General features: G+C 34.2%; 5 protein-coding genes, 1 long non-coding RNA gene and 1 pseudogene across 21 annotated transcripts; 3 read left to right on the top strand and 4 right to left on the bottom strand.

Annotated features, from left to right (window-relative positions):
* Positions 1–2,105: 2,105 nt before the first annotated feature.
* On the bottom strand, positions 2,106–10,856 carry LOC147381292 (RAF-like serine/threonine-protein kinase 20). Of its 8 annotated transcripts, none has more exons than XM_086430623.1 (11): positions 10,579–10,855; positions 8,183–10,455; positions 7,985–8,083; positions 7,731–7,883; positions 6,006–6,169; positions 5,740–5,887; positions 4,908–5,030; positions 4,685–4,772; positions 3,543–3,979; positions 3,345–3,446; positions 2,106–2,582 (listed from the first exon to the last, which is right to left on the bottom strand). In XM_086430623.1, the coding sequence occupies exons 1-9, from the start codon at positions 10,601–10,603 to the stop codon at positions 3,813–3,815; spliced, it is 3,240 nt and encodes a 1,079-aa protein (XP_086286749.1). In that variant the 5' UTR covers positions 10,604–10,855; the 3' UTR covers positions 2,106–2,582; positions 3,345–3,446; positions 3,543–3,812. The 8 variants fall into 8 exon arrangements, with proteins under 8 accessions (XP_086286749.1, XP_086286750.1, XP_086286751.1 ...); XM_086430624.1 differs by having other exon boundaries at positions 2,106–2,548; XM_086430625.1 differs by having other exon boundaries at positions 3,354–3,446.
* Positions 10,857–17,653: 6,797 nt separating this feature from the next.
* Positions 17,654–30,406, top strand: LOC147381291 (26S proteasome regulatory subunit 4 homolog B). Its single transcript, XM_086430613.1, has 6 exons — positions 17,654–18,180; positions 22,645–22,890; positions 28,136–28,305; positions 28,391–28,607; positions 28,719–28,859; positions 30,160–30,406. The coding sequence occupies exons 1-6, from the start codon at positions 17,701–17,703 to the stop codon at positions 30,241–30,243; spliced, it is 1,338 nt and encodes a 445-aa protein (XP_086286739.1). The 5' UTR covers positions 17,654–17,700; the 3' UTR covers positions 30,244–30,406.
* Positions 30,407–44,175: 13,769 nt separating this feature from the next.
* On the bottom strand, positions 44,176–46,061 carry LOC147381290 (F-box protein AFR-like). Its single transcript, XM_086430630.1, has one exon. The coding sequence runs from the start codon at positions 45,476–45,478 to the stop codon at positions 44,375–44,377; it is 1,104 nt and encodes a 367-aa protein (XP_086286756.1). The 5' UTR covers positions 45,479–46,061; the 3' UTR covers positions 44,176–44,374.
* Positions 46,062–50,863: 4,802 nt separating this feature from the next.
* LOC147381289 (F-box protein AFR pseudogene) lies at positions 50,864–52,559 on the bottom strand (annotated as a pseudogene).
* An 11,671-nt stretch (positions 52,560–64,230) lies between these two features.
* Positions 64,231–78,779, bottom strand: LOC147381288 (FGGY family of carbohydrate kinase). 3 transcript variants are annotated; one of them, XM_086430610.1, is made up of 15 exons: positions 78,404–78,777; positions 76,297–76,376; positions 74,837–74,954; positions 73,474–73,652; positions 72,523–72,605; positions 72,184–72,368; positions 69,700–69,761; positions 69,382–69,490; positions 69,183–69,302; positions 68,807–68,926; positions 68,577–68,697; positions 68,337–68,493; positions 65,516–65,588; positions 65,146–65,273; positions 64,231–64,526 (listed from the first exon to the last, which is right to left on the bottom strand). In XM_086430610.1, exons 1-15 carry the CDS (start codon positions 78,585–78,587, stop codon positions 64,404–64,406), a joined length of 1,842 nt encoding a protein of 613 aa, XP_086286736.1. In that variant the 5' UTR covers positions 78,588–78,777; the 3' UTR covers positions 64,231–64,403. The 3 variants fall into 3 exon arrangements, with proteins under 3 accessions (XP_086286736.1, XP_086286738.1, XP_086286737.1); XM_086430612.1 differs by lacking the exons at positions 76,297–76,376; positions 78,404–78,777 and having other exon boundaries at positions 74,874–74,954; XM_086430611.1 differs by lacking the exons at positions 64,231–64,526; positions 65,146–65,273; positions 65,516–65,588 and adding an exon at positions 65,674–66,780 and having other exon boundaries at positions 78,404–78,779.
* Positions 78,780–91,562: 12,783 nt separating this feature from the next.
* LOC147381287 (calmodulin-binding protein 60 B-like) lies at positions 91,563–99,689 on the top strand. 7 transcript variants are annotated; one of them, XM_086430618.1, is made up of 9 exons: positions 91,563–91,790; positions 91,971–92,137; positions 93,366–93,441; positions 94,885–94,943; positions 96,216–96,715; positions 96,806–96,966; positions 97,052–97,255; positions 97,842–98,079; positions 98,748–99,689. In XM_086430618.1, the coding sequence occupies exons 2-9, from the start codon at positions 92,019–92,021 to the stop codon at positions 99,335–99,337; spliced, it is 1,947 nt and encodes a 648-aa protein (XP_086286744.1). In that variant the 5' UTR covers positions 91,563–91,790; positions 91,971–92,018; the 3' UTR covers positions 99,338–99,689. The 7 variants fall into 7 exon arrangements, with proteins under 7 accessions (XP_086286744.1, XP_086286746.1, XP_086286745.1 ...); XM_086430620.1 differs by having other exon boundaries at positions 91,566–91,790; positions 96,222–96,715; XM_086430619.1 differs by having other exon boundaries at positions 91,571–91,790; positions 96,219–96,715.
* A 1,745-nt stretch (positions 99,690–101,434) lies between these two features.
* On the top strand, positions 101,435–103,075 carry LOC147381286 (uncharacterized). The gene is made up of 2 exons (XR_015174670.1): positions 101,435–102,586; positions 102,781–103,075. It is a non-coding gene; the product is annotated as an uncharacterized LOC147381286 (long non-coding RNA).
* Positions 103,076–104,469: the final 1,394 nt, after the last annotated feature.

The following is a 104,469-nucleotide window of genomic DNA, read 5'->3' as shown; positions in this document are numbered from 1 at the left end:
CAAACATGTATAATTATTGAATAATGGCATCCTAAGGGATTTTAAGAAAAATAATTCATTGGACAAAACATGGTAATAAACTATAAGAACAAAATATAGGGTGATTTAGACATACCACACCATGTTTTGATGAATATTTGAGATACCCTATGTTTTCAAACTGATGATATGTTTAGGTAGAAAAAACAAGAGATTTGTATTTATCAAAAAAAAAATCAAGGGATTTCTACGAATTTAAGACGAAAGGCTGGAAACTACAGATTGAAGATGAAGTGGAATAAATTAAATATACTTTACCATAGAGGTTGAAGATCATGAAATTGACAGATATTTTGGTTGAAAATCAAGGTTTTCGGGGCTAAACATTGAAGATGAGGGTATTGAAGTCTTTTATCATTAGCCTATAAGAGAAGACTAAGATCAAGGGAAGCATGTTTACTTTACCAAAACATGGAGGGGTGCATCTTAATCACCCTAAAAATATTTTAAAAGATATTATTATTAATGATGATAATAATAACAATAATAATAATAATAAAAATATGCAGGCAAACTATGAATTTATGATGACACATGTAATAGGTTAGTAAGAGAGAGGTTTACAAACTTGTAAACAAAATTGGAGGAAAAAACTTAAGATGCATTAATTGAAAATAAAATCAGAAAGAGTAATGCTGGAGTGACCTCAAGATTGTACCTCACATCGCACATCCTTGACTGGGAAGTGTGCAAGAATCATAAATGCTTTTTCACTCGTATCTCAGCACGACTCAATCAGAAAATCTTGATAAAGGATGAAAATATGAATAATGTTGAAGTGACTTCAAACATGTACCTCATATCTCACTTTCCTGACGTGAAAGTGTGTAGGAACCATAGATGCATCACGTAAGTGAGATATGAGATACAGTCTTGATGTCAGCCCAATATGAATCTGAAAAGATTAAGAAGAATAATGTTGAAACCCTCATATCCAACATCCTGATGTGAAAGTGAGTAGAAATCATAGATACTTTTCATCGATCGTAACAAAAAGCATCTATGATTCTTACACACTTCCACTTCAGGATGTGCACTATGAGGTATATAATCCTGAAGTCACTTCAGCACGACTCAAGAAATTTAAAATAGCTAAGAAGGAAATTATCATCAACTCTAAAGGACGCATCTGGCGTTGGACATTTTTCAGAAAGACTCATTTTAAGTAGGGAACTAAAGAATTTTACTTAATCAAACCATCTTTTGATTCTGAAGAATAAAAATATTAAAAAATGAGTAAAAGGGGTATTATGTACCTATTTATAAGAACAAGTAAGATGAAATTATAACATCATAACAGAGAATAATGGAGAAAGTTTCAAGATTAAGGATAATGGTATATTAAAAAAAAAAAATTGGACAATATTAATATTTTCAAAATATTTCTTGAACCTAGATACAAACTTCAAAAACCGTAGGCACCGTTACATATTTTATTACTTATTTAGAGAATATTAAAAGATAAAAAATGATATTTTATATTACTATAGATTGATCATCTTGAATGCATTAATGAGTTCATCCAATTATTTTTTTATAATCTAAAAATATATATGAATATACGTCAACAAAATATAATAAAAAATATACATTCTTAGACTTAATTAATTAAGTTTAAAAAAAAAAAGTTTTAAAACATTAATAACATGTATGGTATAGCAGAAGCTATTGTGAAAATATTTAGAGAGGTTCTAACAACAATGGGTGGATTAACTATCTATATATCAAAAAGTGGAACCTTTGTGTGTATTACTTTTAGATCTGAAATTAGATAGAAAACATGATTTTCAGTCTCATTCACGAATGATACTGAGATGACTCAGCGAGCCACCTGACCAAGAAGAGGAAGAAAAGTGAAGATATCAACTATGACATCTCATTCATGAACCGAGTGATCTCGGTTTCGTACAATTACTGAAACCATGATAACAAGTAGGGTAAATTTAAAACCAGAACAAAATGGGCATATCTTAAAATTGATGTTTGAGGACAATAAAACCATGACAATCCATGCATTACAACTTCACTAACTAAGGACAGTAAAAAAAATGAAGCGCCAGTGAAGATACACAAAGATGACCCCTTTAAGGTTCAATTATTATCTATAAAGATGAAGCTACTAGTAAAAGGTAGCTCTTTTGGAGTATTATGTGACCAAATTTTCAGGACAATAATATGACCAACTATGATTTATGGATCTAAATGTCAAACAATCAAGAACTAACAAATTAATATCATAGAAACAATTTCATCTTTTTAGTCATCGTGTTGCAAGAGATGTTGAAGGTGAGCACAAACTACACCCCCATGTGCTTGCCTTACCCAAAGCCGAAGCCGTTGCCTTGCCACTCTATGTATGGGACCGACAGTTCAAGAACAACCTAAACTATCACGCTTGATCGAAACCCATTCATTTTTTAACCCTCCTAATCCATGCCCTTGCTTCAGGTGGTGGTGGTTTCTTGGTGTAGTGCACCACCACTGCCCCCAACCGAATCTAGCCTGGCTACTGTAGACACCAAATATCTTATAACATTGTTGTTCTGAGAAGAGAAAAATCCACAAATGTTAAAAGAAACAAATACAGAACTAAAATTCTATTTGTAAGGCCCCCAGCAATCTGAATCATTACATTAAAAAAATATATAGAGCTGCTATTGGCACCCCAACTTTTAATTATTACACCCCAATTAAAGATTAGAACACACTCTTCAAACATTACAAAGGTTTGACTCAAATTATAATCTCAACATTACAAATCATTATAACACTCATTCAAACAATTTCAGTAGTTGTTTACAATTTTTTTTTAAGTAGTTGTTTATAATTATGATTAGGCTCATATAATATCTTAAACCCAAAAAATAGAAATCTAGCAAAAAACAAAATCAAGAGAGTTTCTATTGGCACCCCAACTTTTACTTATTCTCAACCATTTACTTATTTTCTTTATTTTCAACTAGGGTCTAATAAGTAAAAGTTTGGGTGCCAATAGCAGCTCTCAAAATATTTCATCCACAATAGACATGACACTAAAAGAGGGGTTCTACTTTCAAAATAATATCGTTCTTTTTTCTTTTTCTTTTTTAGATTTCTTGTCTCAGTCTATACATGTGCCTGAAGATGGATTTATATAAAACAACGAATCATGATGCATACAGTCGCAAAACAAAATGACCAAAAAATATTAGAGAAAAAAATGGTTTCCACGGAACGATCCAAAAGCATAAGCATATAACAAATGCATCATTGCCAGACAATATGGAGCTTAGTTACATTGCAAGTAACAGAAATGTATTTACAACCTTCCATACCCGTTCTGCTCCACCTTGAAGGCTGGAACATAGAAGTCACCACATTTCAAGGTTGTCTATATTGTTCCTAAGAATATCCGAAAGAGTAAGATCCTGCAAAATTAAGTTGAAATAGCACTTAATATCGACAGAAAACAATTCCCATTAAGAAACAAATCAAAAACAAAGAAGAGTTTATAGGTAACTCACATTTTGATCAAGCATTCATAGCTCTCCTTCGTATATAGTGTAGATATATTTCCAATCTAGGAAGCATAAATAGTGCCACTTTACCAAGAACAAATACCCAAGTATAGCAGTACTACAAAGTTCATTTAAGGCTAAAAAAGGAAAATGTTGCATGAATAGCCCATACGTCTTCTGAAAGAGCGGGGGAGCTTAATAACGCAATTCCATGTTCAGCACCAATCAAGTGAAATACACAGCAAGATAATGAAATTGAAACATTCAGAAAATGCATCACTTCAAATTGATTGCTGCGGACATTTTCCTCAGCTTCTGAGATATTTCAGAGAAAGATGGCCTCTCCCCTGGATCAGAAGCCCAACAACTTTCCATTAAAGCTTTCCATTCGGGATCACACCAAGATGGAACTTGTGGACGTAATGTTTTGCCTACTATTCCGCCTAGGAGGAAACAGAAGAAATGAAGATCAAAAGTTGATTAGTTTAGATTCTAAATGTATTAAATCCATAGTTAGTGCAGCATAAACAATTACATTCCGTTTAGGGCATTGTACCACGTGACCTTTCAATGCTTGAAAACCCTCTCAATTTTTTGAAACCGGATTTTTGTTTTTTTTTTGTTTTTTTGTTTTTTTTTTTTGTCAAATGAACTATGATCCCACCTAAATAGTGTTACATAATCATAACAGTAAAGAACCTGGTGAACTGGAGTACAAATATGGATGGTAGAATGGATCTGAGCAGCAAATTAAGAGCAAAGTGGACTAGTTCATGCCATCAATGAATCAGAAATCGTACAATGGAATGTGTGGGTATTAGAAAGCAAAGATAGAGAGTTGTTATTAAGAATATAATCAGGAAATGGAAAGTAGAAATCAATGATAGGTTGACCAAAACCTAAATTTAATACAATGAACCTGGCTCAATAGCACAGACCACGAAATCAACAAAATCTTGGACCAGCATTTCATAAACTAATGATAGACTGCCACGTGAATTTATAAATGAGATGTTAGAAAAACCTCAAAAAATTTAGACCTAAAAAAACTGTATCCAAAGGTGGTTAGCTACCCCAATGAGCTACGAAGATTAATTTCTATCCTCAATAAACAAGGAGTTCCTTAAATATCAACAACTGGTGCTTACTAATTAAAGAAGCACAATTCATCCCCGCATAAGGTTCCTCTCCGGTAAGCAATTCCCACATGACAATACCAAAGGAGTAGACATCAATCTACAACAGGAAATAAATAATAAATAAATAAATGGGACAATAGAAAAATAATAATAATAAAAACTACAAACAGACAACAATCGAGAGACCACATTTGGTTTGAAAAGCTCAGGAGCCAAGAGTAAGTAATCTTACTTTTTCTGTTACCATGTTACTTCTCTCACTAAGAAGTTCAGGTGCCATCCATGGTAAAGTTCCACGGACACCTCCTGATACTAAGGTGTGTTGCTTTACCTTTGATAAGCCTAAATCACCAATCTGAAAGAAGACGAATATTGAATAAGTTGTTTACAAAACTATAAGCTCCTTGCAACAATATAAGCTGACCAACAATGACAATAAACAAAAGACCTATTTTGGGGATCAAACAGAAAATCAACATTGCAATACCAGAACAGTAAAAAAAAACTATATTTCTTACCGGACACATAACAAATACACATATTTGTGTTGGCATAATACTAAGACTATTACTATTACTAGTATGCGTTGGCATAATACTAATACTAATATGTGTTGGCATAATACTATTAGTACTACTACTACTACCACTACTACTATTACTATTACTTTGACTATTAATACTATTACCTCTACTACGATTACTATTGCTAATACTAATACTGTACTAGTACTACTTCTACTATTACTATTACTACTACTACTACTACGATTACTATTACTATTACTATTACTACTACTACTATTACTACGAGTCGTGCTGGAGTAACCTCAAGATTGAACTGCATATTGCTCATCTTGGCGTGAAAGTGGATAGGAACCATAGATGCTTTTTCACTCGTATCTCGAGGAAATCATTTGATGGTTCCCATACACTTTCACATCAGAGTGTGCGATGTGAGGTTCAATCTGGAGGTCACTTCAGCATTATTCTACTACTACTATTATTAGTATGATATGTGCAAAAAGAAAAAAAGAAACAAAAACATGGTTCACTTCAGCATACCTTGCACACAGGTCGATGAGGATCTCTCATGTTTACTAATAGATTCTCACACTTCAAATCAAAATGAACAATGTTCTTTCCATGCAGATACTCCATCCCAAATGCGGTGTCCATAGCTATAATGAGCCTCTTACGACGATCAATCGTTCTACCAATGGTAATGGGAGGTTGAAATACAGGAATTGTAAGCTCATGTTATAAAACTTAACAAATGATGACAACTTCAAAGAGAGAAAAATCAATTCATGATAATTTACAAGATATACCTGTCTTTCTTTTGCAAAAATTGTTTCAAAGATCCATTTACCATGAATTCTGTCACGGTTGCTAAAGATCCATCAGGACCGTCACGAACTATACCATAGAAAGAAACCACATTGGGATGATGCAACGAACTCAATATCAAAGCCTCTTTCCAGAAATCAGCAATCTATTACAGCAATAAAAACAGAAAATCAGCTTATCAAACCACAAGTAGCATGCGATGAAAACACAGGTGGACAAGCATGCACATTGGACATCCAAAGAACATAATTTATGCAAGTAGAGGGCAATGTGACTATGTAAGTGAATGATTTACCAACGATTTATTGTAATCCATGCCTCAGATGACTTATCAACCATTTCTGTACTAAGAACTTGGTCTCAGATTTATGTTGTTGGTGAAAAACGATGCAAAATACTGATTTGATTCCACACTGCTAAACCGAAAAAAGTGCTATGGTATGAACAGATACAGAAATTGCACACTTGTTCCTGAAGAATACCTTTCACAAGAGAGCTCCTTCACCCCGTAACATGAAATATACACACCCTTCCAAAGAGAAGTAGAACCAAGAATGATACCAAGAAATATATGTAACCAGACCTGAATTTGAATTTAAAAACAAAGACAAAGACCTGCGAATGGTATGCAAGGGAAGTAAATCCCGTCACCAATTGGATATAAGATAAAGGAGTCTCAATGTGCAATGAAGGCCGTTGATAACACCTGTGAGAAGGTGTGAACGGTACAGGTCAAAGGCAAAGAAGGAGGAGATGACCAAAAAGAATGTTTACCGAAAATAGTCAAAATGATTTGAAAGCCTGCACTTTAACGGAGGACGTGTTCTTGGACAAATGGAATGGAAGAACAAGAATATAAGGGCCAACTCCAACTGGTTGGGACAAGGTTAGGTGTTGTTGATGAAAGAATTATTTAGATGCAATCCCGACAATCATTATAAGGATCAGATCATACTTTCCCAACATATGTGTCCATAAAATACTTCAATTTTCTTCTACACATGAAACTTAAGCTAACACAACCTGTTCAATAATTGACCAAATCCAAGAGTATCGTGTTCATCTTAAAGCGACTCAAAATCAAGATTTAAAGCTCGAATGAAATACAACATGAAAAGACAAACATGGACCATTGGCATTCCCCTACTCAAAAGAATTACAGTTAGCAGATTGAGATTAGACATAGGACCAAAGTAGAACAGATTAGCATTGATCACCCAGAGCCTGTTAAAAACCATGAGAATAGGTGGTTTGCAGATGGAATGTGAGGAGTGGACAAAAAACCAAAGGAGTACCTATTTGATAAGTTTCAATGAGGACATATCTGTAGAAGATCCATGATAACATTGATAATTAAATGGATACATCTCCAATACCTGGGTTTAGTCTGATACAATTTGAGTTTGCATATTTTTCATCCTTTTGTAAGTGTATTATCTTTAAAAACAATTGTCCTAATGAAAGGATCGACAGGCGTTCAGTACTGAGCTAGACTGCTAGCACTGTTAGTTACCATAAGCAAATTTTTAAGGGTATCTTTTCAATACACACAAGTGAAACAAAAAGTATATTACATAGGACATTTCATCTCAAAAAAAGCATTACGTGATACACTAAGGATCCACAAGACGTTCATGATACGGTTGAAACTTGAAACAAAAGCAATTGATAAAGGAACCAATAGTAGGAAGGATATGGAAACCTACCAAACGTTCCCTTTCACTAGGTTTCCCTGCAAAGCAACTTGCTTTTATTCTTTTTATCGCTACATCAGAACCCTTCCATTTCCCATGATAAACAGCCCCATATGTACCAGTACCCAATTCTCGAATCTCCTCCAAATCATCATTTTTTACAGTCTACACAAAAAATAAACATACATATTGAATTGATGGGTGTACATGAATAGTGGCGCATACCAGAAAATAATAATCATGATGAGATGATAATAGGTATATACCTGTAATCCTTTAGCCAAAGCTTCAGCCTCAGCCTTTGTTGGCTCAATCTTGTTTGGATGGTCAGTGTCAGAGTCAACCTCCACATCAGTATGGGCATTCTAAGAAGCAAAGATGAAGTCACAGTAAACGACTAAAGTATGATAAGGGGTGCATCTCAAACTGAGAAAAGAAGAAATCAGGTAAGCCAAAACTCTCACCCCAGATTCTAGATCCTTGATAGCTGTGTCTTTTGATGTTGTATCAACATCACCACCAACATTGCCTTGCACTTCAGCTTTCATCTCCTCAGCATCTTCTAATGCTGCCTTCTTTACAGAAGCAATCAACTCAGGTAAGAAACTCAAACGCCTTATGGAGAGTCCCTCATGTTCAAATGAGGCATGGATATCCGCTCCACCAAGTTTCACAGTGTCACCACCCTCTTCATTAGGCTTTAACCCATTTGAATCAAAATCAGTCTCCTTGATTCTCTTATCCACCCCCTCAGTCGGCATATCAGGCTGTTCTACCTTTGCTACGTACATTGCTTCATACCCATCTCCAAGCATACTTTTTTCCTCCATTATCAATGCTCCAGTTGCATAGTTACCATCTGTGGGCCCTCGGTTGTAACCAGAAGTAGTGGAGGCAACAACTACGTGGCCCACAGGTTCCATAGGAGTGGCAAAGTCTAGCATGTCAGGCGGGGATTGAACAGAAATTGGAACACATGGGTGAGGGTTTTCTTGACCGAGAATGCTTGAGTTCAACTTTGGAGCACAGCCATGGAAACATTCTGGAGTAGCAGACCCATTATAGCCAAATACTTTCTGTGAGGGCCCTGCCCAAGGGTTTGGATTATCCAGCCCAATATGAAGACTAGGACTACCCTCCTGCATACCCCGTACGAATCCCGAGTTAACAGAACCATTAGCTTGAGGAAGCAAATTTAATGCTTCATAAGATGGAGTGGCATGCAGAGGATTCTGTACCTTTATCCACAAAGCAGGTGCGGGTGTGGGTGCGGGTGTGGGTCCATGTGATACATGATAAGGATTATCTGTTCCATAAGTTCCAGGAAAATTTCCATAACGGACTCCACGGTCTTCAAGTGCAGGGACGTGCATGTGAGGTGCAGCCCCCACAGCTTGGTCATGGAACCCTTCAACCACAAAGTGTTCATTCATCCTTACAGCTCCAGACATATGTGTTCTTGGTTCCTCAACACGATGGTTCGATTGGTGATATAGAGCCCACTTTCTCTCTTGATTGTGAGCTTCAGAATAGAAAGATTGGGAGTCATTTTGCTCTTTGGAGTAAACTCCCTGCTCCAAATTTGCATCCGGATTCAAAACATAGGCCATCCCTTTATTAGGAGTGCACTCGGCACACGGATTAACAAACTGATGTAATTCATTATTGCCCACATTTGGTGGCTCCAAATGTGGTTGACCTCCCTGTTTCCATCGTGAATCAGGATAGCAAGAAGCCTCCGACGAAGTTTGGTTTCTTTGATAACTCATCCGACAATTCCCACATATACCATTCCCTTCAAAAACACTCTGACCATGTCCAAGATTACCCGGAAAACCAGCCTTGTCACTTGGTAGAGCTCCTGGTGGAAGCCAAACCACATTATCGACAAATTGTGGCTGATGATCATATTGGGGCGGATAATTCTCGGGTATTCTATCTGATAATTCTCCAAATGCCACACGGTATTGGGCAGAGGGTGACGACGGAAACTCTCGCGGATCATGGTGCACATGATGCCTTGGCGAATAATAAGCGGGACTCCACGGAGCCTCCATTTCGTTATACCTTTGTGTATGGGTTTGTTGCTGTTGCTGTGGCAATGGCGGCATCGCCGCCTCACAATTCCTCTGATTATGGAGTCCAAGTTCAATGTTCACTGATGGTTCTACGATCGAACCCGAACCCATCACCGGGGAATCAGGAGATTGTTGTTTTCTAAATTCAGAACCATCGTTCAAGCAGTTTAAAGCATCAACATACCTCCTTTCAGTATCCTTCTCATCCGAATCGAACAGTGACGATGAAGATTCTTGATCTGGGTATCCGAATAGAAACATACGGAGTCGAGTGAAACCGTCACCAGACCCAACCTTATCGTACTCCTCCATCATATTGGTAACATCATCGTCGTTCACAACAGATACTAATGCATCGAGATCCTCATCAGGTTGTTGGTACTTCAATATCGCTGCCCCTTCAAATAGCTCTCGCATCCTCACCATCAACTCTTCGTAATTGATATCTCGAGGAAGACTCACAATTCGAGTCTCTCCTCCAACATATCGAAGCTTACCGTCTTGTGGTCGAGGCATGATGCTTCCCCCAAAGCTGCACAGAAACTTGACACGTGGAGTTTCTTCAGAAGGTAAAGTTGGGGAGTCCATTTCGTGGTTCTGCTGATCAATGAAGATTAGGGTTTCTGATTGCGAGGAAGATTGTTGCAACCGTTCGATTCCTTGATTACACATGAGTTGTATTCAGAATTGATGGTCTACGAAGTACAGCAATCCTAAAACCAAAACCAAAACCAAAATCAAAAACATTTCTTCAAGATTAAAAGGAGAGAAGGTAAACTTACCTTCTTCGTCCCCAACATCAGCCATTACCGAAACCCTAATATATATCGGATCCGAAAAAAATCAATCTTAGACACAGATACGTAGACGCCCGAATCGGTAAACCGAAACAGAGTTATTTAAAAACTTGAAAAATCAGATTTCGGATTTTGATGATTGACGAAGATCAGAGAGATAGAGAAATAAGAGAAATTAAATCGGTAGGGATGACGAGTGGGGGAAGGATGAGAGAGCCATCGTCCCGTCTCGCGGGATTGCAAAATGCGCTGTTAAGCTGCCAGGTCGGGTTCCACGTGGCAGAACGTGGTTGAAGCATGAAAGTATCAATTATCTCGATTCGCTTTTTACACTACAAATGACGTCATTCTTGAACCGGATGGGGTCCACATTGGTTCGATTTCGTATTAGGTTCAGAGACTCCGTCGGTTCGATTTGGGTGGGGCCTCTTGTTTGACGCTTTAGGTCCCATGTACTAATAATAATCATTGTTAATTAAAGGCTTTAATATTACCCCACCATTATATTATGCGATGGATATGCTTCATATATTTTAAAATCATATCATAAGTGAAAATATTAATCTAAAGGTTATATCAAGACTATTGCAACTAATCATATTACCTTGAACGACCCTTCCCTTCCTCATGCAATTTATCCATTTTAATATTTTAAAAAAATAAGATTATTTTGAACAATTTTTCTAAACTCGGAGGAGTTGGCTCAATGACAATTTCTAACAGATATGCAATTGACACGAGGACACACCCTTACTTACCTGGTGCGTGTGATGTGCGGGCGTAACACATGCTCTGGACTAATGTAAGCCCAGTCCCTTGACCACTGGATATCCAGTTATAAATAGATAAAATATTTTTTTCTTGATTTAAGTGTCTCGAGACGAGAATTATATATCTTTGTACTTTTCTAGATATAGATTTAGATGAAGCAAGTAGTGGGCAAAATTGAGATTCCCACTTCACTACAAGTGGCTAGGTTTTGATGACTTTTGGAATTCTTCCTTAATGGGGTTTGGCATCTTTAAAGCATATGTGGAATTTTGAGCATATCTAATATTCCTTTCAACATAATGGTTCCTTTTCTATTCCATGTTATATGGTTATGTTGGTTAGGTTACGATAATTTTCAAAGTGAAAAGCATCCATATGGTTATTTAAGGGACTAGCTAGTTGCACGCTATCTGTTATCAATTGCACTCCATCACTTACTTAAAATTTATCTTTTGCACTTCATTTTGATGTTCGCACTCTAGAATTAATTTTAAAAAAATGATGCAATCCTTTTTCTCTTTGTTCTTCCTCAACTACGTCCACATAAATTATTGTTGGTTCAATAATTTTTACAATAAATATTTTTATTATTTTCGGAACTATGTTTACAAAGTTACATTCCCTTGAAATACAATTGCTAACAGAGATTAAAAAATCAGTAATTTAATTAAGTTGGAGTCAAAGAGAACCTGAGCAAAATCAATCACAAAACACAAACTATGTAGACTATGAGCATAGAATACAAAGCTACAAGTTAAAATAAAGGATAAATTCTAAGATGTTATAAATTGGAGTGCAAGCACTAGGTTAAAATAGAGATAATAAAATAAATAAACAATTTCTTTAAGGTTGGTGTGCAATCAACTATTAGTGGTGTGCAACTAGTTGATCCCTTATTTAATTATATTGGGATTTGTGTTTATAATCTAGTTACATCTTTTTTTTTTGTTTTTTTTTGGTTTTTCACCATTAGGTTATTAAAACATTTATCAAAAAGGATAGACACCCATTATGGTGTTCATATTTTTTTTTTACCAATAATAGGTAGGTGACATTAATAATTGGAAAAAATACTTAAAAGACCTTGACGGGAGGGATTTCTTTCTAACTAGTCCCCAAGTTTTAGGGTTTCTCTTAACAGTCATTTTAGTAAAACCTTCTTTTTTAATTAGTCCTTTAACCCCCATTCACCACATTTCTCATGATTGAATGTCCTAACTGTTCAATATCATAATTTTCATCTAAAAAATTAGACTTTCAACATTCCATTTGAGTTACAGATATTCCATTCTGCCAGAAAGAATTTAATGAGGAAAAAGTCACGTTCAAGATTTTTCAAGATGTATGAAAAAAGCTAGAGGCGCGTGTGGATATAAGAGCCAGAAGTACTTAGAACATAAGTACTTTTATAAGTACTTTTTAAAGTACTGTCTGGAGTAGGTGGATAACTGTTGTGTGTTTGGATGCAGATTCTGAAAAGTACTGTCAGAAGTACTTTTGATAGAGTTTGGTGTTTGGAAACTATTTTGGATTATGTTAAAATGATCAAAATGCCTTTATAAGTATCAGTTACTGTTTTTAACATTATAACTCAACAAATTATTCTTCAAAATAAATAAAAGTTATTGTTTTTATTCATAAAAACTAATATAAACACCCAACAATTATAAACAAATAGAAGATATTGTGAGCAAATATATATAAGCACTAAAAATATGAAGAAGCTTTCACCACATCAATAGATAGTAAATTTGTGTGTAATTATTCACATCAATCTTGTAATAAGAAAATTTCAACCATGGTTGGAATGCTCATGGATAAATCATTGAGTGAGCAATTGGAAGAGGTAGAAATCCAAATTCAAATGCTACACTAAAAGGCTACCATCATATCAATGGATAATAATAAAATATTATTTAATTACATTTTTGAGGGTATGCTTGCAATTTTCAAAATTTATGAGGGGCATACTTGTCTCAAATGCTACACCAAAAAGCTACCACTACATCAATGGATAATAATATAGTATTACTGCAATTGCATTTTTGAGGGTATGCTTGTAATTTTCAAAATTTATGAAGGGTATAATTGTCCCAAATTTTACACCAAAAGACTACCACCATATAAATGGATAGTAATATAATATTATTCTAATTTCCTTTTTTAGGGTAGATTTGTAATTTTCAAAATTTATGAGAGGCATACTTGTTCCGATCTCTTCATTTTGACAATGTTTTGTGACTCCGCACAAGAGTAATTTAGAGAAGCAGCACCATCGGTACTCCATGAAAAAGCACTAAAATGACTTGACAATAAAGTAGTTTTTTTTGGGAGTTATTTATCCAAACACCTTTAAGGTGCTTCTGACTCCCCGCAAAAGTCAGAAGTACTTCGAAAAGTCAATCCACACAGGGCCTAGGATTTTTCCAATTTTTGCTCTTCGTTTTAGGGTGAAAATCAATTTAGGATGGTTATTTCTGTTTGAAATCATTCAATTTTCCACGTATTTTAGCCGGGAAAAAAAAAAACAAAGACGGGTTGGGTTTTCTAATGGCGAACTTGATGATAAAAAGTGGTGAGTACAACGATAAAAATATTGAGTTCAATAAAAAAAATGTTGACCCTAACAATAAATAAAAAGTGGTGAGCTCGCCAATAATGAGGGACCATTAAGAAATTAAAAGTTTAATAAATGGAATATCAAGTTACCACTCATAACTTAGGGACTACTTGGAAGGAAATCTCTCCACTAAGGTTCTTTAAGTAATTTTGCTCTAATAACTTAATTCAATAGCATTTTATTTTTAAAATCCACCCAACATAACTATTTTTTTCCTTCCAAAAATGATACTCATTTAATTAAATTTACCTGTATACCCTTATTTTCACCTTTGAAAATACTCTAACTAATAAATATGGTTGTATGTGTGTGTGTGTGTGTTTTTTTTTTCATTGTTTTAAAGTATGATATGTGTTTTTTTTTAAAGTATAACACTTAAAAACATGGGAGCGGTTCAGCAGCCCTAAAGTTTGCCAAACATTGTGCCAAATATTTTTCAAAACATAGGTTAGAAGCTTTGGAATGAGTTGATTTTTTGTGAGGATGATCTCTATAATGAGGAGATCATCATCACCAAAAATCAGCATATTCCAAAACTTCTAACCCCATCAAAAGTGATTTACAAAAATTGAATGGTCCACGATTCTTCAATTTGTCAATTAGGGTTAGAAATTTTAAAATGAGCTGATTTTTTGTGAGGATGATCTCTACGGTGTAGAGATCATCCTCACAAAAAATCAGCTCATTCCAAAGCTTCTAACCCATGTTTTGAAAAATGTTTGACAAACTTTAGAGCTATTGAACCACTCCACATATATATATATATATAGGGTCCCGTTCAGCACCCTAAGCTTTACCACACAGTTTAACAAACGTGTTTTTGTCTTACATGGGTTAGAAGTTTTGGAATGGGCTGATTTTTTGTGAGGATGATCTCTATGGTGAGGAGATCATCCTCACCAAAAATCAGCTCATTCCAAAACTTCTAACCCTATCAAAAATGGTTTCCAAAAAATGGACGGTCCACGATTTTTTAACGTGTAAACATGGGGCTAAACATTTCAAAATTGGCTGATTTTTGGGGAGGATGATCTTCTAATCATAGAGATCATCCTCACCAAAAATCAGCCCATTCCAAAACTTCTAACCCATGTAAGACAAAAAACATTTGTTAAAGTGTGTGATAAAACTTAGGGTGCTTAACATTTCCCATATATATATATATATATATATATGGGTCCCGTTCGCCACCCTTAGTTTTACCACACACTTTAACAAACGCGTTTTGTCTTACATGGGTTAGAAGTTTCGGAATGAGCTGATTTTTGGTGAGGATGATCTCTATGGTGAGGAGATCATCCTCACCAAAAATCAGCTCATTCCAAAACTTCTAACCCCATCAAAATTGATTTACAAAAAATGGACGGTCCACGATTTTTCAACGTGTAAACATGGGGCTAAACATTTCGGAATGGGCTGATTTTTGGGGAGGATGATCTTCTAATCATAGAGATCATCCTCACCAAAAATCAGCTCATTCCAAAACTTCTAACCCATGTAGGACAAAAAACGTTTGTTAAAGTGTGTGGTAAAACTTAGGGTGCTGAACATTTCCCTATATATATATATATATATATATATATATATATATATATGGGTCCCGTTCGCCACCCTTAGTTTTACCACACACTATAACAAACGCGTTTTGTCTTACATGGGTTAGAAGTTTCGGAATGAGTTGATTTTTGGTGAGGATGATCTCTATGGTGAGGAGATCATCCTCACCAAAAATCAGCTCATTCCGAAACTTCTAACCCCATCAAAATTGATTTACAAAAAATGGACGGTCCACGATTTTTCAACGTGTAAACATGGGGCTAAACATTTCGGAATGGGCTGATTTTTGGGGAGGATGATCTTCTAATCATATAGATCATCCTCACCAAAAATCAGCTCATTCCAAAACTTCTAACCCATGTAGGACAAAAAACATTTGTTAAAGTGTGTGGTAAAACTTAGGGTGCTGAACATTTCCCATATATATATATATATATATATGGGTCCCTTTTAGCAACAAACATTTTGGCAAAACATTTTTCAAAACATGGGTTAGAGGTTTTGGAATGGGCTGATTTTTGATGAGCATGATCTCTATGGTGAGGAGATCATCCTCATCAAAAATCAGCCCATTCCAAAACTTCTAACCCCATGTTTACAAGTTGGGAAATCGTGGACCGTTCATTTTTTGTAAGCCATTTTTTATGGGTAAGAGGTTTTGGAATGGGCTGATTTTTGGTGAGGATGATCTCTATGGTGAGGAGATCATCCTCACCAAAAATCAGCCCATTCCAAAACCTCTAACCCATATTTTGAAAAATGTTTTGCCAAAATGTTTGTCAAAATGTTTGTTGCTGAACATTTCCATATATATATATATATATATATGGGTCAGGTTCAAACAACAACCATTTCAACACACATATAGACAACGTGTTTTGTCTTATATGGGCAAAAATATTTGGAATGGGCTGATTTTTTTTTTGAGGATGATCTCTGTGGTGAGGAGATCATCCTTGCCAAAAATCAACTCATTATGAAACTTCTAGACCGTCCAATTTTTGTTGAAAAATTATAGACCGTCCAATTTTTGTAAATCAATTTTGATGGGGTTACAAGTTTTGGAATGGGATGATTTTTTGCCAGGATGATCCCCTCATCATAGAGATCATCCTCACAAAAAATCAGCCCATTCCAAACATTTTTGCCCATATAAGACAAACACGTTGTCGCAATGTGTGTCGTAATGTGTATCGCAGGAACCCGACCCTATATATATATTAAAGTGACTTCGCAGGATACTACGTTCAACACTATGCTGGTGTGGATATGTGCACAAAATCATAGATGCTTGTCCCTTAGATATGAGTGTAAAACATCATGGCTCCATGCATACCACGATGTCAACTCAATGTCAAACGCAATGCCATGTGAAGTCACCCAAGCATCACTCGATCTTTTGTTTGAGGTTCCAAAAAACCCACAAAAGTAAAATCACAAATGTGACTGTACAACCAGCAGCCACTTTGATTAAAAAACCAAAAAAAAAAAAAAAACCAAAAATGCATATGGCACTCTTATAAATATTTTAAAACATAGTTGGGCCAATAATTTTGACCTCATACATATAGTCAAAAAATTATTCGAATTAAAAAAAAAAAAATCCTCCAAATTAGGGGTTATTGGATAAAATCAACAAATTGACGTATTAATCTAGGACTCCTCACTTATTTGTGAAACATTGTAACATTTTAACCTTCATCTTTACATTTATTTATTTATTTTTATATTCAATCAAGAATAGAGAGGTTGAAAAAGATGGATTTTGGTAAGAAATCCAAAAACATATTTTGTATAATATCTGAAATTTTATCGATCTATTAACGTAACTTTTCCGAATTAACCGATTTGACTCCCCCACCAGACACTTACCGAATCCGAACTTTGTTACTATCCTCATACATGATTGTTTTGATACTTTCCCAAGATAAAAACTTGTTAGGTTATTTTGTAAAATGGGCTTGGATTTTTCCCAATAGATGTAGTCAAGTTAGACAATGTTTGGGTTTAAGCCATGTGATAACACTATCAAGGCCTGGCCCATTATCAGCCCTACGTTTGATAAAGAAGGCTATTTAAAGCGACCTGGTTCATTCCTTCAACTCCATTCGCACATTTTTTTTCTTTTTCTTCTCTTCACTTCTAGCCGAGCTCTCGCCATGGGTCAAGGAACTCCAGGAGGTTTGAACAAGCAAGGCTCACCAGGAGATCGCAAGAACGATGGAGACAAAAAAGAAAAGAAGTTCGAACCAGCAGCGCCGCCAGCTCGGGTTGGCCGCAAGCAGCGCAAGCAGAAGGGACCCGAAGCCGCGGCTCGTCTCCCCGTTGTGACTCCTCTCACCAAATGTAAGCTCAGACTGTTAAAGCTCGAGCGGATCAAGGATTATCTCCTAATGGAGGAGGAGTTCGTAAGCAATCAGGAGAGGTTAAAGCCTCAGGAGGACAAGAACGAAGAGGATCGATCTAAGGTTGATGACCTCCGCGGTTCTCCTATGAGTGTTGGAAATCTCGAGGAACTTATTGATGAGAATCACGCAATTGTGTCGTCTTCCGTGGGTCCGGAGTACTATGTTGGTATTCTATCGTTTGTTGATAAAGATCAGCTCGAGCCCGGTTGCGCTATTCTCATGCACAATAAGGTTTGATTTTTGTTCTTGCAGTTTTTTTTTTCTTCTTTTGATTTTGTGGATGATTTTGGAATTAGGGTTTATGAATGAATTTCTCTCTTTATTTTAATTAATTCTGGATTGTAATTAGATTTGATTTCTTTATACGATGGGAAGACTTATATCCATGAATTAGGGTTTACAATTTACATCAAGGTGCATAGTTGGCAATTGGAAACTTAGGATTCGAACTGTGTTATAGACTTAAGAGCAGTTATTGCGACTTTAGGTCAAACTTGTTGGTTTGCACATCCTCAGAGATACATTAGAGATTGAGTGAGATGCGTTTGGAGGAAATACAATCCCATGGATTTTGTCGAGGTTTTGGAAAAAAGTTGTTTTTTTTTTTGGGTATTTTTCTTTGGCTGACCTTAGATTTTTGGGATATGATTTTGATGATAATGATGGGGATGAAAATGTGTGGGTGATTGAGCGCCCAACAAGAGATTTAGTTGTCATCGTTTGTGGAGTTTTTAATCATCTATTTCTTTATAATAGAAAACATTGGTTGGATATTCAAAAGTCAAAACTTGATAGATTTAGGAGTTTCTTGTGGTATCTTTGAAATGTGATAAAGAATAAGAACCTGAATTAAAAAGGTTAAATGGAGAGTTTTTGCAAGTTAGAAAAAAGTACTAAAATGTCTTCCCTCCATCAACAAGGAAGAGAATGGTCTCCATGGAGTTCTTAAAGATTGCTACGAAGGAGATTGCTTGGCTACAGAAGTTTGAGGTAAACTGATTTGAGGAAGATACCAACAGAAAAATCTTTAAGTGTTTTTCCGGTTCAAGAAGAAGAAAATAATTCATTCTTACACCCCAAAGTTGAGGGTGAAGTCATTGGACAAGAAGATAAGGTCTAAGCTAATGTATTTTTTTTTTTCCTTTCTTTTAAACCTTTATCAAAGTCCAGATCTTTTCTACCAAAGTCAGAGGGATTTTCCTTTGGTCCATTTTTCTTAAGATTCATGTTATTGGTTTGAAAGACCCTTTGATGAGTAATAAGCTGTTATTTGTCTTTTGGGCCTAACTTTGAGACATCATGAGAGAAGATTTAATGAAGATAATAGTGGCTATACAATAAAACTCGAAGTACCAACTTAGCTAAGAGGTAAGATGTGTGGAATGTTGTTCCCATGTCCTAGGTTTAAACCCTTTAAACCTAACTTCATTTGATATACAATAAAGAAGCATTCCTTGTGAAAAGTGTGCTACTTTTATAGCCCTAATTATGCCTAAAGGAGGCATGGAAATATTGGAGACTTTTGTCAAGATGAATTTACAAGTAATTGCTAAGTCTTACCCACCATATTAAGGGCATGATGGGATATCATATCTCCTCACCAAGGCAATTTTGTCGGAAGTTGAAAATTTCAATATGGATCCTTAGTAATCATGGAATGTATAGATTTAAAAACAAATAGGTTTCATTCAAAGGGATTATTTCCAAGATTGACATAGATTAGCGTTCCAGTGTATTAAGGTCCAAATTCAATCTTAACCTTATTTTTCTCTTGATCTCTAGAAAAATATGAGGGTATACATGTGTCGTAGGAGAAGGGTGTACGTTGAAACAAGGAAAACCACCCTTATATGAAGAGCTTTTTAAATATTCAAACATAATACTCTTTCTAATTTTTCTTATTACAGCCATGAGGCTTGAGATGCTTGGAAGAGAGTTTCTTTGGAATGTTAGGATGATGAACATAAATACCATTTGGTCGACCGAAAGCTAGCAAGTAATCCTAAGGAAGTGAAAGGACATAATTTGAGATCGATAAATCCCTATTGAGTGAGTGGCTTGGAGGTATGAGGATGAAACAAAAAGCTTATGGGAGAGAGAGAATCAATGTGATGCGGGACACAAATCAAGCAAGCAGTCATAGGTTCCAATGAAAATTTTGGAATTATTTAGGTTGTAGCTTGTTTGGGTCTAGAGTTGATTTTTTTTATTCCTTTTAATTTATTGGGATCAGTTTTAAATGAGATTTATTTTATTTTTAGATGTCGTATTATTATTTTAGAGGTCATATATTAGTTCACGTACTATTCACGTTATTTTTATTTGTCTTTTTTTGAGGGGTCAAATTTGTTGTATTGGATAAATTTTGTGCCATTTGATTGGTTATTTAGTTACCTATCCAACGAGTCCAAGATTTTGCAATTCTGATGAGTTTTGAGAAAGTTATGGCCAAAATGCCGATTGGGTGTTAGTCTTACATGGGATTGACTTTTTGGGTCAAAAGAGTTAATTTTTATGTAATTTTTTGAGTCTATATATATATATATATATCAGTTTTATGGAATAAATTGGTTTTTATCAGTTTTATGGAATAAAAAGAAATTTTACAGTTTTTCTCGTGATTGGAGGCCATCCATCTTGGTGTAATTCCAGTGTACTATCTTCTTCTATCTTTTCTATCATCTTTTCGTTTTTTTTATATTGTTTTCTTGATTTTCTTGAAATCTTGAAGTCTTGAAACCCCTTTCTCACAATCCTTAATCCTTACCCTACACATCTTAACCTCAACCCTTTCCTTTACCCTATAAACCTAGATCCTTAATCATAATTGCAAAATGCTATGATTAAATCCCACAACCAAACCCTTGGGGGAACGTTTGAGGTAACCCTCTTTTAGCCCAAATTCCAAATTAGATTCCTTAACTCCATTCTTTCATCTTCTTCCCATAACGTCCTGCATCACAATGTAAATGCAGTATTGAAAATCTTGGTTGATGTACGAGTGCAGTTGTTTTTATCTATGAGAAGTTTCTAATAACATTCATTATAAGGTGGTAATCAGACAGTAGTTTGAGGTTTTTGGGGAAGACTTCTGGAGTTCATTAATCAATGCAAATGATGGAAGCTGGGGGTGATATGAGACATATTGCAGTGGGTTTGTAAAAGAGTATTCCCAGTGTATTGGTTCACTTCTTCTTTAGTAGTAATTGATGCTTTATCTTTTTTGATATGATGGTATAGAGCATTCCTGCCTTGTCCAAACTAGCTCTCTTCACTTGGATGACCATTCTCAATAAAATCCTCACAATAGACCATTTGATGAAACAATTAGATATCATGGCAAACTTCACTTCCCTTACAATGCTTGTGGTGACTAGTGAGCACCTCAATCAACTTCTTTTTTATTTTGAGTGACAGATAATGTTTGTCAAGCATTTTCTGGTTATTGAAATATTCATTGGGTTAGTCATGTCCAACCTAAGCATTCAATGTTCGAGGGTGGATTTTGTGGATTATGGTTTCATTCTCATTATGTTGATGCATTTGGCAAGAATGGAGAAAAAACAAATTTTTGGAAACAACTTCATATTTGCGAGGTTGGTAATTTGAAGATCAAAGAATTATCATTGTACCAGTTTCACATTATTAATGTACTCTGCCTACATATTGATAACCATGATTGTAGATTACCAATGTCCTCTATCCATATCAAGAAACATTAAGGTAATTCACCTATTTTCCCAAAATATTTGGTGTGATGAAGGATAGTGACCTCAGTTGAATTGCAACAGGCGCACAACTGCAAATTTCTACAGAATCCAATTACTTTGCCATAAATTGCTATGATAATCTAGTTCAGGGGTGTTTCTTCTAGATTCTGGATCCTACATTCCTGGGAATTGGGTACAAACCCAAGTCTTCATATGCATTTACACCATGTCTCCCACCAACTGATAATCTGCTAATTCTAAAGAAAAAGAAATGGGACTGTCAGTGGGGATTGATGGAGTTGGGTTTCAAACCAGTCTCCTTGGAGTATAGGGTCTACATTCTTTATTTTATATAGCTCATTGCTTCTTTTTCCAGATCAACAAAAGTAAATTTCACTGAGAACAACTGAACAAGAAAGGGGTACAAGATAGGAATGTAACAGAGGGTCTCGATAAAGAGGAAAACAATTAAACTAGAACACAAAACTAAGATGAGATGAATACAATCCTGCTCTACTTGAAAACCAAGTCGCATAAGTGAATGCTCTCATTTCTTGGTCTATGGATGTCCAGTGCCGTAACGTTGCCTTGATCATCAGGATAGTACCTTCTAAATTAGATTCTTTCTTTTGGACGATATGGGCGTTTCACACTTTCCATAGGCACCAACAAATTGCATCTGGAATCAAGTTACACAAGGGATAAAAGGCATTAGGAAGCCACCTAAGTAGAGTTCCAAGGATGCTATTGCACATAACACAATTAGCTCTAAAACACCAGATGCAACTACTTGCTTCCACTGTTACAGTTATAAACTGTGAAATTTTCACGTGTGCAATTATTCTTTATTTGTTAAGCCATCAAGTAGTTAGTTGTCTCTATGTTAGATTCTCTTTGGAATGAAGTAAATCATTATGCTACAAAATATTTCTGGTTTCTGGGGAGGAATTCAGAAAGTGCTTCTTTGGTTTATTATCTCTTTCAGGTTCTTTCTGTCGTTGGACTCCTTCAAGACGAAGTTGATCCAATGGTATCTGTGATGAAGGTTGAGAAGGCTCCTTTGGAGTCATATGCTGACATAGGTGGATTAGATGCCCAGATACAGGAAATCAAAGAGGCAGTGGAGCTTCCTCTTACTCATCCTGAATTGTATGAAGATATTGGTATTAAGCCTCCTAAGGGAGTCATACTCTATGGAGAGCCTGGAACGGGCAAGACATTACTTGCTAAGGTACTTACGTCTTTATTTTATTTTATTTTTAATTTTTGGTGATATTGTCGGGGTATATACACGTAGTTTTCTGCTGGTAAGAACGAAAAACTTGTTACAGTATAACTAGGTGCAATCTTTTCATATATTTGCATGCTAGGTTAAAAATGTATGATAATTTTCATTCAAAGTACTAATTGATAAAAATTAACTCCAAAAAAAAATCTTACCATCGATCCTACTTTTTTCTTTTATTTCTTAGAACTGCAAATAATTACTAATTTAGTTTCCTATTAGTATATTTAATTTTCCTGTTTTCTACATCTACATGATCATGTAGCAACCGATTTACTCTATTAACATTTTTAGTAGTTTCTTAGTAGTCAGATTTCATTTTTTGTCATGTGCTTTAGCACCAGATGCAAGAACCGAATGTAGTACACCATGCCTCATTGCGATAACATTTTCTCTATTTTTGTGGGTGGTAGGTTGGCATAAATGAATGTAACTTGTCGCATTGTATATAATGGAAGGGCCCGTGTGGATACAGGAGCCAGAAGTACTTAAAATATAAGTACTTCCAGAAGTACTTTCTAAAGTACTGTCTCAAGTAGTTGAATACGTGTTGTACGTTTGGATGCAAGATCTGAGAAGTACTGTCAGAAGTACTTCTCATAAAGTTTTGTGTTAGGAAACTATTCTGTATTCTGTTAAAATGACCAGAATACCCTTATATGTAATAATTACTGTTTTTAACATTATAACTCAACAACATATGCTAAAAAAAAAAGTAACAGTTACTGTTTTTATTAAATAAAAAACATGATAACATCATTTTATATTCAAAATATACTTATTCTTAACTTTTTTAAATTATACAGAACCTTCCCTAAATATTGGAATGTGAAAAATAAAACCTGTATAAAAACATAACAACTATCATATAATAAAACATGTATCATCATACATAAAATCATATGTAATAATCACACCAACATGTGTAAAATGAAAAGAAAACATTCATAAACAAAATTTATATGTGATCGTCATACCAATAAACAAAGATGTTCATATAGTAAAAACATACTAAATTTACCCAAAAATATAATTTATTCAGTTAATAGTAACTTTTAAATAATAAAATTATATAATTATATCACGTCGATCATAAGCTTCTTTTATAGCTTCAGCTATGATTTCTCTCCTACGTTCCATTTCTCTATGTCTTTCTCGTTGTGAACGTCTCGAGGGTCCAGGCTCATCTACACTCCTAGGGACGGCTTCATCTATATAATCTAATTCTTCGTATATAGCAAATTCAACATCTGCCAAAGCTTCATTTCGAATGAAATTGTACAGTCCCATGCAAGCAATGACGATATCCCTTTGAGTATCAATGGAGTATGTGTGCATGTCCCTAAGAATTGCCCATCTTGCCTTTAATACCCCAAAACATCTCTCTATAACATTACGCAATGAAGAATGAAGATGGTTAAATAACTCCTTCTTTTCCTTCTGCCATGCACCCCATCGAAAATCTTGTAAATGGTAACAGACACCCCTATATGGTGTCATATACCCATCCATCAATGGATAACCAGAGTCAACCAAGTAATATTTGCCTACAAATGAATAATAATTTCATTATTTTATATATATAACGTATAATTAAATGTATTAAGTAAAATTTTGAATACCAACCTGACGGAGGGTGAGGAAATCCTGAATTAGGATTATTTATTGTTTTTAAGAATACGTTCGCGTCATTTGCTTGTCCTTCCCAACCAGCAACTACATATGTGAAGAACATATCGAAAGAGCATACAGCCATTACATTTTGCGTTATACCTTTTCGACCTAAATATCGAAGTTGATCTGCTATTGGAACTCGTGCCCCAATATGAGTACCGTCAATCGCTCCCACACAATCCTTCATATAAAAAGAAATTTTATTTTAAAGATTAAACATTATAATTTTTTTGAATTTAACTTTAAAATTACCTTAAAGAAATGTCAGAATCTTCGATTAGTGTGAATTTGATGAGGGATCTCATCCAAAGAACGAGGCACAATGAGAGTTTTGCACAATTCAAGGACAGCTTTCAAGATTCTATGAAAGTGTCTACTCACGGTTTCTTCAGAACGTTGAAATCGATCACCAACACTTCGCATGCCCTCGTTTTGTCCCAATATCTTCAAGAACATTCCTAAGGATACTTCTAAAGAAACGTTCCTTGTTCTTTCAAGACCCACCTCTTCGTGTAAAGTATTGCATAATTTCTCAAATACATGTTTCTCAAATACACGTGTACTTGCATCAAAATAACATGAATCACTAAAATACAAAACTCCAAACCAAAGTCCTCATTCAAACCCTATTTCCCAGATGATAAGATCTTACAAAATTATCAAACACAGAAATTCCCCAAATTATCTACACTATATAAGAAGTCTTCTTCTCCAAAGTAATAAAGGGATAAACGAATTGTTTTTTTACCTCTTCTTGGAGTCGTATTTGGCGGATTTGTGTGAGTTCACATTTAATACATCTCATCTTAAGAGAAACAGTAAAAATTATGAAGATTTCTTAATGAAACCAAGATCAAGAGAAAGAACTCAAATTTGACACCTCCGACTAAAAAGAAGTCCATTGATGATGCTTGCTTAGAAACAACTTGATTGAAATCTAAAGATTCCTTGTGTCATCAACTTAAGACTAAATTTACCATCTCATCTACACAGAAATTCCCCAAATTATCAAACACAGAAATTCCTATGTTCGAAAATATGAACTATATTTTTATTCGATCGATTTTGTATAATCAGTCGATTTTGTAAGAAAATTATCAAACACAGAAATTCCTATGTTCGAAAATATGAACTATATTTTTATTCGATCGATTTTGTATAATCAGTCGATTTTGTAAGAAAATTATCAAACACAGACATTCCCCAAATTATCAAACACAGAAATTCCCCAAATTATCAAACACAGAAATTCCTATGTTCGAAAATACGAACTATATTTTTTATTCGATCGATTTTGCATAATCAGTCGATTTTGTAAGAAAATTATCAAACACAGAAATTCCCCTTTGCCGTAAAAGATATGAGAAGAGAAATAGACCATCGAATGAGTGTGAGCCGATCGACTTACCTATGAGGAGAGGACGAACTCGCCGCTGCAATCGTCGGAGACGTCGTTGCCGTACTCGCCGGAGGGGAGATATGTTTTCGTCGTAGGTAGGAGAAGGTTTCGGCCAAACTTCTGTCAAGGAGTTAGGTTGAACGACGAAGGTTTACAAAATGAAAAAAACAGGGACTGATTGCCGAACTGACTTGGAGAGGCCGGAGAGACCGTCGTCGTAGTCGCCTGAGGGAGGAGAGGCTTTCGTCGTAAAGAGGAGAGGGTTTTGGCAGAACTTCCTTTTAGGGTTTCGCATGAACGACGAGGGTTTATAGTATAAGAGCGATTTTTTTTGACGGACTGAATCAGGATATATGGAGTAATTTCTAATTTTCACGAGGGTAGTTTTGGAACCGCACCCTATTAATTGACGAACAAATTGGCTCTCCGCAAAAACAGATTTGAGAAGCACTGTTCTCGGTACTTCTCATAGAACTAATTTTACTTTTTTGAAAAATTATTTTGAAAAGTACTTATTCGTCCAAATGATCCATATAGTGCTTCTGGCTCCCTGTTGAAGCCAGAAGCACTTTAAGAAGTCAATCCAAACAGGCCCGAAGTTTCTGGGTTGGTGCTTCGTGGTTAGGTTATATCACTGTTGCATGCCTAAGAATCTCTTTGTGCTTGTGTCGAGAGAGATGGCTCCATTCTACGTTTTGCTGTAATTAGTATTCATCTTCTTAATTTTTTTTTTTTCACTTTTTCGTTGGAAGTTGAAACCTGTTAGGAGTAATAAGTTATTATTAGTAGGGCTAGTATACTCTTTTCTTTATTTTGTTATTTGGTTATGATATATAATACATTGTGCGGCTAGGGTTGGAGTTAATTCGACTCCTCCCACGTTTGTCTCCAATATCCTCTTCTATGCTCCTTCTCAAACTCTTAATCTACATGGTATCAGAGCACATCACAAGAGTTTGAATCTTTCTTTTCTTCTTTTTACTGTTTCTCGGATGATTATATTTGTAACGTTTCTCCAATATCTTCTTCTATTCTCCTTCTCAATCACGTAATCTACAAAACCAATGTTTTTAGAGGCATGTGAGGCTTATGCCTTGAGGCACGCCTCAAGATGAGGCTCGTTAAAAACTCCCTGAGGCGGAAGGTTGAAACTCAAAAGCAGCTAAGGTTTACGCCTCAGACCAAGAGGCACCTAAAAGGCATATGCCTCGGTGTGAGGTGTATGCCTCACGTTAATTTTTCTATTTTGTTTAGCATATATACCAATGTTTTTTTTCTTCTTATGCCTTGTCGTTAAAAACTCTCTGAGGTGGAAGGTTGAAACTCAAAAGCAGCTAAGGTTTTCAGACCAAGAGGCACCTAAAAGGCATATCTTATTTAATTCTTTGTTTCTTTTTTCTAATTTCTCTTTACTTTATTTTATTTCTTTGTTGTTGCTAGTAGCATACAACATAATTGGAACACTTAAAAGTGTATTTGAATATAAAATAGTAATGTATGCAAAGAAAATCACTGAGTTGAGTTGATTTATAAATATCTTTATAGTATTAAGTCTTTTACAAAGTAAGTTATTGAAAGAATAATGCTGAAGTGTCCTCAAGCTGGAACCTCATATGGCACTTCATGACGTGAAAGTGGATAGGAACCATAGATGCTTTTTCACTCGTATCTTGATGCAAAGCATCTATGGTTCCTATCCACTTTCACGTCATGAAGTGCGACACGAGGTCACTCCAGCACGAGTCTTATCGAAAATCAATATTTAATTGTATATTTGTTATAAATATAAAATAGTTATTTTCGGTAGAAACTTTGAATTATTCAAATACAAAATATTTCTTTTTTGCTAAAATATAGAATAACAATGTTTATATTATTATTTGTTGTAATGGATAAAATTTGGAAATATGCAATGGTTGTCCTAATTTTTTAGTCTTTAATAGTAGTTATTTTAAATGTTATGCTGTATATTTAAAATTATCATTCGTATGAGGCTTAAGCCTCGAAGCACTGGCCAACGAGTGCCTTGCCTCGTGCCTCAGTGTCTAAAAACAATGGTTGGAACAACTTTTCTGTGCAACACATCCTGAGCGTGTAAATTTGTTTTGTTTCGTTTAGGCTGTGGCAAACTCAACATCTGCAACCTTTTTGCGTGTTGTTGGAAGTGAACTTATTCAAAAATACTTGGGAGACGGTCCAAAACTAGTGAGAGAACTCTTTAGGGTTGCTGATGACCTTTCACCTTCGATTGTCTTCATTGATGAGATTGATGCTGTTGGCACAAAAAGGTATGGTCCTCAATGTTTGATTTGTATTTGTTTTTCTTAATGAATGTTGCTGGACTATTTCAGATTTAGTATGTATATTACACAGGTACGATGCCAATTCAGGTGGTGAACGTGAAATTCAGAGGACCATGTTGGAACTGTTGAACCAATTAGATGGTTTTGATTCAAGAGGAGATGTCAAAGTAATTCTTGCAACAAACAGAATTGAAAGCCTTGATCCTGCATTGCTTCGACCTGGACGAATAGATAGGAAGATTGAATTCCCTCTTCCTGATATCAAAACAAGGAGGCGCATTTTCCAGGTACACCTATGTGCCATTATTCTGTTCAAGATGTCCAATTAGTGTGTGTTTTTGGCCCATGAATGCAACTCCAATATGTTTACTAAGTGTTCATTGTACTTGGTAATGCAGATACACACATCAAGGATGACTTTGGCAGATGATGTCAACTTAGAAGAGTTCGTAATGACTAAGGATGAGTTTTCTGGAGCTGACATCAAAGCAATCTGTACTGAGGCTGGCTTGCTTGCTTTGAGGGAGCGCCGTATGAAGGTGTGTTTTCTCATTCTTGGACTAGCACTTCTGTTGTTCATATTCTCAAAAGACTAATTCAGTACTTTATATTTGTTTATTGCTTTTAGTAGTATCGATGGATAATACGTTAGGTGCACTTGAGATTTTTCACCATTGGAACTTGGAATCTTTTTATGGATTGTGTCGTGACACTGTCCAATCAAACTATTGAGTTATATTACATATTGATATAACTTAGAGTCAATGTCATTAGCATTACTTAATCTACTTGACACATTCAATTTAATCTGATCTTTTTTGCCTCTGAGCTTTCTTTCTCTACTAACTATAAGAAATTGCCTCCAACAATACAACCATTAAGTCCAGTAATAATTGTAAAAAGGAAAGCTCAAAGCGGAACTTTCTCTGGAGACCTTGAATAGCTTTTATTTATTTTTTTTTTTTGCTTTGAGGATACGGCTCTGAGGTTTTGGATAAATTTTATTTAAAACTCATATCTGAGGTCAAGGTGATCCGCAAAGGGACAAAAAGAAGTATAAAATTTTCTCATTGCCCACCCTGTTTACAATAGTATCCCATTTGAAGACAGTTCAATAAGTTCTTGACCACTTCCACATAAGTGTTTAGAATTTTGAATATTGATGACAATAGTTTGTAGGTCTTTATTGGCTGTTAAGCTGCATATGAATAAGATATGAGAAGGGTTTTCCCTTATTCTTGCATCCAAAGATGCTCTTAATGGACCATTTTAATCTATTTTAGGATTGAGATTTTTTCTGACTTGGAAAGATTCGCTCCCGTATTTTTGTAGATTCATCATCTTAACTTTGAACCACAGTTTTCATAGAACCCACATAAGTCGGGTCGCTTGAGAACGCTCGACAAATGTCAAAATGGGAATTCCAAGTCCAAAGAAAGGAAGGAAATCATCACCACCAGCGGCAGTTGTCTTTGGGTTTGGCAACGAATGGAAGAAAGTAAAACTGAAGGAGGGAAAAAAAAAAAAACTACCCCAGTTTTTTTCTTCAAATGACCATCATTTCTTCTTTTTTTCAGTGCAAGTGTTGATGACCAAGCGTGCATGCCTTTATCTTTGAATTCTTTGCCCTCTACTGTTTTTTGTTTTTTGTGGTTGAGTGTCATCGTTGGGATTTTTAAAGCTCAGGGTGTACAGTTAGTTCCCATCACGCAGCCTGCATGCTGCTCAAAACCTCTTCTGCAAGAAGATATTCTTGCTTGGCTAACAAAATTCTTTGAGTTTTCCTTAAAAATATTTGAATATTTGAAGATTATTTACCTTTAAAATGATGTGGTACAGGTGACACATGTGGACTTCAAGAAGGCAAAGGAAAAGGTAATGTTCAAGAAGAAAGAAGGGGTGCCTGAAGGACTCTATATGTAAAAAAGGAAAAAAAAAAAAAAAGACAAAGCAGTCCTGTCAACTTCCAAGGTCATTTGTTTACGTTACTAGTTTTTCTTGCTCAAGTGCTTGTATACTTTGTATCAGTCCAGGATGGATTCTCCATCCCTTTTGGTTTTGATATTTATCTTTAGTGATACGACAACATTCAAGAGTCCATAGCCAACAGATATAACTTCGCAAAGTTGGTTCGCCTCAATGCTATATATTTTATGATCCAAAGAATGTACGTTAGATAAGATTAGATGACCCTAACTCCATGGATTGATATGCAACCTATAATATATCTCTTGTGCAACATCGGTACAATGGTCCCATATGCATGGATCTAATATTGGTCGTGGCAGCCTTCAATCTCTTTGATTATGAACAAAAGCTGTTCTTGGAATATAAGCCAGACCAAAAGTGTATGGGTGCATGTGTCCCAACAGTTCCAATGGTATACTGTCTTGAGATTTTGTTAGGTGACGAGATATATTGGTCTTCGCCAGCTCACAAACTAGAGCACGTGGTCTATGATAACTGCCTACCACCTCTGAAACAGGAGTTGGTGGGTGTTGGTCCCATTGCTGCTTGTTCCGTTTCTTTGGATGTGCATTGATTGGGCAATTAGTTAGGACATGATTGGTCATAATTTTTGGACTTTTATGCAAACCATAGCTGGACGGATTGGATTAATTGATGGAAGTCTGGAGATGAGACTTTCGGGGCGTTTGGTAGCTGAACCGACAAGTTGCAAAACTCTAGCTGGCCCCATGAGATTTGAAATCTTCAGCCCATTCCAAACATTTTTGCCCATATAAGACAAAACATGTTGTAGCTTACGAGTAGTTTTATGTGTATACGGATCCTAATCCATATATATATATATATATATATATATATAACACAATTGTAGGATTACCTTTGTTACGGGTACGGGGATAAATGATTCATCTTATTTTTCCTCTTTTAGTTTTTCTGTTTTAACCTTTTTAACCTATTTTATTATTCTTCTTCTCTAGTCCTTAAATCTCTAAGATTTTTAATAATAACTTTTTAGCTTTATTGTTTTTTCACTTTAACCCCAAAGAGGATGAGGCATGAGCAGGGGTAGATTTAGAGTGGGGGCACTTGCTCCCACAAGAGTTTTCAAATTCTATGGATTAATATGCTATTGCGACAGATTTTAGTGGCAGATAAAGAAATCTGTCATTATTGCCCCCACAATTTTTTTTTTCCACTCTTAACTGTCCCCACAATTTTTTTCTACTCTTGGTTGTCCCAACATGAGCAAAATTGGCTCCGCCCCTGGGAATGAGTGAACTTTAGTTAATATAATAAAACATAATGATAGGGCCTACTTTACTATAGTTTGTGGGATATAAATTTTCCATCTAACTAGATAAAACTTTTAATTCAATTACAATTTTTGTAGATTCTATTTTATTCACTCTTCCAATTTTACTATATCTCTTCTTTTACTTCTTCTTAACTCATTACCCTCTTTAGCCTTAATTTTTTTTTTTTTAATAATACCCTTTCAATTATATATTTTTCCCTATTCTTACGTCCTCAACCCCAAAGAGGATTACGCTAGAAACTAAATAAGAAAAGTCTGGGAAAAGAGGACGAAATGGTTGGGTTTTCAAAAGCCTTTTTCAAGCCCAATCTGTAATATATTATATAAAAGCCTAGCTTTGTTTAGGTTAGGTTAGGTTGGGTTTAGCATATCTGACTCAGAGCCACGTAGCCAATTAAATCCTCAAATACTTTTTAAAATATTCAATGTTTTGTTTAGGTTTCGATTAAAATCATAATTTTCTACAGAAATATTTTTAAAAGGTACAAAATTTTGAACCATGCTTATTAGTACTTCAATACAAAAGAATTTGATAAACTTTTTAGAGCTTGGCCCACCCACCAATCAATCCATTGGAATTGGATTGTCCTCGTGAGTTCTGTGGTGCTGGATCTTGGGAAGATATTACTCCACCTAACAATCCACTCCAAACAATCTAAAGACCAATATATATATAAGGAATAAGGCGCGACGGCGCCGACTAGGTGAGAAATTAGAATTATAATGATTGAAACCCTTGAAGGGCCACCATTAAACATAAAGAAATCAGAAAGTTATCATGTGATTAGAATTTGAAAGATTAGATTAGATAATATTATATTGAGAGAATATTGTGTGGTTGCACAGTTTAGCAACAATCTTTATTATTATAATGAGAGAAGAATGTGTATTATTGATGCCCAATTCATGTTAAATAATATTTTAAAATTATATAAGTATCTTAAATAAATTCACTAAATCATAAGAAATAATTTTTTTAAAGAGTATTTTATCTTTTAAAATTCTCTTAAGAAAAAAGCTCTTCATGCTTTTGAAGAATCTTTAGTTGAGCAGTATGTTCCTAATTATTGCGAGAGATGGGTGAGTATATATTATTGATGTAATAAATCCATTAGTATCAAAATTTAAATTACAAACTTTATTAATCACATTTATTAATATTATAATAATATAAAATTAAATTAAATTTTATTTTTAAATTCTCTGGACAAGTAACAAAATGTGTAACTTTCACTAAGATATTAAGATGGGGCGTTTGATAGCCCAATCATTTATAATATGATTTTATTTATCATATATATTTAAATGAAATCCGATTGATTGGGCTTGGATTTTGAGGCTGGAATAAAATTGAGCCTTTACAGCCTGGCCCATATACAGACCTAAAGATATTTGGGGATGTCGTATGAAGAAAACTGTGTATATAAAGAGAAAGACATGTCCCCACATAGCAGTGAAAGAGACAGCAATTGCAGCTGAATTCATTTAAATACACTTAATACACCCACCCCAGTTGTGAACACATCCAATTTCACCTAATAAAAAGCAAGCACATGGGTTGCCTCGGCCCCCACAAGGACATGACTCTGCAACCTCAGCTCCATCTCCATTAGTTCACATTATTATTATTATTTATATGGTTGTAATAATAATAATGATAATGATGATGACGACGTTACAAGGAAAGAACTCCACAACTCCTCCATCTCCACTAGTTCACATAATATAGATGTGGTCATGGAGAAAGTGGAATGGAGGAAGAAGGTTTTTCCAAATCCTTTGGATAAGATTTTGGTGATGATGATAATGTCGTTGTTGTAGGATGTTTACGGAATACTATCGTTATGGCCCATGGTTAATAAATGTGTCGCCCGAAATTCTTTTGAGTCCATTGACACAACCCTTGATTTGATTGATAATTTCTAGTGTTGGATATGATCATTTTTTGTCAAAATTTTACTTTTCTTTACTATTATAATGAGAGAAGGCGGAGTAGATGTGGTTCCACGCCACAATTTAGAAGATAAAATTGCCCCCACATTTTCATTTAATTTGATTATTACTAAGGTCATTTTCATCTAAATGGATAAAATTATAAACTGTCGACTCTTAGATTAAGTATTTTCAAAATTCTCTCAACTAATATTTTAAATTATGTAAAAACCCTAATAAAATAAAATTATTTTCAAAATTCTCTCAACTAGTAATTAGTTTTTTTTTTTAAAGTTCATAGAATTTTGTCCTCTTCGTCTTTGTGGCATTGGATCAGGAAGATTTCAAATCTTAATATGTTAGTAAGGCTATTCTTACCCAATACATAATTCTGAAATCCAATAGAAAATTTTAATAGATGGTGACAGATTTGCTAAGTTAGTTAAAGTTTGTGATTGTTGATACCACAAGTTGGGTTCGTAATCCATCCCAATCAATCGCCTATGCCATAAATTCTCAAGTCATTTAGGCCTAGAGGGTCTATATCACCCTCTTATTACGGCAATTTAAACTCCAACTCACGCAGAAAATCAAACATTGAGATTCAATATTTAGTGTCACAAAGATCTCCCAATGTCTATCCAACTTGACTCACATATCTTCTAAACAGACCCTAAAGTCCTTGGAATAAGTTGAACATGGTCACAAGTCTTAAAGCAACAATGACTTGTGTTTGTGAGGAACACCACATGTTTTATCAAATATAAAAGTTTATTTTGAGGTCATTTTTAATTGTTTTCCGTTGGTGGTTTGAGAGTCGAGACCCATAGAACCTTTCTAACCTCAAACATAATCTTTTATGTACACAAAACATATGGCTGAAATAAAAAGAGGAAAAATAGAGATTCCTTAGAGTTTTTTTATATTTTATGATGGGGTGTCCGAACTTAGGTCTGACTAGGGGGACAAGAAGAATCACAACCGGAGCCAAGGCATATATGGTCCCTCATGTGTAATGCCCGCACGTCACACGTACTGGGTAAATGAGGGTGCGCCCTTGTGATTGGCATTGAGGAAATACTGTTCATACTGAGTATTGAACTCACAACCTACAGACTCTCACCACTTATCTGATCCGAAATTGCCATTGAGCCACCTCCTTGGATTTAGAAAATATTACTTAGTACCTAAGTCTCAATTCCAAAAATCTAGAGACACAATTTAGTGAGAATCCCTAGGAGTATTCTCCAATCTAAATCATCCTTGGTTTGAAGCTAGTGTTGGGATTTGGGAAATCTATCTTCGACCCTAGCAATTCTTGTAAATTTCGCAAAAGAGAGGCACAAGATGCTTGGTCAGGATTGTAATTTTGGATTGATGAAATCACATCATAGAAAACACTTCATATAATTGGACTAGACGATTTTTTTATTTTATTTTATTTTTAAAATAAATTTAAAAATCTGAACTCAAGAGTCAAGGTCTCCTTTTGCTTAAGATATGAAATTTGTTATCTAGAAGGCAAAAGTGTCACTTCAAACATTATATAAAACAAGAAGGAGAAATAGACTCCAAAATCACAAGAAACAAGTTTCACCCATTAAAAGACAAATCATAAGAAGTAAATTTGCTTTGTTTCTAATTTTAAAATAGATTAAGATGAGATACTAAAATAATTGACTGTTAAGCCATGCTCTCATGTATGATTTGAAGAAAATGAATTGATTATCTATTCCAATTAAGAAGATTTTTAGAAAGATTTTAAAACCACATATATGTTTAAAATGATCAAATTGATGAGTTGCTTTAAGGTGAAACACATTTAATTAGTGATAATGGCTAAGAGTTTGTTTGGATATATTTAAAAAAATAATTTTTTACTATTTAAAGGTTGAAAGGTTTGTTTAGGTGTATTTTAAAAATTAAATTTTTTTTTTTTAAACTTTAAATAAAATAAAAGAAAATTACTTTCTACTTTCTAATAATTACTTTCTACTTTGTATCCTAACAAGACTTAAGTGATTCAGTTCTTTCACCTAGCAAAAAAGAAAAAAAAACAGTCATTTCTGTCATGATGAACTATTTACATCAATCAAACATAGTTTCTTTGTGAACCAACGAGAAAGGAGGGCTCAATAGAAAGATGATTATACCATTAAAAGAAAATATCAAAGACAAGGAGGTCGACCTATTTCACAATCCATTATAAATCCGACAATATAATCTAATTGGATTCTTATGTTGATTCGAATGAATCAATCTTTTAACATATTCTGCTTTGTGTCTAATATCTTTTATAGGCACGATAGATTCTATAATCTAATTAAGGGTAAGAATTGAATTTTAGAATCCAAACAAAAAGCTGTCAAAGTCATATTCAAAATCAAAACCGAAATTTCATTTTATATATAAAATAAAATCCTTAATATTTTTTAAACATTGTTTACCTATGACATGAGAAACAAATATGCATAATTATTAAATCAAATAAGTAAATTTAATCGAAGGTAGCCATTTTGCTAAGTTGGTTAAAGTTTGTGAGCATCCATACCACAAGTTGAATGAATAACCCACATTCACCTACTAATTACTAATCATTAACTCACTTGCCTAGAAATTCATATTAAAAAAAAAAATCTTTTTTTTTTAAAGTGTTTTGAAAATGAACAGGGTAGCAAACTCCCAAATTTAATATTAAATTTAACGGTAAAAAATAATCTTTTAAAGTTCATAGAATTTTTTCCTCCACAGTTTGTAGGATCAGATCATGTTTTGGATACCACAAGGTGAGCACAACGACTTTTAGTACGATTTGAAATCTTATTAAGTTAGTAAGACTAACCTTACTGAGTTGGTTGAAGTCTGTGATTGTTGATACCACAAGTTGGATTTATAACCCATACCCATCAATCGCCCATGCCATAAATTCGCAAGTCGTCTAGACCGAGAGTGATTCGATCATGACGATTTCAACTCTAGCAGAAAATCAAATATTGAAATTCAACATTAGTGCCTCTACGAACTCTCAATGTCTATGGAACTTGACTCTCACACATCTTCTAAAAAGACCCTACAAACCCTAAAGTCCTAACTCCTAAGTTGAAAAAATGGATACAAGTCTTAAAAGCAACAGTGACTAGTGTTTGTGAACACCACCACACGTTTGATCGAATATTATAGACGTTCGATTATGTCCACAAAACTGGAACAATAGAGATTCCTAGAAAACCACCTTTTGATGGAGGAAGTCGAACTTTCTTTGAGGCTAGTGTTGGGATTTGGGAAACCTATTTGTTAAGGACACGAGTGGTTTAAGAAAGAGAAATAGATTCCAAACTCACACAAAAAACAAGTTTTACCCATTAAAAGACAAATCACAAAAATAAAATTTATTTTGTTTCGATATCTAAGGTAGATTAAGATGAGATACGAAAATAATTGACTGATAAGTCACCCTCTCATGTATGAGTCCAAGAAAAGGAATTGATCACCTATTCCAATGAAGGAGATTGTTTAAAAGATTTTAAAATCACATAATAAGTTTGATATATGGGCGTTATAGCAACTTGAAAGTTAAATACATTTAATTAGTGATCACGACTAAGAGCGTGTTTGGATACGCTTAAAAAATAAATTTTTTATTTTTGAAAGTTAAAAAGTTTTATGAATTAATTTAAAAAAAAATTACTTTTAAAAAGTAAAAAAAATTAATTTTTATAAAATAAAAAGAAATTACTTTCTACTTTATAAAATTTACTCTCCTAAAACTACTTTCTTACTCAAATACTGCTTACTTTCTACTTTGTATCCAAATAAGATTTAAGTGATTCATTTATTTCACTTAGCAAAAAAAAAAATTCCTTTCTTTCATGATGAACTATTTGCATCAGACTAACATAGTTTCTTTGTGAACCATGGAAATATGTGAGTTCAACAAATAAATGATTATTCCATGAAAAAAAACAATGACAAGGATGTCAAGTTGCTTCAAAATCCGTTATAAATTCCGACAATGTAATCTAGTTGATCCTTATGTTGATTCGAATGAATCAACCTTTCCACATAGTCTAATTATGGTCGGATATCTTTCATACTCACAATACCAGATTCTAGAATCCAATTATCGGTAACAATTGAATTTTAGAATACGAACAAAAAGCTGCCAAAGTCATAAATACACAGCAAAATCAAAACCAAAACCAAAATTTTATTTTATATATAAAATAAAATCCTTAATTTTTTTGAATCCTTATTTACTTGTGCTATAAAAAATAAATATACATAAAATATCAAATCAAATAATTAAATTTAGGGTCTTAGTTACGTTAAAGTGCAATAAATACACTTTGAAAATTGAATTTCTATGAAAAATATCCTCAAATACTTATTTTCAAGGTGTATTTAATGCAATTTAACAAGTGCCTTTAGGACACATGTGAACAATAGAAGGTGTCCCACTTGCTAAGTTGGTTAAAGTCTGTGGTTGTCCATGCCACAAGTCGGATTCATAATAACCCACCATCACCTATTAATTACTGACCTTTAACTCACTTGCCTAGAGAAATATCAATGAAAAAATAAAAAATTTAAAGGTGTCAAAATTACAGTTCTATCCTTATATATCCATCGTAGTCCATCCCACTCGGTCACCCATGTCAAGCGTGCCCATCTCACTCTTACGCCAACTCCAACTCCAAATTCAACTTTCGCTGAAAATCAAACATTGAAATTCAAATGTAGTGTTACGATTACAATAAAGTGAAAATGGCTAGAAGTCCTAAAGCAACAACGACTGATATGATTTCATGTTCATTTTTGGGTTTTTTTTCTTTCTTTTTTGTTTTCGGTATGCAATTTGAGATGATAAAATGACTTTTTTAACCTCAACCGTGTTGAAGGTGAAACACTGATTCCTAGGTGCAATTTACCTGGAACCCTTAACCCCTTTTTTTTTTTTTTTTGGGGAAACCAAACTATATTCATCATCCACAGTTTGTCAAGGACAAGTGAACTTATAGGGTTCACTCGATAAACGGCAACATTGGAAAGATGTCTTGGATTTTAGAGTCGTGCTGGAGTGACACAATGGGATACATCTGATGTGGTGGCGTGCATATAACTATCGATGCTTTTCTGCGAGATAGGAGTAAAAAAGCATCCACAGTTATATGCACTCCACCACTTCAAATGTGTCCTGTGTGTCTTGCACTTTTACTATAAAAACTACCTTGGAGTTTTTATATAACTCCAAGGGAATCTTACTTTATGATGTTCTTCTCCCACCAAACCTTGCTTTCTCAAGTTCGTTGCGGAGCAAATCCTAAAGCGGATCCACGTCATAAATATATAATTTTTGCAGTTAATTTGTAACTTAGCATTCCTTGGAGTGGATTTTAATCACATTAATTTCTGACGTTCAAAAACATGATCTGATGTACAAGATTATAATTCTAAGAACTTTTAAAAAAAAAAGAATTTAAAAAAAAAAATTAATTTTTACCGTTGAATTTTAATTTTAAACTTGGAAGTTTGATATCCATCCATTTTCAACATCTACTATCAATATCAAAAAGATTCTTTTTTCTATGGAAGTTGAGTTTTTTACATGCAATAGAAGTCTGTATTATTTGATTTCTAATTTGATTGTCCATGTGATCTGAATGACCTTTTGTAAGATTTGAAATCTGACTAAATTAGTCATGGTAGCATGATTCATAAAGTAAGGTTTGTGCAGGTAACAAACTTGATAAAGTAGGGGAGTTTTTGTAATAATATTGTAACAGATAGGTCTGTCCCATAAATCTCTCATATTCCTCCTGGAATATGACGAAATTTGAGTTCGAACACTGTTCATTTTAATTCCCAAAACATAATTTTTCAGTGAATGCATCGATTTTACAATCAATAAATTCATTGATAAAATACCAATGATTTTATCATGTCAACTATCTTGCTAGTAATTTATTAACGAATTTGTTGATTATATAAGTGATAAATTCACTGAAAAAACATATTTTTGGAATTAAAATGAACATTGTACAGGACCAGAATTTTGTCATAAGTTGTGCACATTTTGAGAAATATCTCAATAAAGAAAATAAATGAATGATTGAGAATAAGTAAAAGTTGGGTGACGTCTGATTTTTTTTATTTTTCTATTGTTTAGGTTTAGGATTTTATATGAGCCTAATCATAATTACTGAAATTATTTGGAAGAGTGTTATAAAGTTTTGTAATGTTAAGATTATAATTTGAGCAGAATCTTTATTGCTATTGGCACCCCAACTTTTACTTATTACACCCCAATTACGTAAATTATTTATCACACTCCAATCAAAGGTTAAAACACCCTATTCAAACATAACAAAGGTTTAACTCAAATTATTATCTCAACATTATAACACTTGTTCAATTTACAATTATGACTACGCTTATATAAAATTTGAAATTCAAAAAATATATAATCTAGCAAACAAATGAGAGCTTTTATTGGCACTCCAATTTTTATTTATTCTTAGTCATTCACTTATTTTCTTTATTTTTAATTGGAGTGTAATAAGTAAAAGTTGGGGTACCAATAGTAGCTGTCTTTCTAATAAGGTCTTTGCGCTCACTTAAAGGCACATTTTGGGTGAAATGTAATAATGTATGGTTGCAAGTGGGTGCGAAAAAAATGACCACTTTAATAATAGTCCCCCATAACAGCTCCACACATTATTATATAGAATAATGATTTTCTGGCGACCCTCTCTGACACGTGCCCCTTGATGTGGCATGTGTTAGAATCATAGATTCTTTTCTCGGGATACACATCTGCACATATTTATGGGGATGTATAATCTTATATCCCAAAAAGGGAAATCTATGGTCTTAGGCCATGTCACGTTAGGGGGCTGTGTGAAAGGGGCATTAGAAAATCATGACTATTATATACTTGACAAAAAAAACAAGTGGCAAAAGCAGGGGTAGAGCCAGGATTTTGCCTATGTAGGAGCGATCAAGAGTATAAATTTTTTTTGTAAGAATAATTAAGAGTGAAAAAAAAAAATTGTGAGGGCAACTAAGATTGGAAAAAATAAAATTGTGAGGATAATATTAATCTCCGCCATTAAAATCCGTCCCAATAGCTCTTGTGGGGGTAATAGTGGCCCATTTTATTCATAGACGGTGAAAGTTCTTGTGGGGGCACTTGCCCCCACAGACCCCACTCTAAATCCGCCCCTGGGCACAAAGTGTTTGGTTGGGATTGTAATTTTGGATTGTTGAAATAAAATTACAGAAAATACTTTTTACAATTTGAGTCTGACTTTGAAAGAGGCAGCCCGCTTGAAGGAACCCTCTCCGCAATGTGAGACGCCAAGGATTTTCGTACTTAATTCACATCCTTACATTCTATCAATATTTGGGATACCTCCTTCAAAATACCACGTGTCATAATGTAAAGGGGGCTCCTTCAAAATTTTGAAGCAAAGTATTTTCCTTAGAATTCAGATCTCTTTTGACTTCTTAATAATTTTGAAATCTAAACTCAAAATCTCGTTTTGCTTCTGATATGAAATATGATACTCGGAATGTAAAAGTCACTTTATATGCTAAATCGAACAAAAGTCAAAAAGATAAAAGATAAAAAAACAAGGCTTCAAAATCACGAGAAACAAGTTTTACCCATTAAATGACAAATCACAAGAAATAATCTGCCTTTTTTTTTAAAAAGGATAAGGAGGTCAACCTATATCAAAAATCCTTATAACTTTCAACAATGTAATGTAATTGGATCCTTATGTTGGTTCGAATGAATCAACTTGTCCACATATTCTACTCGGGGATGTGTAAAAATAGATTCAAAAATCTAGTTATAACTTATGAGTAAGAATTGAATTTCAGAATCCGAAAAAATGAAGCTGAAATTATATTTATTTACCAAAACAAAAGAATCGCTCTATTGGATAGGTGACTAGGATCATTAGCTTTGGCACCATTTTAACAGTGGTCCACATAACAAAAGCTACCCAAATTCTTGTAAATTTCACAAAAGAGAGGCACTAGGTTTTTCGTTATGGATTGTTGAAATCAAATTATAGAAAATACCATTTAGAACTTACAATTTCATTTGACTACACAACTTTTATTTTTATTTTAAATCTAAGCTCAAAATTTCCTTTTGTTTATTGGTTATGATCATATATGATATATCAGGAATGCAAATGTATCACGATTTCGGATACTAAACAAAAAAAATAAAAAATAAAATATCCAGACTCCAAAATCACAAGAACCAAGTTTTACTCATTAAAAGATAAAATAACAAGAAACACTCTAACTGTGTTTTTATTTTTAAAGTAGATTTAGATGATATACCAAAATAATTGATTGTTGAGCTATATGAGAGTAAGAGAACTCTCAATTCTCGTGTACGATTCTAAGAAAAGGAATTGATCACCTATTCCAACCATGGAGATTGTTAAAAAGAGGAAGAAGAAGAAGAAGAAAATTATTAACAACCATTTACTCTAAAAGATCGATCTGATGGGGACGGTGCAACTATAAATATAAGAGGGTCAAATTGGGGCATGATATGTGAGCACGTAATATTTAGGAGTGGAGGTAGATAACACAAATTCCCTCGTCATATTAACAACCATTTTCCCCAAAAGATCGATCTGATGGAGAAAGAGCAACTATGAGTATAAGAGGTCACATGTCAAACTACAACACGATAAGTGAGGACATTACTCGGAAGCGAAGGTGGATAACATAACAGTCAACAAAAATAAAAGAGAGAGAGGAGAATGAGAAGAAAAAATAAATTGAAAGGGGAAGAGCGATCATAAGAAGAGAATAAGAAGAAGAAAACACACACACACACACACAGAAAGAGAGAGGAGGTGGGGGAGAAGGAAAAGAAGAAAAAGAAAAAAAAAAACAGAGAGAAAGAGAGAGATCGGAGGAGGAAGAGGAGAAGAAGAAGAAAAAAAAAAAAAAAAGGGAAGAAGGAGTGCCCAAAAAGAAATTTGTTTTTTCTTTTTTTTTCCACATTGGCCCCTCCTCAATGTTTTTTGGCGTGTCAATAAAAATTTTCAATAATTATATTGAACTGCATTTGATAGATGATCATGGTTAAGTTATTACTTTCCTTAGCTGATTAAAAAAACAATCATTTCTTTTATGATGAACTATTTGAATCAGTCCAACATAATTTCTTTCTGTACCAAAGAAAAAAGAGGGTTCAACAAGAAAATGATTATACCATGAAAGAACTAGGACAAAGAGGTCAACCTATTTTAAGAATCATTATAAAATCCGACAATGTAATCTAGTTGAATCCTTATGTTGATCTAAAGGAATCAACCTATCCATGTATTCCAAACAATATGTAACAATAGATTCCAAAATCTTAGTGTGGGTAAGAATTAGATTTAAGAATCTAAACGAAATGATGTCAAAGTTATATTTACTTTTTTTTTTTTTTAAGTGTGTAGGGTGCAACACGAGGACTTCCCAAAGAGGTCACTCATCCTAATACTACTTTCGCCCAAGCGTACTTAACTGTCAAAGTTATATTTACTTACCGAAACAAAAACAAAACCAAAACTAAAATCAAAGGAAGACACTATTGGATGCATAAGTGTAACTAGGATCATTAGATTTGGCACCATTTTTCCATTGGTCCCCATAACAAAAGTTTCCAAAATTCTTGTAAAGTTCACAAAAGAAAGGTACAAAGTGTTTAGTCCAAATTGTAATTTTGAATCGTTGGAATCAAATTATAGAAAATACAATTTAAAATTTAAAATCTCAATTGATTACACAAATCCTTTGAAAAGATAGTTTTTTAAAACCTAAATTCAAAATCTTCTGTTGCTTGTGACATGAAATATGATATAACAAAATGCGAAAATGCCAAGACTTCAATCATTAAATTAAACAAAAAGAAAGAAAGAGGAAAGAAACAAACTCCATAATCATAAGAAATATGTATCACCCACTAGGAATTAAAATAACAAGAAATAATCTTACTTTAAGATGCGATATCAAAATAATTGATTGTTTAGGATATATGATGTAAAAAACTCTCATTACCACTCCAATATTGATCCGAATTTTTTTTTTACTAGGTCGAATAGTAGGGCTGGTAATGGATCGATTCAGTACTAGATCGGTACCACTCCAATATCAATCCAAAATTTTTTTTAACATAAACTCAATCTGATCCAATTAATGAATATTTGAACTGAATCCGATTTGTTTCATTTCAACCTTAATTTGAAACCGATCAAAACACGTCTTATTTTCAAATTATCAATATTCAAAAAATTTGAAATCATATAAAATTTTAAAAAATCTACTTCCCAACTACAAATATAAAGGGGAATTAAAAAGACTAAAACGTTTTATCTATATGTATTTATATGAAATTAAGAATAAAAAATATATATTTAGATTGGATTTTTTTCTGAACTGATTGAGATACATCCGAATTCAATCTGAAATTCCAATTTTTGGATTGCATCGATTCAGACAAGAGGTATATATCGGATCATTGTCAACCATAATCTTGGGCCTAAATGTAATCTAATTGGATGCTTAAGTCGATGCAAATGAATGAACCTTTCCAACATATTCTATTTACTCATAATCCAAAAACTAAACCTAACAATAGATTCTTGAATATAATCATGAAAAATACAAACAAAAGGCTGCGAAAGTAATATTTACTCATCAAAACCAAAAACACCAAAACGAAAACAAAATACATATTAGTGTCAAACTAGTGAAAATTTGCGAAAAGCTTCTTAACTTTCTCAATTAAAAGCTACTTCAACTGTAATAACGGCCAGTTTAACTGTAAAGCACTTGAGAATTGCAAGGAATAAAATCCTTAAAAGCTTTGGGAGCTTCCACCACTTCCCACTCCACTTTCCACAATTTCTCATCTTCAAACACTCTCCCAACTGCCACATCTAACCCACTCGACACCACATAGATCCTCCCTTCAACCGCACTAACAGCAAATGGTCGCTGCAACGCATCACATGGAAACCCTCCACCTCCCACATACTTCCACGTGTCAGTCTCGGGAACGTAAACTTTAACCCTACAATCCCCATGTTCTGAGATGACAAACAATTTGCCATCCAACACCACACTAATCCCCGTCCAACCTTCCCTCATCCCTACACTCATCTCATGCCACGTGTCCCTCTCCGCATCGTATACCCCACCTCTTGGAGAGAAACTGAAGGGCCACGTCCATCCTTCCGTAACGTACATCTTGTTCCCCACCACCGCTGCATCGTACCTTGCTAAACCAGAGCGCATTTTAGCAACTGGTGTCCACGTGTCCTTGTCAGGATCGTAACACTCAACTGTTGATATTGTACCCTCCTGTCCGACGCAGCTTCCTCCAGCTGCGAAGATCTTCCCTCCGATGCTTCCAGCAGCGAAGAAAGATCGTGGAGTCAGCATAGGAGACGCTACGGACCATTCGTTGGTTGAAGTACGGTACGTGATTAGGGTTTGCAGAGATGACTCGGTGTCCGATCTCATACCTCCGAGTACGTATAGCGATCCCTTGTGAGGAAGAACAGCGCAGGCGAATCCAGGTGGACACACGGGCTTCGGACACGGCATAGGTGGAAGAACGAACCAACGGCTGGATTGAGGATCGAAGGCTTGCCATTGAAGCTTAGCCGTTGATCTCTCGAAGGCGAAAACGAAGATGTAAGGGAGAGACAGTGAGAGATTTAGCTTTGAGAGTTGAAAACTAGGGTTTTTGATGGTTCTGTTCCATGAAGAAGAGACGGATCGAACTAGGGTTTGGTAAGGGTAAGGGAGGTAGAGGAGACAGTGTTCAGAGATATCGTCTGGTAAGCCTGGGATCAACGGTTGTTCAGATTCATGTTTTTCTTCGAGATTCTCAATTCTTGATGATGAGATCGTCATTTTGGGAAATCAGATTTGTTGTGCTCGACAACAGAGGAGGAAATTTGAAGATGAGATGAACTCACAGGCGATTTTCTTTTTTCTTTTTTTGGGATTTTTTTAAGGGCTTCTAGAAGCCGGATCTGGAGCACTAAAAGCCGCAAAAAACCAACTTCTGACGAAGCGAATTTCCGCCAAATCTGAAGAACAGAGACCGATTCGATTAAAGAAATGTTAAAGATTTTTTTTTAAATAAGCCGAATTAGGTGATGGTAGCTTTATAGATTGAAACCAACTTTGGGTCTCTCTCTCTCTCTTTCTCTAAAAACAAAAGGATCTGATCTGGTTTTCAAAAGCTAAAAACATAATAATCGCAGAGAAAAAGAAGACGCCATTAAAGTACGGTAGCGTTCGGTTTGGTGATGTTCGTTCTTCAATCTGCAAAGAAGCAGCATTTTTATATAGGAGGGAGTGGAGAGCCGTCACATCAAGCGTTGGCATCATAGTGTTCTCGAAGCCTGACTCATCTGACTCACTCAACTTGGTAGGATATCGAAAGTCGAAACTGATGGAATGAATTGTAGAATATTGGATTCTCTTCGAGATTAGTATTTGATGGAATGACCTTAACAATCATATTTATAGGCCATGGCTTACTTCATATGCAAGTATTGAGTCATTGGCTTGTCAATTCTTAGGCCACTAGTCCTTCTCATTAACTAAAAGATATTATTTTTATATTGAAATGGATGTTCAACCAAATACATTAATTCATCACTATTACAACTCACAATTAGTTTTGGACTTGAATTTTCTATAATATACTATTTGTTTCGAAGTAACTAATACACATGATGAATGTGTACTCTTTAATTAATTAATTAATTAATTACTTTATAATTTATTTTAAAAAAGGGTCAGGATACCTTGACTCCTAAGAATGACTCATGAAAAAAAAAAAAAACACATGATCCCAATCTTTTTATGGAGATCATTTTTTTCACGCAACATGATAAAGATAAGTATCACAAAGGGACGAGGGGGGCGCTAGGAAATAATTGATCAATGTTTTTAATCAAATCAGTAAACAGGGAGATACTGAGCTCTACGCCTAGAGCCAAGAATATTACGATAAGAAGAAAAATAGTAATTTGTAGTCCTATCATAAAGAGTGTGAAGCACAGTTTTAACCAAACAGACAATTCAGCACCTTAACAGGGCCAAGTCTCCTCAAGAAAGAAGGAATTAAAACTAAAATCACATAAATAGAGTGTAAGTTTGATACAAACTGAGATCACTCAAAACATAATATGGTAAGACCTAACTTTGACAAGTGCAGAATGACAAACTACAACTAACTTGAAGGAAACCAAAAAGATCAGTTAGACCTTAGCTTGGACTCAGAACCCATAGTCGACCTAGAGGAGGAAAAAACTCCTTTGTACGTCAAGTCCCCTTATTCATAACAAGGGACACAGAACTTATCAAAATAAAAAGTGTGAAATATCTTGACACGTCTATCCCTAAGGTGCAAACTAACTTTAAGAGAATACAAAGTTCAAGCTCCTAGACACATTTAAACACATATGTTAAAGCAATCCACGTCTTAATGATATCACACATCTGACCCCCCCCCCCCCCCACCCCTCCCCGAGCCTGTATTCGATCCCTAACTTGTTCCTGATCTAAATTTGAGATCATATTTACCTTAGTTTATTCCTAATCAAACCCTTGATTTGTATCCAATTAGACTCGTAACACAAAAACGACCCTGAATTAATATCTAAGTCCAAGGAAGTCCTTTTTATATGAATAAATAGAAGAAAGATCTTATCAGACTAATGGGACACCATGTGTTAGAGATCTTTTTTTACTTCAATTTAATGACCTGGAACACTGACACATCAGGGTCAAATCTTCTTGACATGTCATGGATTCATCTTCCAAAGCACTCAAGTGTACTCCAACTGAACAATTCATCTAAAACGTCTGGATTAGTCGTATTGTAACATCTATCTCTAGAATTAGTTTATAAAAACTAACGTACAAAACATATAAGGGGTTGATTGGCAACAAAAAAAAAAAAAACTCTACAAGTCCACTATTCATCTTCTTTATTCATTCTCTTTTATCTAAGTATTGACTAAATCTTTGTAGGATCATTAGCAAGCACCACACCAGGTCTCATCCTTCTTACCTTCTTACATTCTATCGTCCTAAAAGCCATAAAGGTATAGGAGAAAGTAAAATCATTTTCTTGAAGATGAAGAGGTCAAAAGACCATGGTTAAGCCCACCATCAGAAGAAATCAACCAAGTCAACACCAACAATGAGGAAAGCTCTTCGGATAAATCCCATAATCAGAAGACAATTTTCATCTCGAGGAGTGAAAGGCTTAAGAAACCATCCACACCTTTAAATGCAAAATCTAATGGTTGAAATTTACCTTCAAGATAAATTTCTCCGAGATTTAAAAAGTTCTTAAGCATAGGCAATGCATGTTATGTTTATGATAAGTTGAAGTGAATTCCTTCAACATTGCACTTGATATTGTGTTGACGTGGCAGTGGGCGAGAACCATAGATTTTTTTTTCTCTATTTCTCTAGAAAAAAATCTACAATTCTTTACCTACGACTACATCAGCACAATGTTGAATGCAAAGTCTAAGGGGGTCAGTTTAAAACGACCCATTAATAGAGCCTAAAGAGATGGGTAATTGGCCATGTTCAAGCCTTTATTAATTAGAGAAATTGATGATGAAGTTGTTTGTGAAATTGATATTTTTGTTATTATAACGAAAATATATATCGAGGGATTAGTTTTTGAATTTTGTGGGTATAAATTTTGATTCAATTCCTTTTTTTTTTTTTTTTATCCTTCAACAATCTTGATCCTCTTAGCCAAAGATCTTCCATCCGAGTATTTCCAATATTCTAATTCGTGCACTTTTGACAATATTCTTAGAGATAGTAGGCCTAATACATTTAAAAAAAGGTTTCCAAGAATTTTCGTGTACAATAAAACATTTAATATGGTATATCTTGTAGCTTAGGGGAGGATTTGCCGTGGGGTTTATTTCCCCCATAAGAATTTTGAAAGTCTGCAAGAAATTATGCTCTATTACGACAGATAGTAGGAGCGGATAAAAAATGAATTAACAGTTGGAACCAATCAAATGTAATTTCTTTTTGAACTGAAGAGAAAGGAAAGTTCAAAAAGAAAATGGTTGTACTGAGACAAAAAATAAAAACAAGGAGACCAACCTACTTCAAAACTCATTATAAATTCCAACTATGTAATCCAATTGCATCCTTATTTTGATAAAGCAAATCAACCTTTCCACATATTCTATTTAAGGGATGAATCTTTTCTTTATAATCCAAATTGTATGTAAGAATAGATTGTAGAATCAAATTATGACTGCGAATTATATTTTAGAATAAAAGTTGGCAAAGTTATATTTATCAAGAAAAATAATAAAGTAACATTAGAATTAACATCACTTCAAGCATTGTTGACGTGGATATGTGTATAAAATCATATATGTTTTTCATAGAGATACAAACGAGAAGCATTTATGGTTCTGTGCACACCAATATCCCAAATGATGTCAATTTATGTGTTACTCCAGCACTACTCATTTATCAATGGTCTCTCTAACAAAAGCTTTTCAAACCTTTGCATGGGATCCATTTTAGTCACTTTATTACTTTTTCTCTTTTTCACTCAATTTTATTTCAACTCCCTTAACTTTGTTATATTTATCTTTTACCATTTTTAACTTTTTTTATTATTTTTATTTATCCTTTTAACCTCAAAATTCTTTACTAATACCTTTCTATTTTTTTTTTCCACTTTTATATCATTAACTCTCTCATCAAACTATAGTTTTGTAGAGTCCACTTTATTTCTTTTACTTTTCATTATCTATAATTTTATTATATTTTTCTTTTATCCCTTTTTTAACTCATTTTATTAATTTTCATCTTTTACCTTCTTAATTTTAAAATTTTTCAGTAATACCTCAAATCCAATTAGGCTTGACCCAAACTACTAATTTCGTGTCGTTTCTGATTCATGTCTCAGGTCGTGTTAAAATTGCCACTACCTACTCCAATTTTATTTTATTTTTCATTTTTACCCCCTTAACCCGAAAGATGATATGTCGTAGGCACAGGTGAACTCTAGTCTATATAATAAAACATAATGATACTCTCTTTATCATTCAAGGTTGGAATTTAATCTAATTACAAATCTCGAGGATAACTTTTAATTTTGTTTTCTTTCATCTTCTTTTCTGTTTTAAGAATAACTCTCTAATTTTATTATTTTTTCTCTACTACTTTTTTTTTTCAATATACTCCACCAATTTTATTGTTTTTCCTCTTCTACTCTCGTAATCCTAAAGAATATGTTTGTGCTGATAGACCAATAAAACACTAGTTCTTGAAATATCACAAAAGAGAGGTACAAAATGTGAGGACATGAATTTTGGATTGTTGAAATCAAATCAAAGAAAATACTTCTTAAAATTCAGAATCTCATTTGACTACACAATTATTTTGAATATAAATTTTAAACCTAAACTCAAAATCTCGTTTTTCTTGTAATATGAAATATGATAGAAAGAATGTAAAAAGTGTTTTGACCACAGACAATAAATAAATAAAAAGAGAAGAAGAAAAGAAGGAAAACAGCAAGAAACAAGTATTACCCGCTAAAAGACAAAGAACAAGAAATGATCTTGCTTCCGTTCCTATTTTTTAAAGTAGGTTAAGATGGGACACCAAAATAATTAATTGTTAAGGCATGTGAGGTAGGAAACTCTCTACTAATGTACCATGAAAAATTCAAGGACAAAGAGCCAGTCTATTCAAGAAGAAAGCTACTACTGTCACACCAATTCCTTTATAAAGTATCCAAGAATAATTGCACACGGTTGGTGTGGCCTTGGCAAAAGTTGGTGCGACAATAGCAACTCTCTTAGAGAAATCCTATAAAATCCAAGAATGTAATTTAATTGGGTGAATCACTATTTCTTGAGCTTAAAATGAGTTATTTAAGATTACAATTTCTTGTTCATTTTAATTATTAAAATATAGACGATCATGTTTTCGTTAAAAAAAATTCAAAAATAATGAATTCCACAAGTTTAAAATGACTATTTCCAATTAATTACTTTAAATCTGAAAATTGTCACTTTAAAAACCTCCTAATTCGTTATCTTTCATGTTTTAGTTATTAAAATAAACAATGAGCTGGAATCGTAAATTTGATTTGATCCTTGAATATCTTTTATAATTCAAAACATAATAACAGATTCTAGAATCCAAATATGGGTAAGAATTGGATTTTAGAATCCAAACAAAACCATGCCAAAATTATACTCTACCCATAAATAAATAAATAAAAACCAAAATCAAAATCAAATACGTATTAGTTTCAAAGTCTGAACATTTGTAACTTTATCAATTAAAAGCCACTTCAACTGTAATAACGACCTGTTTAACTGTAAAGCACTTGGAATCACAAGGATCAAATGCCTTAAAAGCTTTGGGAGATTCCACCACTTCCCACTCCACTTTTAACAACTTCTCATCTTCAAACACTCTCCCAACTCCAACATCCAATCCACGCGATACCACATAAATCCTCCCTTCAACTGCACTGACAGCAAATGGTCGCTGCAGCGCTTTACAGGGAAACTCTCCACCTCCAACATACTTCCACGTGTCACTCTCTGGAACATAAACCTTAAGACGATGATCCCCAAGTTCTGAGATCACAAACAGTTTGTCGTCCAACACAACACTAATCCCGGTCCAACCTTCTCTCAACCCTACACTCATCTCCTGCCACGTGTCCCTCTCCGCATCGTAGACCCCACCTCTTGGTGAACTTAAGGGCCACGTGGCCCACGTCCATCCTTCGGTAACGTACATCTTGTTTCCGATTACCGCTGTATCGTACTTCGCTAAACCAGTGCGCATTTTAGCAACAGGAGTCCACGTGTCCTTATCTGGATCGTAACACTCAACTGTTGTTATTGTACCCCCCTGTCCGACGCTAGTTCCTCCAGCGGCGAAGATCTTCCCTCGTATGCTCTCAGCAGTGAAGTACGACCGTGGGGTAAGCATAGGAGACGCTAAGGACCATTCATTGGTTGATGTACGGTACGTGATTAGGGTTTGTAGAGATGACTCGGTGTCAGATTTCATACCTCCGAGTACGTATAGCGACCCCTTGTGAGGAAGAACAGCGCAGGCGAATCCAGATGGACAAACTGGCTTGGGACACGGCATCGGTGGGAGAACGAACCAACGGCTGGATCGAGGATCGAAAGCTTGCCATTGAAGCTTAGCCGTTGATCTCTCGAAGGAGAAAACGAAGATGTAAGGGAGAGATAGAGAGAGATTAAGCTTCGAGAGTTGAAAACTAGGGTTTTTTATGGTTCTGTTCCATGAAGAAGAGACGGATCGAACTAGGGTTTGGTAAGGGTAAGGGTAGGTAGAGGAGACAGTGTTCAGAGATATCGTTTGGTAAGCCTGGGATCAACGGTTGTTCAGATTCGTGTTTTTCTTCGAGATTCTTTACTCTTAATGATGAGATCGTCATCTTGGAAAATCAGATTTGATGTGTTCGAGAACAGGGGAGGAAATTTGAAGATTTGAAGATGACATGGACTTATATGCGGATTTTTTTATATTAGGGTTTCTAGAATCCGGATCTGGGGCAGTAAAAGTCGCAAAGGGGCAACTTCTGACAAAGCGAATTCCGCCAAATCTGAAGAACAGAGACAAATTCGATTAAAGAAATGTTAGATTTTTAAAATAAGCCGAATTAGGTGACTATGGCGTTATCGATTGAAACCAGCTTTGGATTTCTCTCTAAAAACAAAAGTATCTGATCTGGTTTTCAAAAGCTAAAAACGTAACAATCGCAGAGAAGAAGAAGAAGAAGACGACGACGCCATTATAGTACGGAAGCGTTCGTTTTGGTGATATATTGTTCTTTCTTTCTTTCTTGCTTTAAATCTGCGAAAACAGATGCATTTTCCATTATATAATATATAAAGAGAGCGGAGAGAGCCGTCACATCAAGCGTTGCATCTAATTCTTCCAGCAAACTGACCCATCTGACTCACTCAACTCAGTAAGTTATCGAAACTGATGGAATACTCTGTAGACCATTGGATTCTCTTCGAGATTCGTGGATTTCATCATTCGAAAAATCATATTTATGAAATGATCTTAACCATCTAATTTATAGGCCCACTTTTTGGATGGTCCTTCTCATGAACTAAATGATATCTCATATTGAAATATATGTTCAACCAAATACATTAATACATCACATGTCACAATCAATTTTGGACTTCAAATTTTTTTATTTATTTTAAATAAATCATAGAGTAATTAACTAATTAAAACTAATAGTATTATAGAATATATATATTTTTTAAATCTTAAGCACAGTCCGCTAATAATTTTCTGACTCAAAAATTTTCACTTACGCTGTGGCAAGGTCATAAAACTGTTGATCAGTGTTCTTGTGAATCACGAAAAAAAAAGATCCATGATTTCGTGCCTTTGCCACATCGGTCAAGTACAAATCAAGTGATATTTTTTGAGTTAGAAAATCACAACTCACGGAGAGAGATGGTGTTGAATCCTTCATTAGCTAGAGGGATCGATGATGAAGGTATTTGTGAAATTGACATTTTTTAATTATAAATAAAATTACGATGGATCGATTATGAATTTTGTAAGTAAAAAATTTGGGTTGACTTCCTGGCTCTTAACATTCTTCAATAATCTTGACTCTCTAAATCAAAGATCTATCTGAGTGGTTCTCTTATTCTTCTTGATACACTTCTTCTGACAATATTCTTCGGGTTTCAATAATTTCAACGCATCTAAACAATGGTCTTTCATTTTCTTTCAATGTATGGGTGATCTTGGACTCCGGTCTAGTAATATAAATTGTATAGGATTCGTTAGCTTTCTTACATATCTGAAGAAATCATCAAATTCATATCTTTGCATGTTTTTAAGAGGATAATTGATTGGCATAAGATGTAATTCATTGCAAGCCTATCCTCTAAGAATTCAAGATCTAAGCTAAGAAATTGAAGTTGGCCTCCATTTTTCTTTTGGGGATATATAAGGCTTTGATAATGGTGAAGCCAAAACAACTGAATTAAAAAAAATTATAGATTCAAAATCTTATAAATTGAAAATCACCTTGGACATTATTGAGGTGTTGAAGGGTGAATATACAAGCCTCATTGTTCTTACCATCAATTATCAAAATCTGACTTGATCTACTCTTCATTCTCCAAACGGTGTGGGTATGTATCAACAATCAATTTTAATATTTCGGCCTTCAAGTAAGGATTTGCAAAAGAAAGTATGTATGAAAGCAAGGAAACAATAAAGCAAGCATTTCTGAGGAGGGCTCAAGTCTCCAATCAAATTAATTGATAAAGACTTTTGGTGAATATTCGAGATGACATGGCCCTAAAACCTCTGACCTCAGACTTGTGTTGGTTTTTTATTTAAATAAATCAAATTTATAAAATATTTTATTAAAATATTAAATTTAGTTTTAAATTCTTTTCAAAGGGGATGTATGATTGAGATAATAAACTAAAGTGGTTCACTGTATCTAAGTTCATAATGTTAGGTGCATGATTCAAGTTTCATATATACATGTTTGTTCATAAATCGATGTTTATTCATATTTAATCATCTTAGATTAATGAATTTGACTAGAAAAAATGAATTTGAAATTAAAAATTTTTTATATAAACAATAAATACGTATATAATGCACCTAAGTTAGAAGACTTTGTGGGACACATATAAATTAATAGCGATACGTTGTCGTAAGTACATCTCTACTACTATCTAAATCCCATAACGCCATTGGTTTTGACATCTCACACATTTTATATATCTTTCAATTTCAATTTTTTCTCCAAATTTTTGTAGGACTTATTTTCTTCATCATTTTTTGTGGGCATCCAAAAAAGAGGTAAGATACAAGTTCCTATATAGTAGTGTAAATTTATAGACTAAGTTGTATCGTAGAAATAGCGTTGGTGCTTCCTTGCACAAACGAGAGACTCTGACTATTCAAGAAGCGTTTATGTATATCTTAACCAAGTTGATTTAATCAAAGATTATTGTTCTTTATTTGTTTCTTACAACATAAATCAAGTTTGGAGTTCAATTTCCATCAATTTGTATAGAAGATTATCAAATATAACTTAAATGCCCTCATCTTCAACTTCTAGTTAAAATTCCTTGATGTTTTTCCCCTCGAAATTTATCATCTTTTGATTCTTTAATCTCTATTGTAAACTATTTTTATCCTATTTATCTCTTATATAATTATTATTTTTTAATAAAATTCATTGTCTTTTACTTCAAAAATAACAGTTATAATATCTTGTTTTCGACTTCTAAAGGTTGAAAGAGATAGAATCGCATGGCTCAAAGATGAGATTAAAAAATTCTACTCAAGAGATTGAAAATTAATGTCAAAGAGGTGGGCATGTATGTTATTTTCATTATCTCTCTGTGAAAACCAAGGTCAAGTGGTATGCCATCAGTTTGAAACTACTAGAGTACCTCAAATACTAACCAAAACAAGGAGGATTATGTCCAAATCACCTCAGATTTATTTATATTTAAGGAAAATCTAGTTCAAATGATACTTGAGGCAGAGCACGGCTTCTAAGTACTTGGTGATCTTAAATCTCCCCTAATTAATGGAATAATTGACTTACTACTTTAAGGGGAAAAAAGAAAAAGATTGTAAATACTTACTCGAAATCTCACTTAATCAAATTTAATTGGGAAAGAACTGCCATAATTTTTTCTGCTTCAAATTGTTGAAATTAGACAAGTCCATATTTTAATATAATTATGTTTCTTGAGTTTTTTTTTTTTTCTTTGTTTTAAAACTGTAAGGCACTGAGCAACGGCAATTCTATGAAATTTGGGAAAACTCCAACCTTCAACCCGTGATGCTAAATAGTCGAAGAGAACAAACAAGAAAGAAAATCAATCAGAACACAGAATTTACGTGAAACCCCTAAGACACGAAGAAAAAAAAATTTCAAACCACAACAATTAGAAGAAAATTATAATATTTCACCTACAAAGAACCTCTCAACCAATGGGCCGCGTGACTTAATTAACAATGTACTGTTAGGCTTCACAAATCACCACAATAATGTCTTAAAGGAAATTATTTTGGCTCTATAAAAAAGTCAAAAACTGTATAAACTTGCATACCACAAAGCTTCATTCATTCAAAAAGAGAGTGTGTCAACTTCAATATGAAGTCTCAAGATTTAAAAATTACTTTCTTGTCGTGTCCCACACTGCAGCCATAAAGCAAAGCAGATAAAAAAGGAATATTAGATGAAAAACCCGAAAAGTGGGAAAACTATACACGCTTGTGTTTGGATTTTGTGATAGAGCTGAGTCAAGAAAGGATGCAATGAGCATCGGGTGAATCAAATAGGCTAAAAATTACCCAAAAAGCAAGGCAAGTTAAACTGGCAACCCAATTTGTTATTTCAAAATGATTACTTTCCCTTTTTGACAAAAGAAAAGTAGACAGAGACATAGGGGAAAAAAAAAAGAAAAAGATAAGAGTATAAGACCCAACTCTACATGTGCAAACGCACATCTCAATGAAGGGTTTATTTGTAATTTAAAATTTTAATTCAAGGATCATTTTAAAGATTAGAAAGGGTGTTTTTGTAGTTTTAAAATTTAATTTTAGGGACTTGAGATTATAATTCTTTTGATTTTTGATCAAAATGACCTTGATTGTATTTAGTTTAAAATGTAAAGGTGAGGGTATTTGTGAGATCTAAATTTTGGTGTCGAACCACTTATAGTCTCAATTGGCAACCAACATTTTTTTGTCCCATATGGGTAATTAGTTTCAGAATGGGCAGATTTTTTGTGAGGGTGATGTTTACCGTGAGAAGATCAACCTTATCAAAAATTAGCCAATTCCCAAACTTCTTACTCCATCAAAAGTGGTTTACAAAGAATTGGACGGTTCGAATCATTTATATCAAAAGTGGAATTATAATATGACATACATGATGATAATTCAAGAAGTCCTATCTTGAATCTAAAAAAGTTTTAAAATCAATTGAAAATTAACTTTGAATTTGGAGAGAGAGAGAGATAGATAGATGTAGAGAAATAAGGCTCAAAATGGGTCGGGGCTGAATATGAGTACATCAATATCCGAATTTTTAATTTGGATTCAAAATCAGCTTCAAATCTGACTCAGATCCTATTAGTTAATTTGGTAGGTTAATTTCAAATCGTTCAAGATTCTTTGAATAAAAATCTTCAAAGGTAAAGAGACTTGAATTCAAGACATTTTCCTTTTTGGAGGGAGACCTTGTTTAATAGGATCAACACTTATTGGTCGAATAAACGTAGTTTAAAAAATATAACTTACAAAATAATATATCATTCGGATCTATGCGGATATAGGGATGGATTCGTTTCCAACCCAAATCTGACTCAAGTCAAGAGACATCAACTTTTATTTGAACCATTTTTTTATTCAAATATATTTGAAGAAACCAAACCTGCTAAATTCGGATTTGGATGACTCAAATTTCTAATAAAATCCATCCCATTTTAAGTCTTACAGAAAAAAACCTTAAAATCATTTTGAGGTATTTTCATCATTTACTTTAAAAATAATGATATCTTTATTTTCAAATTTTATCATTTCGTCAAATCGACTTTCCACAAAAACGATAAATCAAAAGTGGGTTTGCAATTTGTTTTTGTCTTTTTAGTAGAAATTAAGAAGTTGAGTACCCACCAAACATGATTTGAAGAAAATTTGTAGATGACATTTTCCATGTTGACGATTAAGGGTGTGGGAGATTTAGTTGCTTTTCAGACTTTAACACACTATCCTTTAATGTCGTGACCTTTTGGCCTTAGGTTAGATTAAAGTCAGAAAAGTGTCCTAATTTCAGCTCTATTGCAAATACCAAATAATCTTCATCCATTGAAATCGGCTACAAAATTATCATTTGGTGATAGGTGATTTTTGGAAAACAACGTTAGATAAGTATACAATAATATTAGAAATTTTGATTTTTGACCATTAATTTAATATCTTATTAGTGTTCCAAAGATTTTAATCATTAACTAATAAATAAGGGTATTATTGATTGTAAATAATGTAATTTTCAAATTTCATTTGATTCCCAAAAATACTAAAAGTAGGAAGTGCTTGAAAAACTCAACTTTGTAAGTCGGCTCTGAGCCCACTTAAGGCTTTTGGAAGTACAATGTGTCTTGTGTAAATGTCTTGTATTCTGTTGCACTACACACTTTCCCCAATCAGAATTTTTGAGGGGTATGAAAAGGGTAATTGTGTAATATTTTCATAAGAAATTTTCTATTTTTGGGTTTCTGCTTTGGGGAGTTTTATATTTTTTTTTTTTGGTAACTCTCAATTATATAAATAGAGATCTTTAGGACTGTAAAACTTATGAGAAAATAATGATTGTTTTTGTTCTGTGATGTGAATGTAGGCACACTACCGAACTACATAAATCCTTGTGTTTTGTGCAATTGTGTTGTCTTTACTATTTCGATTTTTCACAATGTGAAGGGGAAAAATCAGCCGAAGCCAATTATCTAGTACATGGGATAACCAAATTACCCAATTTTTCCTCCATGTGACGCACCCATAAATGTTAATCAGGTTAGTCATACTGAAGTTCGCATCTTACTATTTTTCGATTAACGCTTTCCATATTTTCAACTCTTAATATGCTTTTGAGCGTGTCAAGCGCCTACCAAATTCTATAGATCTCCTCTCTATGGCTTGTGACAATTTTTGGGTTACATCAATCAATGATATTTGGTCCACCTAAATAGACTTGTTGGACTCCTGGAATCTATTATGGGCTTATTTATAAAATCCATATTGAAATTTGCCAAACCTATGGTAGTAGTGTCTGTCCCACTCCTTACAAACCAACACACCAAAAATCAATTTGATCGGTGATTTTTCTAATTTGATTAAAGTATCTTTATCATCATTGTGGATAATAAAAGTTGATTTTCATTCATCGCTCACATTGTCACCTCGAGATATGTATCACATAAGCTATCCAACCTCAGCTTATTGGACAAGTCATTCCAAAGCTAATCCTGTCGTCATCCAATGAGATACCGAAGAATCACAAATTCTCTCTGCTAAGAACAAAGTGCCCTTAGAATCAGGAACCATGTACAAAGGTTAACTCTGCCTAGCAAACAAGGAAATTTGCCAAAGATTTTGGTAGACATTAGTGGCAACATGGTGTGTAGATTTCTACTCAAAAAGTCTATAAATAAGAAGCAAAACTATATAGGCAAGACTTATGCTTTCTTCTCGTTTTTCAATTTTCGATTTCAATGTGTTTTTCCTGACTTGACAGCAGTGTACAATTAATTGGCACCACACCCACATGAGGTACCCCACAATAAAACAGGACAATAGTGAATTTTTTTAATTATTCCAATGTTTAGAGGATTACAAATCAATTTAATTATTGTGGATCTAAAAAAATGTCTCGTAATCCACAACCGTACCAAACTCAGTAGGATTGGTAATCGATCGGATTAGAACCAACATCAAATACCTTCCAGTCTAATAACTTTGGGTTTTCGATCCATTATTTGAGTTCCAATAAGAATCAGATTTGATAAATTAACAGATTCATAGAATAATATACATTAAAATGTATTATATAAATTTTGTTTAGATATAAGATAACGAAATCATTTGTGAAGGGCATTATTGATCATGTATAGTCTATTTTAGTGTAACTTTTGTTAATGTCAAAGAAAAACAGCCACTTTTGTGTAACCAGAGTTTCTTCTTGAAAATTTGTCTCATTATGCTTAAAGGAGATGATAAGACTGTAGTGGCCTCACCACATTGTGGTGATTCACATTCCAAGCTTATATTCATGGCCATTCATGTCCTTCTGAAACACATCGGACCCACTTTCGGAAGCTTTGTTTGGTCGCAAAATGATGATCATCATCTTTTTCAAAGATTACTAAGGAGTGGTCGATTGAAGCACATTTATAACAATAACTTTACATAATAGTTATTAGAGGAAAAGAAGAGCATTCTATGAAGATTCGTGAAATGCATCCGAATGTAATATGGCATGTTGTAGTGTAATAAAAGATGTGTTAAAATAGAGCAAATGTATACTTACATTGAGTCATGATCAACATGAAGATCATCGTCGTAAAAAAATCCATACATTTAAACTTTATTAATTTTATTAAAAAGCTGAAAGATTGAAATTTTGTGAGAAGGATCTTCAAGGAATGGATAATTCATTGGAGGGTTAGATTATCTAAAATGTTATCCACCACAGACCTGAGTCCAAGTAGAGAGTACGAAATAAATGATTATTACAATCTATGGTTTCAATTAATTTTTTTAATTAAAAACTATCCAAGCCAATTTCTTATTAGTCTTTTTTGTTTCTTTATTTAAACCCAGAAAATATTTCATTTCCTAGACCTCATAGGGAATTGGAGAATCTCATTTGTTTAAATTCAGATATATATATATATATATATATATATGGGTGGGTTCCTACGACTCACATTGCGACACATTGTTTGTCTTATATGGGTAAAAATGTTGGGAATGGGCTGATTTTTTGTGAGAATGATCTCTGTGATGAGGGGATCATCCTTGCAAAAAATCATCCCATTCCAAAACTTCTAACCCCATCAAAATTGATTTACAAAAATTGGACGGTCTAAAATTTTTCAACTTGTAAACATGGGGCTAGAAGTTTCATAATGAGCTGATTTTTGGCAAGGATGATCTCCTCACCATAGAGATCATCCTCACAAAAAATCAGCCCTTTCCAAACATTTTTACCCATATAAGACAAAATAGTGTGTCGCAATGTGAGTCGTAATGGTGGTCTACGGAACCCGACCCTATATATATATATATATTATTAATTAAAAAAGAGAGTTACCATTGCCACACCAATTACTTCATTATAAATCACCAAATTGCACACAATTGGTGTGGCATTAGTAAAGGTTGGTGAGATAATAGCAACTCTCTTAAGAAAAATATCCATTATCCAAGGTAATATGTTTTCAAGTATTTGTACATATATTAATGGTGGAGTGACTTCAGTGGGGGACATCTTGACAAGATGGCGCACATGCCCACAAATGTGTTTTCTCTGAGATACAAGTAAATCGTATCTACAGACATCTGTGCGTCACCACATCAAAGTGTCCCTTGTTGAGGTCACTCTGGCACAACTCTTATACATATTATGAAAATGGGTTTGATTTGAGCTCACCACATAAGAAAATTTGTCAAAAGTGCACAAAGGCCAACACATCATCCGGGGCATTTCATGCGCAAAAAATATTTGATGTTCTCCTCCTAAAAATGCCTTGTAAAACATTAAATGGGTCCATGAAACCTATAATATTCAAACTATCTTTTATTGATCTATAAATAAAGAATCATGATTTTTCTAACTCTCTTTTTTCATGCGCTCTTTGTACGGTTCCTGACCTGATAATTATAAAATCATAAATTTTTTTCTTGAGTATCCCGAAACAAAGTATCTATGATTTTATGATGGGAGCGTACAAAGAATATATAAAAGAAGAGTTAGATTATCACGACTCATAAATAAATAAATAATGGATATTATTAACGTATGCCTCAAAGGAACACGTTAAAGTGCAGTAAATACTCTTTGAAATAAGCATCCGAGGGTATTTTGATAAAAATAATTTTTTTCAGTACAAAATCCAATTTCCAAAATGTATTTATTGCACTTTATCAAGACACACGTTACCAAGACCCATAAATAAATAAAGAAAAGAACAAAAATTAAAACTATGATTTCATACGATATTTGTTTTTTTTTTGGATAGATTACCAGAACTACAGCCTTACATAGGGATGCCCATTAGCATCCTAAACTCCCTAGGGAGGGATGAAGGGGAGAAATACACATCTTGGGGGGGGACTGGATACATTAATAATCCTTAGTCAAAGAAATCTCAATTAAGATACAAACTTAAGTAAGCAAAAAATATTTCCAATAAGGACAATACCTTGAATTAGGTAGGAATTTGTTATCCTTATCCAAGATAGTGGGCACTTTCCCAGAATAGAAGCCATAAAGGGAACAAATTTAATCACTGAAGGCACATTAAAGACAAAAAGAATGAAATATCGGTGCCGTATCTAATCATATTATATAAACAGTAGTAATTATAGCATCACTGGCCAAATAGATAATGATTCTGAAGATTCTTGATTGAAGAAGAAAATTGAGAGAGAAAGAAAATGAAAATTATAGAGTCGTAAGATAGTGAAAGAGGTTACCACTTTTCTCTACAAAGGAACAGAGAAAAGCGTGTCACGCTCATGGGTATGGTATGGGGTGTGGTGGTGGTGGTGACTGGCTGACTGTGACTTCAAGTTAGTGGTGGTGACCACCATTTCACATCACACTTCCATTCAAACCTCTGATATGACAAGTGATTTATTTTTTCTCTACTACTCTTGTTTGTTTCGACCCCTTTTTTTTAACACCTGAGGGTGAACCAACTTTTTTATTCTTTTACTTTTACTTTGATTTTTCTTCTTCTTTGAATTGACATGATTGGGTATGAAAAATATCATTTCATTTGAAAATTGCAATTTTCAAGTGAAGATAATTCACTTCCTGTCCAAAGTATAGTCACAAAAATCTTTGATTTTTTTTTTTTTTTTTAAATTGAGATTTTTAATAAATTATTCTATTTTTAGTATTTTTTTTTTCATTTAATGTATATAATACATATAATAAAAAAAATTAACATTTTTATACTTAAAATAATTATTTTTATCTTTTAATTTATATGAGAAAGTAAATGATTTTTCATCGTACCTCACCCGCTAGAATGATTTTTCCTCCTAATGTTATCCCCCATGATTTATGACTTTAAAACTCATCCGACACTAAGACGATATCGTCCAAGTTAACTCGGTATTGAGTTGAACAAGACCAACTTACAAGTTACTTTTTTGACCGAGTTTTAATACTTTACGTTCACTCTTTTGATTTTTTGAACAAGACACCTCAAATGTATTGGAAAACTCATCCGAGATGACTCGTTATTAAGCCTGGACGAGACGAGATCCGAAGCCGAGTTTTAAAACCATGCCATGATTACTCAGAACTAAAAACAAACTCTCCTTTTTTTCTTCTTTTTTTTTTTCTCCATTACTTTGGTTCAATCAGGTAATGAAATTTATTTTCTCACAGAATTCATTTTTGCAAAAAGTTCATAATCCCTATAAAATAAATTGGCTGCAATTTTACATACCCATTTTCCTATTTTGAAGAAGGGAAAATATGAAAATATGTCCTAGCAAATATTTTTCTATAAAAATGGTCCCACTTTTGGAGGGGTGCTAAAAGTCCATTTCTATGTTCATCAAATTAGAAAAACATGGACCAATACAAGACTAAATACTCGATGGCAATACCACTATGTGACCGATAATTACTTAGAATAATATAAATTAGTGCGCATTTTCCTCGATGTATATTGAATGATAATGGGTTATTCAACTGGCTTGATAATTGGAATGTGTAAGAGGGCACTTCCCCTTTCGAAGATGATATTGAGATGATTTGTCCAAGTCATCGAAAGTCATCAATTTTGTATATTCATGAACCATGAAAGAGGAAAAAGGGAGTCTAAGACTTATCTCGTTCACAAATCCAATTATAAATTTTTTTGATCGATAAGTGAGGGGTGCTACACAAGGATTTCTCAGGAGATCACCCATCCGAGTACACTACTCTCACTTGAGCACGACTACTGCGAAGTTCTAATGGGATCCAATGCATTAGAGTATGTTACTTAAGTATTAGAAGTATTTCTTTTGTCAATAAACATTTTTCAACAATACGAATTTTGAGATGGAGTAATAGAAAACTTACAAAAATACAAAAACAAAAAGATACATTATTTGAGTGTAAATCAAGTTTCTAAACTATTATTGGAAGTTCTAACACCTAGGTAGAAATGATCAGTTGCAATAAAATAGTCTTGGGAATGGAATTTTTTGTTATAAGGATCAGGGGTGACATTCAGAGGCCCTACAGGGAGCCAAACATTTTTTCAACGTATGGGTTCGGAGTTTCAGAACGGGTCTGATTTTTGTAGAGAGTGATCTCTATGATGAGGAGATCATCCTCACCAAAAATCAGCCCATTTTGAAACTACTAACCCATATCAAAAGTGATTTACAAAAATTGAACGGTCCACGATTCATCAACTTGTAAATTAGGGTGTATAGAAACCATCCTCACAAAAAATCAGCCCATTCCGAAACTTGTAACCCATATTTTGAAAAATGTTTGGCACAATGTTTGACTCTCTTTAAGGCCTTCACACGCTTCCCAAAGATCATAATCATAAGTAAATAAATAAAGAAATTTATCATCACAGCTGTAGTATTTCCCAATGAAATCCATTTTTCAATTTGATTACAATGGAAACAAGGATAGTAATAGAACAGTACAGCACGAATGTCTTTACCTTCCCCTTATTGCCCCATTCAGATGGTGCACACGCTGAATGCTTTAAGCATACTTACCTCTTCATGCTTAGGTATTCACATTCATCCCAATTAAGAAACAAAAAAAATGACGAAGAACAAGTTTGAGATTTATTGATGGATTTTTGCAGCTAACCCACTTTTGAAAATTCAATCAGCTACATTTCAAACAAGTTGACCATCAAAAATTTCACATCGTACATTAAAAAAACACTTTCTGGGTGTCCGATGATCACAAGTTTGATCTTGAGCACCTTGTGATCTATGCCAATGCTTGTCTCATGAGGGAACGACGAGACAGCTGCTGCTCATAAAGCTCCCGAAAAATTTGATACTTCGCATCATGGTATTTCTTCACCTTTGGATCATTAGATGGATGAATAACCTACCCAAAGCAAGGCACATAAATAATAATTTACATAATAAACCAAAAAGTTCTATAACAATCTGCAGCCAATATTACTAGGAGCATGTATAAGTTTTGGATAGCCTATGTAGCTGGTATAGGAAACGCAGTTGTATAGGATAAATATGATTATAGTATTTCATTATTTTAATATATTACTACATTTTCCAAAATAATTTAAAATTAAAAAAAAAACTGCTTCAGCTAAATCATATCTAAACCAATGGCACCTTCGAGAAGCTAGAGATGCTGGCAATAATATCAACTCATGGTTGTGTTTAACTTCATTAGTGTAGGGAGTATGGATTAGTCATTTTTCATATAAAATCATTAAAATAAAAAGTTTTAACAGTACCTTATGTATTATGATGAATGTTAAGGGTATCAATATGTGTCTCACATGAAAAAATCCTAGAAGTACCATATCCATGTTACATAGGGTAAAAGTCAGCTTTTTGACAAAGCAGTGTGATTGAAAAGGCTTGTCTTAGAGTCTGTAGAGAGCATATACAAAACAGTGTAATAGATAAGGCTCATCTTAGAGTCAGTAGAGCATACCCACTCATCAAGAAGAGGAAAAACAGACTGTTGAGCGTACCTGACCAGCTGCATTCAGTGCCTTCATGGCATCATGGAGTCCAGAATACTTCTTAGCGGCAACAGCACCGAGAATGGCAGCACCCAAGAGTACAGATTCACTTTCTCTAGGAAGAATTATAGGACAACCTGTTGTGTCCATAGATAGAGGTCCAGGTCAATAAATGTAGATAATATATATATATATATATATATATATATTATATGGGTAGCGTTCGGCAGCCAAAGTTTTGTCCTATATGGCCAAAACTTTTGGACTGGACTGATTTTTTGTGAGGAGGATCTCTATGGTGAGGAGACCATCCTCACAAAAAATCAGCCCATTCCGAAACTTCTAACCCCATCCAAAGTGGTTTGAGAGAGAGAGAGACCAAGGATGTCTGCATGCTCTTGAATATACAATGGGTTCTTGGCAAGTCCACCACATGCAAGAAGTGTGTCAATCTGTTGATGGAGATAGAATTAGGAAAACCAGTATTAGTCAAAAAATCAAAGATAACACAGGCATTCGATTCACCTAAAAAAAATGGGCCTAGCTACCCATAAACAAAACAGATATTACAGTCATAGCCGCGAGGTAGAGAAACAAATGCAAGAAACCCCGGAATCTATTTTCCAGTTATAAATTTCTCAGCAATTATGCTTACAACAGAAAACACAATACACACAAATCAAATCCTAAACCAACATTTCCACCTAAATCTTGGTCTAAGTACATACATAGCAATTCAGTGGCTTATAATCTTACAGTTGACCAATAATCTATATAAAATAGTCAACCCCAAATCTTTGGTACTAAGGCTTCAATGATGATGATGATGTGATCATCATCATCATCATAATTCCACCAGATAATTTTTTCTTTGATAGGTTTGTCAACATCCTCATGGACCAACACACCCCAAAAAGTAAGCATCTACAAGAGAATTTTCCTTCTTTTTGTTATCCATCATAAATATATAAACTACAACTTTAGCATTGACACACATAGAGATCAAAGGCAACTAAAAAATTGAAGGGAATACACTGCAGTGACAATTTTTCTTACCTTGGCAATATTATCCATAAGAAAAGAAATATTGGGGAAGATGGTGCCCATAAAATTAGATGCTTCAAGAGTGCTATATGGCCGACACATCCCAATCTAACTAGAAGGAAAAGTTTAAATAAAGGTAGTACAACTGACTATGCTTTATGGAGCTAAATATTGGGCAATCAAGAAACATGTTCATAGATTAAGCGTATCAGAATTGATGATGTTGAGATGGATGGGTGGAAAAGCTAGGAAAGATAAAACTAGAAATGAACGCATTTACGAAAATGTAGGAATAACCTCTATAGGTGATAAACTAAAGGAAAGTCTATATCATATGCAACTAAGGCTGATTATAGCCCCCCACTGGAAGGAATGTACAAGTTGAAGATTCTAAAAGAGTGAAAGGAAGACCAACAAGATTGTGGGTTGAGGTAGTGCGAGTGGATATGAACACACTAGAATGAACAGAAGAACTGATTTTAGACAGAATTAAATGGAGAAGAAAGATTCATTAAGTTGACAACATACTTTTGGGATAGAGCTTTGAAGATGATGATCAACTGTCATCTTCACTGGTTTCACATGCCTAATCTGGAGCACCTATCGTAAAGGATTTATATAAAATACATAAGATAACATAAGATCTACCCTAATAATCTGAAGATGTAGGGATTAATATTATACACATAATATACATTCATATAATAGACAATACGAAAGTGAATATTTAATCTCCAGTTCTTTGTTTCATTTGGTTGGTACCAGATGGTACACATATCAATTTTTTTATGGGCTTCAACTTTGTTTTGTATGGATATCCTAAAGCTTACATAAGAGCATAATAATTAGCCAATGGAGTACATTTAGCAATATAACATGATCTAGGATATTTATAAGTACTTTCACCGAGTATGAAATGGTCATGGCAAGCCCAAGTCACCACCAAGTCATGTGTAGGGCTTGATGGAGAGTCCATATGAGTTCCAAATCCCATATTTATTTTACATGTAAAGAAATATATTATTAATAACAAAAGCATGCTGATATGGGAACTTTCTTCTTTTTCTAGTGAAAAACCATTAAATAAAAACAAAAGATAAAGATATATCTATTCATGTTTGTGAAGACGACAATCCCGTCTTTTTCTGATATTTATATTTATACCGGATTAAACCAATGAATTGGAATGGATCGATGGAAAGGAACAATATTTTGTACTCTGGTTACGGGTACATTTAGACCATGGCTCTATTTATACTATGGTCCCATAGGAATGAAAAACTCCCTTTCCAGTTTCGGATTTCTCAACAACTCCTTACCCCATAGATCCATCACTCAGCAACTCATATTACATTGACCCTGCATTTGCATATCTAATAAGGAATGGGCCCCTGGTGAATGAGGGTACCTACTGCCTTGAGCTTAGCCACTAAAAGTAGTATTGAAAAAGAAAGACAGTCGTTCTGGCTCATTCACATCTATTGCCTGCTCTCCTCTGGTGTTTAGCTCAGGATAAGCCAGAGAGGAGGTAGTGTGCCAACAGATCTGAGATTTGAGTCTAATTATTTGGTCCCACTCGTTATCAATGGGATCAGGGATACTTCCAGCAAGAAATATATCGAAGGGTTGGCGCCGGTCTAGCCGAAAATCAAAGTTTATCAGAAGCTTGGTCTAAAATTCCCGAAAAATTAGCTTTTTATGATTACATCGGCAATAATCCAGCGAAAGGAGGATTATTCAGAGCGGGCTCAATGGACAACGGGGATGGAATAGCTGTTGGATGGCTAGGACACCCTATCTTTAGAGATAAAGAAGGGCGCGAGCTTTTTGTACGTCGTATGCCTACTTTTTTTGAAACATTTCCAGTAGTTTTGGTAGACGGAGACGGAATTGTGAGAGCCGATGTTCCTTTTCGAAGGGCAGAATCGAAGTATAGTGTCGAACAAGTAGGGGTAACTGTTGAGTTCTATGGTGGCGAACTCAATGGCATTAGTGACAGTATAATGTGTATTTCTAAGAACGAAGAAACTAAGTAAAACTGCAGAATAGGAATGGATTTCTTCAGAAAGATCGTACACAAATTACAAACATGCTCAACCCTCACCCGAAAAAATGGCACAACAAACACGGATTCAATATGATATGAAGATACTTACTTTGTGCCCATGGGAATTGCAATGCTCCACAATGTGCCGGGTTCCATACGCAGTACCTTGAATTGTGGCAAGATAAAGAAGAGCTAGCTGTTTCTCACTTGTATCAAGTGTTAAACCACAGATAATCCCTTTTGTTTTAGGGTCTGCAATGGGAGACCTAAGCCATCAAAAAGGTAGACTTATTTAAATTCTTGAGCCAAATTCGGAGCCATTCTGTGATTCCACGTATGGACTTTGTACCTGTTTCCATGGAAGTCAGGAAGGATATGTAAATCTTCAGTCAAGGCAGCAAGAAAAGGAGCCTTCAAGTCATCCACCATTGATTCCAAGATCTTGTTCAGTAGTTCAAACAGGGAAATACCTGAAAGATTTGAAAACAGAAATAAATGGAAAAAAGAAAAAAGAAAAAAAAGATGCTTAGATGTCAATAATATGTCATGTATCAAGCCAGTGCAAGAATAATAACTCACTTTGAGAAGCAGAACGATTCGCAAGGTGAGGAGCGGCGACATGGTTATTAACTACATAATCCAATAAAGCACCCGTTGCACTCTGACCACCTTCTGTGAGCCAGTACTCAGGTACCATTGCTGAACATATAGAGAGGAAGTAGGAATGATAAGAAGTCATTAATTACCAAAAATTGAAGAGAAAAAAGCTATTAATACTAGGGAGACATCACAAACGAAAAAGTGTTGAGTCCTTGACGCTATTCCATATAGGTTAGCCATTGTATTAAGAGGTGGTCCTGGTCCACCTGTATACTGATTCATGAGTGGGCTAAGGTATAGTGTTAAGGAGCAAAGAGAAAAGATCTATGCTGACCATGAAGTATGAAAGATATACCTGACCAGAATGGTCCCCAGACCCCTGGAATGAACACTTTGCTTTGAGATACAGCCATATGGCAGGTAGATGTTCCACAGACTAACACCATACGATGGCATATAGCTTCTTTATCATCCTCTGAAATGTATCCTATTCCATCACAAAGGGAACATAATACTTTTAAGATTAAAAAACACAAAGACAAATCAATGGAAACCTCTATCTTTGGAGTCTGATACAGGCCCACTTTCCATTACCCCCACACCACCAGCATGAGCATCAATCAATGACGTTCCAACAGGTGTCCCTGCTGCCAGACCCAGCTCCTGAAAATTTAAGGTCCCTTCTAAGAAAATTCGAAGTGAAGGTATAGAGTGGAGGTTAATAGTCTCATGAATAATCACCCTCAGAAGCCCACATAAAACACAAGAGCTAATTTTTAAAATAAAAAAAAATTAAATGTTCACTGTGTTAATGGACCTCAAGGGACAGCCACTTGAAATTAATGTGAATTCTTCACTACTAAGTTTCTTGCCTTTGCAGCAGCAGGAGTCACACCAGAACCTAATGGATGGCCTGGAAACGCAACACTTCTTCCTGTTGACATTGTTATAGAATAGTCATTAACTGCAAACAAGAAGAGTACTGCATATAGCTAAGACAATAGTGTGGGGTGGATATAAGAATTATTAACTCATGAAGGTGGTAAATCCTTGCAGTTTGCTTAGATGTTCAGAGAAATTAACAATGAACAAAAACATTTCCTGACATATAATGGCAAAGAAATATCTGGACATGAAAAAAATGTAGAGAACATCAACATCTCCTTAAAATGTTAACGTATTATCTTAAAATATGTGCAACTCATCAAATTAGCAGATTCCAGGATGTTTCACAAATAACACATAAAGGACACTAGAAAATTTTCTTTAAGTGCATGAAGGAATTTTCCATTATTAGGTCCATGCATTTATTCTCCGCAACCAGTCTTCTTCACATTATTTTATCGTCTTATTTGAATAATTACAGATGCTTGCATAAGGATGAACAGATTGTTTAAATAGTCCGAAGTGACCACTTTCATTATGCCCATAAATAGAGCTAGATGGTTAAAATGAAGGTGTGCTTCTGGAGTGCCATGTGAACAGACTCATACCAAGTTAGGACAATTATTTATGATGGTAGTAAGAACAATATCCTTTATGGAGCTGAATGATGTGCAGTCAAGAAGCATCATGCTAATAAATTGAATGCGGTAGAGATGAGGATATTGAGATGGATGAATGGAAATACTAGAAAAGAAAAAAATAGAAATGTGTGCATTTAGGAAAATGTAGGAGTAAGTCCACTGGTAGATAAAATAAGAGAAAATTAAGTGAGATGGTTTGGGCATGTTCAACAAAGGCAGATTGCAGCCCGTTTGAAGGAATGTTCAAATTGAAGGTCCTAGTATAACAAGAGGATGATCCAAAAGAATGAGGATGTAGGTAGTGAAAGAAGACACAAACATACTTTCATTAAGACAAGATGTAGCTATGGACAGAATGGAATGGAGGAACAAGATCTGTCTAGCCAACGCCAAATCTTCTGGGTAAGACTTTGATAATGAAAATGAAAATGAAAGGTGACTTCACACTTTTTAGCTTAAGAAAAGAGAAAAGGACTATGAAAGACGATTCTTTTTTATAAAGAAAAGAAACAAGAAAAAACTCTATATACAGCATGTGATTATGCAATAGCATGATAGTCGCTAGGTCTTTTAACTCTGAACCTATGCTTAAATTATGAACCTAAAAGATTGAAAAGACCCTCGTCAATTAACTAGCAAATGTTTGTGGAGACATTGAGGATTGTTGTGGGTGAAGAACAAATTTAGAAGCAATTATTCAACAAATAAGCAGTCCAAGAATCACTGTTGCTTCATTGACCTGTCTTTAATTGCTTACAAACTTTTTTTCCTTTTTTTGATGGGTAAGCTGGATTTGAACCCATGACCTCAAAGTTGCTTTGCATATGTCAAACCAACTGAGCTATATGTCTAAGCCCTTTAACTGCTTACTGTGGAGGGATAAAATCGTCTCCTATCCGGATTGTCCATTCGCACCATCAATGCGCATCTCGAGGTGGACACGTGGCATCATTTAAAGAGAGTTCTATCTTATTAGGGAAGATTCTAAGTTTAAAAGGATTATTCTCCTTGTTATGTAATTGTTAATTTGGATGAGGGACAATGTGGTCAATTGTAATTAATTAGGGTTAAGACTTTAATTAGGGTTTCTCTATTTAAAGGCCTTAAGGCCATTGTAAAAAAGGGGGGAGAAAGGAGGAGGAAAGATGGAGAGGGGGAGAGGAGGCTATGTGTAAATCTGAGATCTATAGTGAAACGGCTCCCCGAGCCCGTGGACGTAGGCACGTTTGCCGAACCACATAAAAAATCTCTTTGTGTTATTTCTCTTTTTCGTTATTTTTTCTATCATTTCTATGATTTATTGGTGAATAATCTTACTAAAGATTAAATCTTGAGGTCAATCGCAAAATCGACCCCACACTTACAATCTTGTATGCCTTAAATTTCTCACCATGTAGACCACAAGAGAGGACAAAAAAAAAAAGAATATGAAGATCTATAACTGTTACTGATCTGGATGATCACCATGTTGCCCTTTTGGATTGGTTAGAAACCTTGTAAAGCAGTTAAGGTGGAAGGACATATCAACAGACCAGGTTTGACTTTCAACTGAACAACAAAAGATAGCCAATATATTTTATGGAAAGAAGAGAGAATATGATAATATCCAGAGAGAAAACATTTTTAAGGCTATCAAGAAACACAGTATTAGTTGGGTTCTTCAAATCACTAAAGAAATAAACTGCCAGGGAAATGCCTCTGCATCACAATAAGATTACAAACAATTAACAGTTTTGTTGATATCCATTTCTCAATCATTCAAACTGTAACTAAGATGTAAGCATCTGAAGGTAGCATGATACCCATCTACCATGGCATGAAATAGCCTACCAATCTTAGCGTGATGCCCATCTACAAGGTCACCTAACCCGATTTCCTCCCAAAAGTCATCATCCCATCCACAGGCTTCCATATCTCGGGAATCTTTCTCATTGATCTGGTGCATGTGTGCATGACCAAGATATGTCCATTTGCAGACTGTGGTGCACAGACTTCGAGTATCATCTCCTGTAGCTCTAGAAAAATGCATATAAATTAGGAAAAAGTTGCTATGTACGTATGTAGGCGTATATACTTTAACGACTTGACAATATCGATTAACCATCCAGAAGTGAAAATAACCATTATAGAAGGATTCAACGCCATTAGAAACGAGCTAAAGTACAATACCTGTATGACAACCAATCGCTTAAATCCATCCACCTAAATGCCATGGACCAAGTCTCTTGCAAATTTTCTTTTACCCATAAAAGCTGCAAAAACAAGTTGTTTGTCAACCATTATCGTCAAATTGTGGAAAGCAAACATATTAAAAAATAAACTCTCTCTCTCAAAACTCAAACATGTATGAGTGAGTAAATATATTAGGTCCCTCCTGAAATCTTCTTTCGCTCACCTAGCTGCGCCCCCTATGTTGTATGTTCGAAGCAAGAGATCAACAAGTCCAAAAGCAGTAATCCAAAAGGTAGAGAAAGAAAAGGTAGTTAACAGAGGAAGAGAGTCGTAATTTGTCTTTCTTCTCAAGCACAGACCATAAGCCAGGCATGGTGGAACAGGCAAGTTTTAAGGCACAATGGATTCGGCAAATCTATATATGCCCTTAATAGCTTATCAAAACCCTTGTGTCTCAGAGCTAGGTCCCTTTCTTTGGCTTGGTCCTAAAGGTGGGGATTATGTTCTTATTCAAGCTCAAGCGGCTCAGGTCAAGGGTATCAAATCAAAGCTCAAAGCTACTAGTTAAAGACAAAATCTCAGAAGATACACTTGGAGATCAAACTCCTTGCTTTTTAACATAGAGGGTTGGAAAAACAAGTTGAGGAGAAGAAAATGGAATGATAAGACTTCATTCATTTGCTGTCACAACGCCACCAACAAGAGAGGAACATGTATCAAACTCCAAGCCCTTCTAATAAGATGTTGCAAGCTACAAACTATCAAATCTTCGACGAACAATAGTCCTTAAATCCCCTTTGAAGCAAATGCTTTAGATAAGTTAATACCTCATAAGCTACATGCTATAGAAACAGACCTAAGAAGCAGGCGTTAAAATTTGGAGAAAAATGTTTAGGATAGCACAATACTATTAACCACGAGAAAAATCAAACTGGCCAAACAATGTACCTTTGGAGGTTGCATCTCAGGGGACAAAGATCCACCACAATATTGGAGTACTGTTGAATTTCTGGAATTGATCCACTCAGCCTGCTTTACGGCTCTGTGGTCCATCCACACTATAATGTTTCTCCTTGCATCACCAGTCCAGGAAACTGTAACAGGCGATCCATCTGCATCCACTGCAACTGCAACAGAAAAGTTGTCCAAATAATTAGGTTACATACATGCATGCATGCATACATACATACATACATACGTGCATATATATATATATATATATATATACATTACACAGGTCTATGGGATCCACATGAACATCACTAGGGCTGATCTTTAGCGAGGATGATCTAACCCCATAAAAACCAGTTAATTCTGAAACTTCTAACCCTATCAAAAGAGTATTAGCCAATCTGGACCATCTACTTCACCAAAAACATTGAACTAACAGCTGGAAGAGTTAGAAATTTTAAACAGGTCCGATTTTCAAATAGTCTGACTTTTTTTAGGATGATCTCCACTGTGAAGAAATCATCGACACCAAGAATAGACTTCAACTTAGGGCTGGCAATGATCCGAAATATACCTGATGTCCGAACCAGTCCGATCTGATCCGAAAAAACATGAAAAATCAGATTTTCAGATTGGATTCGGATTGAAACCTTAGATCCAAAACAATTTCAGATCGGATCCGAACATATTTTAATAATTATTATTATAAATTTCATATAAACACATAGAGATAAAACATTTTAGTCTTTTTGGTTTCCCTCTATATTTGTTGTTGGGAAGTAGATTTTTTTAAATTTTATATGATTTTAAATTTTTTAAACATTGATGATTTGAAAATAAGGCATGTGTTCGGATCGGATCGGCTTCGGATTAAGGATGAAGTGAAACAGATCGGATTCGGTTCACATATTCATAAATCCATTCGGATCGGATCAGGTACATGTTTAAACAAATCGGATCGGTATTGGAGTGATACTGATCCAGTACCGAATCGATCAGTTGCCAGCCCTACTTCAACTCATCTCCAAGTGGGCCCCACAGAATTTGTAAAAAATCATATACACATTTCCCATAGAGAGAAAGGGAGAATTTGTTTTCCATAGATATAGGAAAGAGAAATTCTCCATAGTCTAGGTTTTTATTACAAATAGTAGCTGAGGTAGGAAGAAACATGTTGACTCTTTAGGGACTTTCAGTACATAAGAAAATCCAGAAGTGAAGTTCTATGTGGAGAGACTGTGTGTGTGTGGCCACACATATGTGATGATGAAGAAAGTAACAGTCAACAAATCAAATGGAAAAGAAAAAGGGTCTGCAATTTGAGTTTATAAGAATGAGAAATCCATGACAGATAACAAACCGAGAGAACAAGTGGCCGCAAATCCCAGACCGCTTACTTCTTTGCCGTCAACATTTGCTAGAGAGCATGCTGCCTTCACTGCCGTACATATTGCATGCCAGATATCTGTTGAAGATTGCTGGTTTACACAGAAGCATTACCGTGGGAATCTGAGTTCCATGTCTTTGATTGATTTGGCTTTATTTAAGGTACATTATATATACACATATACTAGCATGGATTAAGGTATTTTTACATATAATCTCTACGTTATTACATTTGTCCATCATAACAACAAATCAAGTTCCCAAGGGCATTATCAGAAAATTAAACCAGAATAAATACAAAATTCATGTTTAGATAGAAATATCTAATAATGGATATTATTAGAAAGATCTCTGCAACAATTCTCTAATTGGATCCATTTTTATTGTAAGCCAATTTATGGATTAAAAGTTCAGAGTTCTAGAAAAAATTGAGAGGGGGAAAATTCCTCAAAAGGATGCTAATTTGGTTTTTGGAAGAGGAGAAAAAATAATAAGTGCCCTCTCCCTTATCCTAACTAAGGGGAATGCATATCCAATGCATGCTTGCTACATAAGCAATAACATTGCTTATTATTTTTCTATTGACTAATAGAGGTCTCTGAATAATGATATATATATACCAAACAAAATAATAATATTAATTATATATATACATATATTTGATAAAAGCAATACATATTAGTTTTCCATATATCATTGACGATTGTCAAGTTTCCAAGGGTACCATAGAAAATTTTTATAATAATTTCATGTTTAGATAAAAATATTTAATGCGATACTCATTGTGAAAATCTCAAAGAGAGCTTTTTAATGGTACTAACAGACTACTTTGTCTGAAGACCAAATCAACAGTTGGAGGTAAAAACATTTGAAAAATCCAAAAAAGAAAAGAAAACTACTTCCGAAAAGAGAGAGAGAGGAGAAAGGAGGGACACGTGGGAAGACATGACTGGTTCTGACAAAGTAGCTTGGGATTAGTATAAATTTAGGCAGCTTGAAGGATGGTTAAAGTGGTGCCCACATAAAATACAAAATTCTCCTAAATAATGGTATTGTCATGTGTTAATACTAGCGGCAATTGGAAAGTAAAATATTAATCAAGCTAGTGCAACAATCTCATTATATAGTGGTGATAGTAAGAGACAAAATGACCTTTATAAGTACGACAGCAGATATGGTTATGTGAGTAATTTTATAAAATGTTGAAGATCTTTTTGGAAGAAACATTAGAGACTAGAATGACTCATGAAAATTACAATTAGGACAGAGTCTTCCCTTTATATACTAGTGTGTGCATGATTCAACCTTCTTATGTATTCTTATTGATATTTGCTATTATCACAATTTTCCAATGGATAAAGTTTAGGACCAGTATAACTTCCTTTCATGCTCAGTAGCAATTAACAGGAGTAACAAAGTTTAATTATCTGTCACCTCAATACAGTCGCCGTCCTTCCATTTCTGTATCGGGCTACTAGCTGAACCTAGAAGCTTTCCATTCTCATCGAAGAGACCTGAATCAAGCAACCATCAATAAGCAAACTACCTTTAACATAATTCAGTGACAGTGACGCAAAATTATTGGATTGAATGGAAATTTCTTGTAATTGTCAAAGTTTAGATACCATGAAACCCAGTACAACTAAACAGAATTCGATCTCAATATTTTGGGGAGTGGACCAAGTTGACTAACTTTCTCCTCGATCCATATAATTAGTAAAAATGATTTGATTTAATAATACAACCATCAACGGATTGGATGGTGAGTGAGTGCACCCTATTAACAACATACAAAATCAATAAAAATCACAGAGAAATGGAGAAAAACTTGATTTAGTAAACTTATATCAATAAAAAAAAATATTTAGCAACACAAATAAAGAGAAAAGGAGGGGGGTTTCTAGTGAAACACTCCAAACCTCTTCGCTATGGTGAGGCTTTTTTTATTGTGATGAGTACGGTAACATGGCCGATCCATGGTGTACATTTGATGGATGACTGTTTAGTTTGACCAAGTGGATAGTTGCCCTCATCCAAATCATGCCTAAACCCTATCATGTAGTGTATTTTTGTCCTACAAATTGCAGCCATTGAACTTTTTCTATCATAAATAGAAAAAAAGTGCTCCATTGAGATGTTGAAGCAGTAAATGGGCTCCTCAGCAGGAACATGTAAAGAAAAACCACACCACCCAAGAATCCATTTGGACTTATTTCTTGTGGAACTTACTTCATCACATGAAAATAGCAAAAATACCCTCATAACTCCATGTGCATGCATGATGAATACTTTAAGCATGAATACCAAGAAAAAAAAATTATAATGATAAATGGTCTTGCACAGACACATATTTCCAATTCAGTCTCTTATTAATTTGGCCTAATTACGGAATCTATATTGTAGGATTCCTTTCGATAAGAACATACAGTTTCAAAATGACATCATATGTTGACGAGACAAAAAATGAACTCTCTAACAAGAAAAAAAAATTTAATTAAAACAAAACTAACCCAAATGAATTCAAAAATAAATAAATAACTACCTACACAAGAAAAATCTCAAACAACACATATCATCATCATCAAAACCTTATCCCAAAGATTTGGGGTCAGCTAAACAAATCTTCTTCAACTTTTCACCATCTCCATCCACATTCTTTTTGGGTCTTCCTCTCTTTCTCTTTTACAACTAGGCTTACATTCATCCTTCATTTAACATGCCCAATTCTCAAACATGGTTTTAAAACTCGTTTTGACGTCCCGTCTCGTCCATGAACGAGATATCCGATTTATTTGAGTTGTCTCACACGAGATTTTAAAAAATGCCTTAGAATTAGAACAACCCATGTCTTTGAGACAATTTTTCAACTCGTCTCGTTGGTGAACGATACTGAGACAACTCGTAAGAGTCATCTCTGTCTCGGATGAGATTTAAAACCATGTTCCAACCCACCTAAATCAACTTTCTCTTAGTTTATCCCCTATTGAAGAAGCTACCACATTTTCTCAAATGCTTTCACTTACTCTTTCCACTCATCCAACTCAGTGTGCTCATCTAGGTTAAATCCATTTTATTGAGATGATGCTTCTTGACCACCCAACATTCAACTCTATAAAGCATAACTCGTCTTACTGCTGTCTTATAAAATTCTCCTACTTAATTTGATTGGACTCGTATGTCACTTAGTACTCCAAAAGCACATCTCCACTTAAACCATTCATCTCTGACCACATATGAAACATCTTCCTCAATTTCTCCATCCTTTCGTATACTAGACCCGAGATAACGAATGTAAACAACACACACACACACACAAAATCTCAAATAAACTCCAGAAGAATAGCTTCTGTAATAGAACAGTAAGCGAATCATCAAAACCACGAAACACGATCAATTTCTACTGAAACCAACCGAATCGATCCACAGACATCATCAAATCGAATGGAATTGAATCAAATAAGAGCTAATTACATCTATGAATCAAAGAAAATGTGTAATTCTAATCGATCAAAGAAAATGAATCGGTAAGATGTGTTTGAACCTGCTCGAGCGCTGCCCGTACCAACATCTACACCGAGGAAGATCGTACGAGAAGGAGTGGTGCTGGTCATCTCGAGAGCGTTGGATGAGCTTTGGCAGTTGTGGATGGAGGAACGAGAGAGGAGTGGGGTCGCATCGCCTGCAACGCCAGTTGCGGTGGACCATAGCTTTGCACCTCCTGACATGATTGATTTGACCTTTTTGTTTCCTTACTAGTATAAGCTAAGATGATTAGCTATCGACGATGATGATGATGATCGAGGTTGAATTTCCTGCTTTGCGTGTTTTGTCTAAGTACGTCTGGTTATGATCTTAATTGACAGTTTGACACTTGAGAGAGCGAGGAGGGGTGTCCAACTGTCCACCAATATGGATAATGGATATATGGTGGCAAAACTTGTTTTCAAGGTTTTATTGAGGGTAAATTACACTCTTTTATTTTGGCATAATTCCATGTTGATCCCTTAAAATTTTGATAATTGCACTTACCTACACTTTCCCTAGAGGTGTCAATGGGTCGGTTTCCCATTCAATCTCTAAGGAATTTAGAATCATAACCATTATATTTAGTTCGGTACTAGTTCTTGTCAACTCAGGATCTGATTCTAAAATAAATGGAATTGGAAATAAAACTGAAAATGCCAAAAATCACGAGTACCCATCAATTTCGATTCTCAATAATCGAATGAGAAAAAAAGAAATATTATAAAAAATTATTCATTTTAAAATTTTAATATATTATCAATGAAATTATTAACTTAGTTATAATTTATTATACTAAATATACAAATTAATATTTTTTTCAAAAATAAAATTTATCTGAATTAAAAGTAATACATTTTTAGAAGAGTAACTCGTTTTAAGTTACAATTGATATTTTATATGAAAAATTGAAGATTTTTATATAACATGCATTTATTTTTAAATTAAAAAAATACCTTAAATCATCTATATTATTGAAATAAATGATAAAATAAATCAATTATGGGTACCTGCGGGTACCCATTAGATAAAACCTAATTGTTCTGGTTCCTATCGGTTCGATTCCATTTTAGACCCAGTTCTAATTGGTTCCAATAAAAAGGGAAATGAAACTAGAGTTTTCGATTTTTTATTATAAATATTTTTTTTAAAATGATAATTAAATACACCTGATCTAAGCTTTCACAGTCTTGTGTATGAGCCCATTTTTCCACAAGGATTAGGGGTGTCAATGGGTACCCATTTAACCAAACCAGAATCGAAATTGAAAACCTCGGTTCTAGTTCCCTTTTTATTGGAACCGATTAAAGTCGGATCTAAAATGGAACCGAACCAATAAGAACTGGAACCATTAGGTTTTATCCAAATGGATACCTCGTGGGTACCTGGTATCGATTTATTTTGTCATTTCTTTTCTTACTATAAATGATTAAAGGTAATTTTTATTTCGAAATAAATGCATATTATAAAAAAAATTATTCACTTTTTCATATAAATTATTGATCTTACAATGAATTCTCTTCTAATTTTTTTTTCTTTTAAGTTCAAAGTAAAAAATTTTGTTGATAATATATTAATATTTAAAAGATTTATTTTTTATAATGATTTGAATTTTTTTTTTCCTTACTCAATTCTCGAGAATCGAAATCAATGGGTACCTGCAATTTTTTGTTGTTCCGATTCCAATTCCATTTATTTTGGAATCGGAACTAAATTAAATATAATGGTTATGGTTCTAAATTCCTTAGAAACCGAATCGAAACCGACTCATTTACAACCCTAACACATATAATTTTATTTATAAAAAATAATAAGAATTAAAAAATGGTAACATGGTCTGCTAGAGTGACCCCAACGAGGAACACCTTGATGTAGTAGTTTGCACATGTCCATAGATGCGTTTTACACAAGACATTGGAAAAGAGGACATTTTAATCATAGATTGAAGATTGAAAAATCAAGGTTGGTTGGTCATAGATTGTCGATGAAGACATTTTAGATCATTTGATATTAGTCTGCTGATATAAGATACATCAAATCTATATACTAAAATACAACGGTTGTATTCCTCCATTGTTCTCAATTTTACATGTATCCCACTAAATAATTGTAACTTTATTCCTCCCCCTTCCCAACAAAAAAAAAAAAAAATCTCCAAGAATACCACTTCAACTTTAGTGTCTTTTTTTCTTCTACTATTTCCAAAAAATACCCCCTTTAACTTTTGTATTCATTTCCCCTTTTTTCAACGATATCCTTCTAACTTTGTTGTTTTCACTCTTTTACGTTTTTTTTTTTCAATATAACCCCTATGACTTTAATTTTTTTTCTCTTTTACCCCTTCAACCTTAAAGAGGATGATCCCTCTTTATCCCCCACATAAAAGAGGGGATGAGATTTAATATCTCGACCAACTCCAAAACAATTTCTGTACTTTATTTTCATTAATCTTCTCATTATTTTCAAAAATACTATGTAACCTTCATTGCATTTCCTGTATTACCCCCCTTTCAAAAAATACCCCATACAACTTTATATGATACTTTCATCTTCTCTATTTTTTAATAACACTCTTCTAATTTTATTGTATTTTCTTTCTTACCCTTTAACCTTAAAGAAGGTGTATATGTCATAGACACGGGTAAACTCTAGTATCCACTCAAACATGAAGGAATATGTCTAAATCACAACCAATTAACATATGGAGCTGGATCTATGAACCTAAAATATTTATTATTATAATGAGAGAAGGCGGGTTAGAAGTGATTCGGACACCAACATTTGGAATCCCACAAATGCCCTCACATTTACATGTAAAAACAATCACATAATTTTTCTCAAAATCCAATGAAAGTACAATTTCACAATCCTATAATCAAATTAGTTGAATTTTTAAAATTACTAAAAACATCCCTTATCATGTTATCATCAAAATAACTTTTATTAATATTTTAAATACTAAAATACCCTTACAATACATGTGTATTTCCTCATGCCACTCACTTACATAACTTGAAAAAAAAAAAAAAAAAAAACTCATTAAACTTGGATATATGTACTATCAAAGAATAAACATTCAAATTAAAAACATTTTATCTTCATTATAGGCATATGCATTTTAGCTTATATAGCACGATCAAATAGAAAACATTTGAAAATTATGGTTACTAGAGTTTGTTAGTATATACTAGCATAGGCATCATTTTTTGAGTTAAAAGGGTAGAATAAGACAAGCAATAAAATTGGAAGGTATTATTGAAAAAGAGAGAGATGTAAAATATAATATATAAACTATAAAGTCGAACATATATTATTGAAACGGAGAGTAGAAAAAGAAAAACAATAATGTTAGAGGTGTATTATTTAAAACCAGAGTCAATAAGTTAAAATTTAGAGTCCCGATAATATGACTCGCCATGTGGCATACTCAAATGACTCGTAAACAAGTTCAAGTACCATAAATCTGTATGTCTCGAGATACATGATTCCTTCAAGATACACTTTTTTAAATGGGGAAGTGCAATCGTATATCCAAGGCATACAGATCTATAGTACCCGAACTTGTCACGTCATGGAGTCATTTGAACATGTCACATGACGAGTCATATTATCACGGCTCTAAAACATATGATCAGCACGTGTGAGATTGAATCTGAACCCCTTTTTACATGAGGATAAAGATTGAGAAAACAAATTTCGTGTTTTATTACATACATATAAAAGTATGGGAGGAAGTGGAAGACAACTGGGAAAAGAGTTAAATTATGAAAGAAAAAAAGGGCAAATATAGGAATGTTGATGGGAAACTTTTAGCATTCCATCACACAAAAGTGTTGCACGCTTTAAAAATGTTGTTGGTGTTGGATTTTAGCTTATTTTTAAAATTTACAATACGTCACTTCTCCCCACTCTTAAAAAATCTTTTCAGCATCAGTTTTTTATATCTTACAGAAGTTAGTATTCACATTTGGCTTCTAGCTTTTATTTGGAAGTGATCATTGATAGTTAATCGTTCATCTATTTTACCAAATAATCAATGTTTAATGATAAGGGATCATCGATCTGATTTTTTAATTTTTATTTAGAAAAATAAAATATATAATCATTATTTTACCAAATGATCATCTATCATTTTAATCAAATTTTGGGTGTTGGACTTATTAATTAAGTTAGAGATTCGTCTTGTCCTTCTGCTATCCCAACCAATGCCCTAAAGTTGGATTTAATAATGCAATAACAAATAAATGAAAAGACATACATTATTTTATTAATTAGTACGATGTCGTAGTTATCTAAAAGTTAGACCCCATGTACTTCTCAATAAAATAGGAAAACAAAAGTTTGTTCAAAGAAAGACTTAGCAAAGTTTGATACATCATCTCCTACAAAAGGCTTCAGAGTCTAAATGATTAGTGACATTCATTTCTCACCCATTGGTGAACATAGACACAAAAATTAAAAAATATATATATATTTGTGATATAGTGTTCATTATCTGATAATCTGTTTGGCCATCTATGTTCCATTCATATATTTCATTTCCATTATAATGTTTTGTAGGGTTTATTTTTTCTTCAAATTGGAAATCAACAGGTGTTGGCCTCCTATAATAATTTTTGTTTTTATTATAATAAGTTGGTCTGGAATAGGAAGTTCTAGGGTTTTTGTATCTCTTTAATTTATTTATTTGAATGGGTTCTTCATTCTCGTTGCTAAATTGTGGGGACTCAGATTCTGAAGAATTATCATCATTTTGTGAAGGAGTTTCTGAAATATTGTTTTTATTTTCTGTTAGAACATTTATTTTTAAATTTCCTTGGATTCTTTTTGTTATTTCATCAATAAAGGAGGCAGAATTGTCAATTGGTGTTAAGCCCTCTTGCAGGTGAAATGGATTTTTTATTTTTGTAGACTTTTCTGGGGTTTTGTTTAATATTTTGGATGTTTGTCCTAAAAGTGTTGGTCTTAGTTTTTTATTATCGTTATTATTAATATTTTCGAAGTATTGACCCAATTGATTAAGATATGTATTTGTATAATTATTTTGTTCTATTATGTGAGATAAGTCTTTTTGAGTACTTTGATTTTCTTTTTGAAATTGAGCTTCTGATTTTAGGGGGGTCGCAACAGATCCCATAGTCTTTATAGACCTGAATGGAGGAAATATTGATTGTATTTTTTCGTTTTTTAAGGTTTCCCAAGTTTGTTATCATTTTGAGTTTTTAGCCATAGAAATAAGGGAATATGGGTTCGTTTTTTATTCATTTCTTCGAACCATTTTTCTTTAATAATTTTTTGTTCTGTTTTTGAGAAGTTTTTAAAAAACCATTTATTTAAAGGATTTTTCATTATTTGTTCTTTTAATAACTCTTTATTTATCATAAAGTTATCTTTTATAGTTATCATATTTATTTGTCTTGGAGGACTTCCAAAGTCTGATTCTGTTGGGTTGTAATCAGGTTCTGTTGGTTCCTTTTGTTTAGTATATATTGGGTATGATATATGAGTAGGAACAGTGTTATATGTTTTATTGGTAGCTTGATCAAATGATTGGCGCGAAGAACTGGTAGAAGGTCTAGAAATCATGTAGTTCTTTTGACAGATATTTTCAAAGTTTATTTCTATAGTTCCATCAGGATGTTCTGTTATGCTTTCTATTTGATCTTCTTCTTTAGGGGTTGGCTCTTATGCTTCTTCAATCTTCCAAGAGCTGTTTAGATCTATACTATCCCATTGTATTTGTTTTGGTGTTATTACTGTGTTTCTAAAATTTGTTAGAAATAGAGTTGTTAATCCTTTTGTCTGACTTTGATAGGCAACATTTGGTATTAATGACATCATTGATTTATAATAGATTTTATAAATTATAGAAATATTTTCAGAGTTTGGCATATTGAATCCTTTTGTTTGTACTCCTAAAGTTAATGATTTGGTTATGGTTGGGTCTGTCAGAGAGACAGAAAAGTTTGGGAAACAGTTGAAGAAAACTGGTCCCTCATTCAAAGGGGCTTGGATCATACCTATTAGTTGATCATAAAATTTGAGGTGTCTTCTATCTCTAACATGGGCCAAGGTAGATGTGTTAAGACCTGTCCTAGTTAAAGGAACAATGGCAACTTGTATTAGGCCAAAATGAATATAATTATACTTTTTGTTTTGAAGTTTTTCTAGTAAATTAGAGGGTAATAATGATATATTTTCAACTTTTGTAGATATTGGTAATGATTGTTCTATAGTATTTATGATATAATCATTTTTTATTTTTGATTTATCTTTATAAATTTCTTTTGTTGGAACTTTTGGAATCGTCCAATTTTTTATTGACTGTTCTATGTTCTCATATGAAATTTCATCATTTTGTTTAATTGACATAGATTTTATATTCTCAGATTGAGAGGAAGTACTACCTATATGTAGTTTTTTCTTAAAAGGTTTCAAAATTATTTCCATTATCAACTATGATCAAAGATTTTAAATACTCTATTTTTAGTGGCTAGTCAATGATTTATTACTCGAAAACAAAACACAAATCACGAGATTTACTACCTGACCAGGAAGTCTCGAACCTAAAAATTTTTTCTTTAAAATATTTGAGATAGATAGAAATATGGAATAATTCTGAACTTAAAATAAAACAAGAATAAAAGAAGATAGTAGAATATAATACCTCGTTTGAAAATTACAAATACTTTTGATAGACTCTTTAGTACTTGGCTCTGATACCACTTTTGAGGATCTTGGTCTCTTTAGAGGTTTTTGAAAAATAAAAAATTTGGTCAAAGATTTTATCGGGAATGATGGTCGGATATTGATGGTCAGAGAAGTCGGAGGTTGGTCGGAGATTTGATGATGGGTCTGAGAAGTCGGAGGTTGGTCGGAGATTGGTCGGAAATTGGTCGGAAATGATGGTCGGAGATTTGATGATTTTTTTCCTCCTTCTCGAAGAAGAAGAGGTTCTTATATAGACCCTTTCTGAGTACTCTCAAAGGGATAAGATTTGAGCCCAATTATTGACAGACGCACTGACCCAAAATTAAAAATTACAGACAGCATAATTAAAGATAAAGAGAGCACTGACCATATACAGACAAAGGACTTTAAGTGCATGCGCAATATAACACTATACAGACAAAGGACTTTTTAGAGCATGCGCACCGACATATCATAATTAGAGAATATTGACACGAGCACTATAGTAGTTACAATTATTGCTTCTGCTTTTGACTTGTTGACTTCTTCTTTTGCTGGAGGTACCTGTTCTTCACGTAGTGTACCTGCATTATATATTTTGACTTTTGTACGTATTTAAAATGAAAACTGCTCAGCATCTTCGTCATCGTCGTTTTCAAAGGGACTATTTGAAGAAGAGGATTTGGCAATAATAGATCCACGGCTGGACATTGTATCTTTGAGGTTTTTGAGTTCTTTGGAGATCTTTTGCATTTGTTCAATGGCTGTCAAGAAATCTTGAGCATAGACTTTTGCTGGGGATGTCGTAGGAGTCGCAGTAGATGAGGCAGCAACTTTGGCATAAGTTTTTGATGATTTTGGTAAATTTGGAAAGTTCGATGGAGAAAACTTTAACGGTGAGTTTCTCACTGAGGAAGATTCAGCAACTTTTGTCTGATCAAATTTATCCCACCATTTGACATAGGTATTTTTGAAAAAAGTGGGAAAGCTATCTAGAATTTCTTTTGAATGGTTCCATCTAAGAATCCATGGATATTTGGTGTGGGCAAAGAACAACATATTTTGATAATTTAAATCTTCGATTTTGAATTTATTATTATTAATAAATTCTTCAAAGAGGGTAATTTGCTCAAAGGGTAGAATTTCAGAAGTTGAGCCATAAATTTGCCACCATTGGGTAAAGAACCAATAAGGGATTTGCTTATTGAAAATTTGACAAAATTGAATGAACCAGGAATGAGAACCTTTTGTATTTTGAATGAGTAAAACATATTCCCAAGCGTTTTGATAGTCCCAATAGGTGAAAGGAATTTGTTGGTTAGAAGGGGATTTGACATATTTAGAAGTCCAAAAGGAACTTCCCCATTCTTGTTCAGGAATTATTTTTTGAATTTTTATTTTTGAATAGGCTATTTGGCCATTTGGATCGAGATTGTGAGATACAATTGCGCTTTGTGTTTGAGAAAGAATGGCTTCGTAGAATTTTGAAGATAGGTTAGGTTGTTTGGGATTAAATAAATGATTTGCAGGAAACAATTGTTTTTGGATTTGAAGTATAGAAAAAGATTCATATTGCTTTTGAGATAGAGAAAATAAGGCTTGACTCATTTTATGGAGATATTCAGACTTTGGAGATATTGAGGAGAATTTTGAAGGCGAAATCTCAATGGGTATCTTATATTTTCCTTTGGTCTTTTGATGACTTTTGGAAGTGCTCATTGTTGTGGCTTTTGAAGAAATTCTCTGGTTAAAAAATCAGGAAGGCAGTTTTGAGAACCAGGGATAAATTCAATATCAAATTAAAAAATTGAAAGTAAAGCTTGCCATCTGGCAAAAACCTGTTTTAAAGCAAGATTTTTAACATTTTTTTCTAAAACTTCTTTGGCAGATTTACAATCGATTTTTAACAAAAACTTTTGATTTAATATGTCACTTTGAAATTTCAAAACTGTTAGAACAATAGCTAATATTTCCTTTTTTATTGTAGAGTAGTTTTGTTGACAGGGATTCCAAATTCCTGTAGTATACCTCACTATTTGTTCTTCCTTTTCTGTTTTTTGTAGCAATATTCCTCCATATCCTATTTCTGATGCATCTGTTTGAATTATTTTTGGTAAATTAGGATTATGAATATGTAGACAAGGCAATACCTTAACAGTTTGTTTTATCTTTTGAACTGCAAGAGTATGATCTTTAGTCCAAATCTTTTTAGGATTATTTTTCTTTGGGGTTTTTAGAAAGTCAAAAAGAATTTTGCGTTCAGGTTTTAGGTTTTTAATGAAATTTAAAACATAATTGAGGCATCCTAGGAACCTTTGTAATTGTTTTTTATCAGATATTTCATCTGGGAATTTATCAGCAAATTGAATGACACGATTTACTGGGGTATAAGTTTTATTTTCTAAGGAGAATCCTAAGAATTGGATTTTTGTTTGGAAAAGTTTAATTTTTCTTTGAGAAAGTACTAAACCATTTTGTATGATTGTCTTTTTAAATATATACAGATGTTTCCAATGAGAGTCTATATTTTGAGAAAATATTAAAATATCATCTATATAGACCAATATGAATTTTGAATAGGTTGCGAATATATCGTTCATCATATTTTGAAATTCGCTGGGAGCGTTTTTTAGTCCAAAGGGCATGACGTTCCATTCGTAATGTCCAAAAGGAACAGTGAATGCTGTTTTATATCTATCTTCATTTTTTATTTGTATTTGCCAGAATCCTGATTTCAGGTCAAATTTTGAATAGATATTGGCTTCAATCAAGCGATCAATAAGGTCTTGTTTATTAGGTACTGAATATCTTATTGATTGTAATACTTTGTTAAGGGGCTTGTAGTTTATTACAAGTCTAGGGGCTCCTCTTTCTAATTCTGCTGCGTTTTCAACATAGAAGGCAGCGCAGCTCCATGGTGACTTTGATTTCCTTATTAGCTTTTTGTCAAGCAAATCTTGTATTTCTTTTTTGCATAATTCCAGAAATCGAGAGTTCATTTGAACAGGTTTAGCTTTTGTGGGAATATCATTTTCTTTGAAATTTGGGACATAAGGTAGGTTTACTAGGTGAGTTTTTCTGTACCAGAAGGCATTGGGTATTTCAGAACAACAATTCTTTATCAAGGTTTGTTCAAAATGTTTTAGTTTGGTTTGTAATTTGTTGTTAGAGATATCTTGTTTTATCTTTTGAAATTCATTTTCTTGATTTATTAGATTGAGTTGTTTTTCTTTAGATTTAATTAGATTTATTAATACGTCAACTTGGCCGTATGTAGGGGGTGTTATAAAGTCGAAGAGTAATTCTGTATTTTCTATTTTGCAAAGGATTCCTTCTTGGGTCATTATAAATGGCTGTATTTGATTTAAAAAGGGGTTTCCTAGTATAGCTTCTTGTTGTAGATTTGGAACTATTAGAAAAGGGACTGGGATACACGTTTTATTTTTACAAATATAAGAATCTGTGATTTTATATTTAATATTCATTTATTTTCCATTAGCGGTAATTAAAGAAGTATTGGTGGGTTCGCAAAAGGATATAAGAATTATTCCTTCTTGTATGCAATTGAGGTCTGCACCCGAGTCTATTAAAGCTACGAACCTTTTTGAAAATTTTTTATTTTTTATTGTTATGACAGTATACCACTTCTGATATTTGTAATGGGTAATTGTGTTGAGGAAATCATTTGTTTGTATTTCTGAGTCTAATATTTCAGTGTTAGATAATTTTTCAGGTTCTATTTGAATGTTTGAAGATACCTGTAATTCAGATATTTCTTCTTTTAAGAAGCTAATTTCTTCTTTTAGTTGATTAATTTGATGTTGTAAGTCGGATAATGTAATATTAGAAGTAGATTCTTTTGGTCCAATTTTATTTACTCTAGAATAGATGTCTTTTAACGAGTATGCTTGAAATGAGGTAGGGTTATTCTGTTTTGTGCCTTTTTCTTTTGAGTCTTGATTTTTTATATTTTCCATGATTTGAATCAAGTGTTGAGTTCTTTGTGTTTGATTAGGAATTTCATCCAGTATTTTTAACATTAATTTTTCATTTTCTGTTAAAACATTAATTTGAAGCATGTTTATAGAGGATGAACTTGAAGAGACCGTATCTAGATGCCATGGACACTTACAGTCATCTTCTGTGGATGATGAGGTTTTTTCATCTTCTGAGGAAGACGTGGGTATTTTTATTTCACTAACTTTTCTCTTAAAATTTTTTAAATGACACTTATTAGCTTTGTGACCAGGTTTTCCACATTTATAACAGATAATGGGTTTGGTGTCAACATTTTTCTCTGTTTTTTCTCTCATTTTTCTCTCATTTTTGAGAATTTTTTATAGAAGGTTGGGGTATATTTTGTTAAGCTTTTCTTAAATCGAGTGGATTTTAGGGGTTTTCTGCTAGTTTTTTGTGATGGGGCTCTAAACATTTCTTTTCCAAATTGGTAGCAGAAATCTCCTAATTCTCTGCGGGACTTTTGTTTTTCTATTTGTTTCTTGAGTTTGAGTTCTGAACATAACTTGAGTCCAATCATATTGACTCTTTGAATCAACATTCCAAATGAATATAATCTATAGTCTATGGTGTCTGTATCATTGTTTTTTAGACTTTTTCGAACTTTTTCTGCGAATAATTTGGGTAATCCAGATATAAATTTTTCTTTCCAGAATACATCATCGCAACCGGAATTTAGAGAATATAGTTTAGATAAATAAACATCTTTATACCATCTAAAGTCTGTTAAGGTTGGGCATTTTAGACTCATTAATATTTCTCTATCCTTTTGACCCATTTCGTCTATTCTACCATTAAAATGTAAAAATATGGTAGATATTAGGGTTAAAAATCCATCAGGTTGTGGTTTTCCTTTGTCATCTAATTCTGGCTCTCCATTTTCATTGAGTTTTACATGTTTTATTATTTCATCTCACCCATTGGTGAACATAGACACAAAAATTAAAAAATATATATATAAAAAAAAAAATCTTAAAAGATTCATAATTATTTATTTTGGCTGTTTCTTTGAGAGCTTAAAACCCAATAAAGGAAGTGTTCCTCCATGTTTTGGTGAATAGTTGACTCTCAATTTAAAAAAAAAGTCACAAAAAATAATCTACGATGGATATTAAAAAACTTAAAAGTGATGGAGTTTTGGGGGGCAAATTAAGGGTTTCTTGATTAGAAGTTGAAGATGAAGTACTTAAAAACGGATCACCATGTCATTAATTTGAAATAAGAGCATCTCAAGTGTTTTCCAAAACATGGAGGGAAATGTCTAAATCTATGTTATCGTAGTTGTTCTTACCATACCAAATCATAAAAAATAATTTGCTCGTCACCTAGATTGTGATTAGCGTTAATTAAATCTGTCGACCCTTAAGAGTTGGATTTTATCTAGAGAGTGGCGAACTTGGATTTAAATCAAATGAACCAGGAAAGAGCAGCTCTAATGCATCTTGTAAAAGCTCTTCCATTTATCTCAAAATTGTCGGTTTGGAGTGCATATTCCATTGGAGGGGTCTCCAATGTAGTCTTCCAAAACCTGCTCCATTTTTTAATTTTTGGCTTTCAAACGTCAAAATGGAAGAGTCACAAAGTTGTTCCATTTTTGTTTGACTTCAAAATTTATCAAATTGTTGTGTAGGGTTTTTAACCTATGCAGAATAACTCTATGACCATTATACCTCTTCCTTCAAATAAATCCTAAAATTTGTTAGATTTCATTCTCAATTGCTCAGAGATAAACTCATTTCTTCACAATAGTGCATCTTGGAAGGAGATTTTTATTTGAAGTTTGATCTTTTTAGTCTAGCTTCATCCTCAAATTCGGATCTCTGTTCTTGATCTTCTGAAAACTGCAATAAGGATTAAAGAGAGAAGAAGGTGAGTCATTTGTAATGATTTGAGTTGATTCATTGGAAATTATTTTACAAATTGTCATTTAAGTTTATAGTTTTTTTTTTGTTCGATAAATGCGTATCAATTGATTAAGAAAATTTTGAAGCTTTCATGCACATGGGAAACTTTGAAGATTGATGTATGTTATATGTTTGATGAATTGCCTAAACTATAATACTTATGAAAATTCCATTTATCAAGTTGCGCAAATGTTAGGTTAGTAGCTTTTAGGCTATCGAATTTGATGATTTTTATTTCTATTGAATAATTTTTTTTAAAAATATTTATGAATCATCATATTGGAAGACATGATTGATGTGCAAATACCTTGAACATCCAAAATACTCATATATTCTATTATGGAAGAACAAAATGGAATTTTCCCTTGGAGTTACTCTAACATCGATCTAAATCGCCCATTTTTAATAAGTATATTGGTACTATTTGAGAGGCGGTGTATCAAAATTTTGCTATTTCTTTAATATAACAAACTTTTTCTTACCTTCAATTAAAATATGCGAAAAAGTTGGGAGTTAGGACATAATCAGCATTAAAACGAAAAGCAAGGGTATCATGGTCACGTAGCGAAACGCATTAAAAGTTCAAAGTCGTCAAAACGGACGGCTAAGATTACACTATCATAGACTTGGGGCGACGACCAAGAGAAAAAGATCTGCACCGCCGAAGCCGTCAGAGTACACTCGGATATAAGTGTCAGAGAAATTTTGAGGACCAAATACTCTCGCTTGTTTACGATTGCGTCTTCGAGTTCTCTCCTTCGCTGAATTTTCTCAGAGTTCTCTTGAGCTTCTCAGGTCCGTCTCTTTCTGTGTTTGATTTTATACATTTTTTCTACTGTACATAATGAAATTTTACCTGAATCTGTAAGTGTTTTTGTAGATCGGAGAAGAATTTGAGTGATTAAAGTTAGGGATTTTGGTTTTGATGTGGTTTTTTGGTGAAAAATTGTTGATTTTGTTGGGTATTTGTTTCAGATCTGTTGATCTAGGGGTTGTATTGGGGGATTTGTTCAAAAAGTTCTAATGCAGAGGCAAACTAGGTCTATGGAGAGATCGAACACTATGACAAGGGAGAAGCGAGGATTGGATCCGAGTGAGGGAGAAGAAGGACAGCCGGAGAGGAAGCGACCGGCCCTCGCAAGGTAAATTTTGTTGTGTGTGTATTTAGTTTCATGTTTGTTATTTTGGTTTTATCCGAAATTTAATCGTTTTTGTTTGATTACCTGTCCGCTAAAAGAGGAACTTTTGTATAAAAGAGAAGGAAAGGGTCTGTTTTATCACCATTTTTATGTTATAAAAGTTTAAAATAGAGATCAAACAGGCTATAAAACTAAAGCGTGCAAATCACAAGCAAACATACCTCTAGTTGAATCAGGATGATTCTTTTGATAATGCACTTTTTAGAAGAATTCTTTAATTTCGGCATTAAAAAAGGAGAAAAAAAATATATGGGTAGTTTTTTTTTGTAATTTTAAGGTTGGGTCTAAACATGTTCAGAGATGAGTTTAACCGAGATAAATAAGTGGGAAAACTAGGAAAATATTAAATCGGATATGAAATTACGAACAAATTTGGGAAAATATTGGAGTAGCCTGAATAGGTGATAACATTAAGGTGTGTTGACGGACATGTAGATCATGGATATGAGGGTCAATGCCAACACTACTGAGAAGGAATGTCAAATTGGATTTGTTATATCAAAATGAGAGCAATTTCTTTTTAAACTAATAAATAAGCAAAGGCAGCTTATGATAAAAATGAAGAAGAAAGAACTCATTGTTAGGGAGTTTGGCGGACCTGAATTTTGACTTTGGTAATTTTTCTTTAAGATGGCTTCTGCGAAAATGGTTTTTGGGAGAATCAATTCTGGACCCAGAACTAGCTGACCCCAAATCTGGGGATTGTTAGGCTTTGATGCTGACAATAATGTTAATCGAAGGTGCAATCATGCTAAGTTGTTAAAATCTGTGAATGTTGATACCATGACCGGGTTCAAATCCTGCTTCACCCACTAATTACTAACCATTAACACGCTTGTTTATTAAAAAAATGATGATTATTCTGGGCTCAGAATCTTCTTTTTTTTTTGTTGTTGTTGTCTAGAATTGGTTCCAAATGGGGCCTTAATTTTTTGTAATATAGTTCTTAACAAAATTTCTGAAGTCGGGTTATTTTTGCCGATTCATTTTCATGTATTCTTATTTTAGGAAACTTGAGTTTGGACTTAAAAGTATTCATGCTCTATAGTTACCTCTTAAGAAGGCTTTTGGTTCTGTTGGCTTGGGCATGTTCTTTTTTCGTTGGATGCTTTATTGGTTATGACCTTTATCTATTCTGTTTGAGTCATATTTATTGACATATACCATGCAGTGTAATTGTGGAGGCTCTCAAGGTGGATAGTCTTCAAAAACTTTGCTCATCATTGGAGCCTATTCTTCGCAGAGTTGTAAGATAAACCACCTCTTATACAGTGATTATTCAAGTTTTCTTTACTTCTTTTTTTTTTTAATGGTTACGTGACATTTTTGGAAAGTACCATTTCCTTTAGTAATATTAAGGTGTTTTTGTGAACTATGCAGACTGTAACTATGATGCCAACCGAATACTTTGATCCCTCCTTTATTTATAATGTTTATGTAAAAAGTATAATATACAATTACAATCTTGTCGTTTAATCAACATATTATGCATTACTCGAATCACAGATATGAACTTTTTGTAACATTAGAAATGGACCACCTAATCTTTGGAAACTTTACAGTTCCTTTTCCTTATTGTCACTTTTCTTTGCTTCTAACTCGATGTATATTTTCCCTCTTTCTATACAAAGAATACATTTTTGATTGCTTATGCCTTCAAATTTGCATATGGTGGCCTCTATCAGGTGGCTCCGTGAATTGGTGCCCCTGTGTCTCTTTGAGTTTTGCGAGTCCCTTCTTAAATCCCAGTTTTATGAGTTGTGTGCTATTCTGGGTGAGTAAAATTTACCGATGTAAAATTTCGTGGTGCCGGCAAAGGGTGAGACATCTTCGGACCTTGATTTTAGGAGAAATTTTAATGACTTGTAGGTTGATTCTTTAGCTAGTCTCAGCAGTCTTAGATTTGATACCCCAATCTGTTCTTCAAATGAGAATGTTTGGGCATGGAGTAAAGAGCTGCAATGTAATTTTCCAGTCATGCGCTTCTTTCAATCGCAGTCAAATTCTCGAACCTCTTTCCCTACATCCTTCATCTTGGTTTGAGTTCCCTCTAAGGTGGTCTTTTTCATTTGGTTTGCTGCATTTAATAAGATTCTGATTGTGCATTATTTATCTCTCATCTGTTAATCATATTTTAGTTAATCGCAATTTAGTTCGAATTATTTGGTCATACGTTTTGTGTCGTATGGGTATTCACCAAATCAATGCTTTATCTTCCCAAGTTGGATTTCTTCTCCTTTTAGATCACATTAGAGAATTTTGTGGAGTTTTCTTTCTCTTGCAATTTTTTGGAGCATCTAGAAGTAGAGGAACATATATATATATATATATATATATACGAAGGAAAGAGCGTGGTGGATACAGAATCATCACCTTATTAGTTGTCTTATTTTTTGGGATAAGTTTGTTTGAAGAATATAGGTTTTTATTTTTTGAGGACTTCATTTTCATATGAGAATCAGTAAGTAGTGACGAGATGAAGGAAGGTGTTTGTTTGCTTTATTCTATTTTTATTTATTTATTTTTTATGTGTATAGTTGTTTTCTTCTACTTTTTCACTTGACTTATTGCTCTTCTGATTTGATATTTATTAAAAAAAGTTTTCTTTCATTTAGTTGTCTAGTTGGTGCAATGAATTTGTGCTTAGTGTATTTCCTATTTAATTTTTGTTTTCATTGAATGCACAACAGGTTAGTGAAGAAGTTGAGCGAGCTCTTGCAAAGTTAGGCCCTGCTAAGGTTATTGGAAGGTATGTGACTGCCATGTCACTTTCAGAAGACAAACATCACCAATAGATTCCAAGTTTTTTTCTCACTTGCCTCTTACAAAGAGTGTAGTAGCACATTTTATGAAACATATATTATGACATTTGCTTTTAATAATATTCTATTCTGAAGGAAATCTTTTCACGGGATTTTGTTTCTAGCTGAGTGATTGTCATTATTAGCAGAGATTACAATCAAATATTCGTCGACCATACTCAGGATATTAATTTCAGGAACCTTCTATCCTAAGTGCTGCTCGTGTTCCCTCACCCTCTTTGAAATCTCTCCAGTCCCCATGCTTGCTTCTGCTTCCTAAATAACACATCTAATGGGGTTTGGAACAATCGGTTCACTGCTCCCACACCTGAGCTGTGCTTCATGCAACCAAACCCAGGATCAGGTTTTCCATGAGAATTAGGCTTGTTAAATTTCTTTTTATAACAGCCTCTTTGTTTAGCGCTCAAGCAACCTCAAATGCAGCAGCAATATATTGTTGAGTACCTTTAAGATGTCACAAGCAAACATTGGACAAACAATTACAGCCCTTCTTAAGTAGTGGATATGCACAAACAATTACAAAAACCTTGATTCTGCAACCGTGGGCAACTCCAATGAGAAAATTGGTTTTTTCCGGTCCTTTTTTGTAATTGACTTTAATTCAGCAATCATTCACCAATTAAATACCATAAATCAGTTTCTGAAAATTACTACATTCATTAATGTATTGTTTCCATTTAGTATTCTCTCTGAAAGAAAAAGGAAATGCCGCTGCATTCCATATTTTTTAACAATGTGTCTGATAGCCTATAAAGCAGACAGCATTATATACATGAAATATAACAAAAAATAGTCTGCTTTGATCACATGCATCTGGTGAAGAGATTTTTTTTTCTTGCATGATTTTGAATAGGAGATAGCTTGTTTGCCTTGGGATAATCATCTCCTAACCAGGTTGTTGATCATTTTTTAAATGTGATAAATTGAGTTAAATAATGATAGGACAAGGACAGGTTCTCCCAACAATACACAAATTCACTAAAACCCTTGAGCATGCAGCTAAAAAGAATAAAATAGAAAATGATTAGCCAACTTATTGGAATGAGTTCCTCCCAACAAAACATGAATTCGTCTTCATCGATCTTTAGCTTTATTGCCTTGCCCTTGTCTTTCCTACTCTTGCTGGTTTCCTTGCTTAAATCCTATAAAATTCTGGTTCTGCATCCCACGCTCAAATGGTTTCTACCAACTCATGCTAGTAGCAGGTCTTCCCCGAAAAGGATTGAAGGGCCTGATGGAAGAAACTTGCAGCTGCACTTCAAGTCTAGGTTGTCCCTTCCCCTCTTTACTGGAGGGAAAGTAGAAGGGGAGCAGGGTGCCGCAATCCACGTTGTTGTGCTTGATGCAAACACAGGTCATGTCATAACGTCAGGACCAGAGTCCTCTGTGAAACTGGATGTTATTGTGCTTGAAGGTGACTTCAACAATGAAGATGATGAAGGCTGGACCCAAGAGGACTTTGAAAGCCATGTTGTCAAAGAGCGTGAAGGAAAGAGACCACTTCTGACCGGTGATTTGCAAGTTACACTCAAGGAAGGTGTGGGGACTTTAGGGGAGCTCACATTTACTGACAACTCAAGCTGGATACGAAGCAGGAAGTTCAGGCTTGGGCTAAAAGTTGCTTCAGGCTACTGTGAAGGCATTCGTATTCGGGAGGCAAAAACCGATGCCTTCACTGTGAAGGATCACAGAGGAGAACGTAGGTCACACTTTTCTGTGTCAATGTTTGATTTCTTCTGTTGTGTCCAAATTTTGATTGAATCTTACATTTTTCACTTGTTCTTTGCAGTATACAAGAAACATTACCCACCTGCATTATATGACGAGGTATGGAGATTGGAGAAGATCGGTAAGGATGGGTCCTTTCACAAAAGGTTAAATGTGGCCGGGATACACACTGTTGAAGATTTTCTCCGGCTTGTAGTTAGAGATTCACAAAAATTACGGACTGTAAGAATGTGGGATTTACTTATTCAAATGATAGATCGCATTTGTAATGCTAGTGCCACTCTGATTTTTCTTTCGATGGTTGTAGATCCTTGGCAGTGGCATGTCAAATAAGATGTGGGAAGTCCTCGTGGAGCACGCAAAGACTTGCGTCTTGAGTGGAAAGCTTTATGTTTACCATCCCGATGACAATAGGAATGTTGGTGTTGTTTTTAACAATATCTATGAGTTGAGTGGTCTAATTGCAGGTGGACAGTATTATCCTGCTGATTCTCTTTCTGACAGTCAGAAGGTCGGTATCATTTATATTTTATTATGTTATCTTGCAGTTCTATATCTTGTGCAAGGTTCTGTATGTCATTTTATTTAGAATAATGATTTTCTGTTGCCCCCCTCTGACATGCTCCCAGACATGGCATGGGATAGAATCATAGTTTTTCCTCGGGACACACAACTGCACATATTTATGGGGATGAATAGTTGTGTATCCCGATGAAAAAGATCCGTGGTTCTAGCCCATTCCATGTCAGGGAGCATATGTGAGAGGGGGCGTCAGAAAATCACGACTCTTTTATTTAACTCGAAACAGAATGAAAAAACGAAAAAAAAAGGGTGTTTGGTATTTCTTGATTCCTAAACTTTGGATGCAGCCAATTGTCCCTAACTTAGTCCAATCTGCAAGGCAACGGCCCTGTTTTTAATCCATCAGTTTGGATTGGGTGCAGTAATGGACATAATATCTTTAAACCCATATATTCAATTGATAAATCTATTTATCTCACATTATTTTGAGCATGGGTAGAAACTCCTTTAGAGTGTCTTCCCAAGTATTAATAAACAACCTAGGGGAAGCTTAGTAATGCTTTGGTTTGTTGCAGATCTATGTGGATAGCTTGGTAAAGAATGCATATGAAAATTGGAGGAATGTTATAGAGTATGATGGCAAGGCACTTATGGGTTTCAAGCAAATTAAACGGCCGAGTGCTTCTCGATCAGAACTTATGATTAGTGCACAAGATTATGCTCCCTCGTTTGATCAGCAAGTGTCTCTCCCACGCCTTCCTGTTCTAGCTCCCCCAGAGCAGCCTACAATGGATTCAAGCTTGGTTGTTGGAGGTAAGCATTTGTTAGAATGTCTAATTTCTTTGGTATGATTGGACAACACTAGGGAAGCAACGGTACTAAACTTTGATGATAGGAAGGGCACTTATGGAATTTTGACTCAAATTTAGTTCATGCACTTGTGTTTATTATCTTTGAAAATGCACATCTAGGACTGCAATGAGCTGAACTGCCCTGGCTCGCTTGCCATCCGTAGCTCATTCAGCTCACAATATCAGATTTTTTATTTATTGCAATAAATGTTGCATCCTTTTTATCCATCCAATGATAGCAAATGCTTGTGTGAGCGACTTGGGTTAGGTGGGCCACCTCTTACCTGCAATCATACAATTTGGATGATTTTAGTAGATTTGATAAAGACCTGTTTTTGTGAGTTGTCGGTCAAATCTTTTCTATCCGTCAGGATTTAAGATAGTACGATTGTATTGATTGTTCATGTGACCAATATAAGCGGTTTAGGTGCTTGGAGGTAGCCCATTGACTTGCTGGTCCAGACTGTTCAGTCTGTTTGATATCCTCTTGGATCATCATCAAAACCTTAACCCACAAAATTGGGGTCATCTAAACATTTTTTTTGAGCTAGATATGTTGTTGAATAATGTCTACCTTCCTACAGACTAGAAATAGAAGAAAATAGTAATATCTGCTTTTCTCAGCTGCAGGGTATGATGACAACCCAGCAACCAGATATTTGTTGCATTCCCAACACATAAATTCCAATGCCCATATACAGTCTGATGGCTCTTCATTTGCCCCTAACCAGCTAATCACTCCCCCCCACCAACCTCAAATCCTTAGAAATGATAACATGGTTGGGCTAGCCCTGGGTCCCTCACAAACATCCACCTCAGAATTCCAGACTGGAGGTCCATCTGTACAAACCTCAAATTTTAGTTCTTACGATGACTGGCCTCGTCACCGGGACAACAGGGGAGTAGATGATATGTTCTCGGAGGAAGAGATCCGCATGAGAAGTCATGAGATACTTGAGAATGAAGATATGCAGAATATGCTTCGGCTTTTCAGCATGGGTGTCCAAGGTTCCATTAATGCAACGGAGGATGGGTATCCTTTCTCTTCATACATACCATCTCCCTTACCACCAAACTACAGTTATGATGAGGACCGGACACGTTCATCTGGAAAAGCTGTTGTAGGGTGGCTCAAGCTCAAGGCAGCGATGAGGTGGGGCATCTTTGTCAGGAAGCGAGCGGCTGAGAGGCGGGCTCAAATTGTTGAGTTGGATGATTAGAAAGCAGATCATGCCATGGGGTTTTAATTTTACTCCAAGCAAAGTAAGACTAACTTGGATTGTTGGTTCAACTCTTGTTTCTGGGATTCTGAGCAGCCAGATAAACCTCTTCCATGTAGAGTTCTTCCCTGTACAGTAAGTTTCGTTTTATCGATTAACAGCATGGTTACTATTGGTTTTTTATTCATTAAGATTGAGATAGTGTCACTCTCCGAACTCGTACACGATGGGGGATTATTTTATTGATGACCCTTGAACACTTGCAATGTTAGGGGGAATTTGTTATGTGTATATGGGGGTCGTCTCAGTCTGAAGGTATGTTGACTTAAAAGAGTATAATTTTTCTATTGGATGAGGAGGGGATTGTGTCTCCCAATATGCATGCTTAGTATGAACCCTTTGTTTGCTTTCTCTGGATTTGCTAAACTAGATTCCAACATAACGTTTATTTGATGGACTTAATCCTAATAATGGAAAAGTAGGCATTTTACTGCTATGTGATTTGGCTTATAATTGACATGTCTGTTTACATGTGTAATGATACTACCTGGTACTGAATGAAAATGGGAGATTCCTTCTTGGCTTCAATCTGAAGATTGTTCAAATCAAGTCTTTCCTTAGATGGGGCATTTGTGTCTAAATAGCATACACATGTAAGTAGGCTTTGGATAAATTTGGAGAAGTTTGGCGAAAAATTGGAGGAAGTTTAAAAATGTGGTTTCTAATCTTCAACCTCCTCAAAAATCCTATCTTGTTGGAATTTGAATGTTAAAGGAATTGGAGGTTGAAGGTTTACATAATTATCATATTCAATGGTGAAATGATAAATTTATTTAACAATCTTGTTCTTGTTTATTCAACAATTTATTTAACTAGCTCCTTTATCAAGAGAATGTTATGAAATTTTGGAAAAAACTAAAAAAATAATTTCCTTTCCATTTTCTGACGAAGAAAGAGGGTTGCAGTTATATTGCCATTGTTATTATTTTTTGAGTGCAATTGTTTTGGACGCACCTCGAGATCCCAATTCTGAAGAAGATTTCACTCATGAATCGCACAGAATACAAAAGTAATGAAAAAGAACATGAGAGATTTGTTGATGGGGTTAATGGTGCAATTGTGGACCACGTCCTTGGCTCCAAGGGAGTGATTCCACTACAAATCCCAAAATCACTGTTACATGATGTTTCTTCCTACATGGCAGCTATGCTTTCCTCTCCCGATCTTTTTGACCATGTTAACACAAAATCCAATGGTTGAAAACTTTCCTCAAGAGTATATATCATAAAGATATGTATTATTGGGATATACATAAAATCCCAACCTTTGGTGTTATTCTTACATGGTCAGGTGTCTTAGTTTTTTTTTATTTATTTTTTTTATAAAAAAGGATATCCGGGCCAGCTTGCGCGCACCAGACTAGTCTCTAGACCCTGCACTCAGGCTATACCCCACTACGTGGAACGGTGCGTGGCCACCAAGGTTTTCTATGGGTAGTGAGATTTGAACTTGAGACCATAGAAAGAACAGATTCCTTGGTCCTAAGTTACTACCATTCAGCCCACCCCTTGGTTAGGTGTCTTAGTTTTGAGTCATAGTTCTTGAATCAAGGGTTTTTAATATATATATAGGATCAGGTTCAAACGACAACCATTTCAACACACATATAGACAACGCGTTTTGTCTTATATGGGTAAAAATGTTTGGAATGGGCTGATTTTTTGTGAGGATGATCTCTGTGGTGAGGAGATCATCCTTGCCAAAAATCAGCTCATTATGAAACTTCTAGACCGTCCAATTTTTGTTGAAAAATTATAGACCGTCCAATTTTTGTAAATCAATTTTGATGGGGTTAGAAGTTTTGGAATTTGATGATTTTTTGCCAAGATGATTCTCTCATCACAGAGATCATCCTCACAAAAAATCAGCCCATTCCAAACATTTTTGCCCATATAAGACAAACACGTTGTCTATATGTGTGTCGCAATGTGTGTTGCAGGAACCGACCCATATATATATATATATATATATGTGGTTGTGGGGGTGGGGTGGGGGGAGAGGATTTTGCCCATGTGGGGGTAAGTAAGTAATAGTAGCAGATTTATTTATCCACCGCTATGGACTTCGAAAATTCTTGTGGAGGCAAGTGCCCCCACTGCCCCTACTGGAAATCCGCCTGTGTAGAGGGTAAAAGTTGTAACTGATCTAAATCATACACGTGTCCTCATCCAAACATTAGACGGGGTATATTAGATGAGAAACCACTCATAGCAAATAGTTTGTAAATAGGATATGCAGCTCAATAACAACTGAGTAAGTCTACATGTTAGCTCTGTTAAGATACTAAGTCAAAGTTAATATCCACCCCTACCTAGCCTGAAGGGTAAAGCAGGACTGAGTGTGTGTAGATCCAAGTTTATCTCTCATCTTGCCAAGATAAATGATAAATTCCAAGAATCCAGGAGCGTTTTGATAGAATCAATTATATTCCTTCTAAATAGATTCAATTACTTTCTTCATGAGGAATTTCTACAAGTTGATCAAAGATTGAGGGCATCAAGGAGAAGATCCCTAAAATCTAGTTATCACAAGGAAGTCCTATATAAAGGAGAAAGATCATGAAAGAAAAACCATTTTTTTGCTAGACGAATTGGGCGTTTTACTTTAGAGAAGATTATCTTTATTCATATTTAGCTTGAACATTAGAGGATTCTTAATAGGTACCACAGACAGCTGGAGGGGCGAGGAGACACCATGAGAGTTGCACATCAAGCTGTTGTGGGTAAGCTCAGAATTACTTCTACAATTTGCAAAGGAATAAGAGCATAAATTATTTTAAATCATGCTTGACAACGATCCGGTAAAAGATCCATTTTCAGTCATATAAAATATAGATTTTTATTGATGTAGGTAGTTTGACTCTAATGTCATCTAATATGTCCTCTCAATCCAAAAATAGAAGCTGAGGGCTTCTTTGTTGTTTTCTTTCCTAAAAATAGTTAAAATCCAATCCAATATCCCTCTTTTGTTGAATAAAGTTGGAGTCAAGGATTTCAAGTGAGTTGGATTTATTAAATAAATAAAATAAAATGGTCCTTACCCGATATTTCGGTCAAATTAGTTATTTCAAGATGGAATATTTCTATAAATAGTGAGACCTAGATGAAGTAATGAGATGGGGGTTTAGGGCTTTTTGCTTCTATGACCCTCCAAGGAGCTCTCTCCGAAAATCCAAATCGAGTTTACTAAGTAAGCTCTCTTTTATTTATTTCCTTTTTATCTTCATTTTTTGAAAAAAAAAGTAACCAAGCTTTATTTTATTTATTTATTTTTTATATTTCCATTTAAAAATAAAAAAAATAAAAGAAAAAGCTAAGGGTGTTTGTTACCATTTTAATTTCAAGTGAAAGTATTTTCTTTTTATAAAGAACTTTTTTCTTAAGATGGCGCAGTATAGCAAAGCTATCGAAGAGATGCATACACGAGATGGCGATAAGGGCAGCAATCTTCAAGAAATGACGTTGAGATATAAGATATGCGTAAAGGGTTCCTCACTTTTGGAAGATGGCGCAAGATAGCATGTTGTGAATGGTGTATCCCGTAGCCGTGGATGGTGCGATGATCAAAGCTCCTGATAGATTAGGAGATATTAGAATGCACAGATGTTAGAACAAACTTATTATTTGATGAGGGATATGATATTTACAAAAAAAAAAAAGTTGATCAACTTTTGATGAATTTCTGATTCCAACTCACTGTTCATTTTAATTATCAAAACGTGAACGATAATGAATTAGAAGGTTTTTAATGTGACTATTTTGCTGGTTTAAAGTGACTAATTGGAAATAGTCACTTTAAACTTGCGTAATAATCACTTTAAAATTGTCAAAGTTGTAATCATTCTAAATTTTCTTTTAACAATAACGTGATCATTTACGTTATGATAATTAAAATGGGCAGTTAGTCAGAATCGTTAATAACTCATTTTCAGCTCACGAAATGGTAATTCACCCATTTTATGATGTATGTTTGAATTATTTTTTATTATATAGTATTATGTCTGACTGTATCATATATTGGGTCAAGATCCCTTGATTCCTACGAATGACTCATGAAAAAAAAAATGTACAATCCCAATCTTTTAAATGCAAAAATCAATGGTTGAGAATTATCCTGGGGATAAGTATCTCTGAGATTTGTGTTATTAAAATATTCATAAATCTCAACCATTGGATTTTGTATTTAAAGAGTTGGGATCATGTGTTTTTTTCACGAGTTATTCTTAAGAGTCAATGGATCGGATCCTAACCCATACATAACACTTAATATATTAACGGGCCTATATTTAATGAGATGAAGATATTACAATAGGTACATATATTTGTGGGTTTAAGATCAAGGCCCTAAACCATATTTTATGGGCCGAGTCTAGTCAGATTAATAGGACATATTAGTCAGAGTCTGTGAGCTGCATTCAGCACTAATCTCTCTTGTCTACCAATGAAAAAGAAGTCCGAAATTACAAATATAAATAACAGATTTGAGATCAAAACTTTACCTTCACTCTCTAACCTAGAACTCAAAACCCTATTTTACTTGCTAACAAACAAAAATAAAACCTTGTAGTATTGTAAGTAACGTGTGATTGCTATTATTTACTAGTACTTCATAAATTTTAAAATAACAAGCATTGATCACCTTGTCATTTGATAATATAATTTTTTGTTTGATAATCAGGTATCCCTATAGACAGTTGAACATGCCCATATTTGGACTTTGCCTAGTCCATAGACCATGGTCTTGTCCAAGGATTAATTTCGGGACATGTTCAACACCCACACATCACACAAATTAGGCAAGTGAGGATGCGCCCTCACAGGTGGCCCCTGAGGAATTAATTATTATACTGGGTATCGAACTCACGACCTATAGGCATTAACTGCTTATCAGTCCGAAATTTCCATTATGCCAACCCCTCCAATTTTGATGACATAATATTGAGTAACAAAATCTTATAAGGCTCCTTCTAACCTTATTTATGGTACCTAATAGACGTTTATAGATCATGACGGTGCCCCCACCGTTATAACAACAAAAAAGGATAAGGTTCAATGGATGCTATCCACATTAAT

The sequence above is a fragment of the Akebia trifoliata genome, unplaced genomic scaffold, assembly GCF_017979445.1.
Source record: "Akebia trifoliata isolate Shusen 1 unplaced genomic scaffold, ASM1797944v1 Contig00603_ERROPOS1908002, whole genome shotgun sequence".
NCBI classification, from domain to species: domain Eukaryota; kingdom Viridiplantae; phylum Streptophyta; class Magnoliopsida; order Ranunculales; family Lardizabalaceae; genus Akebia; species Akebia trifoliata.
This window is presented reverse-complemented; position numbering and strand designations above follow the sequence as displayed.

Coding starts and splice junctions, on each gene's coding strand:
- LOC147381291 (XM_086430613.1), top strand. CDS start 17,701: ATGGGTCAAGGAACTCCAGGAGGTTTGAACAAGCAAGGCTCACCAGGA. Junction 28,306..28,390: donor GATGCTGTTGGCACAAAAAG/GTATGGTCCTCA, acceptor TATATTACACAG/GTACGATGCCAATTCAGGTG. Junction 28,608..28,718: donor CAAGGAGGCGCATTTTCCAG/GTACACCTATGT, acceptor TTGGTAATGCAG/ATACACACATCAAGGATGAC.
- LOC147381290 (XM_086430630.1), bottom strand. CDS start 45,478: ATGACGATCTCATCATCAAGAATTGAGAATCTCGAAGAAAAACATGAA.
- LOC147381287 (XM_086430615.1), top strand. CDS start 92,019: ATGCAGAGGCAAACTAGGTCTATGGAGAGATCGAACACTATGACAAGG. Junction 92,138..93,365: donor AAGCGACCGGCCCTCGCAAG/GTAAATTTTGTT, acceptor TATACCATGCAG/TGTAATTGTGGAGGCTCTCA. Junction 98,080..98,741: donor TTCAAGCTTGGTTGTTGGAG/GTAAGCATTTGT, acceptor TGCTTTTCTCAG/CTGCAGGGTATGATGACAAC.
- LOC147381288 (XM_086430610.1), bottom strand. CDS start 78,587: ATGTCAGGAGGTGCAAAGCTATGGTCCACCGCAACTGGCGTTGCAGGC. Junction 74,955..76,296: donor AGGACGGCGACTGTATTGAG/GTGACAGATAAT, acceptor TGTGTAAACCAG/CAATCTTCAACAGATATCTG. Junction 72,606..73,473: donor CTGAGATGCAACCTCCAAAG/GTACATTGTTTG, acceptor TTGTTTTTGCAG/CTTTTATGGGTAAAAGAAAA.
- LOC147381292 (XM_086430623.1), bottom strand. CDS start 10,603: ATGGCTGATGTTGGGGACGAAGAAG. Junction 5,031..5,739: donor CTCATCGACCTGTGTGCAAG/GTATGCTGAAGT, acceptor GTCTTCTTTCAG/ATTGGTGATTTAGGCTTATC. Junction 3,980..4,684: donor GAATTGTGCTTCTTTAATTA/GTAAGCACCAGT, acceptor GTTTCCTCCTAG/GCGGAATAGTAGGCAAAACA.